This window comes from Cornus florida, unplaced genomic scaffold (assembly GCF_030987335.1).
Source record: "Cornus florida cultivar Cherokee Brave unplaced genomic scaffold, ASM3098733v1 CherokeeBrave_3.0.0_Hap2_Chr11, whole genome shotgun sequence".
Lineage (NCBI taxonomy): Eukaryota > Viridiplantae > Streptophyta > Magnoliopsida > Cornales > Cornaceae > Cornus > Cornus florida.
The window spans coordinates 54,257,024-54,401,202 of record NW_026775581.1 but is presented as its reverse complement, the minus strand read 5'-3'; the positions used below and the strand labels follow the sequence as shown (position 1 = coordinate 54,401,202).

The following is a 144,179-nucleotide window of genomic DNA, read 5'->3' as shown; positions in this document are numbered from 1 at the left end:
ACTGTGCCAGTGGCAATGTCGTACGGCACAGAGCTACCCCAAGATCTGGTCCTTAACATACTCTATCGACTCCCCGCGAAGTCTCTCTGCCGATTCAAATGCGTATCAAAGTCATGGCTTACTCTAATCTCATACCCTCATTTCGCCAAAACACACCTCAATCGAAGCAACAGCAAAACCGAGAGAGCCATCCTCATTTCTGATGATCTGTACTCCGTCGACTGCGCTGAAGCATTCAATAACGATGATCTGATTGCGACGAAACTTGATTTATTTTCGATTGAAAAGCAATACGAGTTTGAAATCTTGGGTTCTTGCAACGGTTTGATTTTAGTTAGAGACGCAAACTGCACCAAGTTTTTGTTGAACCCATCAACTCGAGAGATCAGAGAGTTACTCGATTCCCCTTTTGCCCCTGCTCACGCCATGAACGGACTTGGGTACGATTCGTCTGCAGATGATTTCAGGATTGTGGCAATTGATGTTAGATCTGATCCTGATCCCGATGCTGCTGTTGTTGATGTTGAGGATGATGAATCCTGTTGTACGTATACAATTGCAAGTCTGTATTCACTGAAAACCGATTCTTGGAGGAGGATTCAAGATGTTCTCAACTATCATTATCGTTCTCGTATCACGACTGTCTCGATGGTTCTTGTAAATGAGTCTCTACATTGGTTGATTTTTGGGTCTTACGGTGATCGGTTTGTGATTGCTGCTTTTGATTTAGCAGATGAGAAATTCCATGATGTGCAGAGACCTAGCTCACTTGTCAACAATAATGTCCATTTCACGTATATATTGGGAGTTTGCAGAGGGTGCCTCTGTATTTTTGTGTGTGGTTATAGTTTCCAAATCGAAGTTTGGGTCATGAAGGAGTATGGGGTTACTGAATCTTGGACCAAACATACAAGGTATATAGGTAATATGTACATGGAGCAACCCTTATATTTTCTGGTGGATGAGGAAGTTCTAATGAGAAAGGATAGAGATGAATTGTTCGCATTCAATGCAGAAGAGAAAACATCAAGAGAGATAGTGGTGCGTGGCATTCCAGCTATGTTTAGAGGAGGGATGACCTATGTGGAGAGCCTTGTCTCGCCCTATCACGCCCATGGGATTGATGGGTAAAAACATGATTCTATTCTATCTTTTTCTGTTTAATTTTCATATATTCATATTATTTATGCCACCATGATATGGATTTTTTAGCATCGGCATAACAGTGCATTCAGTATTAATTATTGAGTGATACATTTTCTAGTTCGAAGTTGAACTATGTTGTTATAGGTTTATAGTGGGGGTTTCAATGTTGTTGAACTTGGATTTTTTCTATACAAATAAAGGGGGTCTATTTGACATGGCAAGAGTGCTGTTTTCCTTTGATGCATGTACCTAAGAGAAAAGCAAATTTCAATTCACACAGTAATTTGGTCTTTCTAGGTTTAATTTTGGCCCATGTCTGGTTGAATTGTGTACAAAAGTCCTTCTGCCAAAGTCTGAAGATACAGTTAATATGTAACTAAAATTGTTAGCCTCATTATTGAGTTAACAGGTTTGGTTGTAGAAAATAATTGAAGAGATCATTTATGTAAATATGCATGTAATTGAAGAGATCATTTCATTCTATTCCACATTAATTAGAATCCCACTTGGAAGTAGCTTCTTCAATGGTTGTCAGCGTGCAAATTAAACCATAAGAACTGGGTTTTCTGACTAATCTAGTAATAGGTGAGAATTTATTCAAGACACCATTTGTGGACTTGTATTTTATAGGAAACAAAGAAGAAGATGACTTGTTAGAGAGAGTAAATATGCATGGGTAGTCCTAAAGTCATATCCAAAATATGCTCTTCATTCTCCAAAGCAATTCTACCGGCAAATGAGATTGAGGATCATATGTTCGAGTTATGGTCGAAGTATATATACATGAAGTATTTCACTATTTCCTGAATCTGTGGATATTTCTGTTCTTAAGTATAGTTGGAAGCCCCAAATCTGCTCTTTGTCAATCAGTTGAACACTGCAAGGGAAACTGTCCAAAGAAGTAATCAACTGTAGCACCTGTCTGTGACAACACAGTTCCAGAGACATTGGAAGAGCCCATTTCTGTCTTGAAGTGGACTGAATGTCACAAGAATTTAATTAACTTCTCTAGGAAGCAAAAAATCAAAAAGTTAATTGAGGTAATGACATCTTCAGTATTACAACTTACAAGAGCTCCACACACCTCTACTGTTTCACATGATTAGTATCTGGAATTTAGTATTTTGAACCGAACACATTCCCAGCTGGAAGTTCAAAAATGGATTTTACCAAACAATCTTGATTTTGTTTGTCTTTTGGAAACTCAAATAAGAGAGCTCTTTTTTAACTAAGGAGCTCATTTTCAATTGGCAATTGATTAGTAATCATTGTCCATTAGACACTATTAAAAGGATGCGCTTGGAACATCCTCGAAGTTTGGTGCAAGCAAGAAGTTTTTGCGGATATTGTGAGCAGGGCTTGGAACATCTCTACTATGGGTAATCCACACGCACATATTTCCCAAGAATCTTAAAAGTGTTAAAGAGAAGTCAAGGACTAGAATAGAACTGCTTTTGGTCACATTAATTATCAGCTTGGAAAGGCCAGATCAAATTATGACGGTCTACAAGAAGCTCTTCAAAGTGATCCTGAAAATGAAGAGTTAATTCGAGGTGAGATTCAAGCTAGATTCAAAATTGTTAGCCTCATTGTTGATTTGTCATTGGATTAGGTTTCAAAAGAATTGAAAATATCATTTATGCATTACTCATTTAATCTCATTCTGTTAGATCCCATTTATTAGGGCCACGGATGATGGAACCATGGAAGTAGCTTGCATGCTTGATTGGGTGAAAATCAAACTATGAGAAGAAGTTGGTTTTTCTGGCTGTTCTAGCACGAGGTGAAAAACTCCTTTAAAATCCCAAGTTGTGGACTTCTTTGGATATATCAAGAAGGACGTACATTATTTCTACTCTTAAATATTAGAACTATCTAGTCATCTTTGCATGTGGAGAGTGATCAACATGATGAGCCACTTTACCTTTGGGATGATGTCAACTCTTATTCCTTGTTATATTCCCTTTTGTAATATATTCCACTACAACTAAGGTTATTATTCATTTAAAAGTGTCTCTGTGTGTGTGTGTGTTTGCACACAATTATAGCTTTTTAAAACCTTCGCCAAAGTGATGAACTGCAAACCTTTTGTGTGAAGATTGCTGTTTTTCTATGTAATACCATTATTTTATCTATTCCACTACAAAAGTAGGGTGTTTATTTATGTGTGTGTGTGCGCGCACGCTTGTCCACATGCCTGTTTGTGGAAATCTATGACATCTAAAAACTAGAGTGAATAATGTCCATTCCTATGACAATGGGGTTTTCTGATCTAATAAATTTCAACCTCCATTTCTAATACAATATTATATATTTTGTTGTACATAATATCAGGTAGTTTACCCTAATCAACATTGCTTTCTCATAGATGGAATGTAGGCAGTTCAACACTAAGCTTTATTACGACTATACCAAGTAGTCTATAAGAATGTTTCTTTTATTTGCTGAATTGTTTCTCTTATGTATGGAGCATAGACAGTTCAACATTAAGATTGCATTAATTATGCTAAATGGGCTAAGAATGTTTTAACTTATTGCCCTGCCTAGACCAAAGGGGTCATTGCCCGGTGCAATGCATGTGCATGTTCTGTCAAATGCAAGACTGCATGTTTGAATTCTGATGCAGCCACTTTCTGCAGATAATTCCAAAGGTTCGGTCTTTATCATGTTTATCCTTCCCAAATACTTTCAATTGACAGGGACCATATTAGGTTAGGACCCTTTTATAGCCCCTAGCCTGGTCTAGAATTCACTTTATTGTGACATGGATTAGGTGTCCAATTGTCTTGTATTAAAAAATCTTTGATGTGAAGACATATTCTGATAACATGTATTTATATACCTTTGAGTTTTTGTACATTTACAAGAAGTACAATTTGACATGAAATCAAATCTAATGTGGTCTGTGGCTTTACCTTAGAGTGAAAACATGTTGACTTTCTCTAAATATCTAAAGTGGCATCGGGATATACATGACATGGTGTCATGTTGGAAAGTATCTCTCACCAATCATTATTTTTTTTTGATAAGTATATTTCTCACCAATCATCTACCTGGAGAAGTGTCCTATGTATCATAAATTGAGAATTACTTGTTCCACTAATCTTCCTTGTAAGGGTGGACTATGCACTTGTATTCGTGCTAGGTGGCGACAACTAAACCTCTGTTGGGTGGCGGCAACTACTACGTTGGGTGGTGACAGCTAACACAAGTTGGTGCCAACACTTATTTTGATATTTTGTGTTTTCTTAGTTCTTAAATATTTAACTCTTTGGTGCCTATAAATAAGTATATATGTATCAATTTTGGATGATTTAATAATATTGTGTTTTTGAGTTCCCTTCTCTTTGTGTTCTTTTTCCCAAGTTCTTACTCGTCTTTTACCCTTGGTCACTCTAGTCTATCTATTCACTCTTATCTTCTCATCCCCTTCATTTGTTTCTTTTGCCCTTTCTTCTGGCCTCGTCTCTTCTTTCCATTCTCATCCCCTTCTTTCATTCTTGTCCTGCATCAGCTTTTTATTCTATGTTTATAGCAATGGCACAACAATCAAAAGAGCAAGGGAGGGGAAGTTTAGTGGATAAATTTTACATTCTATTTTGGTATTTTATGTCTTCAAATATTATACAAGACTATTACCTGAATTGTATAGGATTTGTATAATCATGTTATAAGTGAGTTTCTATTGTGGATTTACTTGAGATACTGGATTAGTATCATCATCATCATCATATTGTAAGTGGTGGTGTGAACTCAATTCATAATTTCATATACATGTCAATGTTTCTAGCAAGTTCCTGATATAACATAAATCTTGCACATTGTAGAGTTGCAGCAATAATTTCATCTTTGTATTCAAGATGTTTGTTTAGTTTTTCCCTTAGGATTTGCACTCAGTTTCTCTTCAACAAAAAAGGAAGGAAAGTGAAGGGAAAAAGAGTTTCTATCTTCTACACAAGTAAAAGACAACCATGGTCTGATCTCATCTTGAGACCATGGTTTAATGTTTTAAGCAAAGGATACAAGCTGTCTCACCAAATAATTATATTGGTATTTTGTTGTCACCTTATATTAATTGGAATCACAACAGTTAATATTGACTTATTCCAGGTTTTTTTTAGTCTTCTAGGAATTTCTTAAATGCTTTTGATGGTAATTGCATCACATTATCATCAAATATTACATTCCAAACTTCAAAGCCGTTCAGATCCTTTTTGTAGAGTGACTCTGAGCTAAAACTCTCTGGATCCAAAGTAGCTTGGTCAAATGTTGCTAGACCAAAATCTGAAGGCTGTTTGGCAATTAAATTTTTAGCTAATTGGAATAAAGCTATTATGGGCAAAAACCAAATTTCTAAATGGTAGGTGCATGGAGGAAACTTTTACAAATTAGAAGCACATTCAGACCTTGTATTCAGCACATTGTTGGTGACAGTAGTCAATCTTTCTTGTAATTTATGTACTGTTTATATTTATGTTCCATTCCTCAACTATATGGGGATAGATTGGTACATGTTTCTGGTTTACCCGAAAATGCAAAGGTGAAAGATACTTTTAGGAATGATCACTGGAATTGGCCAGTTTCTCTTCCAATATCTTCTCAACTGTTCTCCTTAATTTACAATCTTCATTCTTCCCACTCTCTCTAGTTTAAATCTTCTTCAGTCTACTCTATCAAACGGTTCCCTTCTTCAAAGTCTTTGTCCACTTACTCTCGTTGGACTTTTCTGAATCCCCCTGAAGTTAAGGTCAATTGGGCTCATCATCTCTGAATTTATAGTGATGTGTTCGGATTCAGCTTCATTTTATGCTTAACTATTCATTCTAGACTTAGTACTGACCACTGAAGATAAGCTTCATGCATACGGAATTATCTCTTCTATGAGCTGCCTTTTGTGCAGAATTCCCTTAGAAGACCAGATCATCCATTCTTCAATTGTCCTTTTTCTTTTAGATTTGGACTACTGTTCTTCATAAACAGAGAATTCAGTTTTCTCAGCTGCATTTTGGTACTTGGGGTAGCATCATTACTTGGGTTTAGCCATCCTTAGGAAATCTGTTAAAGCTACCCTCTCGAAGCTCATTTTGTTTCCATCTGTATATAGGCTTGAGAGAAATAAAAGGCGGTCTTCCAAGAATATGTGAATGTTAATACTGTGAGTGCCAAGATTTTTAATGCTCTCAGGTTTCAAGCTTCATCTCTTCAGAGAATTTTTTTCTTTTTCTGCTAATAAGTATGTCCAAAGAGTCACAATCTTTCGGAATCTATATTCAGTTCATTCTCTTGTTCATATGAATTTGTTATATCTTTGCTTTAGATGGATGGTGTTGTTTTCTGGGTAGTCATTGTTCTAGATGGATGTTGTTGTTTTCTGGGTAGTCTGACTTATGGTTCCACGTGGTGTCGGCTGGACACTTGTCATTGGAGGAGTATGCAAGTAGAGGCAAATTGTTGTTGTGCTTTCGTGTGAAATGATGACGTATGGTTCATGGGTATATTAGTAATTTTTTATTAATGTTAACCCCCTCAGTTAGTAGAGGGGGGTTTTGTGCCAATATAATTAATAAATAAATAAATAAATATATATATATATATATATCAAAAAGGGGGTTTATTGCCAATCGCTACAAGTTAAGGTGTTTTTTATGCAATCCGCCTTTATATATATATATATAATTTCCTGAAAACAACAGGAACAGAAGAACTAAGGTATGCACTGAAACAGCATTATGCGTTAAACATATAAGCAGTATACTTTTATATTCGCTTACTATTCAAGCTAGAAATTTTACTTCATCTTTGAGACCATTCTCTTTTATTGTACAAAGGATGTGTGCAACAAGGCAATTATGATAGACAAAATGTCTCTAATGACGAGTGTTCTTCCATATCCTATGATTCCTCCACTAACAAATGGAGTTGCTCCTCCCTTCTTCCTTGTTTAAATTGGGTTAACTAGCCAAAGAACCAAGAAACTGTATAATCTCTTTCCAAAGGTTTGAATTTCTTGTGTGGGCTATGTGCATATCTTTTCTAGGTTTGTTATGCACTTGATACTCCTTATGTTCTTTTACTTGTCTATTTGTAGATGACCTAGAGTATCTGTATGATATTTATGTGATTTAATGAGAATTCATGTGTTGATTTTCGTGTATCTTTTGTTCTTTGTTTCTTTTGCGAATTGTTCTTTGATTGTAGTTGATCAAATAATCTTTTGCTTAGTGTTCGTGAATCACTGGTTGAAGACTATAGAGCCTGGAGAGGACAATCAATGGCACAGGCGAAGGCAAAGGCAAAGGCAAAAAGATACACACTGGATATGGGTTCGAGCTCAAGGAGCATTGAGGCTTCCCAATTCCCATTCTATCGCTGATCGCTGATCATTTCTTCCGAGACTTCTTGGATTGCCTCAAGTCCACTTGAACTCTAGAAACACCAATTTATGAGAAGTCCTTCAAGATGTTCGAGGATCCCTACTGGAGGGAAAGATTCATCAGTATGCTTGACGAAAGGAAAAGATATTAGTTGGTATCCGCAAATGAAAGCTCTCAGTTTTATCATGTTGAAATTTTGTCACGTTCAGGTAGCGAGTATAGCAGCTTTGCTTGATGATGGCACTATTTTTTTTTTGGCTTTCCATGTTGTATTAGGAATACTAGGACTGATGGTGCTGTTCTGAACTGGCTATTTAAAAAAAAAAAAAATTAGAAAAGAAAATTGTTAAAACGGAGTTTATTTGTTTATCCATAACAGGTTCTCATTTTCTGCTTCTGTTTCTTTCTAATTGTAATTCAAATTATATCGTTACCATGTGAATGCTTTGAAAGGTTCATATCTCTTATTAAGTTCGTATGTCATGTTATTTTGTAATGCCCAAGGACTTCCTGTAAGCAGCTAGCTTATGCAGGATTTGGTGTCAAAAAGAGTAGTAGGGATGCTGGATGGTAGTATGTGTTTCTGTTTCTCTTTTTGTTTTTGTTTTTGTTTTTGTTTTTGTTTTTATATGTCTTCCTTGCTTTTGATTTTAATATGTTATGATGTGAAAGTAGGTTGTCATTAGGCAAAAAAATGAACTCAGCATTTTCTTCTTCAAAAAATGCCTCAAATATTGACTTTGGCTATAGTTGACTAACCTATAGTTGCTTCAAAATCATTCTTTCTCTAGCACTTGACTTCAGAAAACTACAATTACATAGGCAGTATATTAGGGTGGCTATTTTAATGATGCTTGAGAAAACTACATAATCTCAGTAGTACATTATTAAGTGTTTCATATTTGGTCATAAATCATAGCAAATCTTAGAAGAGTACAAGCTTATAAACACCAGAACAGTGGAAAGTTTTTTTCTTCTGATTCACTTTGGTAGGGTACTTTCCTGGAAAACGACTCAATTCTGACACTACTTTTCACATGGTGCATATCACGTATGGATAGATATTGGTAACGTTAGTGATGGTAGTGGATGTGTGTATATGTCTGTGTGTGTATATATATATTGGTAACGTATATATAGAGGGTGTTGTATAGTTTGAGAGAGAGATTGTATATCACATGCTTTCTTTTTGAATTTTTATACAAGAATTTTGACTTTCAAAATCAGTAGAACAAAATCAGCTAACGGCCGTTGAAAAAAAAAAAAGATAAATAAAAATAAAGTTAATATTATTGTGTTTTGGAATGGAAAGAAATTTAGTTTAAAATTTAAATTAAATTTAAGGATAAAATCATAAAACTCTCTTGTACTAGCATACAAGGACAATATTTGTGTCGAACTTAGGTTGGATGAACTTCATCCAATCTGCTAACGTGGCCCAATAAATTTAAAAGAAGTGTCCGAAAGTAAAATTTAGGATTATTGCCCAACAATTCGGGTTTAACCCATTACGGTGAGATGTCCCCCTCCCCCCCACGGGTCCCTTTTCTTCTCTCTATCCCCCCTCTTTTTCTCTCTCCAAAAAGACCATCTGTATTGTTCACCTATGTTTCTTCACCTCCATCATCCGAGCTCACCAGCCTAACTTCGAGCTCATCATCACCAAGTTCAGTCCATAGTCGTTGCCTGTCGTTGCCGAGCTCATCGCATCGTTCTGGCACGCCGATAAAAGCAACATTGCTTCTTGCCAGTTCTATGCAACGTCGCCGCCGCATCGCTATTGCCGACCATCTTTGCTCACCTCTTTATCGCTAGTTCATGCTCATCGTTCGTCATTTCGTTCAATCATCCATTTTTGCCGTTTCAAATTTGCCGACCGCAGATCCGCCGCCGTTCAGTTCTTCACCACCATCGGATTCCATTCACACAGTTTTCAAGTTGGGTTCCGTTACTTGAAGCTTCACTTATTCATCGAATTGAGTTGCTGAAATTCTAGACTGTCACCTGTTTGAAACTTGGTTTGCAAAAACTGTTCACGCCGCTTGATTACAGAGTAACTAAAATGGGTTAAACCCAAATAGTTAGGTAATACCCAACTTAATCATAACTTTTGCTTTTGGACACTTGTTTTAAATCTATTAGGCCACGTCAACAGGTTGGATGAAGTTCATCCAACCTAGGTTGGACACAAGCATTGTCTGGTATATAATTCTCAAAGAATCGAACCATATTCTTGTTAAATGATAAAATTAACCTTACTATTTAATATTAAATCAAAATGATGTTAGTAGTTATTTTAAAATTATGAATTTAACCTTTGTATGATCCATTCCAATTTCAACATAAAATAATTTTTTCAAAAAATATTTTTCTCTCTTAGATAAAATATATATATATATATTTATTTATTTTTCAATGTTTGGCAAATGTTTAAGTCAAGGTTGAGGTCGAGTCTATCAGACGAGACGCGTAAAATAACTTGTCGAAAATTGATGAATAAGTTATTTTTGTTAGGTTTTAACATTTTTTTCCTTCGTAAATATTTTACGATAACTAAATATCAAAAAATAAAAAAATATATTTTATTAAAAAAATTGTACATCTACAAAAAGAGTCTAAGAAGCACATTTACCCTAATTCTAAATTTAAAGTGTGGATTCAGTACTTTCAAAGTATTTGATAAGGTCATACAGATAGACAAAGAAAATTTGAGTAATTTTTGAAACTGAAAATTTGAAGCTATGTTAAATTTATATGATTCTTAAATCTTGTTTCAGTGGGTTACCTTCTCATCTTAGCAAATGTAAAAGTCAAATCATGCTGAGAAACAAATCCTCTCCTCCTTTGTCTTTCCATTTCTTGTAATTTGTTTATTTTTCTTTTTATTTTTTTTATTTATTTAGTTTTTGTGTGTTTGTCTCTATTCCCTAGCTATAGGTCAGAAAATACGACACAAAATAAAGCATGAAGAATGAGAGAGAGAAAGAAAAAAGTAGAGAGAGAATGTGACAGAGACTGAGAGTGAGAGCGTACGATATATTCCGATAAATAAATGAATTTGAGTAAAAAGATTTAATTAGCCGTGTTTTCACACATTTTAAAATAAAAGGGAGAGGATTTAAGTTTTTATATTAATAAAAAGTGGGTGCATGTGTGTTAATTTCTAAGATAAATAAATAAAAAATAAGAGGTTTGAGGTCTTGTCATTTAAAAATACAATTCTCAACAACTCATAAAACAAAAATTATTTTAAGAGAATTATAAAAATAGTTATATAAAAACTTAGGTAGCATGGGCACAAAGGACACAGGACACGGTCCAGGTACAGCACGATATGAACACAATGATACGGATAATTTTTTTTATTTATTTTTTAAATAAGATACTAATATAGCATGAATACGTTAACAAATAATAATATAATATATATATATAATCATTTTTATTCATTTTATTAGCAAAATAATCAATGAAAGTACTAATTTGGAGTTTAGAATTAAATGTTTGTTATTTTAAATTATATATTATTTTAAGTATTAGTCCATAATATATTTTAAATTACATTAAATTTCATTCTTTTAAAAAAATAATTACAAAATCACACCATAGTGTTCAAAATGTGTCCTTGTCATGTCCAACCAAAAAATAAAGTATTCAAATTTAAGGACACTTTTAGCCATGTTCGACACATGTTTGGGCCGTGCCTACATGTCCCCATGTCTGCATGTCGGGTCGTGTCCGAATGACAGACACGACCTTGACACCCCTAGATGGAGTGTATGTGCTTCCTAGATAAAAGCATACTTTTTATCACTAAATATCCAGAGAAACTGAATTAAACAAGAGTTTTTGAACAATTTTTTGATTTCTAAGTTGTTTTTAAAGGGCCAATTTGGTACACATTTTGTTTTTCAGTATTTTTGTTTTTGTCGCGCGGGGGGGGGGGGGGGGGTAAAAGATATTTTATTTTGTACAGTGCCGAAACATTTTAAAAGTCGAAACACTAATCTGGTGTTTTTACATATTTTCACACTGTAGCACGGGATACTGTTGAAAAAAAACACCCTTACAAATGACATTTTTAAACTAGCCACTATATTATATAAACTTGCAATATTTTTATACCAAACTATGTTTTTATGTTTTTGCTTCTAATTTATTTATTTATTTTATTTATTTATTTATTTTTTATTTTGCAATAAATAGACATAACCAAACATGTTTTCGATTATTATTCAAAACTCAATAGAACAAAAGAATTGTTTTGTTTCGGTTAAAACAAAAACGCAAAAATAAAACACGTACCAATTACACTCTAAGTGACAAACCAAACAAACCGTAGTAGTCTGAATAAAAATTTGATTCATGAAGAAAAATTGGAAGGTTTAAAGGTATGCTAGTTCAAAATGTGAAAGTTATATTTGTTAAGAGAATAATGTAACTAAAATAATTAGTGATATATTTCACCTTATTATTTGAAATCCACAAATCAATTCATGTTCCTTATTCAAACTATTAAATCTTGATTTCGGCTTAGATTACAAGGTTTTTATTTTAAATCCCTTAAATTCATATGAAACCTGAAACTCAAATTACTTCACCAAATAAACATTAGAAGAGCTTAAACATGAAGCACCATACAAAATTTGAGTTGGCTTTGATCCATTTATTGACCTCTTAAATCCGCTAGCTCAGCCGATTTAGAAATTGGTTAGTGCGGGCGTGCTAGAACTAATGACTTGGCTTAATTTTAAAGATCTAGTTTATTTTGTAAAAGATTGTAGATTAGACAATGTATGAGAGAGATAACAAGAAACTCTCAATTGGGATCTAGATTGCCTTGAACGAAAACAATACTTTAAAGGAAAAAGAAATTGTAATGAAATAAAGTAAAATTGAAAAGGAATTAAACTGAAATGGAAAGCTATGGTTGCTCCTAGAATTGAATCTACGTGAGAGGAAATTACAAGGCATAAGAATATTTGCAGAGAAGAATATAATTAACGGAAACTAAATTGAAATTTAATTAAATAAGAAAGTTAATTTAAACTAAGAAAATCAAGTTTAACTTAGAAAAACATGATTGAAGAATGAAAATTGAATTGATACAATTGTTTGAGAGATGGTGGACCCCTGACAGAGACTACCTCCCATAATATTTATACCCAAAATACAAAGAGTTCTACAACAACTTCTTCTCAAAATAAGATAAAAACTATCCTATAACTATATAAAGCTATATAGTAAACCATATTGATTTTTTTTCTTTTTTTTTTTCAAGGCTAGAAGTTTTCCCAAAATAAGATAAAAACTATCCTATAACTATATAAAGCTATCTAGTAAACTATATTGAATTTTTTTTTTTTTTCTTTTAGGCAAGGTGTTAGATTAGTACATATTAAAAAAAATTGAAATTTAACACTTTAAAATTTATCAGTGACGTTAACTCACTGAGTTATCTAGCAAACCATATTGATAACCGGATACTTATCACTTATTCCTGCTTACATCACTATTGTCCGGCCCATTCTCTCTCTGCTACTTGTCCTGCCCAAGATGGGCGTCAAGTTGTCAACACATTGTTACTCCATTTAATTATTACTAGTTGAATAGATGGTAATCTTCTTTTATTGACAGTCTTGGTGTGCGTAGAAATGATATTTATAAAAGAGGAAAACCATCTTCATCTTCTGTTTTTCTTATCACCATTTCATCAACACTAATTGCATTAATCTTTTGCTACATTTCCATCTTCCCATAAAGTCTCTCTGCCTATTCAAATGCGTATCAAAGACATGGCTTACTCTAATCTCAGACCCTCATTTCGCCAAAACACACTTCAATCGAAACTACAACAAAACCAACGAGAGAGTCATCCTCATTTCCGACGATCTGTACTCAGTCGACTGCGCTGAAGCATCCAATAACGACAATCTGATTGCGACGAAGCTTGATTTATTTTCGATTGAAAAGCAATACGAGTTTGAAATCTTGGGTTCTTGCAACGGTTTGATTTTAGTTAGAGACGCAAACTGCACCATGTTTTTGTTGAATCCATCAACTCGAGAGATCAGAGAATTACTCGATTCCCCTTTTGCCACTGAGTACGCCATGAACGGACTTGGGTGCGATTCGTCTGCAGATGACTACAAGGTTCTGGCAATTGATGTTAAATTTGATCCTGATGGTGCTGTTGACGACGATGATGAATCATGGCGTACTTATACAATTGCAAGTATGTATTCACTGACAACCGATTCTTGGAGGAGGATTCAAGATGTCCCCAACTATCATTCTCGTTCTCTTAGCATTTATTCCGATGATATGGTTCTTGTAAATGGCTCTCTACATTGGTTGCTTTTCGGGTCTTACAGTAATTCGTTTTTGATTGCTGCTTTTGATGTAGCAGATGAGAAATTCCGTGATGTGCAAAGACCTAGCTCAATTGTCAACAATAATTTTAATATGTTGTATATATTGGGAGTTTGCAGAGGGCGTCTCTGTATATTTTTATGTAGTTATACTTATAGTTTCCAAATTGATGTTTGGGTAATGCAGGAGTATGGGGTTACTGAATCTTGGACCAAATATACAAGGTATGTAGATAATATGTACATGAAGCAACCCTTATTTTATCTGGTGGATGATGAAGTTCTACTGAGAAAGGATGGAGAGAGATTGCTTGCATTCAATGCTGAAAAGAAAACATCAAGATATATAGAGGTGTGTGGCATTCCAGCTATGTTTAATGGAGGGTCCGGAGGGATGACCTATGTGGAGAGCCTTGTCTCGCCCTCGCCCTATCACACCACCCGTTGGATTGATGGGTAAAAACATGATCCCTTTTCATATATTCATATTATTTATGCAACCATAGTAAGTATTTTTTTAGCATATGCATAACAATGTTTTCAGTATTTATTATTGAGTGATACGGTTTCTAGTTTGAAGGTTGAACTACATTGTTATAGGTTTATAGTGGGGTTTAATATCGTTGAACTTAGATTTTTTCTATACAAATAGTGGGGTTCTATTCGACATGGCAATAATGCTGCTGTTATTCGATGCATGCCTAAGAGAACAACAAAGTTCAAAACACACAGTCATTTGGTCCTTTCCTGGTTTGATCTTGGCCCATATCTGGTTGAATTGTGTATGAATGCCCTTCTACCTAAGTCTGTAAGACTTAAGATACTGTTGATATGTAACTAAAATTGTTGGACTCATTATTGAGTTAACGGGTTTGGTTCTAGAAAATAATTGAAGATATCATTTATGCATTTTACTTATTTCATGTCGTTCTATTCCCCATTAGTTAGAATTCAATGGCTGATGGTCCTATGGAAGTAGCTTCTTCAATGCTTGTTAGCGTGCAAATTAAACCATAAGAAGTGGGTGAAGTGGGTTTTCTGACTAATAGGGGAGAGTTTATTCAAGACAGAAGTTGTGGAATTCCTTGTATTTATAGGAAACAAAGAACGAGATGAGTTGGCAGAGAGTGTAAATATGCATGAGTAGTCCTAAAGTCATATCCAAAATATGCACTTCATCCTCCAAAGCAACGAGAACGAGGATCATATGTTCGATTTATGGTCGAAGTGGATATACATGAAGTATTTCCTGAATCTGTTGATATTTCTGTTCTTAGTGAGCCCTGTAAAGTTGATCTTAAGTATAGTTGGAAGCCCCAAATCTGCTCTCTGTCAATCAATTGAACACTGCAAGGGAGCACCAGTCTGTTCAACCTGTTTGTTCAAATAGTGATATCAACAATTCAAATGAGTTAATCAAAACTTGCAAACCAACCCATTCTACCTCTTGGATCGTGACTCTAACACAGTTCCAGAGACATTGGAAGAGCCCATTTCTGTCTTGAAGAGGACTGAATGTCACAAGAATTTATTAAACTACTCTAGGAAGCAAAAAATCAAAAAGTTGATTGAGGTAATGACATCTTCTAGTATTACAACTTACTAGAGCTCCACACACATCTGCTGTTTAACATGATTAGCAGCTGGAATTTAGGAGTTTGAACAGATCACATACGCAACAAGAAGTTCAAAAATGGATTTTACCAAACAATCTTGGTTTTCTAATCTTGATTTTGTTTGTCTTTTGGAAACTCAAATAAAAACTCTTTTTTAACTAAGGAGCTCATTTTCAATTTGCAATGGATTATTAATTATCGCTCTCGCTACTTGGGTAGAATTATTGTGGGATGGAACCCTTATAAGTATACCATGCAACTTATCCCTGAGAGTGATCAGTGCATGTTATTGAAAGCTTGCATTACCCAGCTTCAGAAAACCGTATTTATTTCCCCTTTATATGTTGCAAACAATTTTCAAGATAGGAGATTTCTATGGATCACATCAACCAATATTCTACCTTGGTACACAAACCTTGGATGTCACTAGGTAACTGGAATTTATAAGATACAAAGAAGACAAAAGAGGATGCCTCAAGGTCCCCCAAAATGGTCTAGATGAATTTAATGGAGTGATCAACATTGCCAAGGTGCTTGAAATGAATATTATAAATCGAAAGTGGACTTGGTGCAACAAACAACACGACAGGAGGATATATGCTATAGTTGGACAGATGCCTTCTTTGTGATGATTGGCTACAAGAATTCCCTGATACCCAACTTGCTTTATCTACAGCAAAACTTTCAGACCATTGTACTTTGTCCATTAAACAATATTAAAAGGATGGGGTCTAACCCCAAACCTTTTTAGAATCCTTGAAGTTTGGTGCAAGCAAGAAGGTTTTGCGGATGTTGTGAGCAGGGCTTGGAACATCTTTATTGTGGGTAACCCGTAACCCCATGCACAGACTTCCCAAGAAGCTTCAGAGTGTTAAAGAGGAAGGCAAGAAATGGAATAGAATTGCCTTTGGTCACATTAATTATGAGCTTGCAGAGGCCAGATCAAATTATGCAAGCCTACAAGAAGCTCTCCAAAGTGATCCTGAAAATGAAGAGTTAATTCAAGGTGAGACTCAAGCTAGATTGAAAATTGTTAGCCTCATTGTTAATTTGTCATCAGATTAGGTTTGAAAAGAATTGAAAATATAATTTATGCATTACTTATTTAATCACATTCTATTAGAATCCATTTATTAGGGCCACAGATGATGGAACTATGGAAGTAACTTGCATGCTTGCTTGGGTGAAAATCAAACCAGGAGAAGAAGTTGGTTTTTCTAGCTGAACTAGCATGAGGTGAAAAACTTCTTCTAAAGTCCCAAGTTGTGGACTTCTTTAGATATATGACAAGAAATTAACTATTAAGAAATAAGAATATGCATGACTAGTAGGATAATACAAATAAAACAAGATAGAAGGACGTACATTATTTCTACTCTTAAACATTAGGACTATCTAGCCGACTTTGCATGTGGAGAGTGACCAACATGATGAGCCGCTTAACTTTGGGATGATGTCTGCTGTTATTCCTTGTTCTATTCCCTTTTGTAATATATTCCACTACAACTAATGCTGCGTATGAGAATGGAACGAAATGGAATGGTCATTCTCATTCTATTGTAAATGAATTTCAAATTTAATTGTACAAAATACCCCCGTGACAAATAAATTAAATTAAAAAAAAAAACATTATTCTATAATTTCTTTAAAAGAAATGGCGGTGTTGGTGAATGTGGAAGGCGATAGTGGTGTAGGTGGTGATGGTGGAGGCAGCAGTGTAGATGGCAGTGGTGGAAGGCAGTGGCAGTGATGCGATGGTGGTGGAAGGCGGCAGTGATGGAGGTGGCGGTGGTGGTAAGCAATGGAGGTGGCGGCGGTGGTGGTGGTTTTTGGACTTGGAACATGAGTGTTTTTTTTGGAAACTTGATTTTTTAAAAAAACTTTACTTGGGAATGGAATGGCCATTCCATAGGTTTTGTTGTGGAATGGATCTTCTTTCCTTGGAATTCATTCCAAGGGAATGGTTATTCCCATTTTAAATTTTATACCAAAGGAATAGTTGGAATGAGCATTCCATTTCATTTCATTTCTACGTACCAAATGCAGCATAAGGTTATTTTTCATTTAAATGTGCGTGCGCGCGCGCACACAATTCTAGCTTTTTTAAACCATCACCAAAATGATGAAGTGCAAACTTTTTGAATGATGATTGCTGTTTCTCTGTGTTATATTCCCTTATGTTATCTATTCCACTACAAATAAGGTTGTTTTTCATTTAAGTAGGTTGTTTTTCATTTAAGTAGGGTCCATATACTATACTAAATTTCATATCATTTGATTGATTGATTAACTTTTACTTTTGAATTCATCAATGTCAGCAATAATAAGTGTAACTAGAAAATGATGGCTTGTAACAAAGAGCGCAACTTTTCCACGTCTGTTTGTGGAATTCTATTTTTTTTTTTTAACAAATTAAGGCCGTTACAGGTTTGTCAATGCTCCAAGTTCCTTCGCTCTTCGACATCTAGAAAGTATAGTGCATAATGTCCGTTCCTATGACAATGGGGTTTTCTGATCTAATTATAACCTCCATTTCTAATACAATTTTACAGTTTTTGTTGTACATAATATCAGGCAGCTTATCCTAATCAGCATCGCTTTCTTATAGACGGAATGTAGGCAGTTCAACACTAAGTTTTATTATGACTATACCAAGTAGATTATAAGAATGTTTCATTTATTAGCTGAATTGTTTCTCTTATGTATCGAGCATGGACAGTTCAACAATAAGATTGCATTATCTATGCTAAGTGGGCTAATAATGTTTTGATTTAGTAGCCTTGTCTAGAAATTTAGGGGTCATTTGCTTGGTGCAATGCATGTGCATGTTCTCTCAAAATGAAAGAATGCATGTTTGAATTTTGATGCAGCCACTTTCTGCAGATAATTCCAAAGGTTTGGGCTTTATCATGTTTATCCTTCCCAAATACTTTCAATTAACAGGGACCATATTAGGCTAGGACCTTTTATAACCCCTAGCCTGGTCTAGAATTTGCTTTATTGTGACATGGATTAGGTGTCCAATTGTCATGTATTAATAATCTATGATGTGAACTGTGAAGACATATTCTGATAACATGTATTTATATACCTTTGAGTTTTTGTACATATTCAAGAAGTACAATATGACATGAAATCAAAACTAATGTGGTCTATTGCTTTATTTTAGAGTGAACATGTTGACTTTCTCTAAAAGTATCTAAATTGGCATCGGATATCAATGACAAGGTGTCATGCTGGAAAGTGTCTCTCACCAATCAACCTGGAGAAGTGTCCTATGTATCATAACTTGAGAATTACAAGTGTCCTATGCACTTGTATTCATGCTAGGTGGAGACAACTACACCGACGCTGGTTGGCGACAACTAAACCTTTGTTGGGTGGGCATCTACTATGCTGGGTGGTGACAACTAACACGAGTTAGTGCCAACATTTATTTTGATATTTTTTTGTGTTTTCTTAGTTTTTATTTTAACGTTTTAGTTTTGAGTTCCCTTCTCTTTGTGTTCTTTACCCAAATTCTTGCTCTTCTTTACCCTTAGTCACTCTAGTCTATCTATTCACTCTTTCCTTCACATCCCCTTCGTTTGTTTCTTTTGCATTTTCTTCTGGCATCATTTCTTCTTTTCATTCTCATCCTCTTCTTTCATTCTCATCGTGCATCAGCTTTTTATTCTATGTTTATAGCACTGGCACGACATTCAAAAGAGCAAGGGAGGGAAAATTTTACATTCTATTTTAATTCTCTCTTGGGGTGCCATTTTTTCAGGAATGGGAGGATACAACAACTTAATTTAGCAGATTTTGGGGCAAAGTCTGCAATCATATAATTTTTAATGTCACGGTCCAATGATAAAGTAGCTTCATCTACTCAATATAGAAGCATTTATTTGAATATGTTCCCATTTCATTAACGGAGCCTAAATTTGACTCCTCCAAGTGAATATTAATTTTTTTTTTTTCATCGTACAGCCTAAAGTAACAATTAACAAGTTAGTGATTTGTGTGAATTTAAGGCCTGACATGGTAGACTGAAAAGACAAATATACAGCATACTTGCCACGTGACATTTTATAAAATTGTGTGTAAGATGTATTTATATATATTGTCTGTGTGACGGCTAAAGTAACAATTAACAAGTTAGTGATTTGTGTGAATTTAAGGCCTGACATGGTAGACTGAAAAGACAAATATACAGCATACTTGCCACGTTACATTTTATAAAATTGTGTGTAAGATGTATTTATATATATTGTCTGTGTGACGGCTAGGCAAAAAGTATCTCTAGGGTGAAAGCATAATTGTTTGGAGATTTTTGTGATTAAAGTTTGTAAAGGTTGACTATTTTGTATTGGCTGTCAACATGAATCAACTTTTGTTATCCCTAAACTGCAGGTGACTGTATTAATGTATGGTAATATAGGTTCTGCTTGAACATTGTGTCTGAGTAGGAGTTAGGATGCATTATTAGAGGATATGATTATAAGATTTTCTAACAGTGTTGAATTGGAAGTGTTCATCAGTATGTTTGAATTAGCACTTCCTCTTTGATTGTGTGTTCTATAAACCAAATTTCTGTCTAGGAGTTTTCTTTATCTTCTTCCATTGCCATCATTTTTAAGAGTGTGTTTTCTATTATAATATTTTCAATTGTTTAATTGAAATCATAGCTTTTTAGCTGCTTGAGTGCTTATTACCAAAGTCGAGTTTCAACAATTAGATAGTTCTATCCAGTTATTTCATTCAATCCTGACATGGTTATTAGCTGCTTGAGCGCTTGAAGTTCATTCCATCTCTTCTGCTTGGGTGTTGCTGGTTTTCCTGGCTGGTTAGCTTTTGGTGTAATTCATTACATCACTGCTGCTTGATTTTGCCACATGAAGTTCTCTCCTATAATTTTACTTGTCTGCTTTGCCTTTTGCTAACGTTGGAGATATGTCTTCATGGTCAGTCCTTGGTGTTGCTTAGAATCTCGTTTTTCATTTTTGTGTTGTTTTGTTTGGTCATCATTTTTATTATACTTTTTAGCTACTTAGCATCTTCTTCTTCTTCTTCCTATTTTATTTTTATTTTATTTATTTATTTTCCTTAGATCTATTTGTACAAGTATTGGGGTTTTTTCCCCCTTGTACTGTCCCTTTTATTCAATCATTACCCTGGCTTAAATTTTTTTTGCAAGTAGATCATTTTGAAGTTGCTTGGTTTATTGAGTCTGAACTCTCATTCTGTATAGCATTTGCCTTTTAGAAACAAATTGTTTCATCTTCTTTTTCTCGTCCTTTCTTTCCAACTTTGAACCAAACACAACTTTTACTGGCTGTCGATTTATTGAGGCGTGATCAAATGAAGCTTGAGACATTTTGCGACATTCCTAATGATTTGAAAAGACAAATGATACAATTTTGTTGATTCTAGGCTACTGGCTCTCCTCGTCTCTTGAGACATTTTGCGACATTTCTGATGATTTGAAAAGACAATGGATAATGATACAATTTTGTTGATTCTAGGCTACTGGTTCTCCCATTCTGGGCTGCTGTTTGCATACTGCTGCGGATATATAATTTTTTTTTTTTTTGGTAAACACACACGCATGCCTTCATGGAAGTTTGAACCCTTCACCTCCCTTTAAAAAGTAAGAATCTGATACCGTTAGGTCACTGGTCCATTGTTAGTTTTAGGTTTATTTTGTTTCATTGTGATGTGGTTGGTTGCTAGCTTCTGTTGCTTGCTATTTGGTCTTATGCCCTTGATGATCAGAAACGACATTGGATAAATGTACTAGGGGGATTTGATGCCTTGAAGACTTCCCTGATGCTAATATTCAGGATATTAAATTCATGTGTCTATTATCTATATATGTTTTTTTTTTTAATTAATTATTTTATTTGTAGTGGTTGATGACTTTGAAGTCAATACGCTTAATCAATGGTGATTGCAGAGGATGACCTGACAGTAACAGCTCTATATACTTTTATCTGCACAAACATACTCAAAAAGCAATCCTTCTCTGGAGATATATTTGATTTTCTTTTAATCTTGTTTTACACTCTTAAGATAGTCTATTTTGATACCAAGGAAGCTTCCCTTGTGAACTTACAACGTATACTAGTTGATTATTAACGATGTGTGTGTTCTTTTGTCCTTTTGGCACGCAGAATGGTGTAGGAATGGAATGAATATTCTTATTCGACTGCTCGTTTGCATTCTATGATTAGAATAGAACTATAATTTTTATTCTAGTGTTTGGGTGGGTAACACTACTTTAAAATTTTACATTAAAGGAGAACTAAATTGATTCATTTAAGTTACACTACTTTAAAATTTCGAATTAAAGGAGAATTAAATTAATTTATTTAAGTTACACTACTTTAAAATTTCGAATTAAATAGGAATCAAATTGATTTATTTAAGGGTCGCGAGTGAAAAACACTCCTATGGTATGCATAGAGAGTTTATAACCCCTTATCTGTTGGGAAAAATTCACATCATTCATTTTTTGAGCAAATAAAGACCTGAATGTTGAAAAGTTTCTCTATAACTGAATAAAAAAATGGGTTAAAAAATAATTAAATGTGAAATGACTAAAGTGTCTATTTTTTATTTTTTTTTTCCTTCTTATATATAAGGGCATTATTGGAAGAGAAAATGATAATTTTAAAATTTTATATCTTAAAAATGTCATGTGTCATGACTAAATTTGTAATCCAATGGTGACCTCAAGCCCTTTTTTTGATCATTTTTTCAAACTTAAGGATGATATTTGCTCAAAATTTAAGCAGTATGGTGTGTTTCTCACTATGCCCTTTATTTAAACTATTTCATATAAGTAAAAGGTTAATTAAAGTAGCTGATTGACATACATTTTTAAAATCAAAATGCATATCAAATTCAATTTCACAACCTTAATAAGCTTAAATTAACTTTTAAACCCATACACTAACCCAAAATACTCTGCACACTATTATACAATCCTGATTGAAAAGTGTGCCTCTGAAAATTTCAGTCCATTGTTTCAGCCACATGGATTGAAAAATAATGACTTTATAGAAGAGAGGGAGATGAATCTTGAATGCCATAGACTGCTCAGACAGGAGGGAGGGAATGGGCAGGGATGACATGAATCCAACTACCTATCAAATCCCCCGAGAGAGTAAAGGTGGAGGTGCTTGAGCACAGTCCCTGCTATATGAAGATCAAAAGATAAGACACAGACATAATTGACAATCCTCTATGTTGAAAATTTGAAATATACATGAAGAGAGTGTGTATCGCAATATATACATTCTTCTAGATGCTGCGCGAAGATGCCTATGTCACTATATATGCACATTCTTCGGAGGTTGCTTCTCCTCTCTTCCTTACCATTTCAAAAACTTTTTGATTCTTTGGCAACGCTAGATCAATTCATTGGAGTATGTATTGCCATTGGCAATTTGCCCAAGCCAATCCAAAGATATTAGTGTTACACATGAAAGTCATTACACAAAAAATCTAAAGTTTGGCGTGACTTGAAACTAGAATCGATGACTATATCAGTTCAAACTTAAAATTCCTCCAAATCCAATTTCAATGCATGGATTTTATGATGCCAGATGCAGCAGCATAAGGGAAGAGAAGAGAAAATGAAATCAAGGAGTTCTTTCGAAAATTGCATCTTTTACCTGCTAATATGAGGTGGACTGAATGATGTATGAATGTTGCAGTGGGCGAGTTAGGGAGGTGGTGATAGCATTTGATGGAGGGACTGGTTTTAGCTTACTGAGGCAAAAGTAGACCAACCAGGGAGAGCATACTCTGAAGTTCGTTCAAGTATTGTCTTTGACATAAGTCGAGGCCTTCCATCAATTGACATTTCAACAGGGAAGGACTTGTAACAGCATACGTCATCAGTAAGCCGCATAAAATCAGCCATGTCTCCTTTATGTGGCTGTTAAACCTCATCCTTTTCCATCCAATCTAGGACTTCCCAATTGATGCATCTGAAAGTTCATGTCTTCACTTGCCAAAAGTCATTTCTGGCCCCCAGAACGCCCTAGTGACCATTTAAAATCGAAATGTGATACTTGGTTGAGACATACACCACTGTATCACATGCATGTGTGCTTTTTACCCTCTTCAACATTCTCTGAATGCCTTCTGCTGCCATATGCGAGACCACCTTGTTCATGCAATGCTCACTTGCAATTTGAGGTGCCAATTGCCAATTGTTTCTTCTTCTCATGATTCATTATGCTTTAGCATGGACTCAAAACATATACCTGCTTACTAGAAGTGTTATCTTCAAATACAAATTTACCACAGACCGGAGAGTGAAAAATTAATAGGCTCAAATCACCAGAAGCTTACAACTCGTTTGGTAATGATGGAACAAATTCATGAGAAGTCAAATTGTAAAATTTCTCACATTATTGTTGATAATCCAAGATATCTAGGTCAAAACCTTCAGATCGTAGAACTTCATTGATTGTAACAATTGTCTCATATATAGTGTCAATTTGACAATGCGAATCATCTGCTACAAAAAATTCATGGACGAGTCCATTTATTTCAATGAAAGAACAACCAGGCTGCTTTTGGATTCCCTGAACAGACATACCTCTCCTCACCCTGTGGACATCACTCCATCTTGAGGCAGAAGCATAAACATTGGACAAAAGAACCCGTGCCACACAAAAGCAAACTTCTACATGAGTTTGATTGGCCGCAAACTCAGCTAGTTCCATGTTCCCATGACTTCTACAGGCAAAAAGCAGCAATCGCCAAATAACCACATCAGGTTGAATAGGCATTGAGCGGATAAATTTCTCTGCCTCAACCAAGAGGTTTGCACGCCCAAGAAGGTCAACCATGCAGCCATAGTGTTCAAGTTGCGGGGTGAGGGAATATCGATGAGTCATTGCATCGAAATAGGAAAGCCCCTCATCCACAAATCCACCGTGACTACAGGCAAATAAGAGCCCAAGAAATGTGACCTCATTGGGCCTAACATCACTTGACATTTCCATTTGCGAAAAAAATTGCAATGCTTCATCGGGTTGCCCATTCATGGCAAGCCCCGAAATCATCACAGTCCATGAAAACACATCCTTTCTAGTCAACCCATGAAAAATTTCAAGTGCCTTCTCAATATCTCCACACTTTGAATACATATCAATTAATGCATTCTTTACAATTAGGTTCATCTCAGTGCCACTCCTTTCACAGTAACTGTGCACCCACCTTCCTTGATCCAATGCACCCGAATGCCCACAGGCAGTAACGACACAAGCAATTGTTGGCAAATCCGCCTTTACCCCATCAACCTGCATCTCCCTAAACAAATCAATTGCTTCTTTATATAAATCCGATTTGACATAGCCCGCTATCATTGAAGTCCAACAGAATACATTTCTCTCTGGCATTCTGTCGAAAACCCGTTGAGCATCGTCTAACCGCCCACATTTTGCATACATGTCAATCAAAGAACAACTCAAATATACATCAACAAATCCACTTACTACAACAAACCCATGAACTTCCCTTCCCAAATTGAGCAATCCAATCCTCCCACAAGTTGTAAGAGCACTCACCATACTCACCCCGACCGGCCTCACACCACCATCCCCCAATAATTCCCCAAACACCCTCAATGCTTCCGCACAACAATCACTCTGTACATAACCAGAAATCATGCTATTCCAGGTCACCACATCACGAACCCCACCGGGAACAAAATCAAACACTCTCTCTGCAGATTCAAACACACCACATTGGAAATACATCGATATCAGCGCATTTTGCACGAAAACATCAAACTCAAGCCCTAATTTCACAACAATGAATTTCTTGGCCTTTTTCAAGACACGAGAATCGGCTACATGCTTTGAGAATGCAAGGGAATGTATACTTGTCTGGGACGACACCATTGTGCCGCATTAGATTGTACAGAGTGATCGATTCTAAAGGGGATGAGCTATGAGAATAGGCTCGGAACATGAAGTTCCAAGCGAAGATGTTAGGGTTTTGGATTTGGGAGAAGAGGGTGGCAGAGAAGGGGAGGGCATTGTTGGAACTGGAGAGAGAGTGGTTGAGGAGTTTGCTTGAGACAACGGGGTCTGTGAATCGACCAGAAGTGATGGCATGAGAAGAAATTGGTTGAAATATTTGGGGTTTGCGTGGTTTTCTAGGAGAGAGAGTGAAAAGCTGTGGTACCTGCAAGTGATGAGCCTAGGGTTTGGGAGGAGTGAGATTAGGGTTTTGGACATTGACGGTACAGGAGGGACGGAGTCACATTTGATGAAAGTGTCTTAACTAAACTGTTTACACACAAATGTGGCAGCCACGGGCCCATGCGCCAGCCACTAATGGCATGGCCTAACGATAGCTTGCGAAACAATATTTTGATCATAATTAATTTTCTTCCTTTTGGGATTACAAATGAAATGTGGCAAAATTAGTTTTCTTTCTTTTGGGGCCGCTCATATCTTTTTGGGGGGATCGAGTTTTTTTTTTTCTTAGATTTTTTTTTTTTTGAACAGTTACGGACAATCACATTGGCTTAGTTTTAGATTTTTGCTTAAACATAATATGTATATATATATATCTTATATCAAATTAAATGTATAATTAATCATGAAAAAAGGATATGTAAATAGTTTTTGGGATTACAGATGGTTACTCAAAAAAAATTTAATGCACTCATAAATGAATTTAGTCATGAAAAATTAGAGAAGACTATTTTAATAGGTTTCAAAATTGCCGTTTGTAATGATTATGGTAGAGGGAGGGAGACTATGAATCTCTGGAAAGAACATATTAAGAGAGAAAAACTAGACTAAGGGGAGGAGAGAGTGACGTGGCCCATGTGGGTGAGAGAAAAATTACCATTTGTGATAAAATTTTCATTTTTTTTTTTTTTAGCTCGTGGAGTTGTGCCCTTTTTGTTTTTTTCATCCTTCTTTTTCCCTCCCTCTATTCGTGAAGTATGACATTGCTCTTTTTTTTTAGCCTTCCTTTTTCCTCCCTCTATTTTGTCTCTATTTATTGTATATTTTTTTTTTTAAAATAAAAGGTCAAATACCTAATTTTCTATTATATTTTTTTGTTTATATTTTAGGGAGGCAATATTCATTTGTAATTCCATTTAAAAGAAAATGACTCTTTTAACCCTAACTTCACAATTGAATAATTATTTATTTTCAAATTATACAATTACCTTCAGGATATTATTGTTCTTCCATTCTCTAACCCATATTTAATATTATAGGTCTCCTTGACAACCCTCAACACCAAAAAAGTAAAAAAAAAAAAATATAACTAAAATTTTGATTTGACAGTAACAAAAGAAAAAAAAAAAAAAAAAAATCTCAATTGAAGAAAATTTATCCTTTGACCGTATTAAAAAAAAGGATTAATTACAATGATACCCCCTGAGATTTGTCATAATGACAGTTATATACAAGTTGAGCTTTTTTTTAACAATAACACCCCATGTTAGAAATTGGATCCAAACAAGCTTTTAAAAGGTATGAAAATTCAAGATTGCCCTTTAATATGTTATTAATTTAAATTAAAAAATAATCAAAACTCCTAAATAACGTTTTTGCCATTAGTATTTTATCAGTATACGTCACCACTCTCTCTAACCTCTCGCCATCTCCATCAGAAACCCTAGACACCACCACACTTCCACGATAGAAAAATATAGCAACGAGCAACTATACCTCTCAAAACCTATCCCTAACAAACCCACCACCACAACAGAAAAAATAGAGCAATGACCTCTCAAATCTTAACCTTAACAAACCCACCACCACCATAGAAAAAACAGAGCAACGAAGAACATGGCCTCTCAAATCTTAACCCTAACAAACCCACCACCACAACAACAGAAAAAACAGAGCAATGAATAACAATAATCTCTCAAACCCTAACCCTAACCCTAACAAACCCAACCCACGCTCCCTCTATCAAACCCACCACCAAATCCCTATACGTTGCCACCCCTAAATCCCACACCACTGTTGCCGTCGCAGCAACAAAAAATTCACGTCGTTCAACCCTCGGATCTGGCCGCTGAATCGAGGGGGGAATTTAGACGCATCAAATTGGGCGTCGTCATTGCCGAATAGGAAGACGAGGCCTATCCCTGCAATGACCACATTCTTCTTAATTTGGATCATTCTCATGCTTAGGGTGAAGGTTATGGTGGCGTCGACGCCACCTCCACCTCCACTGCGGCCACCGTCGAAGTCTAGCACCTTATATATATATATATAAGATCTGGTGTTTGAAACTGATGGTTTGTGTGTGTGTGTGTGCGCGCGTATATTGAAGTATCAGAAAACGCTCTTTATATTCAGAAAGATATTTTAATGCACTTCAAACAATATAACCCCTTTTTCTTCTTTTATCCTCCTATTTATAGAAAAGTATAACTATTTTAGAACCTTCTTCTTGAACACTACACACTGCCCCCTCCCCCCGGAAATGAAGACCCTTTCCATTCTTCTCCGGATGTTGGGCTTGTGACTGGTCTTTTTGGACTATTGGGTTTGCTGGGCCATTTCATCTGTGGACTGATGATCTTTTTCAAACATTGGGCCAAATAGACCAACCCATACATGGCCCATTCGATTTTCGTTACTCTCACCTGCCCCTAATCTCTCCCGAATTAATTAAGGCGAGATTATCAAAAAGGTGCAATCATAATGTGACAGCTCGAAGAGGTGATGTGGGGAAATAGGCGGTCAGCGCAGAGATTAATGCTTTGAAAACTGTTGCCTCATCATTTCCCTGATGCCTCGGTCAATGAGACTACTTTTCTTTAAAGACCTTGGTCCGTGCTCTCAGTCTTTTCTTCTGTCCTCCTCATCTCTCTTATCAACATCTTGTGATACACTCTTCCCCGATAACGACGAACTTTTCTCCTGTGGACCTTCCTTAGGGATTTCTCGTCTACAATTCTTCTGCGGTGACTTCATCGAATCCACCCCTTTGGTTAGTTCCGATCTTCTGCTATTTCTTAGAAAGCGCTCTATTTTTTTATAGATCTGAGGGTCTCATCTGTCATCATAATGGCTATTGACTTAAAATTCCTCCGTTTGAAGTATAATATCCAAGGGATGTTTTTATTAAACATTATCCCGAGGAGGTGAACATGAGGACCGGTGAAGGTCTTCTTCCCGGGGAGATCTCTTTTCCCCTATCCACTTAAATATAGTCAGGTTCCCTTTGCATCCTTTCTTTTTTTATGTTTCAACAAATGAAGACTTTCCCCTCTTTAAGTGAATCCCAAATTTCTTAGGGTTTTGTCAGTCCTTCTAATTCTGAACCGTAACAGAGATCAGGAACTTGATATTCTGGATCTTCTCCTTTGTTACAGGGTTAGCAAAATTAGGTAGAATGATCTGTACTATCACCTATTCCCTATTATCAAACGGTCCATATGTTCGGAAAAACCTGACTCTAAGAAGGGTTAGAAGAACAATATAATAGGGGTAAGAAGGTCCTGGCAAAATCCATCCTTTAGGGATTTTCCCATTCCGACCACCTTCGGCGAATATTCTGTCCCTTTATACACTAAGTTTAAAAAGCATAAGAGCAAGTGCCCTTGTGAAATTTGTATTCCACGCTTTTGCTCTTTCCTTTGCCATTCTTTAGGCTTACCTTATAATGAGTTGATTTACAGTGCTTGCAGGGCCAGAATTAATCATTTGAAAGAGAAGGTGTGGAGTAACATCCCTTCATCTTCTGAGCTACTTACACCAGAGAACCTTTGTGACATGTCACTTTTGGGAACTTGCATGGAGAAGGTACAGATTCTTTTGTTCAGTAGGAGAAGGGATCCTCTGTAATGATCGTGTCATTTTTTCCCCTTTTTTTGAGTTATTTTTTTATTTATTTGATTGATTTATTCTTTTTCGGGATACCTTAGGGTTTTGTTGCGCCCAAGGTAGGTTTCGGTGTCTGGAACTGATTTTTGACACCTTGTACATTGCATCTTGGCTTTTACTATTAATGCATGATTTAATTTTGTTGAAAAACATGCTCGGTTATTTCCATTTCGTAAGGGTATGGATGCATAGTTTCTTTGGAAACATTTTTATTTTACGGGTGCTTTATGTAATTATTTTTCATCTTAGGGACTTTTGTGCAAATATTCCTTGGGATATTTAGAGGAGGGACCTCTTTGCAATTGGTAGGAATTAGTGACAAGTGTCACTTTTCATTAGGGCCACTTGTCATCCTCTTGGTGGTGAGACTTGGAAGCTTGTTTAGGTGACAAGTGTTGGGTGTAGGTTCACCTACTTGTTGGCCTTGGATTGGAACATTTGTTAGTTTGGGATGTTGACAAGTGTAAGCTTGTGATTAAGCCTTGTGAGGGTGCCTTGGATGGTGCCAAGTGGAGGGTGAAGATTCACCCACTTGTAGACTTTTGGTTGGTACACTTGTTGGCTTAGATTAGTGACAAGTGTAGGCTTGAGATTAAGCCTTGTGAGGATCCCTAGGATTGTCATAAGTGGGGGAGTGGATGTGTGTGAGTGTGAGAGAGGTAGTGTTGGAGAGTGTGTGTTTGGCTATCAAGGCCATTTGATTAGTGGGAAAAAGGCCCACCATTTTCGGATTTTGGCCCCCTTCCCTAAGGAATTTAACCTTCCACCTTGAAGATCATATCTTCATCTCTTCCATATCTAGAACACCTTTTTACAGTTTTTCATTTTGATATTGTTTGGCTCGGATTCTAGAGGAACAATCCTTTAGTGAACAGTTTGAGAAAAACCAGAAACCTTATTTGCCATTTATGAAATTCAAACCTCTTCCCTTGGGAATTTGGTCTTCCACTTTGAAGTCCAAATCTTCCTTTCTTCTTGATCTAGAACACCTTTCTTAGTTTTGCATTCTGAATTCGTTTGCCTTGGATTCTAGAGGAACAATCCTCTAGTAAGGTAGAGATTGTAGTATGTTTATTTCCTTAGTGTTTTAATTATTTTTGGGGTTTTCTATATATTGTATACGTGCTTGTTGAATTGTAGGATTTCATTTAGAGGTAATTTTTATATCATTGACTTAGGATTTAATGATTCAAAGCATGTGATGCATATTTAACTTGTTGTAAGTAAGTTGTTTCATTTACTAGACTTGATTCTAGAGACTATCTTGTTGTGATGATGAACTTTTGTAGAATATCACTAATGTTTACCTTGAAAGCTTATTACTAGATTGTAGTATAGTTAGTACTTATGGCTTACATGATGGTAACTTGATTTAGTTGACGTATAGTATCATTGTTTTGTGTAGCGAATCGCACATTGAAAATTTGACATTTTGTATACCATTGTATGTGTAGCAAATCACACATTGAAGATTTGACATTTTAAATGCCATTGTAGACATGAAACCCTAGGACATGGTTTGTGTGGTTTCAACTCAACTTGCGCATGGAAGGTGGTTTCATGCATTATTTGTTTGAGTATAAGTTTTGTGCTTATTGTTGATTTTGGAAAGCTTGGGGGACATTGTTTAATTGACGGCTAAAGTTTGGCTATAGTGCGGCAGGTATGAGTTCTCCCCATATAGTGCGCACTAGGTTGTTCCTTTTGGGCTATTAACCCAAATCACTAACGTCTTGGTTAAATTCTGAGATTCCATGTCCGAGCATTCCACTACTTGATTTCGCATTCAATTTCAAGTTGTTAATCATTGATTACTTATAACTTGTGATTTGGTGCTTGAGGTTTCAATATTGTATAGTATACTTGTGCATTGCGTATTTCATTTCAATTACCTAATGTAGCTTGAGATGATCCCTTAGTTCACCTTGCAACTTAGACATTAGGAGGAATGATCCCTTGTATTCGTCTATATTGAATTTGCATGACGTTTGAAACTTTAGGGTATATGCATGCTCTTCTTCCTACGAGTAATTTGTTTACTCACCCTAGTTATTTGGAATATTTCAGGTAAGGAGACCTTGTGTTTGGGATGCACAACATCCCTAGGTTGGCTTGGCCGTATTTGGATACTTTTGGTATATTTTTGTTTACATGCAAGTGTTAGCATGTTTAACTTTCCTTTTGAAGTTGTAATGCATAGCTTGGTTTGACATGTCGTTTTCATTTTGGGATATGTAAAGTGTGCCTAAGAACACTATTCGAGACTCTTTTTATGTGTATGTATTGAGGCTAAGGGCTAAATACTTTAATTTTATGCAATGGGTACTTTCCATTTCAAGCATGTTGTCATTTTTACAAAGTTTGCACTTAAGGGCATTTTGGTTATTTCATGTTGAAAATAAGATTTGGCTTGATCTGTTTTTTGCATAAAAAAACATGCGTTTTCGCAAAATTCCTGGTGCAGCCTTCTGGTTTACGATCGATCGTAGACTCGACGATCGATCGCTGAATCGTACGATCCATCGTGGCTGCACTTTTCACCCAGCGTGGGCCTTGGCGATCCTTCGCTGGCCATCTACGATCCTACGTAAACTTCGGCGATCAATCGTATATGTGGCAATCGATCGTACTGGAACTTCTTATTTTCAAAATTCTGGATTTTTGGCTACAGGCCATTGATCGTGGGTTTTGTGATCGATCGCAGAATCCCCTGATCGATCAGAGATGTGCTTGGGAACACTTATGTTTTTGTTTTGTTTAAAACTTCGAGGTTCCATATCTCTTTCATCCGGATTCCGAATCAAGCGATTCTTGAGTCTAACTTTATTAATTTTTCATTGTCTTTCTAATGGTGGGTGCGGTAGCACCCGTTTGTGTTTTAAAAAGACCATTTTATCCCTAGGGTTGCATTTATCTGTTTTTAAAACCCTACCTTCCACATATTGTTCTCTTTTGGCTCGGCTAGAATGCCACTTGCCACTGACTTTTTATTTGCACAAGTTTTTGGTGTTTGGGTCATAGTGCTACTTGCCACTGACTTGGTTAAGTGCTTGACGCTTGGCTAGAATGCCACTTGCCACTGATTTTTTATTTGTACAAGTTTTTGGCGTTCGCCTTGTAGTGCCACTTGCCACTTACTTGGTTAAGTACTAGCTCAAATTTCCTTCTTTCAAAAGATAAACCTTCCTCTTTATAGATTTTGTTTAGCCAGTACACTGGCACTTACATGAAAGGAAAATATCTTTAATGGAAATTGAAATTGAAACTTAACTAGCAATTTTACTCTACTGGTAATACCTCTTCAAGAACGTTGCATTCCATGGCTTGTTGACCTGTCTTCCGGCTAATGTTTCCAGAAAGTATGCCCCCTTTCCTATGACCTCCACAACTCTATACAGTCCTTTCCATAGTGGCATCATCTTCTTAACGATACCCACTTTTCTTTTCAGGACTAAGTCTTTAAGTGGAAAACCTCTACTTTTCACCTTCTTATTGTGACTGTTCATGAGTGTTTGTTGGTAAGAGGCGAGCCTTACAGCTGCTGTATCCCTTTTTTCCTCTAAGAGATCAAGGTTGAGCTCCAACATCTTGTCATTATGCTCTTGATTCCATGCTAAACTCCGAACGGTTGGTACTATGTGTTCAACTGGTATTACTGCCTCAGTACCGTATGCCATAGCGAATGAACTTTCACCGATCGGTCATCTTGAGTTGTTCGATAGGCCCATAAGATGTTCGGGAGTTCATCTAGCCACTTTCCCTTTTTATTTTCGAGCTTCTTCTTGGTGCAACCAAAAATTATCCTATTCGTGGTTTTAACTTGCCCGTTTCCTTGTGGGTGGCTAACTATTGCCAACTTCTGATTGATCCCATGCTCCTCTAATAGGCTCTTCACATGCTTATTGTCCAGGTTAGTACCATTATTCATAGCGATTGACCTTGGCATTCCAAAGTGACAAATGATGTTGCTCCAGATGAAGTGTCTTACCTGAGTTTGAGTCACGCTAGGATATGGCTCTGCTTCCACTCACTTGGTGAAATAGTTTGTTGCAAGTAGAACGTACTGATTTTATGATCTTGCCTTTGGTAGAGGACCAACCACATCCATCCCCCATTGCACGAATGGCCATGGTTTGGCCATTATGTGCAAGTTTTTAGGTGGTTGGTGAATTAGTGGTCTATACCTTTAGCATTTATCACATCTCTTGGAAAATTCTTCAGCATCCTGTGACATATGTAGCCAAAAGTATCCCTGCGTCATCGCCTTATGCGCTAGGGATCTTCCCCCGAATGGTTGCCACACACCCTGTGATACCCCTCGGATCCAAGACATGGGTTGATCAGGCCCAGGCCCAAACCCGAAGGAAATATCAAACAATTAATATTTAAATGAACACAAAATACAAATTGAAATAACAAGAAATAAATGGCGGATTCGAATTCTAATTGAAATCCTCTAAATATAATTATGCAAATCCAAATCTCCAAAATAACCTCATAAAGTTCTCGGGAATCCCTCAAATGGACCCCTAACAATAATAAAATCTCAAATTGGAAAGGAAAGAAAAACTGTAATCCAAATCCAAAGCTAAATAAGATAGCAGTCCTACGTAGTCGGAAGAATGGAAGTCCGTATCTGTTCTGCACGATCAAGCTTTAACCCTGGAACTGATGAGCACCTGAAAAATAAAAGAGTGGGTCAGGCTCACATGCAACTCCTATTCTACTACGATCCAAACAGAAACCCGATACGCAGATACATCTTAGATAGACTCAACAATATCTAAAGTAGTCCATATATGTATAAATACACACTGTAGGACGCTCACTAGTCCAATAGGTCTGTTTCAGCCTGAGTAGAGATACCATGCAAATCGCACATAATGTGGTCCTGTGTACCTAGACCTGCCAGGGAACAACACCTCTATCCAGCTATCCATCCTTGGCGATATACGCACCCTAACCATGGTCCTGAGACTCAAGCTCATACCATGGTACCATATCATATATATATAAAGTCCGTGTCCTCCTAATATAAAATATCACCCATCTAGTATAGTGGTTTGATATATGTATAACAATCCATCCCATAAACAAAATTATGTCATTCAGTTATTTACTGACCTGACACTGATAGGAGTTGGACTTAACCTTTATGGTTAATCCACACCTTAATCCATTTTAGGTAGGACTTAGTATTGAACTAATCCATCCCCAGTATGCCACCGTCCCATACCGGTGCATACAGTCCTCCAATCCACATAATTGATAAAAATAACATTAATTAATTCATCAACAGTTCTTTGAAATATGCATTAGTATAGTTTAATACAAATATAATGACATTAAGTATTCACTACAGAACCTAATAGTCATGCTCCAACTATTTAAACTACTAAAATAAATCATAGCGTTTAAATCCTCCAAAACAGCCTTTAAATTGATACAATTACAACAATTTAAGTATCAGTTAAAATCCAAACTAAGTAAGGTTAATTATAGTTAATTCACCATACTTATAACACTGTAAAAATATATGATTATATATAATTAGATCATATATAAAACCTTGCCAAGTTCCAGTAAGTAAAACTAACAAAATAGTGTGCAACCCACCAGTTTTTCTCTTAGGCTTTTCTTGCTCTATTCTTCAGTCCAATTATGAATTTATGTTTTTCCATCATAATACCAGTCTAATACAGTCCTAAGCACCACTTAACACAATTTAAACGAAGTGCAGACACCCTGTGTAGCCCAAACGAGCCCCTAAAATCAATTCTGTAGCATTTAAGGAGAGAGCAGGCTCTTTCAAAATTGAGAGCCTGTTCTAATATGGATAGAGCCGGCTCTAGGGCTCTAAGAGCCGGCTCCACTTCCTTGGGAGCCGGTTCTAAGGGTTTGGGAGCTGGTTTCCTCACCTGTTGGAGCCCGCTCTCTTCCCCTTAGATGCCGTTGTCCGTTTTCCCTTCGTCTTCTTCGACTCCGGTGATTTCCAGAGCCCTGTAATGTTTTTAAATCCTTGTTCTATTGTTCATTTAACATTCCAGATTAATTACAAGGCATACATATACATCATTGATCTCAATTAAACAAAACTGAAACACATATACAGAAAGAACTAATTAACAGAAATTCTAAGAATTTGCAAAATAGTTTCATTCAACGAGATTAAATAAATATCAAACAAACACAACAGATTGTTTAAGCATTCATTAAATCCCTGGAGTCCACTTAAGCATGCACAGAACACAGGTTCATGGGGAAAGAATAGAACAGAAACTTGTCTTGAGTTTCAGTCTTGAAATTCTAATCCACCATCTCTGAATTTTCCGACGAAATCCCCTACTGATGTTTCACCTCTATTGCTCTTGGTTTCACCTATGAGCAACCTCTCCTTCCTCCTCCTTGGTCCAACCTAGCCTTCCTCTCATATTTCTCTCTGTATCTCACTGTCTTTCTGTTTTACAGAACTATGCTTATGTTTTCTAAAACCCTAAACCACCATAATGTGTATATTTATAGGCTCAAAACAACAACCCCACTCCGTGTAAAACTAGAGACAAACCCTAATTCTAATCCTATACTAACCTTAAGTCGGCTACCTTAAATCGTAAAACCCTAACGGAAGATACGTAAAACAATCTAATAACTAAATAAATTAAATAATTATCAGTTAAATAATTACCATAGTTAATCAATTAATAATTACAACAGTTAATCAATTAATTAAATCAATTAAAACAATTATGTCAAACTAAATTACAACAGTTAATTAATTAAATAAATCAATTAAAATAGTTAAGTCAAATTAACTACTAAATATAACCATTAATTAATTTAGCAATTACGCAAATAATCATAAGAAAATAAAATAAAACAATAAATAAAAATGCTGAGACTATCCTTTTAAAATTAGAGGTATTACATTCTTCCCCCCTAACAAAAGGAATTCCGTCCTCGGAATTCGCTCTTACCTTCTTCCAATATTTTAGGAAACTGCGAGCGAATGACATCCTCCCGTTCCCAAGTAGACTCAGCCTCATTGTGATGGCTCCACTGAACACGTACCAATGGAATAACCTTATTACGAAGGATTTGATCCAGACGGTCGACAATCCGACACGGTGGCTGATAAGCGCCGAATATTGTATATTCAAGCGCCCTAAATTGCATTAGTAAAGTCCGTTGTATGTTAATTTATGTAGATTATCTTCATTTCTATGTTTTTATGCATTTTCAGGTTCATTGGCCAAAATGGAACAAGAATAAGGCCTTGTGGAATCTTGAGCAACAAAAGGTGCCAATGCTGAATTCTGGCAGCAGTAGAACCTGGGCTTTGCTCGCCATTTTGACCTTCCAAACTCGAGAACTGGACTTCCCTCATAACATGAAAGATTTAGAGCTCTGAATTAGCTTTCTAAATCTTCAAACGGTTTGTCATTCGGAGCTCGGAGCAGAGAGTTATGGCCTTGTTACCAGAGGTGCGCAGAACTGCCTGGCAGCAATGAAATTCTGCCTTGATCTTCATTTTCGACCAACCATCCTTGAGAATTGGATCTCCACCAAAACATGAAATATTTAGAGCTCTGAATTAGCTTTCTAAATCTTCAAACGGTTCATCATTCGGAGTTCGGAGCGCAAAGTTATGGCTGTTTAACCGAAGTAGGTCTGGGCGGAGCAAGGCAAGAATGGAGCATTCTGCTCCAATTTCGAGTGCTCGAGCCCTTATTTCGAGTGCTCGAACTTAGGGCAGAATTGCATCCGGAAATGGCCCATTTTCAGCCACTTGCATCTTGGGTTCCTCAATTCTAATTTCCCTCTTTAATGGTTGGTTGGAGATGTTGGTTGGTGGGGGTTTCTAGAGCCTTATCTCTAGAAGATAAGAGAGGGAAGCCACACAATAGGAGAGAGCTTCATTTTACAAGATTAGAGGAGAGAGAAGAGAGCAAGGAGGGGGTGTTCTTGAAGCCAAAGGAAGGGAGCTCGAAAATGGCTTATTCTTCCAAGCTTCCTTCTTCCATTTTTGTATCCATGGATAACTAAACCTCCATCTAGGGAGGTGATGAAGCTCTCTCTTGTAAGCATGCTTTAATTTCATCTAATTTGGGGAATAATTCATGTACATGGTAGTTTCATGATTTAGAGCACCTACACTTGTTGTAATGGATTTCAATGCCTATAAATGATCATGTTGAGTTCTTATCTTGTCTTAGATTTTATCCTCTCATGATTATATAACTTGCATCTTCATAGTGAGAATGGAAATGAAATTGTGAAATGGGTTTAAAGGCATGTTGTATGAGAAATTTGTTAATCCATAGCTTAAGACTTCCTTTTGATGGATTAATCTTGTATCTTGACTTCATGTGCTATTACCATAGTGATTAAGGGGTTTGATGGTCCCTAGCTTAGTGAGCATGTTATGGCTACACCCTAATCTAGGTAGTTCTAGCATGTGGCTCTTTGAGGGATTATACTTAAATCTTGATCCTATGATTTTCTTGAGGATAATGTAGCAATCTAGTATTACTACATATCATTGCCATGTAGTGAAATTGTTTCCCAAGTTAATAGAAATTTAGTATGTTTATAGGATTGGTGGTGAATTCACTTCCCTAGACCTCCTTTTCTAGACTTCTTCTTCTTAAATTCCTTGCATTTATTTCTTTAAGCACATTTCAATTCTAGTGACTAAGTGACAAACCAACAAAACTCTATATACCCCCTCATCATTCTAAAAGTAATCTAGACTCTTAGGTTGCCATAGACTAGCGCAGTCCCAGTGGTTCGACTTACCCGACCAATAGCCCTATTTTACAATGATTCGTGCTATTGCGAAGGTTGATGTTTAATTGACCAACCGATCAATTTTTGGCGCCGTTGCCGGGGACTGCAAACGGTTTAGCAACCAAAGTTTAGGGTTAAATTTAGTCTGATTGTGCATATTGTGTCTTGTGAATATTCCTTGTATGTTTTGATCATCTTCGTGTTGTAAGATTCTAGGGACTCGAAGCTCGCCGTGGGATTGCTAGCAAATTGTAAGTCTAGAGGACCCCAGGTAAGTCTCTTGACTTCTAGTTTCGAATTGTGAATATCGTGCATGTGTTAAGCTTAGAAGTAATTAAATTGCAAGCCCTTGTCGAGGCTATTTCAATTGTTTTAAATTTCGTATTCAAGCATTGGTCCTTGTCGTGGCCATTTACATTTTTTGTCTTGATAATTGAGGAGAATGGGAACATTGTATGTGGAGGTTATGGTGATGAAGTGTTGTGTTGATTGCTTTGTGTGTTGTTGAATTACTCCTAGATGGAGAATAGTTATCTTCCAACTCAATTCTACACACCTCATGAGTTTTGTGCTTTTTGCTCTAGTAATACACATCATACAAGAGATTGTCTTCCAACGAGACAATTCTCGGACTTCTATCTAGAGCAACCAAATGAAAATTTCTTTGAACCGGGTAGTGATCCATACTTCAATGGTTATAACTCGGGTTGGGGAGACCAACAAAACTTCTTGTGGCATGACATAGGAAATTCAACCCCACAATCTCATATGCAACCTTTTCAACCCAATGATCATCCTTTCCCGCCCTCTTCTCCTTTTCCACCGTCTCCATTGGATGAGCTAATTGTTGCTAACAAACAAATGATGGAGTCTATGAACACGCAAATGATGGACTCCAACAATCAACTATTGGCTTCCCTTGCTAGCATGCAATCCACAGTAGAGTCTATCAATCAAGTGGTACCATATCACCAGTCCCAAGTTAGTGCAATGATAGATGACCAAATATCTCAAATTCAACAAAGGATTAATGCTAAAAATCATGAAGAGGAGGAAACATTTTCATTTGAATTTATGGCCAATCCAAAAGAAAATTCTATGAATGATGAGATTACTCCTAGTAACTTTCATCATGAGAATGATCAAGTGGTTATTACATGTGAAAATGATAAAATGGTGGTGGAAGATCAAATTGTTGCCCCACATCAAAATGAAGCAATTGTGGCTCAAAATGGGAAAAATAATGATGTAGAGATTGTCTACCCTACTCCAAAACAGCCCCTACATAATCCTTTGCTTGATACACCTCCTTCAATGGAGGATCCTCTAAAAGCTTGTTTGGCTCATTTCAATTGTGAGGATTTTAATGTTGACAATTCCATTTCGGAGGTGAATTCATTGCTTAATATTCATCCACATATTCATTCTTTTCCTTTGTCAACATCAAATGTATCTCTTTCTTGGGAGCTTGCATCTCATCCCATTCCCTCACTTGAGTTATCTCAAACTGTTGAGCCCGAACCACCGGATAAGTGTGGGGAGGATGTTGAAAGTTTGAAGGACAATTCTCCGGGCATTCCCATGCTAAATATGATTTTTCAAAACCCTTTGCTAGGTGTGCCCTCACTTGATCCATCTTCCCATAATCCAAATCAGCCCCATAGTCCAAAGTTCTTCATTGAGAAAGAAGAGTGGGTTGAGGTCTTTCCGTTACCTCTTTTCCACTTTTGTCTTCAAAGTCTTCCTCCTCCACTTTTAAAAGAATTATCCTATTTGGGGACCTATGACTCTCTAGAGAGACATGGTATAGGGTAAGGAGGACTAACTTGATCTCGGTGCGTCTAGCTATCGACGTTAAATTTAGCACCCTTGGGGAGCAATTCTTTCGACTTCAATGCCTCCCTAATGATCAATTGCCTGAGCCATGAAATTTTATAGGAAATGGTTAAGAAATGCCAAAATTTAACTTTCTCTGGAACTATCTTAAGTTGTGTTCCACATTTTTAGACTGACTTCTTAGACCTTCTCCACTCTTGTTTTCATTCCCGGAAGTTTCTGGCTCTATCAGGCAATTTTCTCGGACTTTCGACATGGCACTCACATGCATAGCCTCTCATCTTCAATGCATTGTTGGATCATGGTTTCTCAAAATCATCCATGCGTTGGAAAGGTGCTACATTTTGAAAAACTTTCCAAATTGTCCATGCATTAGAAAGAAGTTGAAAAGTTTTCAAAATTTTCCATCCATGCATTACATTGGAATGACATGCAAAGTTCATCTCTCAACCTCACTGCATAATGTTACAATGCATGCAAAAGTTCATCTCTCAACCTCAATGCTACTGCCTTCATTTCGAGCACTCTATTTCCTCTTTGGAGTGCTCGAAAGCTCTATGAAGCTTGCACAAAACCATTCCGAGGCTACTGCTTGTATTTCGAGCGCTCTAAGTCCATTTTCGAGTGCTCGAAATGTAAGCCTCTTCATTTTCCCGAGCTTACTGATCCAATTTCGAGCACTCGAATTGGCATTTCGAGTGCTCGACATCCCTCCACATCTTGCCAATCTCTCTGCCCCAAGCTCGAGCACTCTAGCTCCCATTTGGAGTGCTCGAGCCTAGCCAACTTGCCCACCATGCAACAAACCAAGCAACCTTCCCATCATCAACCAACCTCTTCACCCCATCCTCTCCACTAACCTCCAACCAACCCACAACCCCTTCACCTCACCATCTCTCCCATTCTCGGCAACCCAGCAACCACCACCCCTCAACCTTAAACCTTCTCTCTCTCTCAAACCAAGTTTCCACCATGCAGCTTCCCTCCCTCACTCACTGCATGTCCTTCGAGCACTCGAAGAACCCATTTCGAGTGCTCGAAGTGTGAACCAACTTCTCTTCCTCCCTCACCCGAGCCCTCATCTTTCACAACTCACCTCACCAAACCATCACCCTTACCACCTCTCGGCATCAACCATCTTCCCCATCTCCCTCACCTGCAAACCACCAACTCAACCTCAACCCCACACACCACCCTCCTCCCTCTCGGCAACTCCTCAACCAACCCACATTAACCCACACCCATGCATGCACAACCATGCATGCACAACCTTCATCTCAAACGCATCAACCTCACCTCATCATTCTCAACCCGCATCTCACCTCCCAAACCAACCACCATCCCTCTCGGCCTCACAACCAACTCCAACTTCACAACCCAACCACCCTCAACCTCACCACCCCATGCAAACCCACCTTCACCTCCTCCACCTTTTTCCCCACTCTCCTCTAACCCAAGCACCATCATCAACCTCCCACCCATCCCCACCATTTATCCCACGCACACAGGGCCTTTGGTTCTCCATTGTTGGGTAAGTGTCTAACCCTCTTTTTCTTTTAATTTTTGATCAATGGAGGATGGGATTGCTTGTGGGAAGGATTTGTGATTGTTTGGGAGTTGTGTATTGCATTTGCAGGGCCAAATTTTTGGATTTTCTCATCTCTAATCAACCTTTGGCCCTCTTCCTTTTTGTCTTGCACACCACGTGTTTGACGAATTGCCTAAGCCAACTTTATCTCTCTAAATGCACGGCTTTTGGCATTGTTTTGTTTTCCATTTTACACTTATGACTCATGTGTGCCAATTTGTATTTTGTATGGATTTTTACCTTGCAATCACATTCGTCTTAGTGTTTTCATTTCTGTTTTGATTTTTTTTCTTAAGAGACCTATGCTTTCACCTGTGTACATTAGTTCTGTCTTGATAGGTCTTCATGTCCAAGTTTGGGGGACGCCGTTGCGCACTCACATGGCTGAACATCTACGTCGTCGTCACTCCACTTGGTATTATTGTTCTTTTACCCTCTTTGCGCTTATTTTGATTTACTTGTCTTCTCACATTGAGGACAATGTGACATTCAAGTTTGGGGGTGCATTTATGTATTTTTGGTTTTACACTTTTGCTAAGCAATGATAATGGAATTTGAAACCTGTTGGAGATGAAAGCATATGTTTAAAACTTTGTGTATAGAAGCAGCTGATATTTTTGAAAATAAAGAAAATTTGAGTTGAAATGATCATGTAGATTCAAATTAGTCTGTATAAATGTCTCAATTAAATTCTCGCTGGATTTGACACTCTTTTAAGCTTCACAATGCACAGATGCACATTGGAAACTTAACTGTGAGGCATGCAACTTGATTGACCTTGACCTTGCCCTAGTTAATCTGATTTGATGAACCTAATGGATGAATATCTTTGGCATGATTTAAGTTGTCTAAAAAAAAAAAAAAAAAAAAAAAAAAAAACTGAAAAGGAAAGAAAATAATGACCAGTTGACGTTCGTAGCCTTTCCAACTCGAGCTATTAAGCCCTAGGAGTGTCTCTACACTTAACACCCTAAAGCCATCTGGTTTGGGAGTTGTTGGCCTAACGCTTGCTACAAGGGTTGGTTAGAAAGCTTAAGGGACTTAAACATTGCACGGTCATTCAAAAAATAAACTGGTAATAAACATGGTTCGTTGGAGTTCGTAGCCTTTCCAACTCGAGCTATTAAGCCCTAGGAGTGTCTCTACACTTAACACCCTAAAGCCATCTAGTTTGGGAGTTGTTGGCCTAACGCTTGCTACAGGGGTTGGTTAGAAAGCTTAAGGGACTTCAGCATTGCACAACCATTCTATGTTTCGCTTATGAGTTACAATAAATTGTCAATAAGCAACAAAAGTTGTCTTGTAAATAAAATCATGCCTTAGGGACCTCATTTAAAGGGGAATTCAATGATTTGAAAACTTGTGCTTTGGAATTGGAAAAGAAAGTAAAAGCCGCATGTTGAGAATCCAATTCACTTTCACTGAAGCTAGAGTTGATTTCCATTCAAGAGATGATAATTGAGTTATTTATATAGACTTTGATGTTGATGCATGTATGTGGAAATGTATTTAGCCAATTTTTGTGTCAATGCTTCATATATGCAAGGTAGTCTTCCCAATGACCCCATCTCCAGCTCTTTTTCTATTTCAAGTTATTTTTGAGCAATGTATATATCTTATTTTACCATGGATGATATTTTTGTAGTAGCAAGCCCATGGTTGTCTTTTCATTAAGTTTTTCATTGTAGTTTTGCTAAGGGACTAGCAAAATGTAAGTTTGGGGGTGTGATAAGCGCCGAATATTGTATATTCAAGCGCCCTAAATTGCATTAGTAAAGTCCGTTGTATGTTAATTTATGTAGATTATCTTCATTTCTATGTTTTTATGCATTTTCAGGTTCATTGGCCAAAATGGAACAAGAATAAGGCCTTGTGGAATCTTGAGCAACAAAAGGTGCCAATGCTGAATTCTGGCAGCAGTAGAACCTGGGCTTTGCTCGCCATTTTGACCTTCCAAACTCGAGAACTGGACTTCCCTCATAACATGAAAGATTTAGAGCTCTGAATTAGCTTTCTAAATCTTCAAACGGTTTGTCATTCGGAGCTCGGAGCAGAGAGTTATGGCCTTGTTACCAGAGGTGCGCAGAACTGCCTGGCAGCAATGAAATTCTGCCTTGATCTTCATTTTCGACCAACCATCCTTGAGAATTGGATCTCCACCAAAACATGAAATATTTAGAGCTCTGAATTAGCTTTCTAAATCTTCAAACGGTTCATCATTCGGAGTTCGGAGCGCAAAGTTATGGCTGTTTAACCGAAGTAGGTCTGGGCGGAGCAAGGCAAGAATGGAGCATTCTGCTCCAATTTCGAGTGCTCGAGCCCTTATTTCGAGTGCTCGAACTTAGGGCAGAATTGCATCCGGAAATGGCCCATTTTCAGCCACTTGCATCTTGGGTTCCTCAATTCTAATTTCCCTCTTTAATGGTTGGTTGGAGATGTTGGTTGGTGGGGGTTTCTAGAGCCTTATCTCTAGAAGATAAGAGAGGGAAGCCACACAATAGGAGAGAGCTTCATTTTACAAGATTAGAGGAGAGAGAAGAGAGCAAGGAGGGGGTGTTCTTGAAGCCAAAGGAAGGGAGCTCGAAAATGGCTTATTCTTCCAAGCTTCCTTCTTCCATTTTTGTATCCATGGATAACTAAACCTCCATCTAGGGAGGTGATGAAGCTCTCTCTTGTAAGCATGCTTTAATTTCATCTAATTTGGGGAATAATTCATGTACATGGTAGTTTCATGATTTAGAGCACCTACACTTGTTGTAATGGATTTCAATGCCTATAAATGATCATGTTGAGTTCTTATCTTGTCTTAGATTTTATCCTCTCATGATTATATAACTTGCATCTTCATAGTGAGAATGGAAATGAAATTGTGAAATGGGTTTAAAGGCATGTTGTATGAGAAATTTGTTAATCCATAGCTTAAGACTTCCTTTTGATGGATTAATCTTGTATCTTGACTTCATGTGCTATTACCATAGTGATTAAGGGGTTTGATGGTCCCTAGCTTAGTGAGCATGTTATGGCTACACCCTAATCTAGGTAGTTCTAGCATGTGGCTCTTTGAGGGATTATACTTAAATCTTGATCCTATGATTTTCTTGAGGATAATGTAGCAATCTAGTATTACTACATATCATTGCCATGTAGTGAAATTGTTTCCCAAGTTAATAGAAATTTAGTATGTTTATAGGATTGGTGGTGAATTCACTTCCCTAGACCTCCTTTTCTAGACTTCTTCTTCTTAAATTCCTTGCATTTATTTCTTTAAGCACATTTCAATTCTAGTGACTAAGTGACAAACCAACAAAACTCTATATACCCCCTCATCATTCTAAAAGTAATCTAGACTCTTAGGTTGCCATAGACTAGCGCAGTCCCAGTGGTTCGACTTACCCGACCAATAGCCCTATTTTACAATGATTCGTGCTATTGCGAAGGTTGATGTTTAATTGACCAACCGATCAGTGGCTCAAAATAAGTTGCATCCGGCTGCAGCTCAATCTCCCCAACATCGATATGCTGATACCGATCCTCATCGCATAGAAACTTTCACAACATGGAAACATGGAATACATTATGGACGCGATCCAAATTATCCGGAAGTGCCAACCGATAAGCGACAGCTCCAACTCGATCCGTAATCATAAATGGATCGACAAATAGTGGAGACAACTTCCCTTTCTTCCCAAAGCACATTACACCCTTCATAGGAGACACTTTGAGTAGAACTTGATCCCCAACCTGAAACTCCAAAGCACGAGTGCGACGATCTGCATAACTCTTCTGCCTACTCTGGGCAGTGCGCATGTGATCCCTAATAAGAGCAATCTTCTCAGAAGTATCCTTAATGAACTCAGGACCCAAGAATCTACTCTCGCCAACCTCCATCTAACAAACAGGTGATTGACACGGTCGACCATATAATGCCTCAAATGGTGCTATACCAATAGTCTTCTGAAAACTATTGTTATATGCAAACTCCACAAGTGGCAAATAATCCTCCTAGTGACCCTTGAAATAAAGAACGCATGACTGAAGCATATCCTCCATAATCTGATTAACTCTCTCAGTCTGTCCATCAATCTGAGGATGATAAGCAGTGCTAAGATGCAACTCTGTAACCAAAGCGTGCTGAAAACTCTTCTAGAATCCTGACACAAAGCTCGAATCCCTGTCCCATATAATAGACAATGGAATTCCATGCAACTTCACAATCTCTGCAATGTAAAGTCTCGCCAACTGCTCCGAAGTGAAGTCAGTGTGAATAGGCAAGAAATGAGCTGATTTCGTCAATCTGTCCACTATGACCTAAATAGAATTGTGATCCTTGAAAGAATTAGGCAATCCCTTCACAAAGTCCATAAAAATGCTCTCCCATTTCCACTCCGGTATCGGTAATGGCTGTAGAGCTCCTGGCGGTCATTGATGATCAATCTTAACCATCTGACAAGTACTACATTGAGAAAAACAAAAAGAGTAATGTCTCTCTTCATACCTGCCCACCAAAACTGCCGCTTCATATCCTGATACATCTTGTCGCCTCCGGGATAAACAGAAAACTCAGAATGGTGAGTCTCAGTCATCACATCCTTTCTCAAATCATCAGCAGAAGGTACCACCAAACGGCCCTTGTACTTTAAACCTCCATCAGCCCCAACATAGTAGAATGGAACCTCTCCGGAAGCTATCTCTGCAACTTTATCAACGCACTGCTAATCCGTGAGTTGTGCCTTCAAAACCTTGTGAATGATAGAAGGTGTAACTACCATGCAAGCCATGAAAGCCTCCGACAACTTATCCACCATTTTCAAAGCATTCCACTCAGAAATGAATAGAGCAGAAAGACTACCAACAGGTCAGCGACTGAGTGCATCTGCCACCACATTCGCTTTCCCTGGATGGTACTGTATAGAAAAGTGATAGTCTTTTACAAACTCTAACCACTTGCGTTATCTGATATTTAGCTCCCGTTGAGTGAACAAATACTGCAGACTCTTGTGATCGCTGAATAATCTGAAGGACTCACCCAACAGATAATGGCTCCAAATACGTAAGGCAAAGATCACAGCTGCTAACTCCAAATCATGTGTTGGATAATTAAGCTCGTGAGGCTTAAGCTTTGGAGATCCATACGAAATCGGTCGCTCTTCCTACATCAAAACACATCCAAAACTCTGCAAAGAAGCATCCGCGTAAACAAGATACTCTATTCCGCTCTGTAGGGTAGATAAAATTAGTGTAAAAGTCAACTTAGTCTTCAGCTCATCAAAAGCTTTCTGATAATGTTCATCCCACACAAAACGTACACCCTTCTTAGTCAGATAAGTAAGTGGTCCCGCTATCTTTGAGAACCCCTGGATGAACCTCCTGTAATATCCTGCGAAACCGAGGAAACTCCAAATCTCGGTAGGTGAAGTAGGCTATCCCCACTCAACCACCACTAAAACTTTGGCCGGATCTACTGCTTTTCCCCTTTCTGACACCACGTGACCCAGAAATTTCACCTCCCGCTGCCAAAATTCACATTTCTCAAACTTGGCATATAATTGGTGCTCACGAAGCGTCTGCAAGACTATCCAAAGATGTCTAGCATGATCATCCTCTGACCGTGAGTAAATCAAAATGTCGTCTATAAAGACAATGACAAATTGATCCATATAATCCCTGAAGACTCTGTTCATTAAATCCATGAAGACTGCTGGTGCATTAGTCAACCCGAACGGCATCACCTGAAACTCATAAGATCTATATCTAGTGAGAAACGCCGTCCTTAGAACATCCTGCTCCCGAACCCGAAGTTGATGATATCCAGACCGCAGATCAATCTTAGAGAAATAGGTAGCTCCACTAAACTGATCAAAAAGATCATCAATCCTGGGCAAAGGGTACTTGTTACGAATGGTAACCTTGTTCAACTCCCTGTAATCTATATACAGCCGAAGTGAACCATCATTCTTCTTCACAAACAGAACTGGTGCTCTCTAGGGTGAAGTACTTCTACGAATAAAACCCTGGCTGAGTAATTGTTGAATCTGATCCCTTAGCTCTCGCATCTTCACCGGTGCCATCCTATACGGTGCCCTAGCAATAGGCGTAGTGCCTGGAGCTAAGTCTATCACAAAGTCGATCTTTCGACTAGGCGACAACCCATGAATCTCCTGAAATACATCCTAAAAATCCTGTACTATTGGTATGTTATCCAATGATACAGTAGTCCCCTCTTTCGTTTCTTCTTCCATATGAAACAAATAGATGCTAGTAACCCCGCTAGAACGCGGCATAGCGACGACGTACATGTCCTGACCAGGTATAGTGAAAACAACTGACCTATCATAACAATCAACTTGGGCATGATAATGAGATAACCAATCCAACCCAAGTATCACATCATAAGTGTGCATGTCTAGGACCAAAAGATTGGCTAGAAATCTGAGTCTACCAATATCTAGTATCATAGGCCCATCACTCTCATGAAGAATGGCTGTATTGCCTAACAGTGTAAAAATACCATGAGGTCTATTGCATACCCGAGTCGTCATCCCAGATAAAATAATAAAAGATCTAGCTACAAATGAGTGTGTAGCACCCTTGTCAAATAATACACGTTCATGTAAACCATAAATAGGAAACTTACCCTCAACAGCCTGAGGTGCCTGCATATCCTTGGGCATGGAGTTGTACACCTTGCCATAGTGTAGCTGCTATGGTGCCTGTCCCTGAGGCTGCGGCGGTACTGGTAAAACCCGATATGTCTGTCCCTGAATCCGCAGAACCTGTGGAGCTGGTAAAGGCACTGGCGCCCTCTGCCCCTACTGCACATGTTATCCCTGTCCCTGTCCCTATTTTGCTCTAGGACACTGTCTAGAGGTATGACCATACTCTCCACAAGTGTAGCAACTACCCTGAAAAGTACCAAATGGTCTCCTCTGTCGGTTAGCCTGTGGCAGACTCTATCTTGCCTGTGGTCCCCTATTCTGCTGTCGCTGAACAGGTGCCACATCCCTGGGAGCATCTGAACCACCCTTGTGCTTCTTCCAAGGCTGTTGTCCCTAGAATTTGCCCTTATCATTCTATCAGTGTCCATTCCCATTCTCTTTCTCAGCTGACTGGTTAGCAGAATCTTTGTCACCCCGCTTCTCACCCTTGGCCTGTCTGGAGTCCACGGTCAACTGATACTGCTGTAGAGCGGCATCCACCACCTGAGCATAGGTAGTATAGGCTCTCTTGATAGACTATATTAGTCCTTTAACAAAACTGTTGCGCTTCTTCTCCTCTGTATCCACCTCCTCCGGTGCAAAAAGAGATAAACGCGTGAACTGCTGCTCATACTCCGCCACTATCATGTTTCCCTACTGCAAATTAAGAAACTTAGTCTTCATGGCTGCCCTGACTGCATAAGGGAAGTACTTTTCATCAAAACGTACACTGAACTGATCATAAGTCAGTGCCATCCTCTCCTCTGTAATGGTAACTGACTCCCACCACTGTAGTGCATCCCCAACCAGCTTGAAGGTAGCAAGCGTCTGCTTCTGAACCTCTGTGCAATGAACCAAATGAAGATGTCGCTCTATGTCCTGTTTCCACTGGTGAGCTGCTTTCGCATCGGTGGAGCCTGTGAACTCAGGTGGGCTCTCCTTTGCGAAAGAACTCCTAGCCTTCTCCCAAGTATCAGTTTGAACAACTGGTGCTAGTAAAGGTGTTGGCTGTACCTGTACCTGAGGCTGATTCTGAAGTATAGCTGTTACCCCTGCTTCTATAGCCAGAGCAATGAGGTCGTTGATGTAAGGAGGATACTCTGGATCTCCTCCCTAATCCTGAGTCTGCTGAACTCCCTCCTGTTCCTCATAGAACTGACCATCATCCTCCTAAACCTGCTTGTGGGCCGCTTCCCTTCGTCGTTGATTGTTCCGTCTGGTTCTAGCGTTAACCATTCTGTCAACACATAAAGACAGACATCAGTACGATTAAACCGAACTGTAAAGGAATACAACGAATCCTAAACTTAAGCTCTAATCAAGAGAAAACGCTACGCGGAAGTCTTATACGATCGAATCCTAGAGACACTTGAACCTGGAGTGTTTTGATACCAACTGTGATACCCCTCGGATCCGAGACACGGGTTGATCAGGCCCAGGCCTAAACTTGAAGGAAATATCAAACAGTTAATATTTAAATGAACACAGAATACAAATTGAAATAATAAGAAATAAATAATAAATTGCGGATCCGAATTTTAATTGAAAATCCTCAAAATATAATTATGCAAAACCAAAACTCCAAAATAACCTCATAAAGTTAACAACTCGGGAATCCCTCAAATGGACCCCTAACAAGAATAAAATCTCAAACTGGAAAGGAAAGAAAAATTGTAATCCAGATCCAAAGCTAAATAAGATAGTAGTCCTACGTAGTCGGAAGAATGGAAGTCCGTATCTGCTTTGCACGATCAAGCTCTAACCCTGGAACTGACGAGCACCTGAAAAATAAAAGAGTGGGTCAGGCCCACATGCAAGTCCTATTTTACTGCGATCCAAACAGGAACCCGATACGCAAATACATCCTAGATAGACTCAACAATATCTAGAGTAGTCCATATATGTATAAATAGACATTATAGGACGCTCACTAGTCCAATAGGTCTGTCTCAGTCTGAGTAGAGATACCATGCAAACGCACATAATATGGTCATGTGTACCTAGACCTACCAGGGAATAACTCCTCTGTCCAGCTATCCATCCTAGGCGATATACGCACCCTAACCATGGTCCTGAGACTCAAGCTCATACCATGGTACCATATCATATATATATAAAGTCCGTGTCCTCCTAATACAAAATATCACCCATCTAGTATAGTGGTTTGATATATGTATAACAATCCATCCCAGAAACCAAATTATGTCATTCAGTTATTTACTGACCTGACACCGATAGGAGTTGGACTTAACCTTTATAGTTAATCCACACCTTAATCCATTTTAGGTAGGACTTAGTATTGAACTAATCCATCCCTAGTATACCACAGTCCCATACTGGTGCATACAGTCCTCCAATCCACATAATTGATAAAAATAACATTAATTAATTCATCAACAGTTCTCAAAAATATGCATCAGTATAGTTTAATACATATATAATGACATTAGGTATTCACTACAGAACCTAACAGTCTCCAACTATTTAAACTACTAAAATAATTCATAACGTTTAAATCCTCCAAAACAGCCTTTAAATTGATACAATTACAACAATTTAAGTATCAGTTAAAATCCAAACTAAGTAAGGTTAATTATAGTTAATTCACCATACTTATAACACTGTAAAAATATATGATTATATATAATTAGATCATATATAAAACCTTGCCAAGTTCTAGTAAGTAAAACTAACAAAACAGTGTGCAACCTACCAGTTTGCCCCATAGGCTTTTCTTGCTCTATTCTTCAGTCCAATTATGAATTTATGTTTTTTTTGTCATAATACCAATCTAATACAGTCCTAACCACCACTTAACACAGTTTAAATGAAGTGCAGACACCCTGTGTAGCCCAAACAAGCCCCTAAAATCAATTCTGTAGCGTTTAAAGAGAGAACAGGCTCTCTCAAAATTGAGAGCCTACTCTAATATGCATAAAGCCGGCTCTAGGGCTCTAAGAGCCAGCTCTAGAGCATCTAGGGCCAACTCCACTTCCTTGGGAGCCGGCTCTAAGGGTTTGGGAGCCAGCTCCCTTACCTATTGGAGCCTGCTCTCTTCCTTTTAGATGCCGTTGTCCGTTTTCCCTTCGTCTTCTTCGACTCTGGTGATTTCCAGGGCCCTGTAATGTTTTTAAATCCTTGATCTATTGTTTATTTAACATTCCAGATTAATTACAAGGCATTCATATACATCATTGATCTCAATTAAACAAAACTGAAACACATATACAGAAAGAACTAATTAACAGAAGCTCTAAGAATTTGTAATAACAGTTTCATTCAACGAGATTAAATAAATATCAAGCAAACATAACAAATTGTTTAAGAATTCATTAAATCCTTGGAGTCCACTTAAGCATGCACAGAACACAGGTTCATGGGGAAAGAATAGAACAAAAACTTGCATTGAGTGTCAGTCTTGAAACTCTAATCCACCGTCTCTGAATTTTCTGACGAAATCCCTTACTGATATTCCACCTTTGTTGCTCTTGGTTTCACCTACGAGCAACCTCTCCTTCCTCCTCCTTGGTCCAACCTAGCTTTCCTCTCCTATCTCTCTCTATTTCTCTCTGTATCTCACTGTCTCTCTGTTTTACAGAACTATGCTTACGTTTTCTAAAACCCTAAACCACCATAATGTGTATATTTATAGGCTCAAAACAACAACTCCACTTCGTGTAAAACTAGAGACAAACCCTAATTCTAATCCTACACCAACCTTAAGTCGGCTACCTTAAATCGTAAAACCCTAACTGAAGATACGTAAAACAATTTAATAACTAAATAAATTAAATAATTATCAGTTAAATAATTACCACAGTTAATCAATTAATAATTACAATAGTTAATCAATTAATTAAATCAATTAAATAAGTAAATCAATTAAAACAGTTATGTCAAACTAAATTACAACAGTTAATAAATTAAATAAATCAATTAAATAATTAAATCAATTAAAACAGTTAAGTCAAACTAACTACTAAATACAACAATTAATTAATTTAGCAATTACGCAAATAATCATAAGAAAATAAAATAAAACAATAAATAAAAATGCGGAGACTATCCTTTTAAAATTAGGGGTATTACACACCCCCTCATGAATGGCTCGCGGGATCTGCCTTGCTTCCGAGGGGGTGACACACTTCAAGTAGGGGCCTGAGAAAGACCTTCTGTACAACTGGTTATAGATGATCGCATACCTTGCAACACTTGACTTGATTTTCCTTGCCTCGTCCTTCTACTCAGGAAATTCACCATCTTATAAAAGACATGATGGGATCAATCCAGCTCGGCTCATAAGGTTTGACATTCACTTGAAAATGATTTGGGCTGAGCGTTTCCTCAAAAATAGAAGGTTGATACAGCACGTCAACAGGAACCACTCTTGTCAGTGATTCCCCAGAATTTGATATGCTGCAAGCCAATTGGTCGGCATCCCTATTATCCTCTCTAGGCAACTGGGAGAACTTGACTTGATCAAGACCTTTTGCTTCCTTCTGAACAGCAGAATGGTAGGCCTCTATTATGTTATCTTTGGTGTTGTACTCCCTAGTCACTTGTCTTATAACCAACTATGAGTTAAAAGCATTCAAGCTCTTAACCTTCAACTTTTTAGCGAGCCTCAGCCCTGCCAGCAATGCCTCATACTCTGCCTCATTATTGGTTGCTCTGAACTCTAGCCTGACTGTTTGGCAAAGGGTTATGTTATCACCTATGAGCCCCGAACAGCCATAAAAGGCAAGGCAGTAACTGACTTTCTGTTAGAATGTGATACAGAAGATGTAGAAGAGGTCCTCGGGGACTAACCATGGTTGGACGATCCATCGACAAAGAGCTTCCATGGTGGGTCCCCGATGACCTCTTCTACATCTTCTGTATCACATTCTAACAGAAAGTCAGCTACTGCCTGGCCTTTTATGGCTGTTCAAGGCTCATAGGAGAAATCAAATGAGCTCAACTCAATCGCCCACTTGGTCACTCTTCCTGAAAGGTCTGGCTTGTGTAGGATGATCCTTATGGGAAAAGTGGTGAGGATAACAATAGGATGAGACTTAAAATAATGCCGGAGCTTCTTTTTAGCATTCACTAATGCAAGGATAAGTCGTTCGGCCTTTGAATATCTTTTATTTGGGTTAGTCATTGTTTTGCTAACCTAGAATATGGGGTATTGCCTTCATTTTTCATCTCGAACTAAGTCAGTATTTGTTGCTATGTTTGACACTCCAAGGTATAAGTAGAGCTTCTCATTCTACCTTGGGGTGGAGAGGATTGGTGGGCTTCATATGTATTTGTTTAATCTGGACAAGGCTTGTCATTGTTTATCCCCCTAGGCCTGTCGTCCATGACCCCATTTCGTGTCGAAGAACGACTTGCAACGGTCTGACAGCCTCGAGATGAATCTATTTAGTGCAGCTATCCTTCTAGTGAGAGCTTGGACTTCTTTGATTATTCTTGGCTCCTCATTCTTTATCAAAGCTCCAGCCTAAGCCAAGCTAACTTCAAACCCTCGACTATTGACAATGTGACCCAAAAACTGTCTAAAACTAACCCTGAACGAGCATTTTGACGGGTTGATTCTCATGTAATGCCTTCGTAGCATTTCAAACATTTCTTGCAAATGCAATAGGTACTCATCTTTCTTCTTACTCTTCACAACCATGTCATCGATATAAGCTTCTACGGTTCTTCCCATTTGACCTTTGAAAATCTTACTAACTAGCCTCTGGTAAGTGGCTCCCGCGTTCTTCAGTCTGAATGGCATGACTTTATAGCAATAGGTCCCTCGTTTGGTCACAAAGGATGTCTTCTCTTCATCGTTTAGATTTATTGGGATCTGGTTGTATCCTGAGTAGGCATCTAGAAAAGTCAAACGTTCATACCTAGTGGTTGCGTCTACTATCTGATCAATTTTTGGCAGAGGGAAACTGTCCTTAGGATAAGCCTTGTTTAGATTTGTAAAATCAATACAGACTCTCCATTTTCCATTCTTCATCTGAACAACTACCACATTTGAAAGCCAAGATGGGTACTGAACCTCTCTAATGAAACCTGCCTCCAGCAACCTGTCTACCTCATCAGCTATGATTTGATTACGCTCCGGAGAAAACCTCCTCTGCCTTTGCTTAACAGGTTTGACGTTCGGATCAACGTTGAAGGGATGACAAGATACAGAAGGATTAACTCCTGGCATGTCTAAATGACTCTAAGCAAATACGTCTGCGTTCTTGGTTAAAAACTTGACCAAAAGTTGCTTCTCCTCTATGGTGAGTTTAGATCTTATTCTCGTTATTCTCTCGCACATCTAGGGATCAATCTGTACGTCCTCTAGCGGCTCCTCTATAAGGACTAATGGCTTTGCCTCCTCCCTTATTCCTTTGGGTGGAGGTTCCTGTAATTGCTATATTGGATTTGCAAGATGAGCGAGCGCTTTGCCCTTCTCGCTAGCCTTTAGAGTTACGAAATAACATTCTTTTGCCGCCACCTAATCGTCATGAATGTCAATAACCTTGTCTCCGTCCAGATTCAAGCACCTCATGACTTGGTGCAGGCTAGATGAAACTCCTTGGACTCGGTGGATCCATCCTCTTCCCATCAAGAGGTTGTAAGAGGGGTGAACGTCCACAACAACAAAGCTCTCAATCAATTCCCTTTTTGCTACAAAAATCGGCAGCTCGACTACTCTGATGGGTTTCACTCGCTTTCTATTGAACCCTAACAAGGGATTTCCTGTGGGCCTTATCTTCTCTGAGTCTATCCTCAGCTGTTCGAATGTTACCTTTGTAATGATGTTCGCGTTGCTTCCCGGGTCTACTAGAACTCTTCGAACCAAGCAATTCGTCACCAACAAACTTATCACCAATGGATCCTCATGCGGAGTCTGAATTAGTAAGAGGTCTGCTCTGTCAAACCTTATTTGAGCCGAACTATTCTTTGGGTGTACTACATTGACACTGCCTACTCTCTTCGTCATATGGGTCTGATAGAGATGCGTTTGGTGCAACTCTTTAGACTCATCCGTTGCCTCGGGCCTGCCATGGATTACATTTATAATTCAGATTGGTTTGGCGTCATGATAGTTCAGCTTCTGATTTTTCTTCACTTGCTCGACAGGGTGGTTATGTTCTTTTGCTTGACCTTGGACATAGTTGGCGAACTCTCCTTTCGTGATTAACATCTCAACCTGCTTCCTCAGGTTTCTGCATTTATTTGTCAAGTGTCTGAAATCACTATAGAATGCTCAGTGTTTGGACTGGTCTCTCTATTCGAGCGGTTGTCTGATCAGCTGAGGTTGACAGAACATAGCTTTATTCTCTTGGTACATCCGTGCCAAGGTGACCTTAAGTAGGGTAATTATCTCTTCCTCCCGTGGCCTTTTCTTTGCTCTCCAAGGGGCTATTTGCGACGGCGCAACTTGTCTTTGATTTATTTTCACCTTAGTTTTTCCTTCTATTACGACCATTGTTGCTTTCCTTGTATTGGCCGCTTCTTCTACCTCAAGACGTACAAAACCCTCGGACCTTTCATTCAATTCATCCATAGTTTTTGGTGTATTCACAACCAGGTTTGTATGGAATGGAGTTCCTCGGATCATAGCAAGTTTGAACGCCTGTACTACTATGGAATGGTAGCATTCAATCACCATGCTTTTTTAAAGACTGAAATGAGTGAGGAAGGCTTGAAGGCATTTGCCCTCCTGTTGCTTCATGGTGAATGTAACGACTCGAACCCGTCGATCCGAACCGTTAACCGGGTCCTTACCCGAACCCGAGGTCACCTAAGCCAAACTCCATCATGTCTAGGGTCAACATATCATCATTACATCTTAAATAAGCTTTAAGAAGGCTTTAAATAACAATTCCAAGGCTTGGGGTTATTTAAAACTAAAGGAGGGTCAAATGTGTAAAAACAACCTCATTTCGGTCGACCGAAATAGAGCTTCGGTAGGCCGAAATGGCTTCAGGAGTGGCCCTTAAACCGGTCAACCGAAATGAACCAAAAAGAAAGTCCCGAGGCTAATGAAAGAATCGGTCGACTGAAGTACCCATTTCGGTTAACCGAAATGGCCTTGCAAGCTCTGGACCTGATACTGGACAGTTGCACTTTGTAGAAATGAATAAAAGTTGTAGTGGGGACTTTGAAAATTATCTAAACCTGTCCCAAAACACTCTGAAATATAACATACTACATTCATGGATAAAGTCTCAGCAATATACTACAATGCCACTTCCTTAACCTCATTCAAAGAAGAAATATTACATATTTTTTATAAATAGTTCAAATTACATCAAAATGGTAACAAGAGTTCATAGTTACATTGCATAGCCACACTTTACAGTCTTAATACGTCTCAAAATAAGGCTTTACAAAAATGGCTCAAAATTACAAAAATGGTTGTAAAACACCCCTCAAGCTTGTGGTGGATCATCATTCGCCACCTCCTTTCCGTAACCTGAAAAATATTAAGAGGAAGGGGTGAGTAAATTGCTTAGTAAGTAGTGCCTAAGACATACCTCTTGTAACCCCGTGAATCCAAACAATAAATAGGAATAAGGGGAAAATGGGATCATGCCATGTCGGGGAGAAAATAACCATAATATCATTTCAATAATCCAAATCATGAATGAAATATGCCATGCTATGGGATACAATGTCACTCTCTATTTTCAAAACATTTCTGTTATCATTTCCAAACTGTTAATGCAACCCGTCCCATGGTAGTTCCATGGCAGCACGAGAGAAGGATTGGCTAACTGCCCCTGACCACAAGGCAACTCCAGGGAGTCATTTGGGGTCAGGTAACTTAACCACGCTAGGGCAGTCTCCTTAGTTCTCTCTAGGTCACATTAATGCCACGGACCTGGAGGCAACTCTTAAGCGACCGGGTTTTCGCAAACTTTTCATCAAAACCTTTCTCAAAATATTTTCTTTTCATTTTAAATTAATTTTTCCCATTTCATTGCCCAATGCCATGCATGAATGCATTATGCTTTTCTAATGATATAACAAGTGTGGAATTCATGCTTCACAAGTCAAATATTCACCACATAACATACTTTGCAAGGAGTTTGTAGAACTACTACTAATCGTGTTTCCACATTACCAAATCTAACCATTTAGACAATTAAGCATGAAGTATTATCATTTAAGCATGCATTTTCATATATACATCAACTAACATATAACCAAATGATTCATACACAACAATTAGGCAACCACATAAGAAATCTACCCAAGTAAAGCATGATATTTCATACATTACCATCTAATACACATGGTCACATACTCTATTTACAACAATTTAATCATTTTAAAAGAAGATCAACACAAATTAGCATGCTAGACCATCAATCATAAAGAATAATTCACAAAAGTGTAAGAAACTTGTGAATTTGGAACCCTTACCTCAAATTGATAAGAAAACCCCAAAAAATCCCTAAAATCTCGAAATTCCTAGGGTGCACCAAATGATGAATTATTTATACTCACACGTAGATCTTGGCAAGCTCTTCGTTTTGCCACAAACGGCACCAAAAAACTCCAAAAGGTTGAAGATTAATCAAGATTTGAACTTTTGAATGAAAAAGAAAAAGAAAAAGTGAAGAAAAGAGGAGGAGAGAGATGTAACGGGGAAGAGAGAAGAAGAATGAGGCCAATGTTGGCCTCTTGGCCACAAAATGAAATTAGTAGTGGGTCCTACCATTAAAAACCCACTTTTTGACTTTTCTTTTTAAATTTACTACCACACACACATACATATGCACACAAACCATAATAAAACCATACAAAACACATCAAATAAAAATAAATTATATGAAAATGGACCCAAATAAAAACCCCGTACGCGACAATTCATGTAACGGGTCTCACACGGGACTTTCAGGCCCGAAAAACGAAAAAATACCGAAATGGCAACCGGTGCATTTCCAAGAGTCCTAAACTCAAGGAATGTCCCAACCAACTCCTGGACACACTCGACACACCCCACGACGTTTGGCACATAAAGCGAGAAAAGACAAAAATGCCCTCGCAAAATCAAAAAATTCCAGAAAATGAAAAATGGTAAAAATTGGAAACATTATAGTGAATAAGCATGATATGTCCCGAGCCGGTCACTTGTTGCCAAAGCATTGACTTATGAACTTATCACAGAGATCTCTGAAACTCTCCACCGATCCTATTGGAAAATGCTTGAACCAATAAACTACAGGTCTAGTGAGGCTCGTCGGGAAGACTTTGCACATTAAGGTATCATCCCCTGTATCTAGGGCTATCTTCAACTGAATGTGGAAGACATGTTCGATCGGGTCTTTTGTTCCATCAAACAGAGTGAATATCGGCATGAAAAACTTTCTAGGTTTTAAAGCGTTTAGGATCTCATCCATGAATGGTGCATCGGCTATCCGAGCTGACATACAGAAGGCCTCGTTGTCCTTCGAAGGTGCTTTCTCTTCGATCTGCCTTTTCCCTGTGTTCCTTTGTTCATGTGTAATCATTGTTAACTGATGCATAGTATCGAACGATCTGTCTGCAGTTGACTCCTTCTGCCATGACGGAATAGTCTCATTATGCTCAATTTCCATCTCATCCTCCAGCCTGAATCTTTCACGGTGCGATATAAGTAAACTGATTCCTCTCGATCCGCCCGACAATTGACATTCGGCGGCATTATCTCTTACCTGAGTTCTTTGCGATGCAGATTCAAGTGAACAGATCCTTCTCTATCCATCTGATAGCTGACGTTCAGTGGAATCGCCCTCTCGTCTGCCAGTGGCGATGGTCGGGGAATCGGCAGAACATTTGTTCGCTCCAATCCGGCTCTTAGTTCTGTATTCTCCCGCCTTAAGGTTTCTATCATGTTTATCAACTTATCAAGCTTCGCCTGTTGTTTATATTTTTACTGATGGGAGCTTTCTCCTTTGATCGTTGTTCTTGAATGGAGTTGATTCATATGGTACTAAAAATTGACCAGATCTGTTCCTCCATGCTGAGAATCTATCGAATTTGTTCCTCCTTGCTGAGAATATATCGGATCTGTTCCTCCTTGCTGAGAATTGATCAGATCTATTCCTCTTTGCTGAGAATCGATCAGATCTTTCCTTCTTCAAAGGGAATTGATTAAACCGAACTTTCTACTTGAGAAAACCAATCATATTCAACTTTCCATATCTAAAAAAGTTCAAATCTCACTTTCGTTCTCACAGACGGCGCCAGTTGAAGTATCAGAAAAACGCTCTCTATATTCAGAAAGATATTTTAATGCACTTCAAACAATCTAACCCCTTTTTCTTCTCTTTTCCTCCTATTTATAGAAATGTAAAACTATTCTAGGAACTTCTTATTGAACACTACACATTCCCCCCCTCCCGAGATGAAGACCTTTTCCATTCTTCTTCGGATGTTGGGCTTGGGACTGGTTTTTTTGGACTAGTGGGTTTGCTGGGCTGTTTCATCTGTGCACTGATGTTCTTTTTCGAACATTGGGCCAAATGGACTAACCTATTCATGGCCCAATCGATTTTCGATACTTTTATATATATGTGTGTGTGTGTGTGTGTTGAAGATTTGGGTTTTGAATAGTGAAGTGGTGGTGATGGTGGGTGAGACATTCACTGCAACAGAGATTGATTTAGATAATAGAGGTGGTGGTAATGGGGACAGTATTGAGGAGAAGGGAAATTTTTGGGTTTGTTTTTTATTTTATTTTATATTTTTTATACAATGTTAGAAGGGTAATTTTATTATTTAAATTGATTAATTGATAATTCAAAAGGCAACAATGTAAGTTCCTTAAGTGGCAGAGGTGGCAGGTGATAGTTGGGGTGCCTTTGTTAACTTTATTAAACTTGAGGGAGTGCCATTGTTTAAAAAAAACCCAACTTATATATGGCTGTCATTATGACAAAACTCAGGGGGTGTCATTATAATTAACCCTAAAAAAAATACTCCTCTCTATTGAATACATTATTTTGGCAAAATTTTAAAAAGAAAAATAAAAAAAAGGTATAACACACAAAAATAATAAAAATAAAACCAATAACTGTTTACAATATGCACTTGATGAAAATGTCTTGAGTAACTATTTACACACGAATGTGGGAGCCATGTGCCGACAACTTCTAAGGTAGAGAACAATGATCTCTCTTGAGGTCTAGATAAATTATATGCAGATAAAGCGTTTCACTTTTATTACTTTGAGCTTATCTAAGATTCGGCGTATGTGCTCAACAACACCCCATACCGGTAATAAAAATTCAAAAATGGCAAAGTTGTCATTTCTTTGTGTTAAAAGATCTCAATAACCTTATATTTTGACATGAACTGACAAAAAAACTATGAAATGCCATTGAAATGTAAAGTATTAATTTTCATACCAATTTTACATTATTAAATTTTACAAAAATGATTTTTTTTTTTTTTTTGACATTTGATTAGGTGTTTTTTAGGATTTGATTAGCTATTTTCCCCTCTCATTTATTTATTGTGAGAAGCAGGTAGTAGGATGCATAATTAACTTTAATATATATATATATATATATATATATATATATATATATATATATATGGTAACTTAGTGTTTATAAGATGAAAAAAAAGATAAGGTAATAGAGTTTTTTGATTTGACATACTTTTTTTATTAAACTATTATTCAATTTGATTTATTCAATTTGATAAGGGTATGAAAGACATTTCATACTTTTAGGGAGGTCAAAATAATAAAGGTCAAATACTTTATTCATGTGTAATTTACCCAAATTTCAGAGGAAGTCAATGTAATTTACCCAAATTTCTATAAACCCAAACTCGACCCCCAAATATATTAGCCCAATCCAATTTATTAAACATTTTTAGTTAATTAATATTAGCCCAATCTAATATCATAAAATATAATCCCTCTAGTAATATAATTCTAGCCCAACCCAATTATGTAAAACATTTATTTACTTTAAAGTTTAATCCCAATACCATAGCAACCTCTTGTAATATAATATTTGTCCAATATATATATATATATATATATATAATATGTAATATAATCCAAAGCTACCTATTAAAGCATAGACTTGGAAAACACCAAAACAAAAAGACGATTGCAACGGTTCAAAGCTTGTTAATAAGAATTATATTCTCTCCCCTAATCCTCCTCTTTCACCTATTTCATTTTTCCTTTATTAATTTTTTTCTTCTAGTTTTTCATTTTTCAAAACACTAGTCCGACTTTTCTTTTTTGGTTTCCCGATACTCTTGTATATATTAAATATATACCTATAAATAAAGACATTAATACTATATACATACATTTACCTTATACATTATACAATATATGCATATATTATATATAAACCTTTGTACATATTGCTAAAAACTACTAATATTGAATTGATTGTTTTTCTTTACCTTTATCTGTTTTTCAAAGAAGAATGTTGAACCCCCCCCTCCATCGACTCTTGGTTGTTTCAGAGCTCTATCTCTATCTTCAGAGAGGGCATCATTACTCTTTAAAGATAAGATAGAAATGATAAGAATTACTATAGTTACTCTTCAAAGATAAAATGAAAATGAGAATTAATTTTTTTCTTCTTATCTCGTCAAGAAATTCATACTCACACTTGCTCCGATGAATACTTAAACCGCACCTTCTACTTTGAAAGATCTCTCTTTTCTCATACACATATCAGATGCATGTTTTGATAACACAATTTTTTGTTCAAATTTTGGGTTGTACCCTGCCATTACACGTGAGTGAGAGAGAGGGCGAAAATAATATTGCTAGTCAACAAAGAAATGGAACCAAACCCTTGTGGCTTAATAGTATTTCATTTACCTCCCAAAATGAATAATAAGGATTCGAATTTCCAAAGGGACAAAGCCCGTGTGTGAATGGTGTGCATGTGTTTTTTTTGTCAATTAAAAAAAAAAAAAGAAAAAGAGAAGAAAAGAAAGTAACATGATCTTGTGGGCAATATATAATGATACTTTCTCTTCTTTGAAATAGATTCTATAGCTGGAATTCAGTTTTTTCAAAAGTTGAATGAATTTAATATAATTCAAACTTTATGATGCATGAATACATGGCCTCAAACTTCTCCACTTTTGAGATAAATATTATTTTATTTGAAAAGAAAATCCATTACATTTGTTTTTTTGCAAATTTATGTAGAATCCTACTAGCTTTTGTAGGATTATTGCCTTAAACTATCTAACAAACACACACATGCATATACAGATTAAGAATTAAAATAAAAATTTGCTTTGTGTCTAAGCACAACAATCTGGATTTCTTCAATTTGTGTTTTGTCAAGAATTATAAGATAGAGGCACTCTCTGCTATTAAGCAACAACGTCACAGGAAATAACCACAAAAAAGATTAATACAACATAAAATGCTAATTTGATCTTGTTCATGAATACCTTTTTTTTCCCCTCATTTATTTATTGTGAGAAGCATGTAGTAGGATGCATAATTAACTTATATAAAAAATATATATATTTTTGGTGTGCGTATATATATTAGGGTTACAGGTTAGATTTTCATTTTTAGGGTTTTTCAGCAATCCAATTGGGTGGACTTCACTGGGTTGCTTTTTTTGTGCAAAATCCTGCCTCAGGAAAAATTCAACCGGTTCCAAAGTAAGCTTGAACCGCGGTTGCATTCTCCTGAACCAAAAAGCAAAGTTCGGGTTTTTACTAACTTCTATTACCTTTTGGATCTAACTTGTAGGGATATTCCAACACAAAATTTGGTGTGTTTTTTAACCCTATTAGGACTATCTACTTGTCTATATAAACTCATATTCACACACGTTAATTCAGGGCTTTTGCATTAAAATTTTCATAACCCTCAAAAGCCTTTTTGTTTGTATTTTTGATAGCTTATTATTTTTCTGTTTTTGAGAGCATACAACTATAGACAGAGTATTTTAGGTTTGTTTGTTAATTGTTCGATCGGAATTGGCGTGATTGAAGATTCATATATATCTATCGGTCGTAAAGCAGAATTTCTTGCAAACTTCAGAAAATCAGTTTTTGAAGAAAATGAGAAGAAGATCATACTTTGAAGAAATCAAGACGCTCGTGGAGTGTTGGTTAATCGACCAACGATCCTTCTACGGAGATTAAGAGTAAGCTTGAGATCGAAAGCTGTAGGATAGGGGACTTATAAAGTTAGAGATTGTCAGCAATTGATTTTTGGTAGAGTATAGCGTGTGAGCTAGAGTTGGAGTCGATTGTACTTTGCTTCATACATAGTGGATCTTTTTGCTTAGACGGTGTAGTCAAACAGGTTTTTCCCACAACGATTGATCTCATCTGCCAATCGGGCTTTCCTCACTAAAAATCTAGCGTCACTCTAAACTCATTCTTTATATTATTTGTAATCTATATTTACTTTATGGGTGTATAATTTAAGTTTTTTTACCCCCCAAATGATGGGAAAATTTTACAAGTAAAGTACAATTACAAAGGAGGGATAACCTCACACACATCTGGCCTTTCCAAGAAAGCAGGAAAAACACTAGGGATGACCTCTAGACAACAATAACACTACTAAATAATATATTAGAGACAAGCCCTCAGGACATCCAACACATCCCAAATAATAGAACCTGACCAAAACAATTGGATCTCTAGAAATAGTAGTATGAATCCTACAATTCCTCTCATTCCAAATGTAATATAGAACGGCTAGGAAGACTAAACGAAGAAGCTTGTTTCTAAAGGAATCCACAGCCAAATGTTGCACCAGAAATGTTGTACATGTATCAGTAGAATGGAAACACCCATGCTGCCACTTAAGAAACTCCTCCAAGCCCCTCCAAATTATTGGGGAAAAAAATTAACTCTCTCCAACCCACTCAACGATTGGCTATTGTTGAGAGTTAAATCCCTCTTTCATCACATACGGTGGAAGTATCATCTCATCACATCAACACAAGTATATATGGAGATAACAATCACATACATCCACGCACAATACAATATTTTGCATGGTTCACCCAACTCTAGGGTTACATCCATGGGAGAGAGAGATTTCACTATTATGAATCAAGGAAGAAAATATACAACGTACCATATGTCAAAACCTCACTCATTCACTAATCATCTATTTTGAGGCTACATGTATATACTCAAGAGTTACATATACTCTCCCTTCTCCTCACAACACTGGCCCTTAAACCCCTTACATCTTTTCTCTTTTCTCTCTAAACCTCTCATACCCATCTCTATTTATTGAATATTTAAACCTAATTCCTTGTTGGACAAGGATCAACTTGCCTGCAAGGAGTTACCATATCCGTCTTCAACTCTAAATAGCAGGTAAAATTTCTTTCCCAAATCTTCAGTCTTTTTCCCCAAGTCTTCTGACTTCCAAAACCAATAAGAAAAACAAATCACGTAGTTTCCCAAGGGAGTTGAACCGGTTTAGCAATATTTGAACTAGTTTAACTTTGTTGCCCCAAAAGTGTTGCAACTTACTACCTTACTTGAACTGGTTCGAGTGCCCTTGAACTGGTTCAACTAAGGCAGTAGTCAAAGTCCAACTCATCACTCCAGTTAAACTAGTTCAAACATGCCAGTAGCTTCTACTTCACCTCGAACAAGGATCTCTTCATAGCTCCACCTCAACTGAAGATTTCTCCACCTCAAATATATAAAGTATTATGATGAACTTGAGAAACACTTTAACATAAACTTGCATAGCATACGGACATCATAGAAGACATGGTCTCATTTTCCACATGCTTATGGCATAAGATACACATAAAAGCCAAATAGACCCATCTCCTCTATAGATTATTGTGATGACCTTGTGGGCAGGTGTGCCGTGGGCGGGTGCGAGAGACACTATTAGGCTACCACACTGGCGAGCTACGGGTGCATAGTCCCACATCGCCTAGGTAGAGGAAAGGCGAAGTGCTTATATGTAAGTGCATCATCTCCAATTGGTATAAGGCCTTGTGGGGTGAAGCCCAAGAGCAAAACCGTGCGGGCTCAGGCCCAAAGCGGATAATATCATACCATGTGGTGGAGTGGGTCGTTACAAATGGTATCAGAACCTAACCTAGCTGGAAATATGCCGACGGGGACGTCGGGCCTCCAAGGGGGGTGGATTGTGATGACCTTGTGGGCGGGTGTGCCGTAGGCAGGTGCGAGAGACACTGTCAGGCTACCACACTGGCGAGCTACGGGTGCATTTTCCCACATCGCCTGGATAGAGGAAAGGTGAAGTGCTTATATGTAAGTGCATCATCTCCAATTGGTATAAGGTCTTGTGGGGTGAAACCCAAAAGCAAAACCGTGCGGGCTCAGGCCCAAAGCGGACAATATCATACCATGTGGTGGAGTGGGTCGTTACAATTATCGTTTGTAATGACAGCGTCTTGCAGAACCAACACAACATGAACTGACCATCTAGGTCGAACCCCATTCCAACACAATTTAGCCCAAGACACCAACGTACAGCCTAGCAACCCTGTAAGCTTCCCAAGCAGCTTTAAAAGAGAATTGTATTCTTAGACATAGAAGTATTAGAAGACTGGGGTTTGCTTGGTCCTCTCCTCTATCTTGTCTCATGAGTAATGGAGGTTGGAATTTTGAAATTTTACAAGGAGAAATTTTCAGACCTATTAGGGAATATCTGTGTACTCTACCAATTCTTGCTAGATCAGACAATTTTATTTGGAATGGAGGTACCTTTACATTAAAAAATGCTTGGCAATGTTGCAGGGAGGTTATTCCAGAGGTAACTTGGTCCAAAGTTTGCTGGGGTAAAGCTAGGCCACGTTGGTCAATTCATGGAGTTTTTCTTTTTCAAGATAGACTCCCTTCAATGTATAATCTGTAGAGAAGAAAAGTGCAACTAGCTCCACGTTGCTCTTTCTGTCTTCAAGAGATTGATACTAGAAACCATGTGTTTGTTCAATGTCCTTTTGCAAGGAATTTCTGGAATTGGTTGCAAGTTACTCTTGGACTGATGATTGATTTCAATTTAATGCACACAGTTGAAGAGTTGTTGATCTGGTTTTTACAGCAGAGTAGCAAAATGTTACATACTCTTTTAGTTGCTGGTTTTTGGAGTATTTGGAAAGAGAGAAATTCTAGACTACATGGACACAGTACTAGTTCTTCCTTTGAGGTGGCTAGACAAATTTTGTTGGAAGTTCTTGATATTTTTAATGTCTCTCTTAGAGATATTGGTTAATTTGTATTCTTTTTTTTTTTTTTTTTTCTTTTTTTTTTTTTATTTATTTTTTCTTTCCTGAATTAGGTTCTTTTCCTTTTTCAGTTCTTTCTGAGGGTATGCCCTCTGTGCGCCTATAATTATTCCCCCCCCCCCCCCCCCTCTAGGTTGCTTATCCATACCATATTCCACAACCATTCCGCATTGTGCAACTCACAGTTACATCTATGTGCTTCATTCATATTGGGTAGAAAGTAAACAATTTTTTGTTTTTGGTTTTTGGGTATCTAATAAGCAAATGCACATACACTCACAATATTCTCTTAGCATGGTCAAATTTTCAAACCCCCTGTTGAAGAGGAGAGATCATATCGATCCGACTACTACCAGTGACCCTTTATTGGTATAAAGTCACCTATTTAAAATTTGAAAATTTTGACTTCATATGCCGGCGAAAAGGATCCCCTAACTTTTATGTCTATGTGTAATTTTTCCAATAACAAATTAGATGAGGTCTACTTCTAATTTTCTCCCAACAAGACATACACTAGGTAATAATGCACATACAAATGATATAATAACTTGCATAAACTTATGCCAGGCTATAGATTCCTGCAGGTATATTAGGTAGATGGATAGGTGATAGTGGTCTACTTTCTTGATTGTTCATGAGATGTGTTCCCATTTAAAAAATGGATTTTGGTGACCATCATGGTTGAATTCGATCCATTGGAAAAGCTATTAGACATTCTGTTGGCCTTTGGAGTAGAGAATGAGTCAATTCAAAGATCATCACCCTTTATTCCCTATAGATTTTGGGCTAGATTTACTTGAAGTTGGTAACAATTTGCTTGCACATAGAATTAGACACAGTAATAAACCCTATTAATGGTCATGAAGCAGTAAATCAAGCAGTTTTACATGGCATAAACTTCAATTATTCGATTGATGCAATAGAGAATTTTGATGGCGACATTATGGGTGAGTGTGATACAATTAGTCAAATTGTGGCCCGAATTTTGTTAAAGGTGTTAGGATTTGTAACGTGAGATAGAGAATAGTGAAAAGAGACCGGCTTGATAATTTGTAATCACTGTTTTTTATTTTTTGAATAATATTTTTTTTTTTCACTCGTAGATTAAGAAAAACTACGTAAATCTTAATTTGTTTATTGTGTGATGTCTGGTTTACGTTTCTTAATTCTATATGTGATTTGTTTGTCGTAACAGTACCATTAGCTATTCAAGGTAAATAGAGGGCATGCATCTCTATATAAACCCAATAATGAATGGCATATTTAATGGCAAGACAACAAGAGATAGCTAGCTTGGTTGCATGTGTGATACACTGATTGGAGAGGTTTCCAACTGTCCTCAAAGGCTTCCAATATTCCATGCTAAATTAGCTTCAAGCATTGAACATTGGAAGCCTGAGAGGGCCATTGAAAACTTACTCCTCACATCTTAATGAAATTGATTAATATATATGGTTGATGAATATATATATATATATATATATATAGATTACCTTTTGTCTCATTTTATGGCACTGCGGGGAGTTATTTGCTTAACAATGTGTGGACATGGAGAATAGAGTGAAGGTGAGGAGGTACAGATGGCAACATTCTGCAAAGTTTTACTTTCAAAGGTATCCTATTTTGGTTCTGAGAAATCAGATTTACAATTTTACTAATATTTTGCATGTTGAAATCAGAGGTCACTTGGACCTTGGTTTTAGCATATATTGACTAGTTGTGACTATGCCTTGCTTAATATTCTTGCTTAACATATAATCTGTTTAAATGCAATAATGAAGTTCTAAAATCATAAGTAATGACTTATGAGGCATCTCAGCAAAATGGTTATGAATTTATTCATGGAGTTGTTTTGTCTACACAAGCTCATTCAACAAACATTGTTGCGATTTTTATTTTTTTTTTACTTTGCACATAATTAGGTCCATAGTGTTCAGATATGTTGCTTTTTATAACATAATTCAATAGAAAGGAATATTTAGTGAATTGTAGTAAAATTTTGTTTTTTTTGAAAAATCATTTTAACATTAATAATGAGTTATTTATGAATTTCTATGTCATTGTGGCTATTAAATGATTAATAATTTATATTTAGTACAAAGTTAATAAGTAAAAATGGACTTAAACCTTAAAAAAGTAAAATTAATGACATAAAATACACACTATTACTTTTTTTAAAAATAAAATAATTAGAGGATGGTAAATTGAAAATTTTGTTGATTAAATTAGGTAATTCTATACTTATAATGTACTTAAGACTTTTTTAAAAAAATTATGAACTAATAAGGGTGATATTTAATTTTCTTTCACAAATTTAAAAGTTGAAGAGTTTAAATCTAAAGACCAAAATGACATATAGATCTTTGACTCATTTAAACCAACGAGATATATCAAATTCAAATTGAACATATACCCATATAAAAGGACACAAATCTATCCAATTTATGAAAATTAGCATAATTGATAATTGGAGAGTTAATTAAACCTCTATCTATAGATTCTCTTACTCTTCTAACACGTACTGGAAGTTTTGAAGATGAAGAACATCAAGTACGCTGCAAAAGTGTTGTTATTCTAAGACCTTCATCACCCAATGTTTTTAAGGACACAAAACAACGAACACGCCAGGTACACAAGTGATGTTGATAGTGATTTTGAGATAGATTAATGGAGTTTAAATTCGGATAGAGAATATGAAGCTGATCAAGATAATCTACTCAAAGTTGATGTCTAAGATCATCCTGATTGGAATTTTGTAAAAAGATTAGGAATATTGGTACTAATAAATACTTTATAAAGTTTATAATATCTAGAATAGATTATCAATAAGGTGTTTAGGTTAAGAACTACATACTACTTAGTATGTTTGGTTAATTTTTTTTTATTTTAAAAAAAGATAATATCTATTTGATATCCAGAATTTTATGTAGAAATCTTCATGATTCTATATATATATATATATACCATCCGGATATTATTGGGTTTTCACATATAGTGATGCTTAATGATTAACGGAATATTGCAACACATAAGAGATATAAGAGAGACGTACTTTAGTTCATGTGAAGACCCTATTTATTTCTTCCTTCATTTATTTCTCCATTATAAATCTTAGCGGTTTCTCTAATATAATTAATTATGAATTTGAATGATGATATTTTATATGATACTTAAGCATATTGTAAGGGAAAGTAAGGGAGAGATAAGTGAAAAACAATAATACGAAAATTTATAAAGAGACAAGTGGAAAACAATCTTCTGAAAATTTTCATTACTGTTGAGTATTATTGTTTATGATGATGTACTTGGTATAATTTCATGTCTGATTTGCAAAAACTATCAAAGAGACAAGTGGAAAACAATCTTCTGAAAATTTTCATTATTGTTGAGTATCATTGTTTATGATTTATCTTACATTCGATAGTACTTGGTATAGTTTCATGTATGTTTTGCAGAAATTATCAGGTATTAAAACTACATTGAAGAATGTAAGGTTCATGCATACAACTTATGTTTATATATGTTTCGGACATATAAGGAGTAGGGGGACTCGAATACGAGCACACCTGTTCGGAGAGTTTGACAATCTATCAACTAGGCCAGCAGCTAATGCACTATACACATTTCTAATGTCTTTGAGAAAAAAGTTTTCATTACATGCTACATGCTAAGTTTTCAAATTTCTTAGAACTTAGGCAATTTCTTATGCATTGATAAAATGTTTTTCTAAATATGCATGCAAACTGATTTGCCCAGTTTTAAAGTTTCTAAAACTTACTTGTACCTTCCTAAAACATGCAAATATATACTTAGAAGTGGATTGGACAAAATTAGTTGCAATAAATTGATGTTGAAGAAGCGGGTTCAAGTGTACTGAATGTGGTAGATAGATGAGAGAATAATAGCCTTGGAGGGTACGGGCCTTAAGAAACATAGAAATGAAAACATGTCCACAAAGTGGTCCAAAAATACGTCTTAAGAAAACAACAGGGCCCAGGCCCAGGTCCAAATCAAAAGAAAAAACTTAAATCCATAGGCAGGATTCATCAAGAAGCAAGAAAGTATCAGTTACTGCACAGGTGGGGGTGGGGGTGGTGGTGGTGGTGATTAAAGAAAGGGTTTGAGTGGGTCGGCTCAAAAAAAGGAGGATGGCAAGTTCCACTCAACTAGAATTTCTTCAGCAAAGGGTGGGTCAATTGTCATACACAAAAGTTTCAATCAAATTGCATTGATCACCAGCTCATTCATCAATTGTTGTGGAGGTAGTGATTTGTTTCTGAATAAACTGTTATTTCTTTCCTTCCAAACCATGACTCTGCCTCTTTTCAGTTTCTGTTTCCAGTTGGAGATCGAGGCCCAAATTAAGAAATGTTTCCCAGGTCTTGAGCATACAGGTGATTATGGTTTTCAGCAGCATTGAGGGATGAAAGGCAAACATTGGGTTGCATAGTGTAAAGGTTTAACCTGTGTAAGTAACATGAACCAGGTGAGAGTTTGTGCCAGAAAAGGGTGGGTCAAGTCCGTCCCATCTTTTAAGGAGACACCAGCATGCATGAGAACACACACATTATTATGTGCTACTAAGAAGGGAGTTTAAGACCCAAGGACAAATTTACAAACAACTTCTATCTGTGTCATAAATACAAGAATCTCTATCTTTTCAAAATAATACTCTTAATTAAAGGGTTGCTTTTTATAAATCTATATGGGCCTTTCAGCTTCCAATCTCAACATCCTCGGTTTTTTCACCTTTCATAGAGTGAATGTGATGATGCCTTGTAAAGCTGGAAGTTGTGTCCAAGAAGTACAGCACAAATGACATTAAGCAGCAACAAACGAACATGGGAATCGGCCCGAAAATCCAGAGGAAGAGAGGGAATGACAAGTAAAATGCTCGCAGTCCAAGTGACCAAAACAAGCTACCCCTGTTCAAGTTTCTCGCAACATACTCGATAGATTCTCTTTTATCTTGTAATGTGGGCAAGGTAGCCAAGAAGCTAACATGGGCATAGTACCTAATAGACTGCACATTGCAAACAAAGGCGACGAGGAAGCAGAGCAAGATAGTAAAGTACTTGACTGAAGACATGAGGGGAGTTTTGTTGCCGTAAATTAATTCTGATGATGCAGAGGCCGAGTTCGATGTGTTGCTCACGAAAACACCGATCAATGAACTGAGAGTGATTGCTGTTGATGCCAAAAGTGTAGACGCCATTATATTGTTGCGTATAGTTTGAACTGCCAAAACTCCATTTTTTAGTGGATCCTGGAAAAGTACAAGAAGGTTAATTTTCAAAGATTAAGCACAAATGTTATTGTTATAAATGAAACTATAAACTATTTATTTTTCATTGACATATTGAATTTTCCTCACTAGAAAACACAAAAATGATGCTAGAAACTATGAAATGATTAATGAACTTTTCGCACATACATCCAGATTTATGAAAAAGAAAGAAAAACGATATTTTCCTTTTTAAGCTATAACAGATCTGCATGTTCAAAATGAAGATCCACAACCAGCCAAAATTTTCATGGCAATGTAAAGAAATCCAACACCATTCAGATCCTTTTGTTAAGAAAAATAAAATTGAAGAGAGAGATTGAACATGAACAACACAAGAATCTCCTGTCACACAAAGCCCAAATGGCTACTTCTCTTTTATTAAATGCTCTCGTAATTTTGTTTACAATGACCACACCTCTATTTATGGGTGAAAGAATACAAACAGGTGAAAAATATGAGAATTATATTGATGAAGGATTCCTAAAATAGCTCCAATGAATTACTACTATCCATATTGTGTCAAGGCTTACATAGCTACTATGATGATATTCTCCAACACTCCCTCTCAAGTTAGTACACAGAGATATTAATGCAAGTGTCCAACTTGAAATTAAATACAAACTTCTTGGGACAAATTGTTGTTGAATGAACTATAACTACGGTCTGCAAGAGTAAAGAACATGATCCGTAATACTTGATCAGAAAATGTGGCATATCACCAACAATATTCCAAAGGGAAAGGCATGAAGCTTCACTTTTCCCAGATCGACCTCATCATATGTGTCATCATGCACCTTTGAGGGTTTCTTTGGCCACCTCCCCTTCAACCCTTCCTCTCCCTTCCAACTTTAACTTTTCACCGCCTCTTATCAATCAATATATTACAGTATACTACTACTATATATATATATATATTCTAACCAAAAGCAGTTAAAAGACCACAACAAATGAGAGAGACTTCCACTAATTTTTCAGCTACTGATTCAGACCTTAACATAAAGGTTCACTTCTGATACTTCCCTTTATATGTGTCTCAGAGAGAGAGAGAGAGAGAGCTAAGTTTCCAAATATCAGGTTCTGTGGTCACCATAACAAAAGGTATCTTTCTGTTTTTCACATATTTTCATCTCTAAAACTTGTATATAGACTTCTGCTTTAATGGGATTTTTCTCTGTAGATTGAACCAGACAGTGAATATGTTAGAGAAAATGGCAGAAGAAGCAATTCCAAATGGTTTTATTGGAAAACCGAAATGGTGGATCGAATCCTCCCACCATAAAGAAGAAGAGGAACCTCCCAGGAACTCCAGGAAAGTCTCTGTCTTAAAATTTTCAATCAAACGTAGCTTTTCTTGTAACTTTCTTTCTGTCTAGCTTTATCACCATCGGTCCATCATGAGTATATCCATATATGAATATTCAAGATTATATATATTAATGGATATACTTTAATTCATTACATACAGATCCTGAAGCCGAAGTCATTGCCTTGTCACCAAAAACTGTAATGGCCACCAAAAGTTTATTGTGTGAGACATGTGGAAAAGGGTTCCAGAGGGATCAAAACTTGCAATTACATCGCCGTGGACATAACCTTCCATGGAAGCTCAAGCAAAGAACCAGTACATAAGTGAGGAAGCGTGTTTATGTGTGCCCTGAAAAGAGCTGTGTCCATCACCACCCTCCAGGGCTCTTGGAGACCTTACTGGTATAAAGAAGCACTTCTGTCGAAAGCATGGGGAGAAGAAGTGGAAGTGTGAGAAGTGCTCAAAGCGACAAACAGTGCAGTCAGACTGGAAAGCACACACAAAAACTTGTGGCACTGGAGAATACAAATGTGACTGTGGGAATATATTTTCAAGGTAATTGTTGTACTAGCTAGTTCTTTATATAGTACCTTTTCAGAATAACAGTTCAAAGAAATATATAAAAGTATCATTTAATCACCTGCAAAGAAAAAAAATTAAGGAGAATAGTGAAGCTTGAGAGGGTATTTATTTATTTATTTATTTTTTGACTGATATCTTCATTTTTACAGGAAGTAGGATGACCCCTCTTTCTCTCAGAGCTAGAGAAAGGATATATATATATATATATATATATAGGTGGCCAGAGTGAAGACAAATATATTGTTTAAAACTAGACATGATATTCTTGATTTACATACTCTGAAATGTCTTCTTTAAGTTAATTAGGATTCCTATGGATACTGTTTATTTTCACAACAATAATGATACTCTTTTTGTTGCTTTTCTTAATTGAATCGTGACCACCGATCGCATGTTCTGTGGCCTGATTGCAATACCTATATCAATTACATAAATTTGAGTACGAAATGTCCAAAATTATATACTACAATCTTTTTCATCTTATAAATAGCTATTATTTTTGGGTTATTATTGTATGCATGCTTGAATCTTTAGTTTTGATTCTTTAAGATTGATTATGTTTACGGATTATACATGAGCAGGCGAGATAGGTTGATCGCACATAGAGCTTTTTGTGATGCTTTAGCAGAAGAAACAGCTAGAGTTAATACGACATCTGACATCAACACCACAACAGCCAGCAATATGATCAATTATCATATTATGGGACCTAGAATTGCACAATGTGGGTGTCACTTATTAGAAGCTGACATGACACTTTGACAAATCAATACGACCCTAACCCAATTCCTCGTGACGATTTGAAAAGGCAAAGCCTTGAGAGACCAACTCTCGAGCACCTTAAACCCTGACATTGCTTCAGGTCCATCAAGCCTCGAGAGACCAACTCTCGAGCACCTTAAGCCCTGGCATCGCTCCAGGCTCATCAAGCCTCGAGGGACTAACCTTCGAGCATCCCTAAGCCCTGGCATCGCTACAGGCCCATCAAGTCTCGAGAGATCAACTCTCAAGCACTTTAAGCTCTGGCATTGCTCCAGGCCCATCAAGCCTCAAGAGTCAGCCCTTGAGCAACCTAAGCCCTAGTATTGCTCCTGGCCCATCAAGCCTCGATGAATCAACTCTCGAGAACCTTAACCCCTAGCATCGCTCCAGGCCCCTCAAGCCTCGAGAGACCAACTCTTAAGCACCTTAAACCCTGGCATCACTCCAAGCCCATGCAATCCTCGAGGACCTAACCTTCAAGCACTCCAAGCCTTGGTATTAGGCTAGGCAATACCACTCGTTATTAAAATTCACACGTAGCATGAAACGAAGGTAAGGTTTTTGCTGCTATAAAGAATCTAAGATTGGGAAACTTAGGAGGATCTTAGATTAGTGGATGAGAAGTCAAGAAATGCCTTTGCTTTCAGCAAGGCCCAATTAACAAGATGATGGGATTATGCACATTATGACAGTAAACCTTAAAATCACATTTAATGCTGTGCCAGGCTTGACCAACCGAACGCCAAGCAACATTTGAGGCCCTTGATTAAGGAAGAAATGACATGACAACAAAGTGCAAGGCTCAATGAGAGGATTAGACCCTTCAGGCTCCTAAATCCCCAATATTACCCGCGTAATCTTGACTAGGAGCAATGCATGCGAGAAACCATGCACGAAGGGGACCATTGGATAATAACCAATGGAATCCGAGCCTATAAATAGTATTGTCCTATAAAGAAATCACTAACCCTAGAAGAGGAAGCTGTCATAAGATATTGTATACTTGTCCTACCACCATCTTAATCTTGATAATTGGTCTTCTTCTCCTCCTCATACTCTAAGCATCTCCTCTGTTTCTTTCATATTTGTATTTCTGATATCATCATTAAATTATTGTTTATTGTTTGATTAAAAAAGAACCCCTACATTTTGGCGACTCCACTGGGGATATCAGTACAAGCAGATGGAATCACAGGATATGCCGACTCATCATTCAGAGCCCTCTGTTGGGGGAGGTGGTGACGCTCCACTCTAGTCTTAGGCGCCGTCGCATGCTTCTAATGTTTGTGCACCACACATCACAATGCTGGAGAGCTTAGCAGCCCTTTCCGTCCATGAGGAATTGTTACAGTCCAACTGTGACCTTAACGACCGCCTTGACAGACTGGAGGCCCTGATCATAGAAAGTGCACGGGCCAGAATTGCTTCTCCTGCCAGGGTAACCCTGCCAAGCACGACGAGCCAGGCAGTTTAGCTACGCATGTGCCACTACTATGGTATCCACCAACGCAAGCTCAGGTAGCCCCAAAGCCCACCCCGGTTCAAGTTGTCCCTCCGGCAAACCTTTCTCCGGAGTATGTCACTAAATCCATGCTACGTGATTTCTTCATGAAGCATGCCTCGTCTGGCGCATGCGCGTTAGTACTACGTATAGAGCCTCTGTATCTAAAAAGCCTCGCTCAGACTCCGTACCCATAGGGGTACACCATCCCGAAGTTTCCCAAGTACGATGGTGTCAAAAGGGATGCTGATGAGCCTTTACAGAGATTCGTAGAGTCTCTAGGCCAGCATAGCCACGATGAGGTCCTGCGCCTTCGAGAATTCTCCAAGTCCCTCACAGGGCTCACATACAGATGGTTTCGAAGCCTCGAGCCAGACTCAATCACCACATTGCAATAGCTCTCCCAAAAGTTTCATGACAAGTTTGGCCAAGCCATCGAGAGGGTCACCACCCTCTCACTCACCAAAAAAACACAGGAGCACCACGAGGAGCCCCTTAAGTTCTTTTCTCACTTCTAAGCCCGCGCGAGGGAATGCTTTGAGGGTAACAGTGAGAGAAATTTGGTTAATATTTGCATACAAGCTATGAACAGAACCTACAGGGTACACCTGGTCAATTTAGGGCTCAACGGTTCAAGCGACCTCACCACAGCTGTAAGGAACATTTGCAAGGACCACACGCCTCCCAGAGTAGAGGTTACTAGGCAGGCCACTCGCAAAGAGACACCAGTTGCTTCTCGCAACAATAGAGCTAAGAAACGCGGTGAAACAGATGCAAAAGCCAAGGGACCTCGCACTAAGCGAGCCAATGATCCTCCCTAATTCCCAGTATGTATAGAGGAAGTCGCTAGCACCTTCGAGTAATGGGTTAAACATGGCATGGTCGCGCTAGCTGTTCCTCACAAAAAACCAACCGTGCAAGATCGCGCCAACCCAAATTTCTGCATCTTCCATCAAGTCACTACACATCCGACAAACGCCTGAAGAACCCTGAGGCGAATCTTTTAGCAATGACTTGAGGGTGGTGATCTCGAGTTGACCGAGCCGAAGGATGTGCAGCGTAATCCCTATCCTTACCACCGCGGTGTAGCCGTGATCACTTATTACGATGAGCTTAAAGAAACCAATCCTTGTAGTCAAGGATTCAGACACAACACAGTGAAGAAGAGCGTTGCGCAGCAGCTTCGTTGAGTCAGCACACCTCCCAGCAAGCCCCTTTAACAATTTCCTTCTCTGAATCTGATAAGAGAGTGTCTACTCCTCAGAATTGTCCTCTCTATGTCAATGCGCAGATCAATGGAAGGGAATTCTGACGTGTTTTTCTTGACAATGGATCCTCCATTAATATCATACCTTGGACAACTTTCCAGGAAGCCGGTCTACCCCAGGATCGCCTCGTCAAGGAAGCCATTGAAGTGTATGGTTTTGGCAATGAATCCCACCAGACCCTCGGTTATGTGAATGTAGATCTAGCAGTTGGCAGGTTCCGTGCTCCTACTAAGTTCCACGTTATTAAGGCCGATACCTCCTACGATGTACTCCTTAGGCAGGCATGGATGCACCATTTTGGCATAGTGGCTTCAACCTATCAACAATGTTCCAAAGGCATTTTGGGCAACAAAGTCATCACGATCCCATGCTCAGATAAGCCTTTCGCCAAGTACGAGGCCGATTTTATCGAGGCCCTTTTCTTTGATGATTTAGACGATGAGGATGAAGAAAGAGAGGCAAATATCATCCGTACTCCATTGCCCAAGTGGAAAGAGGTATAACAGGGCATCTTCTACCCTCCCCAACCATACGTTCCCCGCCGCAGCGCAGAGGTCACTACTCCTCGGGAGTGTAAACAGGTCCGGTTATCGGATGGGTGAAATGTCTATTGTTTATAATGGGGTGCGGGCTCAGCTTCGGCGAGCCCAGTTGTCGAGCCTGTATCTGTGGAAGAGGAGTCACTGCAACTTTTAGATCTCAAAGAAATCAATCTCGCATCCGCCGGGCAAGAGCTGCGGACGACTTTTGTCTCCTCGCAACTGGACTCTTCATTACGAGACAATCTCATTTGCCTTTTGAAAGAATTTTCAGACATCTTCGCTTGGACTTATAGCGAGATACCAGGGTTAAACCCCCAGCTTGTAACACACCATCTCAGCACTATGTCGGGCTCGCGCCCTGTCAAACAAGTACCTCGAGTCTACTGACCAGAGCTTGAGCTTCAGACCAAGACAAAAGTTGAAAACTTGCTCCTAGCCGATTTCATTAGACCAATCTTGCACCCCACTTGGCTGGCCAATATTGTTCCTATGAAGAAGAAGAATGGTCAAATCCGCATCTGTGTTGATTTTCGTAATCTTAACAAGGCATGTTCGAAAGATGATTTCCCTCTCCCAATCATTGATATGTTAGTTGACGCAAAGGTAGGGCATTCACTGTTTTCCTTTATGGATGGTTATAGTGGCTACAATCAGATACGGATGGCCGAAGAGGATGCTCACAAAACTGCATTTCAAATGCCACTTGGAAATTTTTATTACACTGTCATGGCCTTCGGGTTGAAAAATGCAAGTGCCACGTATCAGAGAGCCATGACCGCCATCTTCCATGATATGTTACATCACACAGTGAAAGACTATGTTAACGACTTGGTGATGAAATCCAGCCAACAAGAAGATCATCTTTAGGACCTGTGCCAAGTGTTCAAGCGATGCCTCATGTACAATCTACGCATGAACCCTCTTAAGTGCATATTTGGATTAAATCGAGGCAATTTCCTAGGTTTTTCAGTACATCATCAGGGGATCAACCTTGACCCTACCAAAGCTCACACAATCACGGATATGCCTTGCCCTTGCTCTTTCAAGCAGCTTAAAAGTTCTTTAGGCAAGGTTTCCTATCTGCATAGATTTATACCAGCACTAGTAGAGGTGTCTCACCCTTTCAGCTCATTGATCAAAGGTAATGCTAAGTTTATTCGGACAACAGCTCATTAAGTAACCTTCAAAAAGATCAAGTCTATTATCAGCTCATTGACCACAATGCACCGACCTATCAGGGAGCAGCCACTGCTACTTTTCCTCACCTCGACTGACAAGTCTATTGACGCCCTTTTCGCGTAAATGGTTGAGGGGCAGGAATGCCAGTCTACTATCTTAGCCGACTCATCCTAGAGGCTAAAACTCGCTACTCAGCCATTGAACTTCATTGTCTCGCACTAGTCTTTATGACTAGTCATTGCCACAAAAAAGTTTAGACACTACTTCATGGCCCACCTCATCCATTTGATCACACGACGTGATCCATACAGACACCTCTTCTCTAAGCCCATCATCTCTGGAAAGGCGTCACGATGGCTCTTGGCCATCTCAGAGTTCAATATCACATGCCATGCACTGCGAGGTATCAAGAGCCAAGCTTTAGCTGATTTGCTCGCTCAATTCCTGGACCAAAAGCATAAACCCCTTGATGACGCATTATACCTCAACGAGCTCTAGGTCGCAGCCGCACAGGACAGTAATGATGAGTGGCAACTTACTTTTGATGGCTCTTTCACTACTAAGGGAGGAGGAGCAGGCATCATCCTTACATCTCCTGCTCAGTAGGTCATTGCGGCCTTCAAGCTCGCGTTGAGCTATTCTAACAATGAATATGCATATGTGGAGATTCCAAACTAGTTATCAGACAGGTAACTAATGAGTATGCTGTTCGTGAGCCTACACTCGTGTCTTACCGGACCATCATCCAGAGGCGTCTCGCCAAGTTCTCTTTCGTCTGTTTCGTGCATGTACCTCGCTCCAACAATCGATATCCAAACGTGTTCGTAACATTGGCCTCTAAACTGACAAACGTGGATGATACGACTCAAGTTTACATTACCAAGTGAATTGGCCCAGCCACAATCGCCGAGCTTTTCCCCGTCACGTCTGTTCCAAACAATGACTGGCGGATCCCAATTATTAATTAACTCAAGCATATGACAGGGCATTTATTGTATCGCAATTGAAATCATTTCAACTCTTGTAAGGGCTGTTGTACTTCCGTCTACCATGTGAAACATTGGCCAGGTGTCTGGACTCCTAAGAAGCTAAAGCGGCCCTCAAAATAACTCACGAGCAGCACTACGCTACCCCTCTTACGCTGTATCAACGACTCCAACATCAGGGTTACTATTGGCCCGATATGGCCGCACAGGCCAACACCCTCTAGCGCACTTGCCCACAATGTCAGGCCATGATGGATGAGACAGAGTCTTATGTCCTCGATGTTGCTGATTGGCGTCGCCCTTTCATCGAATTCTTATCGCATGGCACTCTCTAAGTCGATAAGCAAGTCGCTACGAAGATAAGAAGAAAATCTGCACAGTTCGAGCTTAAGGGGGGCTAACTTGTTCGCTGCGCCCTCAATGGCGCGTATATGCAATGCTTGTCCCAAAGCAAAGCCGCGGAGGTCCTAAAAAAGGCTCACCAATTCAAGCAGCAAGGCGTGTTCAAGCTTTTCGCACACTTGCTGCGCATGGGAGTTTATTGGCCCACCATGGAGGGCGATGCCAAGTCTCATGTATAAAAGTTCAGGCTTTGCCAATATCACCATTATCAGATTCACACTCCAGCTATGCCCTTTCATCCCATTGAGGCCCCTTGGCCATTTCACACGTGGAGGTTAGATCTCATTGGCCTAATCCACCCACCAGTGTGAGGTCACATGTGGATCCTTATTACAACAGAGTTTTTCACCAAATGGATCGAGGATGTCCCTCTCAAGCACGCCACCAGTGGGGCTGTCACTACATTCATACAAGAGAATATCATCTGTCATTTTAGGATTCCTCAATGTCTCCTCACCGATAATGGTACCCCTTTTGTAAATCACAAAGTCAAAAGGCTGCTCGTGCAATATAACCTCTAACATATATGTTCGTCACTTTACTACCCACTGGGCAATGGCCAGGCAGAGGCCTCCAACAAAAACATCATCTGCATCCTGAGTTGAACTCTTGAAGAAAGCCCCACCACATGGGTTGACCAATTACCCCTGGCGCTGTGGGCCTATCGCACTTCCAACAAACTCTTTACTGGTTAAACCCCGTTCTCCCTTGTCTATGGAACCAAGGCTGTCTTGCCAGTAGATATTGCAATCCCCGCAGCATAGTTCACCTCGCGAAGTAGGGTCCCTATGTCTCGAGATAATGAATTGGAAGCCCTCGATGAAAGACGAGAGACAGCCCTTCAACATCTCCAAGAGTATCAGCGCAATATAGCGCGAGCGTATAACAAACCTATCCAACCTCGATAGTTCAGACCAGGTGAGCTTGTTCTTAAGGCTGCCCCACATGTTATGCGAGGTCTCATAGCTCCCAAGTTTTCACCTAATTAGGAAGGCCCTTATATTGTAAGAACATATAGTAATAGTGGTTATTGCACTCTCGAGGGCTCTGATCACAGCCCAATTAACAATGTATGGCTGAAACCCTACTTTTGCTAAGAGTGTAACAACATATTCATCTTATAAGAAAGTTCCTTCCTTGCACAAGTATAATGTTGCCATCCTTTTTACCTATCTTTTGATATAAACAACAAAAAAGGGGGAGGGGGGGGGGGGGGGGAGGGAGGGAGGAAAACACGCAATACACCAATGCTTCTTTCATTCCTTTTTGTTTTTTCTCGGTTACATTTGTAATGCCACAATTACATTTGTAAGATCCTTGAACAAAAAAAAAAAGAGAAGCGAGAAAGCTTAATCTATGTATGAGGACAACAATGAATAATCATCATCGAGCTCCTGTGAGTATGCCACCATCACTGCCAAACTTTCTCGCTCTTGTGTGAGCTCCCCCTCCAACCTTTCAATGCGAGCTCTGGTTTCTTGAAGGCGCTGTAATACCCCTAATTTCAAAAGGATAGTCCTGGTATTTAATTTATTGTTTAACTTGCATTTTTAATTGTTTAAGTGCGTATGTGTTAATTTAATAGTTTAATTGCTTATTATTTTAATTAATTGGATTTTAGTTAGTATTTAATTTATTGTTTAAATTGCATTTTTAATTGTTTAAGTGCATGTGTGTTTATTTAATAGTTTAATTAACTTAATTGTAATTGTAAACTAATTGTTTTCTTTAAATAGTATTACTTGTTTATGTAAATAGAATTAATTATTTTGTAGAAATTATTGTTTCCTACAATTAAATTAATCGTAATATGGTTTAGTTAAGTATTAATTAATTTATCATACTAGTTTAATTATGAATTACATTAGTGGGATTTCCTTAGGGTTTCTGTATTAACTTAGGCGACTTAGTCTCTGTATTATATCACACTTAGGGTTAGGTTTAAGGGTGGCTTATAAATACATCTTTAGGGGTTTGCCTAGGGTTTGAGAACCATATACACGATATAGTAAAGGCAGAGAGAAGTTTGGAGAAGTCTGGGAAGAAACAGAGAGGGCAAACAGAGTGTTCGCCGGAGAATTGAGAAAGACGTCGGTGTAAGGCAAGTTCTATCCTTTACTCTATCCCTTAGGCTTCATGTTCTTTGCATTCCTAAATAGTTCCACGATTAATTGAATGTTAAAAACGATCTCTGTTTGTGCTAAAATTGAAATATATCAGTATGTGTTGTATACTTGTTAAATTGTTAAAACGTGAAGTTTATTGCATAATTCTCTGTTTAAATCCATGTTAGTGAAGTAATAAGGACTTAAACATGGACTGGGAACATACTGGGGTTTGGTTACAACTTCTGGGAGCCATGGCAGTGAGGTATCAGAGGTGTAAACAGGGTCGGAAATGGAGAAGACAAGGTAGAGAGGGAGAGAGCCGGCTCTCCCTTGGAGAGAGCCGGCTCCCTTTGATTGGGAGGGGGCTCCCAAGGTGTGGGAGCCGACTCCAAGGCCAAATGAGCTGGGTCCACACTTGTGGGAGCTGGCTCCTTGCTCCAGTTTTATTTATTTATTTATTTTTATTTTCGTTTTCTATGAGTTTTTGCATACAGTGGATGGTTTTTGGGGTTTCAGTTGTGATACGGACTCTAGGTGGAAGGTATAATTGAAACTTATGTTTGTATTAAGGCTTCAGAAGTATTGCTAATAAACTAATTACTTGGAGTATCTTGGACAGTAGATGATTTAAACAAATTAGTCCACTGTTTTTAGAGTTGGAAGAATTAAATTGTTTAATCCTCTATGTTAGCAATTTTTGTTGTGACGGATAATCTAATTGAAGCTTGTATCAACATATATCATGATCATGTATTTCAATTATGTTTTTGAGGATGAGTTGATATTGGATGGTATTGTGAGTTAGATGTAACACTTTACCGGATCTTGAGGAGCAGTATAAACTGAGCATGTTTATGTACATAATTTGACTACGCTTATTGATGCTTACATTATTACTTTTAGTATCAGTTGTTGGATGTATGGACTTAGTTGATATTTGCCTTAATTGTCTGTATTATCAATAGCTGGATGATTCGATAGTATGCACCGGTTTAGGACGGTGGCATACTAGGGACGGTTTGGTTTTAAAATACCACAACCCACCTACTCTTGATTAAGGAAGGGATTTGTGACCTTTCCAATATTCAGTATTTTTCTTTTTTTTCGGAAGTTGTGTCGCCATAAGGGCATTTTCGTCATTTAACGTTTTGTGTACGGGATTGTGGTTGGGTCCAATTGCTTTTGTACATTTTAAATTTATATGTTTATGTGGTGTTTATCTAATAGTGCATGTATTGTAATATGTGGTGCAAATTGAGACTAATGAAAAATGGAAAAGAAAAGGAAATTCATGGGACCCACCACCACTAACTTTAAAGCCTTGAGACCACATTTTTGGTCTCTATCTTCTCTCTCCCGCTGGTTTCCCTTCTTGCTCCATTTCCTCTTCATTTTTTTTCTCTTTTACATTAAACTTTGTATCATGATTATTCTCTCAATTCTTGGAGTTTTTAAGTGCCATTTGCGGCTAAACGGAGAGCACGACGAGCTCTACGCGTGAGTACCAACGATTTCAGCTTTGAGCCTCCCTAGGGAATTTGAAATTAGGGACCCATTTAAGGGTTTTGCATCAACTTGAGGTAGGGGCTCTTAATCCATGATGTTCTTGTGCTTTAGTGAGTTAGCACTTTTTAAATGGTTAATTAATATGCTTAATTTGGGTAGTTCCTAGACAATTGTCTAATTGTTATGTATTTTGTTAATTGTGAGACTATGTGTATTAGATGATCCATGTGATGAACATGCTTATGTGTTGATGCATGTATGCTCAAAATGCTAGATTATTAATGTATGTGACCATGTGGTATATTCTTGTGAAATTCTTGTGAGCTATGCTTTGTAGACAAATTTGAACTAATTATGAAATGATGAATATTGGTATGACATAAATGCATCTATGCATTTACATTGGGCAAGAAATGGGAAGAAAATTGATTTTGAAACGAAAAAAAAGGGGAGTTTTGGGAAAGTATGTTGAGAAATTGTTTTGTGAAAACCCGATCGCCGTGGGGGTACCAAAGGGCCTGAGTGTTAATATAGCCTAGAGGGAACTAGGGAGTCGCCCTAGCGTGGTTGAGCTAGCTGGGCCCCATAATGACGCCGCGAGGGTACCAAGGGTCAGGGACACTAGCCAATCCTCCTCTCGTGTCGCTGCGGGGTCACCAAAGGGCGGGTTATATTAACAGTTTGAAAGTGATGTTTTGAGAAAAGAAAATGGGGAGCGACATCGGCATGCATTGCATCCCATAGCATGCTATTGTTTATAATGAGACTTGTTGTTATGTTGTGTTATCCCGACGTTGTATGATCCCCATTCCTATTGCCCTATTCTTTGGTCGGATTCACGGGGACACAAGAGACATGTCTTAAGTGTCACTTACTGAGCATATTGCTCACCCCATCATATTCTACATTTTTTTCAGGTCATGGCAAAGAAATAGCGGAAGACAATCCACCCTTGCCTTAGCTTGGAGTAGAAAGATGTTTTAGTTTTGCTACTTTTGTTTTGGGCCTAATTTTTAAAAAGGGTTGATTCAAAATGTATTAATTAGCGTTACGTGATGTATTTAGGTCCATTTTGTGTAAATCCATTTGGGTAATGTAATTAAATTCTTATTACACTAATTCCCGTATTTGGTGTAACGTGTTATAAATTATGTTATCAACGTGGTGGTTGTTATTACAATTTGATGTTGAAGCATATTTTAATTTATGTACGTAAGTGTAACAGCGTGGGTGGTTGAACATCTAGTGTTTGGTTTTTCTTTGACAGTGGTAACCAAGTCTGGATATCCCAAACCAGTCGACGTGTGGCATCCCATACGTCGACCGGTATCTTGACCGTAAGCATTTTGAACGTGAATGACCTAAACCAGTCGACGTATGGCTCCCCATACGTCGACTGGTATCTTACAGTGTGGTAATCATGTACACGTTCCAAACCAGTCGACGTGTGGCTTCCCAAACATCGACCGGTAACCTCCTAGAAGTTGTTCATCTTGCACATCCCAAACCAGTCGACGTAAAAATTCCAAACGTCGACGGGTATCTCGGCAGTGGGTTTTCCCACGGTTCATAACCCAAACTAGTCGACGTATGGTGTGGAGATGTCGACCGGTTTATGTCACTTAAGTAATATGTGTTTAGTTTCCTAAAATTACACTTTGGCACCCAAGTGAGGTTACACGTAATTACTTTAATGACCCAAATAAGTGAAATAATTATATTTTAACTACTGAAAGGACTGTATTGCCCCGAACCTTATTTTATTTATTATGTGATGTGGCAAATGACTGTTATACCCTTTGAGTCTCAAATTATTGAATTGTGGTAAATTACCATTTTAGCCTTTTGGACCTTGTTATTTAAATTCAATGTGAAATGACTCTTGTACCCGTTTAATGATCCGGATCCATGATGATTTGGGTTGTTACAGAATGGTATCAGAGCAATGGTTCAAAAACCTTAGGACGACGGGTAGAGGCCTATGTAGGGTTGCATGGGAAGTTGTTTGTATTGCGTATGAGATTATTTGTTACGTGTTTTGATATTTGAAGAAGCATGCTGACTTGTTCATTTGCTTACTTGTTTAATTATCTACGTGTTATTTTGCTTACGTGATCATATACTAATATGTTATGTGTGTGTAATACTAACTTAAATGAACCATGAGTAGGTGTTATGTTTTTAGTATGTAATATACTAATATGTTAGATGTTTTTAGGGAGTTTTAGGAAAGTATGTTGAGAGTTTGTCTCTTAGATTGTTGTTTTGAGAATATGAATTGTGGTTGACCTTGAGTTGGCGATAAGATACGCAAGTTGCACCTATTGTTTTGATTTCCAGTGAGGAAGGCAGAAGCTAAGTGTGATGTTATTTGGTGACCATAGAATGTTGGTCACAGATTATGTTGAGCCAGGATGAGGAGTGACCTCTTAGGCTCGGTGGCATGTTCTATTTGATTTCTTTATTTTGTGGCCATGTGGGCAGGTGTGCGTGAGCATGTGCAGGTGGCACCAGAAGGCTACCACACTGGGCGAGCTACGGACACATAACTCAAATGAAATTGATGTGGACATTCCATTGTGGGATGGTAATTATAGCGATTGGTTGGGAAATGATAGTGTTGGGGGTGTAAGAGTTGAATACCCTTTTGTTTGGTTGGATAGGTCAGTTGTAGGTATGGCTTGAGTGTCCAGTTAGATACCAATTAGAGAGATCACTGGTTGTAGTTATCGTAGACTGTAGCTTGTGTGGTTGACCATTTGGTGTAGTGTTTGTTGTCCCTCTTAGGGATTGTTCATGTAGCGTTGCCGTGTAGGATTTTTAATTTTCTTGTTGCGGGTTGCTGACCTTGGTGTCGGGTATCATAAGTGAGGTGTGTTTTCATGACGGGTTAGTGTCACTTTTGAATGAGCGATTGGTAGTGGAGGTTCGTTGTTTATAAGGGATTGGAATTGTGAAGTTATTTTGGGAAGAATGATCATGGGGTATTAGTACTTGAGGTTCCTGTAATTGTAGAGTAAGTCAGTTTTGGAGTGAACCCAGTATTCAAGAAGACAGTAGTGATTGATCGCAATATTGATGGTTTTAAGGAGACAGTTGGGTGTTGAGCATTTAGGATTTTTATGCTTATTTTATTTGAACATTGACGTGTGGATGTTCTTTTCTAGTGGTAAATAGTGGTTGTTATGGGAGCAATGAGCATTATGCTTGTTCTTTGTTTACAATGTTATTATCTTAAGGATGTTTGGGGAAAATCTTTTAGTAGTAACTTGATGGTCTGATGGGATAATAGGTTTGAATGGTTGTTGGAATGAGTGACAGTGGAAGTGTTATGATATCGTGGTGTGATGATTAGTGTAACGACCCGATTATTTGCTTTCCTTTCCTTTTTCCTGAAATTTTACGAACGAATTTTTTTCGTTTAATTTTCTTTTCTGAGCTCTGTTTCGTGCCGCTTAGTGTCATCTCGAGTGCTCAAAATTGGTTTCTGAGACTCTTCATACGGATTGACAACTTCCTTTGAGGATCGAGTCATTTTCGCATTTTTCGTTTTTCAGACACTATGCGTTATTTCGTCTTTTCCCTATTTCGTCTTATCTCTGTTTGTTAGTTTTTGGCACAACTTCACTTTTCAAGCTCGGCGTTGGTTTTTGACTTCACGTATCCTTATCGTGAGTGGTTTCCACAAAATACGTATCTTTACTTTTGAAAGAAAGTACTCTGGTTGCTCCCGGTGCCTATAGGGGCATGGATGCAGAAATCTTTGGAATTAATTTAATTTCTTGGGGTGTTTTCATAAATATATTTTGAAGATAGTTTATTTCAGGGGCATCTAAGAAAATATCTTTTGGAAGATTTTTTCATTCTGGGGCAGTTTCGCAGTTAACCCTTTTTGTAGAAGCCATTGTGCAATTAACGAAAGTTATTGCAAAATGTCTCGTTTGGAGCCTGGATCCTCGTACGGGATTCATTTTCACTTTTTGTTGACTTATAAATTCATAGAATTCCGTTTTGGTCGTTTTTCTCCAGTTTCAGAGTTTCTGGACCCGGTTACCGCTGAACTTGTTGTCGGTCTGATCCAGTGTGTTGTCCGAGTATCCACTTTATTTGATTTCGCATTTCATTTTCAAGTTGATAACTAGATGATGTTGTAACTTGTTATTTCTTATTTGTCGTTCCATTTTAAGTTACGGGATGTTAACTTTGCGGAATTGTGCTTTATGCATTGTATTGGAAGTTCCAATGTTGGTTAAATTGCATCGATATTGAAAATCATGTTTGACGTTCTAATAAAGCTTAGGATTGATCCTATTGATTCATTTATAACATAGACGTTAGGTGGCATGACCCACTTCTGTTGTTTTCGTGCTTTAGATTCCAAGCTGATAGCTTTAAGAAATTGTATTTTGTTGCCTTGTATAATATGCTTTTATATGGTTAGATTGCATTGAAGTTGTAATTTGTGTTTTGATTGTTTAGCATGGCCTAGGATGATTCCTTAGACTTATTTAGAACATAGACGTTAGGTGACATGATCACTTTAGTTGTTTCTGTATTCGAGATTGCAAGTTAATACCTTTAAGAACCTATATCTTGTTGCTTTGTATAACATGCTTCCATATTGTTTAAATGACATAGATGATGTGATTTATGCTAGAAACACTCTAAGGTAGCTTAGGATGCTCCCTGAGTCTCATTTCGATATAGACGTTAGGTGGCATGAACCCCTTTAACATGTTTCACCTTAAGGTGATAAATTTGTAAAATACTAGGTCGATGCATGCTCATCTCCTACGAGTAGCTTTATGTTACTCACCCCTACGATACTAGGTCATATTTCAGGTACAAGAATCAAAGTTGAGGTCTTCATTATGCTTGGATGGTTTGTGGACTTGGAGACTTCCATTTTTGTGAAGGTTGGCTTGGAATGCCAATTGTAGTCTTATATGTCAAAATATGTATATTTGATTCCATGTATGTAATGTGTACTTAAGTATACTTCTTTCAATGTATTTGATATGTATGAGACGAGGCAGGAGGCCAATGACATGTATGTTGTATTCTATATAACTTTTTAACTTCATGAAATATTATGAAAACCTTGAAAAATCGCAAGTCATTGTTTCACCATGGTTGCATCGGGTGTGGGAATTCCATTTTCATTCTTTCATAGGGTATTATTAATCTTGTATGAATTGTGGCCAAGGGCTAAACGGTCATTTGACTCCATTTTACATTTTTGGATTCCATGTTTTCCATTCTAAGTCCATTTTTGCCTTTTTGCCCGTTGTGGGGTCGGATTTTGCATCGGCTATATTTTTAAGCCATGGACCATTGTAGCGCATCTAAATAGGTAAGTTACGTTTGCGTGCATAGTCATTTCCGAGCAAAACCTCATCATTTGTGTTTTGAGCCTCCTACGATTTCATTTTGCGTTTTTGTTGCATATTCTGATCTAGGGGCATTTCAGACCTTTTAATTCAGTTTTATTTCCTTCTTTCAACATGGTTGAATAGAAAACGTGATTTTAGGGGGGGTTTCTTTTTCGTGTTTTTCCAGAAAATATCGTCTTGGTGCCAGAAATTGATCGCAAAGTTCAGCTTTCTGTTTTTTTTTTTTAGCAGCTTTTTGGACCTCTATGACTAGATTTCATGGAGGGGCATTTCGGGCATTCTACATTGCATTTTTTTTTTTAAAATTCTACGCGTGTCACGTAGAAAACTCAATTTTGAGGGAGGTTTCTTCTTTGTGTTTTTCCAGAAAAATTCATCTACTGGCCCGTTTTTACTCTCTATTCTGGCTGTTTCTGGAAAAACATGCTTGTAGTAGCTTTTTGGGTCCATCTTGACCTAGGCTGTTCAAGAGGCATTTTAGGGACTTTACATTGTATTTTTTTTGGTTTCTTCTACATAGTCGGGTAGAAATCGTGATTTTAAGGGAGGTTTCTTCTTCGTGTTTTTCCAGAAAAACTCGTTTAAGGGTCATTTTTTAGCCTCGGTTCTGGAAAAAAATTTAATTGGTGCTTGCTGTTAAAACACTATTCCTACCCAGATTTCTTACCTGGAAAATAAGTCTAATTTTTTGAAACTTTGAGGCGTCATATCTTCTTCGTCCCGACTCCAAATCAAGTGATTTTTGAGTCTAAGTTTATTATTTTTTGCTTGTCTATCCAACGGTATTCACGGTTACATCTAATTATATCTGAAAAGACTATTTTACCCTTTGTAAAGTACCCTTGCCGCACTGATTTTAAACTCAAAAGGTTGGTTTTTTTGAAAGTTTGACGTTTCATATCTTCTTCATCCGGACTCCGAATCAAGTGATTCTTGAGTCTAGATTCATTAATTTTTCATAGTCTATCTATCGGTATGCTCAAATGCATCCAATTTTATCTAAAAAGATCATTTTACCCCTTGTTAATTACCCTTGCCGCACTGTTTTGAAACTCGAAAGTTGGTTTTTATGAAACTTTGGAGTTTCATATCTTCTTCATCCGGACTCTGAATCAAGTGATTCTTGAGTCTGGATTTGTTAATTTTTCGTTATCTTTCCAGCGGTGTGCTCTGTGGCACCCGAATCCACATTTTTTAAAAATGACTATTTTGCCACTGGGGGCTTATTTGTCATATTTTTGACCTTTTGCTTCCGTATCAGTTCTCATTGAGTTCCACGACCTCATGGAAGATCACTTTGACTTCCTAGAGTCTTGTTTTCTGTGTTCGCTTTCGCTTATCGGATCCGTTATCGGGTCAACCTTCGGTTCATCACAGGACACGCTGGTCTAAAAAAACCAGGGTCGTCATAATTAGTGTGGATGAGCATGATGGTTTTAGGCATGATCCAAGGATGGATTAGGGGTTGTGATTCGTTTGTTGTGTGTTGTTAAATAGACGATGAAGTTGTGTGTTAGTTATAGTGATTGGGGGTAGTTTAGTCTCTTGAGCTAGTAAGAGCGGTGTTGCCAGATAGGCACTTTTTCCTTTGACGAGTCGTGGGTTAATGTGACTGATGTGACTAGTCTTATTCCTTGTGTTTTTGTGACGTGAGCGTTGGTACTCTTATCATAAGTGTTACGGGGTGGCGTATGCAAGGTTCTGATGTTGACTGTGTATGACGGTTCGTTTTTGGTGAGGTCGCCTAGAGTTGCAGTCGTAGTCTCGTATGTGTATCTAGTTGGTTCTTCTCCTTGTGCGTAAGGAGTTCTTTTTGTCTCAGGTGAGATTGAGTGTCTATGGCTGGACGATTGATGAATAGCATGTGACCAATCACTAGGTGCACTCAGGCATGAGTCGTTAGTCTCTTGTGAGAGCCAGGCTTATTACCCTTTCTGTTGTTCCAGTCCTGGCAAGGACGTTGTTTGTTATGAGTCTTGTCTCTGTCTAAGATTTATGTGTGTCTGTAGGTGGACGGATTGTAAGTAGGTATTGCGCCGTTAGAGTTCATCGATTGAGGTTTTGATTGAAAGGGGGTCGACTTACTTACACGGAGGAATGTATAGTCTTTGGTTTTTAGTGGTGTTTATTTTGGGAATGGTTTTGATTGGTGGGATGTGTGGCACGGGTGGCCAAATGAGGGTTATGTTTCTGATGATTAGTGCTAGTGGTGATGGCTAGGGAATGTGTCGTGAATTGCAGTTGTTTGAGGATAATTAGGTGATATGACTCATGTATTTGGATGATTTTAGAAGTGATTGATTCTAGTAGTGTCTTGAGGATAAATGTCGGTATTGTTTGAATGTTTTACAGCTAAAGCGTGATTGTAGGATTCCGTTAAAGAACTGTAGGAGTGATTGACCTTGATTTTGAGGTTTCAAATATGAGACGATCGTATTAAGCGTTTTGAAGAGGTAAGAATCAAAACGAATGGTGACTTGGAGTAATTTACCTGGTGTGGATGTTATGAGGAGATCGAGATCTTTTATACTAGTTGGTGATTGTGATGTTTGGTGTCGTTTTGTTTCCGGCTTGTTAAGGGTTGTGTAATTAAAGTGCGATTGGGATTTTAGAACTGATATGTGACTATATGGCGGACGAGGTTACGTAGAGTGATAGATTGATTAGAGAGTAGATCTCTTGGCTGTTTTGCGGATGGTATAGGGTTGCGTTTGGGGTTTAGACCTGAGGACAAGAACGACGTCAGTGTCGACATCGGATTGAGGATAAGGATGGCCTGGCCAACCATTTCTCCTGAATCAATCCCTCTCTAGCACGATGTCGGGTCAAAGGTCAATGATCGTTCCGATTTGTTGGTGATAGTGAGAGTATGGTGCTATGCGTTGTGTTGGTATGACAATGTGGATTTACAGGATTTATCTTGGGTGACGAAAGGTGTTAGGAGGTATTGAGTGTTTGATAACAAGTTAGTAGTACAATCATTGATTATAGAGAATCTCGTTTTGAGGATTTGTGTTCAGAATATAGGGTAGTACAATTTATTGTTTTGGTGACTCATGATTGAATAATTGTTGGGGGATATCATTTAGTTATCTTGAGATTGACCAGTATAATAATTGTCGGTTAGTGTGGTTGGTGGTCATTGTATGATTTTGTAGGAGTACAGCCGTATGTTGGATGACGAGTATTGGTTGGATAGAGATGCGTAGATTGAGTTTGGGTATGATTGTGTGATGGTGGGGTTCCTCGTTTGGGGTTTGGGTTCCCCTTTAAAGGGATGAGTTGTGATAGGATGTTGTCTTATTCAGCGGTCTTGTAACCGTTTTTCTTCGAGCTCTGAAGTATTATGTAGCGGTGTAGAAGGGGACCGGTGTCGGTCTTAAGTCGAGTATAGAACTCAGTGGGTTTTATGTACGATATTCTGGCTGCAGTGTGTGATTGCCTGTTGACGCTGGTGTTAAAGGCGATATGGTTGTTGAGTTCTTAGTCTCAAAATTTTGTGAGGTGTTCTCGGAAAGACTGTGGTTGTGAGGCTCCTTCTTCTTAAGGAGGGTAGATTTCGAGGACGAAATCTCTTCAAGGAGGGTAGATTGTGACGTTTCCAATTTTCAGTATTTTTCTTTTTTTTTTCGAAAGTTGTGTCGCCGTAAGGGCATTTTTGTCATTTCACATTTTGTGTACGGGATTGTGGTTGGGTCCAATTGCTTTTGTACATTTTAAATTTATATGTTTATGTGGTATTTATCTAATAGTGCATGTATTGTAATATGTGGTGCAAATTGACACTAATGAAAAATGGAAAAGAAAAGGAAATTCATGGGACCCACCACCACTAACTTTAAAGCCTTGAGACCACATTTTTGGTCTCTATCTTCTCTCTCCCCGCTGGTTTCCCTTCTTGCTCCATTTCCTCTTCATTTTCTTTTTCTTTTACATTAAACTTTGTATCATGATTACTCTCTCAATTCTTGGAGTTTTTAAGTGTCGTTTGCGGCTAAATGGACAGCACGACGAGCTCAACGCGTGAGTACCAACGATTTCTGCTTTGAGCCTCCCTAAGGAATTTGAAATTAGGGACCCATTTTAAGGGTTTTGCATCAACTTGAGGTAGGGGCTCTTAATCCGTGATGTTCTTGTGCTTTAGTGAGTTATCTCCTCTTAAATGGTTAATTAACATGCTTAATTTGGGTAGTTCCTAGACAATTATCTAATTGTTATGCATTTTGTTAATTGTGGGACTATGTGTATTAGATGATCTATGTGATGAACATGCTTATGTGTTGATGTATGTATGCTCAAAATGCTAGATTATTAATGTATGTGACCATGTGGTATATTCTTGTGAAATTCTTGTGAGCTATGCTTTGTAGACAAATTTGAACTAATTATGAAATGATGAATATTGGCATGACATAAATGCATCTATGTATTTATATTGGGCAAGAAATGGGAAGAAAATTGATTTTGAAACGAAAAAAAAGGGGGAGTTTTGGGAAAGTATGTTGAGAAATTGTTTTGTGAAAACCCGATCGCCGCGGGGGTACCAAATGGCCGGAGTGTTAATATAGCCTAGAGGGGACTAGGGAGTCGCCCTAGCGTGGTTGAGCTAGCTGGGCCCCATAATGACGCCGCGGGGGTACCAAGGGTCAGGGACACTAGCCAATCCTCCTCTCGTGTCGCTGCGGGGTCACCAAAGGGCGGGTTATATTAACAGTTTGAAAGTGATGTTTTGAAAAAAGAAAATGGGGAGCGACATCGGCTTGCATTGCATCCCATAGCATGCTGTTGTTTATAATGAGACTTGTTGTTATGTTGTGTTATCCCGACATTGTATGATCCCCATTCCTATTGCCCTATTCTTTGGTCGGATTCACGGGGACCCAAGAGACATGTCTTAAGTGTCACCTACTGAGAATATTGCTCAACCCATCATATTTTACATTTTTTTCAAGTCATGGCAAAGAAACAGCGGAAGACAATCCACCCTTGCCTTAGCTTAGAGTAGAAAGATGTTTCATTTTTGCTACTTTTGTTTTGGGCCTAATTTTTAAAAAGTGTTGATTCAAAATATATTAATTACCATCATGTGATGTATTTAGGTCCATTTTGTGTAAATCCATTTGGGTAATGTAATTAAATTCTTATTACACTAATTCCCGTATTTGGTGTAACGTGTTGTAAATTACGTGATCTACGTGGTGGTTGTTATTACAATTTGATGTTGAAGCATATCTTAATTTATGTACGTAAGTATAACGACGTGGGTGGTTGAACATCCAGTGTTTGGTTTTTCTTTGGACAGTGGTAACCAAGTCTGGATAACCCAAACCAGTCGACGTGTGGCATCCCATACGTCGATCGGTATCCTGACAGTAAGCATTTTGAACGTGAATGACCCAAACCAGTCGACGTATGACTCCCCATACGTCGACCGGTATCTTACAGTGTGGTAATCATGTTCACGTTCCAAACCAGTCGACGTGTGGCTTCCCAGATGTTGACCGGTATCCTCCTAGAAGTTGTTCATCTTGCACGTCCCAAACCAGTCGACGTAAAAATTCCAAACGTCGACCGGTATCTCGGCAGTGGGTTTTCCCACTGTTCATAACCCAAACTAGTCGACGTATAGTGTGGAGATGTTGACCGGTTTATGTCACTTAAGTAATATGTGTTTAGTTTCCTAAAATTACACTTTGGCACCTAAGTGAGGTTACACGTAATTACTTTAATGACCCAAATAAGTGAAATAATTATATTTTAACTACCGAAAGGACTGTATTGCCCCGAACCTTATTTTATTTATTATATGATGTGGCAAATGACTGCTATACCATTTGAGTCTCAAATTATTGAATTGTGGTAAATTACCATTTTACCCTTTTGAACCTTGTTATTTAAATTCAATGTGAAAAGACTGTTTTACCCTTAGATGATTTTGGGTCGGGTAAGGACCCGTTTAATGATCCAAATCCATGAGGATTTGGGTCGTTACAGGATTAAGTAAAAGTTAAGTCCTATTGATTTGTAGTGTCAAGGCAATGACTAGTTGAGCGGCACTACTAGGGATTCTGGATGGATTATATATATATTGTTATGGTACCTCGATATAAGCTTGAGTCTCAGGATCGATGGTTAGGGCGTGTATATGCATGGGAATGCATAGCTGGCTATGATGGTTGGAGGTGTACCCTATTAGGCCTAGGAACACATGCCCACCTCGTGTACATTTTAGCATGTTGCCTCTATTCAGGTTGAGACCGGCCTGTAGTCCAGTGAGAGTCCTTTAGTGTGAATATATATGTACATACGGACTATTAACTATTGTTGAATATTTTAGGATGTACATGCGTATCGGGTCTCTGCTTGGATTGTAGTAGTATAGAACTTGCGCATGGGCTTGACCCACTTCTATTTTTCAGGTACTTGTCAGTTCCAGACTTAGACTTGATCGTGCTGAGCAGAGATTACTACTTACTCTTCTGATGACGTAGGACTTCTATCCATAGCTTATTTCTGGATGTTCTTTCAGTTGTTTACATTTCAGTTTGGTTTTTATTAGGGGTCCACTAGAGATGGATTCCCGAGTTGTTTAAACTGTTGGAGGTTTTGGAAGGATTTGGATTTTATTAATTTTTTATTATTTGAGGATTTTATATTTATAGATCTTTTAGCTTTTAACATTTATTTTTAATTCATTTTGAAATTTGTGTTCGTTTTAAGTATTAATTGTTTAATATTCCCTCGAGTTTGGGCCTGGGCCTGATCAACCCTTGTCTAGGATCCGAGGGGTATCACAGTTGGTATCAGAGCACTCCAGGTTCAAGTGTTTCTAGGATGTTTCTTATTATGACTTTCGCATAGCGTTTTCTCTTGATTAGAGCTTAAGTTTCGGATTCATTGTATTCCTTACGGTTTGTTTAGAAATGGTACTGATGTCTGTCTTTCTGTGTTAATAGATGGTTAACGCTAGAAGAGGACAAAACATGAAAGGAACTAGAAAGGAACGGAGAGCGGCATGTGCACAATAATATCTCTTACAGCGCCAGCAAATGGAGGAAGAGCAGCAAAGGCTTGGGTTTCAGGATGATGATGGTCTATTTCAGGAGGAGTTGGAGGAGGTTTAGCAGGCTCAGGATCAAGAAAGAGATCCAGAGTATCCTCCTCACATCAATGACCTCATTGCTCGGGCTATAGAAGCTGGAGTAATAGCTGCACTATGGAATCAGCTTCAGGTACAGCCGGCACCGCTACCAGCACCGGTTGTTCAGACAGATACTTGGGAGAAGGCCAGGCATTATTTCACAAAGGGGAGCCCACCTGAGTTCACAGGCTCCACCGATGCGAAAGTAGCTCACCAGTGGAAACAGGATATCGAGCAACATCTTCGCTTGGTTCAGTGCACGAAGGTTCAGAAGCAGATACTCACTACCTTCAAGCTAGTTGGGGATGCACTACAGTGGTGGGAGTCAGTTACCACCATAGAGGAGTGGATGGCATTGACTTATGATCAGTTCAGTGCATGCTTTGAAAAGAAGTATTTTCCTTATGCAGTCAGAGCAACCATTAAGATTGAGTTTCTTAATCTGCAGTAGGGGAACATAACAGTAGCGGAGTATGAGCAGCAGTTCACGCGTTTATCTTTTTTTGCACTGAAAAAGGTGGATACGGAGGAGAAGAAGCGCAATAGTTTCGTTAAGGGACTGATGTGGTTTATCAAGAGAGCTATTATATGTAATCCAACTTATACTACTTACGCTCAGGTGGTAGACGCCGCTCTATAGCAGTATCTGTTGACCGTAGACTTCAGATAGGCTAAGGGTGAGAAGCAGGATGACAGAGACTCTACTAATCAGTCAGTTGAGAAAGGGAATGGGAACGGACACTGACAGAATGACAAGGGCAAATTCTAGGGACATCAGCCTTGGAAGAAGCATAAGGGGGGTTCAGATGCTCCCAGGGATTTGGCACCTATTTAGCTACAACAGAATGGGGGAACAGGGTCAGCCACAGGCTAACAGACAGAGGAGGCCGTTTGGTAATTTCTAGGGTAGTTGCTACACTTGTGGAGAGTATGATCATACTACCAGGCAGTGTCCTAAAGCAAGATAGGGACAGGGACAGGGACAGCATGTGCAGCAGGGTCAAAGGTTGCCAGTGCCTCTACCAGCTCCACAGGTTCCACGGATTCAGGGACAAACATATCCGGTATTACCGGTACCACCGCAGCCTCAGGGACAGGCACCGCAGTAGTTACATTATGGCAGGGTGTATAATCCCATACCACAGGATATGCAGGCACCTCAGGCTATTGAGGGTAAGTTTCCTATTCATGGTTTACTTGGACATGTTTTATTTGATACGGGTGCTACACACTCATTTGTAGCTAGGTCTTTTATTGTTTTGTCAGGGATGACGACTCGGGTATGCAGTAGACCTCAGGGTATTTCTATACCGTTGGGCGATACAGCCATTCTTCATGAGAGTGATGGGCCTGTGACATTAGATATTAGTGGACTCAGATTTCTAGCCAATCTATTGGTCCTGGATATGCACACTTATGATGTAATGCTTGGGATGGATTGGTTGTCTCACTACCATACCCAAGTTAATTATTTTGATAGGTCTATTGTATTCACCATTCTGGTTAGGATATGTACGTCGTCGTTATGCCACATTTTAGTGGGGGCAGTAGCACTTATTTATTTCATGTGGAGGAGGAAACGGAGGAGGAGGTTACTGTGTCATTGTATCATATACCAATTGTATAGAACTTTTCGGATGTATTTCAGGAGATTCCAGGGCTGCCGCCTAGTCGCGAGATCCACTTTGTGATTGACTTAGCTCCAGGCACTACGCCTATTGCTAGGGCACCATATAGGATGGCACCAGTGGAGATGCGAGAGCTGAAGGATCAGATTCAGCAGTTACTCAGCCATGGTTTTATTCACTGGAGTACTTCACCTTGGGGTGCACCAGTTTTGTTTGTGAAGAAGAAGGATGGTTCACTTTGGTTATATATAGATTACAGGGAGTTGAACAAGGTTACTATTCGCAACAAGTACCCTTTACCCAGGATTGATGATCTTTTTGATCATTTGAAGGGAGCTACCTATTTCTCTAAGATTGATCTGCTGTCTGGATATCATCAACTTCGGGTTAGGGAGCAGGATGTTTCGAGGACAGCGTTTCTCACTAGATATGGATCTTATGAGTTTCGAGTGATGCCGTTCAGGTTGACTAATGCACCAGCGATCTTTATGGATTTAATGAACAGAGTCTTCAGGGCTTACTTGGATCAATTTGTCATTGTCTTCATAGATGACGTTTTGATTTACTCGAGGTCAGACGACGATCATGCAAGACATCTTCGGATAGTCTTGCAGACGTTTTGTGAGCACTAGTTATTTGCTAAGTTCGAGAAGTGTGAATTTTGGCAGCGGGAGGTGAAATTTCTAGGTCACGTGGTGTCAGAAAGGGGAATAGTGGTGAATCCAGCCAAGGTCTCAGCAGTGGTTAAGTGGGGACAGCCTACCTCACCTACCGAGATTTGGAGTTTCCTCAGTTTGGCGGGATACTATCGTAAGTTTATCCAGGGGTTCTCCAAGATAGCGGGACCACTCACTTATTTGACTAAGAAGGGTGTACGGTTCGATGAACATTGTCAGAAAACTTTTGATGAGCTCAAAAGGAAGTTGACTTCTGCACCGGTTTTGTCTACCCCACAGAGCGGGATATAGTATCTTATCTACACGGATGCTTCCTTGCAGGATCTTAGATGTGTTTTGATGCAGGAGGAGTGACCGAATTTGTATGGATCTCATGAGCTTAAGCCTCACGAGCTTAATTATCCAACACATGATTTGGAGTTGGTAGCTGTGGTCTTTGCCTTACGCATTTGGAGGCATTATCTGTTGGGTGAATCCTTCAGATTATTTAGTGATCACAAGAGTTTGTAGTACTTGTTCACTTAGCAGGAGCTGAATACGAGACAACGCAGATGGTTGGAGTTTATGAAAGACTATCACTTCTCTATACAGTATCATCCAGGGAAAACGATTGTGGTGGTGGATGCACTCAGTCGCTGACCTGTTGGTAGTGTTTCTACTTTATTCACTACTGAGTGGAACGCTTTGAAGAAGGTGGATGAGTTGTTGGATGATTTCATGGCTTGTATGGTAGTTACACCTGCTATAATTCACAAGGTTTTAAAGGTATAACTCACGGATCAATAGTGCATTGACAAAGTTACAGAGATAGCTTCTGGGGAGGTTCCATTTTACTATGTTGGGGCTGATGGAGGTTTGAGGTACAAGGGACGGTTAGTGGTACCTTCTACTGATAGGTTGAGGAAGGATGTGATGACTGAGACTCACCACTCTAAGTTTTCTATTCATCCGGGAGGAGACAAGATGTATCAAGATATGAAGCGGCAGTTTCGGTGGGCAAGTATGAAGAGGGACATTATTCTTTTTGTTTCGCAATGTAGTACTTGTCAGATGGTTAAGATTGATCATCAGAGGCCGTCAGGAGCTCTACAGCCACTTCTAGTACCGGAGTGGAAATGGGAGAGCATTTCTATGGATTTTGTGGAGGGATTGCTTAATTCCTTCAAGGATCACAATTCCATTTGGGTCATCGTGGACAGACTGACGAAATCAGCTCATTTTTTGCCTATTCGCACTGATTTCACTTTAGAGCAGTTGGCGAGACTTTACATTTCAGAGATTATAAAGTTACATGGCATTCTATTGTCTATTATATTGGACAGGGATTCGAGCTTTGTGTCAGGATTCTGGAAGAGTTTTCAGCAGGCTTTGGGTACAGAGTTGCATCTTAGCACTGCTTATCATCCTCAGACTGATGGACAGATTGAAAGGGTTAATCAGATCATAGTGGATATGCCTCGGTCGTGTGTTCTGGATTTTAAGGGCCATTGGGAGTATTACTTACCACTTGTGTAGTTTGCTTATAATAATAGTTTTCAGAAGACTATTGGGATGGCACCATTTGAGGCGTTATACGGCCGACCATGTCGATCGCCTGTTTGTTGAATGGAGGTTGGCAAGAGTAGATTCTTGGGTCCTGAGTTCATCAAGGATAATTCTGAGAAGATAGCTCTTATTAGGGATCGCATGCACACTGCTCAAAGTAGGCAGAAAAGTTATGCCGATCGTCGCACACGTGCTTTGGAGTTTCAGGTTGAGGATCAGGTTTTCCTCAAAGTATCTCCTATGAAGGGGTAATGTGCTTTGGGAAGAAAGAAAAGTTGTCTCTGCGATTTGTCAGTCCATTCATGATTACGGATTGAGTTGGAGCTGTCGCTTATCGGTTAGTACTTACGGATAATTTGGATCGCATTCACAACGTGTTCCATATTTCCATGTTGCGAAATTTTTTGCGAGATGAGGATCGGTACCAGCATATCGATGTTGGGGAGATTGAGTTGCAGCCGAATGCAATTTATTTGAAGCCACCATGTTGTATTATAGACCGTCGGGATTAGATCCTTCGTAACAAGGTTATCCTTTTAGTTCGTGTCCAGTGGAGTCATCACAATGAGGCTGAGTCTACTTGGAAACGGGAGGATATCATTCACTCGCAGTTTCCAAAAATTTTGGAAGAAGGTAAGAGCGAATTCCAAGGACAGAATTCCTTTTGTTAGGGGGGAAGAATATAATACCCCTAATTTCAAAAGGATAGTCCTGCTATTTAATTTATTATTTAACTTGCATTTTCAATTGTTTAAGTGCGTATGTGTTTATTTAATAGTTTAATTGCTTATTATTTCAATTAATTGGATTTAGTTAGTATTTAATTTATTGTTTAAATTGCATTTTTAATTGTTTAAGTGCATATGTGTTTATCTAATAGTTTAATTGACTTAATTGTAATTGTAAAGTAATTGTTTTCTTTAAATAGTATTACTTGTTTCTGTAAATAGAATTAATTATCTTGTAGAAATTATTGTTTCCTACAATTGAACTAATCGTAATATGGTTTAGTTAAGTATTAATTAATTTATTATACTAGTTTAATTATGAATTACATCAGTGGGATTTCCTTAGGGTTTCTGTATTAACTTAGCCGACTTAGTCTCTGTATTATATCACACTTAGGGTTAGGTTTAAGGGTGGCTTATAAATACATCTTTAGGGGTCTGCCTAGGGTTTCAGAACCATATACACGATATAGTAAAGGCAGAGAGAAGTTTGGAGAAGTCTGGGAAGAAACAAAGAGGGCAAACAGAGTGTTCGCCGGAGAATTGAGAAAGACGTCGGTGTAAGGCAAGTTTTATCCTTTACTCTCTTCCTTAGGCTTCATATTCTTTGCATTCTTAAATAGTTCTAGGATTAATTTAATGTTAAAAATGTTCTCTATTTGTGCTAAAATTGAAATATATCAGTATGTGTTGTATACTTGTTAAAATGTTAAAACGTGAAGTTTACTTGCATAATTCTCTGTTTAAATCCATGTTAGTGAAGTAATAAGGACTTAACACGGACTGGGAACATTCTGGGGTTTGGTTACAACTTCTGGGAGCCATAGCAGTGAGGTATCAGAGGTGTAAATAGGGTCGGAAACGGAGAAGACGAGGCAGAGAGGGAGAAAGCCGGCTCTCCCTTGGAGAGAGCCGGCTCCTTTGATTGGGAGGCGGCTCCCAAGGTATGGGAGCCGGCTCCACACTTGTGGGAGCAGGCTCCTTGCTCCAGTTTTTTTTTTTTTTTTTTTTTTCGTTTTCTGTGAGTTTTTGCATACAGTGGATGGTTTTTGGGGTTTCAGTTGTGATACGGACTTTAGGTGGAAGGTCTAATTGAAGCTTATGTTTGTATTAAGGCTTCAGAAGTATTGCTAATAAACTAATTACTTGGAGTAGCTTGGACAGTAGATGATTTAAACAAATTAGTCCACAGTTTTTAGAGTTGGAAGAATTAAATTGTTTAATCCTCTGTGTTAGCAATTTTTATTGTGACGGATAATCTAATTGAAGCTTGTATCAACATATATCATGATCATGTATTTCAATTATGTTTTTGAGGATGAGTTGATATTGGATGGTATTATGAGTTAGATGTAATACTTTACCAGATCTTAGGGAGCAGTATAAAATGAGCATGTTTATGTACATAATTTGACTATGCTTATTGATGCTTACATTATTACTTTTAGTATTAGTTGTTAGATGTATGGACTTAGTTGATATTTACCTTAGTTGTCTGTATTATCAACTGCTGGATGATTGGATAGTATGCACCAGTATGGGACGGTGGCATACTAGGAATGGTTTGGTTTCCAAATACCACAACCAACCTACTCTGGATTAAGGAAGGGATTAACTAAAAGTTAAGTCCTATTGATTTGTAGTGTCAAGGCAATGACTAGTTGAGCGGCACTACTAGGGATTTTGGATGGATTTTATATATATTTTTATGGTACCTCGATATGAGCTTGAGTCTTAGGATCGATGGTTAGGGCACGTATATGCGTGGGGATGCATAGCTGGCTATGATGGTTGGAGGTGTACCCTGTTAAGCCTAGGTATACATGCCCACCTCGTGTGCGTTTTAGCATGTTGCCTCTATTCAGGTTGAGACCAACCTGTAGTCCAGTGAAAGTCTATAAAAGTTTTAAGAAATAAATATTAAAGCTGGAATAATTCTAAATATCAAATCCTCAAATAATAAAGATTAAAAATATAATCCAACTCTCCAAAACCTCCAAGAGTACAACTCGAGAATCCATCTAGTGTACCCCTAAATAAAATCTCAGACGATAAGTAAACAACTGAAGATAAAATCCAAATCGAAAACATGGAATGAAATCCTACGTCGTCAGTAGGGTGAATGACCGTCTCTGCTCAACTCGATCAAGCCGTAAGACTGGAACCATCTGATACCTAAAAAATATAAGAGTGGGTCAGGCTCACGAATAAGTTCTAATCTAACTGCAATCCATACAATGACCCGGTATGCAAATACATCCTAAATATCTCACAATATCTATCTAGTTCATAAATATATATATATATATATATATATATATATATATATATATATATCCACACTAAGGGACATTCGCTGAACTACAAAGGGGGTCTCAACTTGAATAGAAGGCAACATGCAAAAACGCACCCAAAGGTGGGCATGAGTACCTAGACCTAACAGGGTACACCTCAACAATCATAGCTAGCTACGCATCCACTGCATATACGCACCCTAACCAACGACTCTGAGACTTAAGCTCATATCGTGGTACCATAATCGTATATTTAAAGTTCGTCCAAAACCAGAGTATGTCATTCAATTCTTTGTTGATCTGACATAAGCTTTATAATTTAGTTACTCACTCAACTTATGAAGTTGATCTGACTTAACCACAATTAACAACTAATCCAAGTAGTCATTCAACTTACTCAGTTGATTTGACTTAAGTATAATTCGGATTCAATATTTTACAATCCATTCCTTTATTCCAATAGGGTAGGTCTTAACATTTGAGTTAAACCATCCCTAGTATGCCACCGTCCCATACCGGTGCATACAATCCACAATATCTAAATAATTGACAAAATTTAATACATCACTTCAACAATTAAAATTCAACACATAAATCCAGGTAATTGACAGAATATAAGCTATTAATTCCTCAATTAAAAATCCAGGTTAACTTCCCTGTAAATTACAGAACCTAAGTATTAGTTCAACAATTTAAGTCCAAAACCACATAAACTCCAGAATTATAAATAGCAGTTTAGCAACTAAAGTCCAAAACCATGATCTAGGTAATTGCGGAATAGTGTATAATAACTCAGGGGTTAACATCCTAGCCTTAATCCATGTAATCACATAAACGAGTTTAATCTTTTGGCAATTAAAATTTCAGAATATGCATAGGTCAAGTCTGATAAATAAATGACCCTACTGTGCACCTAAAACAAGATTTAACATCATGCTATAATCCATTAAATCACTATATTAAAATTAGGCAATTAAATCATTTCCATCCGTAAACAGCATGCATAGTTGCTTAATTAAACTATGCCATGAGAGCTTTTAATAACACATAAATTAAATGTTAAACACCCCCAGTATACTTCCAGAACAGTTCAAAACACTTAAATCGTCCAAACAGTGCACACGAACAAACCTATAACGCATCAAAACATCGGAGCCTGCTCTCAAAAGTTGAGAGCAGGCTCAATTGCCCTTAGAGCCAGCTCCCTAGCCCTTGGAGCTGGCTCTATCAAGGGGGGAGCTAGCTCCCAACCTCCTGGAGCCGACTCTCTCCTCCTTTGAGAGTGCTGAACCCTTTTCTGGCCTTCTACTTAATCTCCGGCCACCTCTAACTCTTCTGTTCCTCTTGAATACTGAACCTAAAAGTCTTATTTATATCCAGTAGCATCCCAATGATTTGTTAACAACAGTTGGAATTAATTACAGTGATTAAAACCGCTACAGATTCATTATGGTTTAACACAGACCTTGAACTGCAACTTGCAATAACAGTAATATATTAAATTAAAACACATACAGTCGATCAATTTAACATAAATAGTTATGCAAGATTCAGTTAATGTTCAATTAAAATCCTAGAGACTATCTAGGTATACACAAAATATAGGCCAACGGGAGAGAGAAAGAAAAGAACTTGCTTGTGTGGTTTTGGAATCAAAACCTTGTCGCCGTCTTCCTAAGCTTTCTGACGATGTCCATTTGTTATCCCTCCTATTGCTTTGGTTTAAATCCATAATAAAACCTTTCCTTCCTCCTTGGTAGCCCTAACGGTGCCTATGTTCTCCTAACCCTCTCTTTACGTAAACAAAATTTAGGTTTATGTTTCTGTGTTTTGTTTTTACAACCCTAAGCCAACGTAATGATATATTTATAGGCTTAGAAATATACAACCATAATTTTAATTAAGATCCAAGAAGGAAAAGAAAACAATTATATTTGTAAGCTAAATCGGCTAATACGTGACCCTTAACTGACAAAAACCCTAATTAATTAACAATACTAACTTAATCCAATTAATTCCATTTAAATTAACTATTAAACTAATTAAATCCAATTAAAACAAGTAATTTTCAATATAAATAAATAAAAATTCAATTAATCAATTAAGAACTACTTAACAAACAAATACAATTACATACGCAATTAAACAATTAAATAACATAACTAATAAAATAATCAAACAATTAGCAAATATTCAATTAATGAAACAAAAATGCAATAAAAACCAAAATAAAAATGCTGAGACTATCCTTTTAAAATTAGGGGTATTACATTGACTCTCGATGAGTTGATTACATGGCTCGGTTGATGAACGGGATTATAGGTTGGCACGGTTTTCAAGAGAGTCTCGCGGTGGTGTATTGTGGTCAGTTTTAGCTGTGTGGTGCAGGATTGCATGATAAGGTAGGTAGTAAGGAAGTGCTTGGTCGTTTGCGGATGAAGTGATAGATGATAGGTATTGTGTACTAAATAGATTGTATTTTGAAAATTAGAAGTTGTGGGCTAGAGTTGTATTCCGGATGTGTTTGGAGTATCAGGTGATAGTGTTAGGTGTTTGAGGATGCAAGAGATAGACTATCAGATTTGAAATGATTGGGACGAGGGTGATCCCGTAGGCTTAGCTGGTAACCCCATTTGACTTTGTCAGGGCCAATGGTGTTTTAAGGAATAGTAAAGAAGGAAAGTGATGGTGTTGACGCTAAGGCGTAAGGTTTCTTTGGTTGAGTATTGGGGAGAATGGTCGGAGTAACCAGTTAAGTGTTAGTGGCTTATTGTGTTAATGCTTCTGAGAAGACAGTTGGGTGTTGTGCATTCTGGTTTTTGTGCTCATTCCTTTTCTTTGGGATTTGTCGGCATGGCATTGCTGTGTAAGGGTTCTATCCCAGTGGTATGTAGTGGTCGTTGTGGGGAGTATTGAGAGTAATGTTTATTTTTTTGTCATGATGGTGTTTTCTTAAGGATGTTTGAGGAAGAATTGTTTAGCAGTGGCTTGATGGTCCGATGGGACGATAGGTTTGAATTGTTGTTTGGAAAGAATGGTGGTAGAGGCGTTATGGCGTGATGTTTAGTACTTATGAGCAAAATAGTTTAAGGTATGATCCGAGGACAGATTAGGGATTGTGAGTTGTTTGTTGTGTGTTGTCAGGTAGGTGATGGGGTTATGCTCTAGTCGAGGTGATTGTGGACTGTTTAGTCTTTTAGAGCTAGTGAGGACGATGTTGCCAAATAGGCATCTTTTTCTTTTGGCGAGTCAGTGGGTTGTTGTGACTGAGGTCACAGGTCTTGTGTGCACAATGATCGAGGCAGTATTGTCTAGGAAGGTAGAGATGGAACGGGTGGTAAAGTGTCATTTTATAGCATAGAGATTGTCATTTGGGAGTAACGAGTTCCAGATGGAATGGGACGCGGTGTTGTGATTGTTTCTAGTGTTAGTGTGTCATGAGCGTTGGTGCTCTTATCTGATTGGTTTTGGTTAGCATGGGTGTTACGGAGTAGTGTGTGTGAGGTTCCAGTGTTGATTGTGTTTGACGGTCCGTTAGTGGCAAGATTGCTTACATTTGAGTTCATAGTTCCATACGGGTATCCGGTTAGTTCACCTCCTTGTGCGTAGGGAGTCTATTTAGTCTCAGGTGAGATTGGGTGTCCACAGTTGGACGATTAGTGAACAGCGTGTGACAGGGTGTCAGGTGCATTCAAGTGCGAGTCGTCAGTATCTTGTGAGAGCGGGGTTCGTGACCCTTTCCGTTTGTTCTAGTCCTAACAAGGACGTCGTTTGTCGTATGTCTTGTCCTTCGTCTAGGAGTTGTACGCGTCCACAGATGGACGGACCCGTATGTGGTTTGCTACACTGTTAGAGTTCACCAGTAAAGGTTTGGTTGTATAGGTTGACTCACTCCCGCGGAGGGATGTGAGGTCTTTGGTTTTGGTGGTGCTTGTTTTGAGAGTGGTTTCGACCGGTGGTATGTGAGGCACGAGTTACAGTATAGGGATTGTGTGTTTTCGGTGTCTGGTACTAGCATTGATGGCTAGGGGTGTGTTGTGAACTATAAGTTTAAGGATGGTTAGGTGATGTGATGTGAGCCATTTACTCGAATGTTTTTATAGATGTCTGATTTGAGCAGTGTCTTGAGGACAAGTGTTAATGTCAGCTTAGAATTACGTGATTAGAGAAAGTGAATGTGGGATTCCGTTGAGGAATAATGGGAATGATTGATTTTGGTTTTGAGGTTTTAGGCATGAGGTAGTTATATTATGTGTTTGATGAGGTAATAATTGAATCGAATGATGTTATGGAGTTGTCTACCTAGCATGGGTGTTATGAGGTAACCGGAGAGCTTTTAGGCTAGTCGATAATTATGGTATTCGGCACTATGTTGCTTTTAGCTTGTTATGATCAAGGCATGATTAGGATTTTTAGAGTAGGTATGTGACTGTATAGTCGTTATGGTTACGTAGAATGATGGATTGATAGTGAATGGATCTCATGATTGTCTTGTGGACTGTGTGAGACTATGTTTGAGGTTTAGACCTAAGGATAGGAACGTTGTCTGTGTTGAGACCGGATCGATGATGAGAATGGCCTGGCCAACAATTTCTCCTGAATCAGTCTCTCTTTAGCACGATGTCGGGTCTAAGGTCAATGATTGTTTCGACTCGTTAGCGACAATCAGAGCAAGGTGTTGCGCGTTGTGTCAGTGTGGATTCGGGTGGTTTGTCTCGGGTGACAAGGTAAGTTAGGTGGGACTAAGTGTCCGATAAAGGGTTTGCGGTACGATTGTTGATTATTGAAGATCTTGTTTTGAGGATTTATATCCTAGGTACAGGATAGTACGTTTTATTATTCTGGTGACTCATGATTATGTAGTCGTTGGGAGATATGTTATTTAGTCATCTTGAAGTTGTTAAGTGTGATGATTGTTGTATAGTGTTGTTATGTGATGGTGTAACTATACATTAGATAGTGAGTGTTTGGTCAGATAGGAATGTGCAGGTTTGGGTTTGAGTTTGATTATGTAATGGACGGGATTCTTTGTATGGGGTTTGTGTGTCTTTTAAAGGACGAGTGGAGATCGGATGTTGTTATGTTTAGGGATCTTATGACCGTTCTTCTTTCGGGCTCCGAATGCCTTGCGTGGCAGTATAGAGTGGACCGATATCCATTTTGAGTCGGGTGTGAAATCCAATTGGTCTTGTGTTTTGATGTTATGAGTGATGAGCACCCTCATAAGGTGGTGACCATTGTGTTTTAGTGGTAATGGTGTGTGATTGCTCACTGACGTCTGGTGTCAAATGCAATAAGGATAGCGAGCTTATAGTTTTGTGGTCTTATTAGGTGTTTCTCGAGAAGGTGTGTGGCTATGGGCCTCCTTCTTTAAGGATGGTAGATTTCGAGGATGAAATCTTTTAAGGATGGTAGAATGTAATGTTTCCAATTTTTAATCATTTTTCATTTTTTGGAATTTTCAGATATTTCGAGGGCATTTTTCTATTTTTAGGGCCAGGAGGTCCCAGGTGGGACTCACTACCGGAGTTTTTGTACACGGGGGTTGTGACAGCCTAAATTTGTAGGATTTTAAATTATATTTATTTCATAATTTTTAGTGGTCAAGTTGAGTATTTAATTTTAATTTGGAGTTGGGTTACTTTGATTTTTTGTTGCAATTTTATATATATATATATATATATATATATATATATATATATATATATATATATATATACTGTAGCTTCTGAAGGGATAAGGTGGCTGCCGAATTTGGTGGGAAAAAGAAAGAAGAAAATGGTGATGTTATTGTGGGGCCCACCTAATGAAGTTAATGGGTTTTGATTTTTGTTGTATATATATATATATATATATATATGTATATATATTGTGAATTAGATAAAGGAAAGAGCAGGTGGCCGCCAGCCGAGAGAGATAAGAAGGAAAAAGAAAGAAAAGAAAAAGAAAAAAAGAAAAAAAGAAAAGGAAAGAAGGAAAAGTAACTGGGGTGGGACCCGTTAGGAGATTTGTGGCCAAAAATGCTTTTGGGTTTTTAATCACGTGGCCTTATATTTTGTTTATGGTGAGCAGTTGACATTGTGCTTTTAATTAAAGGTGTTTTGAGTTTGTAAATTTATACTGAGAGAGAGAGAAAATTTGAGAAGCACAGACAGAGCAGAGGCCGAGAGTTCACGGAAGGGTGGAAACTTAAGAATCAAATGAGGAGTAATTCTTTTTCAGGCTTGATCTACACAATTCTATTTGGAATTTGATCTTGCCACTTAAAGCAAAGTCAATGAGCGCGTCGAGGCCTACATTTTGATCGGAGCAAAGTTCATTTTTGGCCTAGGGATTTCAAAAATTGGGCATAAATTGGGGGATTTCTCTCATTTGAGGTAGGGGTTTCTAACTTACAATTTCTTTACCCTTTGTGAATTTTCTATATATAAATTGTTGAATTGTTCACTAAATTTTGAATATTATTATGGTAATTTGAAATCTATGTGTAAATGAAAAATGGTGAGGTTTTTTTTATGTGTTGTATGTGAAAAGTTGTATATTTAAATGAATTGTGATGAAATATAAATGTTTAGTTGAATTATCTTTATGCTTTATTTACTTATAAAGTTATATTTGATAAAAATAAGAATATGAGTTGGTGTGAGAATTTATTATAAACTTGCGAGCATGATGTTAATGAACTGCGTATAATTATATATTGACATTGGATAACATGTGACATTTCATGCATTTATCATTAGGCATGAAATGGGAAAAAGTTGTTTCATAATGCAATAGAAAATGAGTTTGGGAAAGGATTTTGAAATTAAATGGTTTTGTGAAAAACCAGGATGCCAAGGGAGTACCGAGGGTCTGTGGCATTAATGTAGTCTAGATGGAACTAAGGAGATTGCCCTATCGTGGTTGAGCTATCTGGGCACCAAATGACGCCGCAGGGTTACCAAGGGTCAGGGACAGTAGCCAATCCTTCTCTTGTGTCGTCGAGGGGCTACCGAGGGACAGATTACATTAACTGTTTGAAAAGTGAGGAAATGGAAAAGATTTTGAAAATGGGGAGCGACATTGCATGACATTGCATCTTATTGCATATCATGGTTCATTACGACTTTGATCTGTGGTTGTTGATTTCGTTGCTAAGTTCTCCTCGGCGTAGCATGACCCCGTTTCCCTTATTCCTATTCATTGTTTGGATTCACGGGGTCATAAGAGGTGTGTCTTAGGCGCTTCCTACTTAGCTTTATGCTCACCCCATTATTTTAACATTTTTTTCAGGACATGGAAAGGAAGTGGTGGACGATGCTCCCCCACAAGTTTTGATGGGTTAGTGGACTGTCTTGACATATTTTGTAGCTATAATCTCATTTTATTATTATTATTATTTAAACCCTGGGATGACACGTATATTATGTATTGACATAGGAAAAGACGGTAGTGTCCTTAGTTGACCTCGGGTTCGGGTAAGGACCCGATTAGCGGTTTGGACCCTCAGGTCCGGGTCATTACATGAACAACACAAGAATCTGCCGGCACAAAAAGCCCAAATAGCTACTTCTCTTTCATTAAATGCTCTCGAAATTTTGTTTACAATGACAACCTTTATTTATAGGTGAAAGAATACAAACAAGTGATAAATATGAGAATTATACTGATGAAAGATTCCTAAAAACTCCAATGAATTACTACCATCTATATTGTGTCAAGGCTTACATAGCTACTATAATGATATTCTCCAACATTTCCTCTCAAGTTAGTACACACATATTTTAATGCACGTGTCCAACTTGAAATTAAATACAAACTTCTTGGGACAAACTGTTGTTGAATGAACTATAAGTACGGTCTGCAAGAGTAAAGAACATGATCCATAATACTTGATCGGAAAATGTGGCATATCACCAACAATATTCCAAAGGGAAAGGCATGAAGCTTCACTTTTCCCAGATCGACCTCATCACATGTGTCATCATGCACCTTTGAGGGTTTCTTTGGCCACCTCCCCTTCAACCCTTCCTCTCCCTTCCAACTTTAACTTTTCACCGCCTCTTATCAATCAATATATTACAGTATACTACTACTATATATATCTATTCTAACCAAAAGCAGTTAAAAGACCACAACAAATGAAAGAGACTTCTACTAATTTTCAGCTACTGATTCAGACTTTAACATGAAGGTTCTCTTCTAATACTCCCCTTTATATGTGTTTGAGAGAGAGAGAGAGAGAGAGAGATAGAGAGTGCTAAGTTTCCATATATCAGGTTCTATGATCACCATAACAAAATGTATCTTTCTGTTTTTCACATATTTTCATCTCTAAAACTTGTATATAGACTTCTGCTTTAATGGTATTATATTTTCTCTGTAGATTGAACCAGACAGTGAATATGTTAAGAGAAAATGGCAGAAGAAGCAATTCCAAATGGTTATATTCAAAACAAAAATGGTGGATCGAATCCTCCCACCATAAAGAAGAAGAGGAACCTCCCAGGAACTCGAGGAAAGTCTGTGTCTTAAAATTTTCAATCAAAAATAGCTTTTCTTGTAACTTTCTTTCTTTCTGTCTAGCTCTATCACCATCATGAGTATATCCATATATGAATATTCAAGGTTATATTTATTAATGGATATACTTTAATTCATTACATACAGATCCTGAATCCTAAGTCATTACCTTGTCACCAAAAACTCTAATGGCCCCCAATAGGTTCTTGTGTGAGATTTATGGAAAAGGGTTCCAAAGGGATCAAAACTAGCAATTACATTGCCTTGGACATAACCTTCCATGGAAGTTTAAGCAAAGAACTAGCACAGAAGTGAGGAAGCGCGTTTATGTGTGCCCTAAAAAGAGCTGTGTCCATCACCACCCTCCAGGGCTCTTGGAGACCTTACTGGTATAAAGAAGCACTTCTGTCGAAAGCATGGGGAGAAGAAGTGGAAGTGTGAGAAGTGCTCAAAGTGACATGCAGTGTAGTCAGACTCGAAAGCACAAACAAAAACTTGTGGCACTAGAGAATACAAATGTGACTGTGGGAATATATTTTCAAGGCAATTGTTGTACTAGCTAGTTCTTTATATAGTACGTTTTCAGAATAACAGTTTAAAGAAATATATAAAGGTATGATTCAATCACCTGCAAAGAACAAAAATTAAGGAGAATAATGAAGCTTGAGAGAGTATTTATTTATTTTTTTGACAGATATCTTCATTTTTGTAGGAAGTAGGATGACCCCTCTTTCTCTCAAAGCGAGAGAAAGGATATATATATATATATATATATATATATAGGTGGCCAGAGTGAAGACAAATATATTGTTTAAAACTAGACATGATATTCTTGATTTACATACTCTGAAATGTCTTCTTTAAGTTAATTAGGATTCCTATGGGTACTGTTTATTTTCACAATAATAATGATACTCTTTTTTTTGCTTTTCTTAATTGAATCGTGACCACCGATCGCATGTTCTGTGGCCTGATTGCAATACCTATATCAATTACATAAATTTGAGTACGAAATGTCCAAAATTATATACTACAATCTTTTTCATCTTATAAATAGCTATTATTTTTGGGTTATTATTGTATGCATGCTTGAATCTTTAGTTTTGATTCTTTAAGATTGATTAATTGTTTACGGATTATACATAAGCATGCGAGATAGGTTGATCGCACATAGAGCTTTTTGTGATGCTTTAGCAGAAGAAACAGCTAGAGTTAATGCAACATCTGACATTAATGCCACAACAGCCAGCAATATGATCAATTATCATATTATGGGATCTAGAATTGCACAATGTGGGTGTGCCTTACTAGAAGCTGACATGACACGTTGATAAATCAATACGACCCAAACCTAATCCCTCGTAGCGATTTGAAAAGTCAAAGCCTTGAGAGACCAACTCTCGAGCACTCTAAGCCCTGGCATCACTCTAGGCCTATCAAGCCTCGAGAGATCAACTCTCGAGCACCTTAAGCCCTGGCATCGCTCCAGGCCCATCAAGCCTCGAGAGACCAACTTTCGAGCACCTTAAGCCCTAGCATCGCTCCAGACCCATCAAGCCTCGAGAGACCAATCTTCGAGCACCTTAAGCCCTGGCATCGCTCCAAGCTCATCAAGCCTCGAGGGACTAACTTTCAAGCATCCCTAAGCCCTTGTATTGCTCCAGGCCCATCAAACCTCAATGGATCAACTCACGAGCACTTTAAGCTTTGGCATCACTCCAGGCCCATCAAGCCTCAAGAGTCAACCCTTGAGCAACCTAAGCCCTGGCATCGCTCCAGGCCCATCAAGCTTCGATGGATCAACTCTCGGATACTTTACGCCTTGGCATCGTTCCAGGCCCCTCAAGCCTCGAGAGACCAACTCTCGAGCACCTTAAACCCTGGCGTCGCTCCAGGCCTATGCAAGCCTCGAGGACCTAACCCTCGAGCACTCCAAGCCTTGGTATTAGGCCAAGCAATACCACTCGCTATTAAAATTCACATATAACATGAAATGAAAGTAAGGTTTTCGCAGCTATAAAGAATCTAAGATTGGGAAACTTAGAAGGGTCTTAGATTGGTGGATGAGAAGTCAAGAAATGCATTCGCTTTCAGTAAGGCTCAATTAACAAGATAATGGGATTATGCATATTATGACAGTAAACCTTAAAATCACATTTAATGCTGTGCCAGGCTTGACCAACAGGTGGCTAAGCAGCATTTAATGCCCTTGATTAAGGGAGAAATGACATGGCAACAAAGTGCAAGGCTCGATGAGAGGATTAGACCCTTCAGGCTCCTAAATCCCCAAGATTACCCGCGTAATCTTTACTAGGAGTAATGCATGCGAGAAACCATGCATGAAGGGGACCATTGGATAATAACCAATAGAATCCGAGCCTATAAATAATACTGTCCTATAAAGAAATAACCAACCCCAGAAGAGGAAGCTGTCATAAGATACTGTATATTTGCCCTACCACCATCTTAATCTTGATAATTGGTCTTCTTCTCCTCCTCATATTCTAAGCATCTCCTCTATTTCTTTCATATTTGTATTTCTGATATCATCATTAAATTATTATTTATTGTTTGATTAAAAAAGAACCCCTACATTTTGGCGACTCCGCTGGGGATATCAGTACAAGCAAATAGAATCACAGGATATGCCGACTCATCATTAAGAACCCTTTATTGGGGGAGGTGGTGACGCTCCCTTCCAGTCTCAGGCGCTGTTGCATGCTTCCAATGTTCTTGCACTGCACATCACAATGCCGGAGAGCTTAGCAGCCCTTTCCGTCTATGAGGAATTGTTGCAGTCCAACCGTGACCTTAACAACCGCCTTGACAGGCTGGAGGCCCTGATCATAGAAAGTGCACGGGCCAGAACTGCTTCTCCTGCCAGGGTAACCCTGCCCAAGCACGACCTGCCAGGCAGTTCATCTACTCATGTGCCACCACTGTGGTATCCACCAACGCAAGCCCAGGTAGCCCTAGAGCCCACCCCGGTTGAAGTTGTCCCTCTGGCAAACCCTTCTCCGGAGTATGTCACTAAATCCATGCTATGTGATTTCTTTATGAAGCATGCCTTGTCCACCGCACACACGTTAGTACTACGTACGGAGCCTCTATATCCAAAAAGCCTCACTCAGACTCCATACCCCCAGGGGTACACCATCCCGAAGTTTCCCAAGTACGATGGTGTCAAAGGGGATACTGATGAGCACTTATAGAGATTCGTAGAGTCTCTAGGCCAGCATAGCCACGATGAGGTCCTGTGCCTTCGAGAATTCTCCAAGTCCCTCATAGGGCTCGCATACAGATGGTTTCAAAGCCTCGAGCCAGACTCGATCACCACATGGCAACAACTCTCTCAAAAGTTTTATGATAAGTTTGGCCAAGCCATAGAGAGGGTCATCACCCTCTCACTCACCAAAAAAACACAGGAGCCCTACGAGGAGCCCCTTAAGTTCTTCTCTCGCTTCCAAGCCAGCGTGAGGGAATGCTTTGAGGGTAGCAGCGAGACAGATCTGGCTAATATTTACATACAAGGTATAAGCAGAACCTATAGGGTACACCTGGTTAATTTGGGACTCAATGGTTTCAGCGACCTCACCACCATTTTAAGGAACATTTAGAAGGACCTCGTACCTCCCAGAGTAGAGGTTGCTAGGCAAGCCACTCGCAAAGAGACACCAGTTGCTTCTTACAACGATAGAGCTACGAAACGCCATGAAGCAGATGCCAAAGCCAAGGGACCTTGCACTGAGCGAGCCAATGGTCCTCCCCAATTCCTAGTATGTATGGAGGAAGTCGTTAGCACCTTCGAGTAATGGGTCAAACATAGTGTGGTCGCGCTACCTGTTCCTCACAAAGAACCAACCGCGCAAAATCGCACCAACCAAAATTTCTGCATCTTCCATCAAGCCACCACACATCCGACAAGCACTTGCAGAACCCTAAAGCGAATCTTTCAGCAACGACTCGAGGGTGGTGATCTTGAGTTGACCGCGCCGAAGGATGTGCGGTGCAATCCCTATCCTTGCCACCGCGGTGTAGCCATGATCACTTATTACGATGAGCTTAAAGAAACCAATCCCCTACAGTCAAGGATTCAGACACAATACAGTGAAGAAGAGTGCTGCGCAGCAGCTTCGTCGAGTCAGCACACCTCCCAGCAAGCCCCTTTGACTATTTCCTTCTCTGAATCTAATAAGAGAGTGTCTACTCCTCAGAATCGTCCTCTCTATGTCACTGCGCAGATCAATGGAAGGGAATTCTGACATGTTTTTCTTGATAATGGATCCTCCATTAATATCGTACTCTGTTGCCTAAGTGGAAAGAGGTATAACAGGGCATCTTCTACCCTCCCCAACCATACATTCCTCGTCGCAGCGCAGAGGTCACTACCCCTCGAGAGTGTAAACAAGTCCGGTTGCCGGATGGGTGATATGTCTATTGTTTATAACGGGGTGCGGGCTCAGCTTTGGCGAGCCTAGTTATTGAGCCTACATCTACGGAAAATGAGTCATTAGAACTTTCAGATCTCGAAGAAATCAATTTCGCCTCTGCCGGGCAAGAGCCATGGACGACTTTCGTCTCCTCGTAACTGGACTCATCATTACGAAACAATCTCATTTGCCTTTTGAAAGAATTTTCTGACATCTTCGCTTGGACTTACAGTGAGATACCAGGGTTAAACCCCCAGCTCATGACACACCATCTCAGCACCATGCCGGGCTCGCACCCTGTCAAACAAGCACCTCGAGTCTACTGACCAGAGCTTGAGCTTCAGATCAAGATAGAATTTGAAAACTTGCTCCTAACCGGTTTCATTAGACCAATCTTGCACCCTACTTGGCTGGCTAATATTGTTCCTGTGAAGAAAAAGAATGGTCAAATCCGCATCTATGTTGATTTTCGTGATCTCAACAAGGCATGTTCGAAAGATAATTTCCCTTTCTCAATCATTGATATGTTAGTTGATGCAACGATAGGGCATTCGCTGTTTTCCTTTATGGATGGTTACAGTGGCTACAATCAGATATGGATGGCCAAAGAGGATGCTCACAAAACTGCATTTTGAACGCCATTTGGAAATTTTCATTACACTGTCATGCCCTTCGAGTTGAAAAATGCAGGTGCCACATATCAGAGTACCATGACCGCCATCTTCCATGATATGTTACATCACACAGTGGAAGACTATGTTGACGACTTAGTGGTGAAATCCAGCCAACAAGAAGATCATCTTCAGGACCTGCGCCAAGTGTTCAAGTGATGCCGCATTTACAATCTACGCATGAACCCCCTTAAGTACGCATTTGGAGTAAATCGAGGCAAGTTCCTAGGTTTTTCAGTGCATCGTCAGGGGATCAACCTTGACCCCACCAAAGCTCGCACAATCACGGACATGCCTCGCCCTTGCTCTTTCAAGTAGCTCAAGAGTTTTTTGGGCAAGGTTTCCTATCTACTTAGATTTATACTAGCACTGGTAAAGGTCTCTCATCCTTTCATCTCACTGATCAAAGGCAATGCCAAGTTTAGTCGGACAATAGCTCATCAAGTAGCCTTCAAGAAGATCAAGTCTATTATCAGCTCCTCGACCATAATGCACCCACCTATCAGGGAGCAGCCATTGCTACTTTACCTTACCTCGACTGACAAGTCTATTGGCGCCCTTTTCGCGCAAATGGTTAAGGGGCAAGAACACCCAATCTACTATCTCAGCCGACTCATCCCAAACGCAAAAACTCACTACTCGGCCATTGAACATCATTGTCTCATGCTCGTCTTCGCCACACAAAAGTTCAGACACTACTTCATGGCCCACCCTATCCATTTGATCACACAATACGATCTGTACAGACACTTCCTCTCTAAGCCCATCATCTCTGGAAAAGCATCACGATGGCTCTTGGCCATCTCAGAGTTCAATATCATATGCCATGCACCGCGAGGTATCAAAAGCCAAACTTTAGCTGATCTGCTCGCTCAATTCCTGGAGCAAAAACATGAACCCCTTGATGACGCCTTACACCTCGACGAGCTCCAGGTTGCAGCCGCACAGGACAGTACTGATGAGTGGCAACTTGCTTTTGATGGCTCTTTCACTATTAAGGGAGGACGAGCAGGCATTGTCCTCATATCTCCAGCTCAGTAGGTCACTGCAGCCTTCAAGCTCGCGTTTCGCTATTCTAACAATGAATATGCATATGTGGAGATTCCAAACTAATTATCAGACAGGTAACCGGTAAGTATGCTATTCGCGAGCCTACACTCGCATCTTACCAGACCATCATCCAGAGGCGTCTCGCCAAGTTCTCTTTCATCTGTTTCGCACATGTACCTCGCTCCAACAATCGATATCCGGACGTGTTCGCAACATTGGCCTCTAAACTGATAATCGTGGATGATACGACTCAAGTCTACATTACCAAGCGAATTGGCCTAGCCACAATCGCCGAGCTTTTCCCCATCACGTCTGTTCCAAACAATGACTGGCGGACCCCAATCATTAATCAACTGAAGCACATGACAGGGCATTTACCCGTCTCGCAATTGAAATCATTTCAACTCTTATAAGGGCTACTGTACTTCCGTCTACCATGTGGAACATTAGCCAGGTGTTTGGACTCTCAAGAAGCAGAAGCGGCCCTCAAAACAACTCACGAGCAGCACTGCGCTACCCCCTTACGCTATATCGACGACTCCAGCGTTAAGGTTACTATTAGCCCGATATGGCCGCACAGGCCAACACCCTCCAGCGCACCTGCCCACAATGTCAGGCCATGATGGATGAGACAGAGTCTTGTGTCCTCGATGTTGCTGATTGGCGTCGCCCTTTCATCGAATTCTTATCACATGGCACTCTCCCAGCCGATAAGCAAGTCGCTATGAAGAAAAGAAGAAAATCTGCACAGTTCAAGCTTAAGGAGGGCGGACTTTTTTGCCACGCCCTCAACAGCTCGTATTTGCAATGCTTGTCCCAAAGCAAAGCCCAGAGGTCCTAAAAAAGGCTCACCAATTCGAGCATCAAGGCGCGCGCAAGCTTTTTGCACACTTGCTGCGCACGGGAGTTTATTGGCCCACCATGGAACGCGATGCCAAGTCTCATGTACAAAAGTGCAGGCTTTGCCAACATCACCATCATCAGATTCACACTCTAGCTACGCCCTTCCATCCCATTGAGGCCCCTTAGCCATTTCACACGTGAGGGTTAGATCTCATTGGCCTAATCCACTCACTAGTGCGAGGTCACATGTGAATCCTTGTTGCAATAGAGTTTTTCACCAAATGGATCGAGGGTGTCCCTCTCAAGCACGCCACTGGTGGGGCTGTCACTGCATTCATACAAGAAAATATCATTTGTCATTTTGGGATTCCTCAATGTCTCCTCACTAACAATGGTACCCCTTTTGTAAATCGTAAAGTCAAAAGGCTGCTCGTGCAATATAATGTTTAACATATATGCTCGTCGCCTTACTACCCACAGGGCAATGGCCAGGCAGAGGCCTCCAACAAAAACATCATTCGCATCCTGAGTTGAACTCTTGAAGAAAGCCCCACCACATGCGTTGACCAATTTCCCCTGGCGCTGTAGGCCTATTGCACTTCCAACAAACGCTCTACTGGTTAAACCTCATTCTCCCTTGTCTATGGAACCGAGGCTGTCTTGCCAGTAGATATTGCAATCCCCGCAGCACAGCTCGCCTTACGAAGCGAGGTCCCTATGTCTCCAGATAGTGAATTGGAAGCCCTCGATGAAAGACGAGAGACAGCCCTTCAACATCTCCAAGAGTATCAGCGCAACATAGCACGAGCGTATAACAAATATGTCTAGCCTCGACAGTTCAGACCAGGTGAGCTTGTTCTTAAGGCCGCCCCACATGTTATGCGAGGTCTCGTAGCTCCCAAGTTTTCACCTAACTGGGAAGGCCCTTATATTGTAAGAACATCTAGTGATAGTGGTTATTGCACTCTCGAGGGCTCTGATCACAGCCCAATTAACAATGTATGGCTGAAACCCTACTTTTGTTAAGAGTGTAACAACATATTCATCTTACAAGAAAGTTCCTTCCTTGTACAAGTACAATGTTGCCATCCTTTTTACCTATCTTTTGATATAAACAACAAAAAGGGAGGGGGGGGGGGGGGAGGGAAGAAAGCACGCCATACACCAACGCTTCTTTCATTCCTTTTTGTTTTTTCTTGGATACATTTGTAAATGCAACAATTACATTTGTAAGATCGTTAAAAAAAATAAAAAATAAAAAAAATGCGAGAAAGCCTAATCTATGTACGAGGACAACAATGAATAATCATAATCGAGCTCCTGTGAGTATGCCACCATCACTGCTAAACTTTCTCGCTCCTGTGCAAGCTCCCCCTCCAACCTTTCAATGCGAGCTCTAGTTTCTTGAAGGCACGGTGTGAGAAGTCGCTGTTATAGGCACTTCTCAGCCACGAATAGTCTTATTCACAGCCATGAAATAGGAACCTCGAGCCTCTAAATATCATCCAACAAGAGTGTGGCCTCCCTCACGAGGTCTTCATTAGTCGAGCCCTGTTCAATATCCACAAAAATCTCCAAAATCTTACCAAGGCACAAGTACATGGATTGTCGTACAAGTATATGACACGAGGTTAAAAATTATAACACCTCGGGTTGATGTTCAAGAGCTGTCTTGAGAAGATTTATTTAGGCACGAGGGAGCGACATACCCATCCATTCCACCTCTACACTAGTAGCATATGGTTCCGCGCCAATATCAATAACTTATTCACTCACCAAAGTTGGCTCACCAAGTGGGCGCAAAACCTGCTTTGTTTGATCAAAAACTTGCTCACCCCCCGAGCCTGTTGCAGTTTGCGCATTGCTAGGGGGCGCGATCTGTCCAATTTGAGTACCCATGGCATCCATCATATGGGTCTCAGTTAGTGACTCAGGGAGGTATCTCGAGGTCTGCAACCCTGTCAAATGAGAGGATGGTGACCTCCCCTCTGCCGAAGCTTCATTATGTGCGAGGGAGGTTTGCTCTGCCTCTTGTGTTTCCAAAGGCAAGGTTGGACCCTCACCATTAGGAGACCCATCCCTCTTGGAGGAAGCTTCTTCAGCCATGTCTTCATCACCAGATTACGAAGGCTCTCGCACTTTCACCGGAGAACTCGGAGCTATATCTGCGCTTTCTTGAGCAAACACCTCCACGTTTTCACTTCTGGGCGACTCAATTATAGACTCATCTTGAGGAATTATCACCTCAAGAGTTGGGGACTTAGATGGGTGCTAGCCCCTTGTTTAGACATCATCGCGAGCAATGCTCTCCCCCTCTCTTGGTAGTCCTGCCTCCTCAGTGATGTCAACACTGTCTCGAGGTAACTCTAATGTACTCACATAATCTCGCATCATCTCCGCCACCTCGATAACATGAGCACGCACTGGCATGTCTCGAATGGTAATGAGAGGCGAAACATCCAACACCAACCTTTCTATTTCTTCTTCTCTTGCTCTTGTGGATGTATCCTCCTGGCCACAACAATATGGAGTAGTCTCATCTAAGGCTTGTACAAAGTTAAAAGTAGGTAAGTTTGGAAATTCACTGTCAAAAACTAATATCTCGCTAAAGCTTATGTCATGGATGGTGGCATCAATCCCACCATCTCACACACGATGAAGCTTGCGCACCCCACCTCAACTCAGCCCAAAAGCAGCAGCCATTGAGCCATGTTCTCCAGTAAGAGGCTGTTCTCCATCATCTTTAGAAGAAGTTTCAGTATCAAAATTCTTTGATGGCTCATCTATGAGTGGAATCCTGCTAGAGGGTACAATGGGTTGAGATGTGCTTGGTGCTGGGGTCCTTACATTCTCCTCCCTCACGATAGCAATCGCTAGCTCGGCAGCACTCACCGCCGCTCACTTTCTGGGGGTCCAATGTTAACATGAGAAGTGGCCCTCATTTTATGCCTACGTACAGGCACTCGAGCCACTTCCACCTTAGGAACTGATGTCGCCATGGCAGGCTGTGAAAACTCCCCCTCTTGCACTGCTGGTGGTGTAAGATCAGGCGCGAAGCTACAACGCGCACCCCTATTAAACTCTATAGTAGGCCTCAATGAGAATTTCCCTGCATATATCACCAATACCTTCGCTCGCTGGGCAGGACTAGAACAGAGATCTTTCCAGCTCGCTAACTCTATGGCCTAGAGTGAGCGAGCTGTCTCCGTGCACAAAGGCACTCTATCCCTTCCTGGCACGGATAGAGCGCCAACTCTTTCTCGCAGCAGTTCTATGTGATCTGCTACAAACCTTGCGAAGCTCCCGTCATAAGAGCCTCGCCCCCAGCAAAAATGTAATGCGAGGGCACTCCCTTGTCATAGCCAAATTGTAGAGGCACTCGGTGAGGGTTATAAGTTTTCAATATTTGGCCACCCTCCCATATAGTAGGCAAATAACCAGGGGTGGTGACTAGCAAAAACACTAGCACCTCGCTTGTGTTTAGTCGGTGAGTCCCTGCTAGAATATGCTCATCATGGTCAAAGTACATAGGCATAGTCAATGCCCCAAGCAGGTCCGCAGCATAAGGGCGAGCGATAAATTGAAAGCTTTGGTCCAAGGCATACCCCAGCCGTCCTTTAGGGGAGCGCCCATGCCACCTTATGCCTCGCATGACCTGTTCGTCAACAGCCAAATCTGCAGGGGTTGGGGCATAGGATTAAAATTTCTCATACAGAAACATCTATAAAAAGAGGGTAGATACATAAGAGCCATGGGCGTAGTAACCAACAAAGCACACCATGTCCTCCCCCACCATATAGAGGCGATGGTATAACGTCCCCAAAAATAGAGGCACGAGTGCTACTTTCACACCGCTCACTAACTTCACTGCGAGGTCCAAGAGGCAGGGTAAGGGAGCATCTTCAGAAGTACCCTCTAATATATACCTCGAGAGCCAACACAACAAGTAGGTTGTGAGACCAGAGGGGTGGTCAATCTAAGGACCAGGAATTCCCTTTATCCCTTATTTTGAGATGTCTTTCCTCGACATAGGGAAATCTCTGAAGTAATAGCACACCAAAGCACCAAGAGTGGCCTTCCGCGTGCCTTTACCTCGAGCGGTACGGCGAATCCCTTATTTGCCCCATAAAATTTGAAATCTTTGGTCTTATCCAAAGCTATTTTGAGATCTTGGGCTAGAGTCTTCTCATCTTGCGAGAATTCCCATAAACCAGATTCTCCAAACCCTGAAAAGGTAATCCCAGAAGCTGGCTTACATCTTTGATAGTGGAACTAAACTCTCCCCACGCGGTGACAAAGGTGTGTGAGCTCGAACTCCACCGCGAGGTTAATTCCCATAAACCCGCCACATTGCGAGGAATATGAAGTCGGCGAAACAACTTTATACAAGGCAAGAGGCTCGTCTTGGTTAAAGTTGCCTCATACATTGGATTGGACAGGATCGTGTTAGTCCACGCCTCCTAACCATGACCATGGCTAATATTGTTCACGAAGTTCATAAAGGACAATGGGTATTGTAATACCCCTAATTTTACAAGGATAGTCCTGCTATTTTAATTAATTGTTTTGTTTGCATTTTTAAGTATTTAATTATTTTGTTACTTGGTTAATTAACTTGTTTGGATTATTTGATTTAATTGCATTGTTTGTTTTACTTGTATTACTTAGTGTAATTAAATTATCTGAATTATTTTTTATTATTTATGTGTCCTTAATTAATTAGTATAAAGGTTTAACTATGTAATTAGGTTAAATGAGTATTTATATTACGTCAATAAATTCTTTAGGGTTTCTGTTAGAAGTCTCGTAGGTGGAAGCTGACAAAGTTTATAACGAGGGTTGTTCATGGGCTGAGTTAGGGCTCTGTCTCTAGGGCTCTGTCTCTACGTTAATAAATTCTTTAGGGTTTCTGTTAGAAGTCCCATAGGTGGAAGCCGACAAAGTTTATAACGAGGGTTGTTCATGGGCCAAGTTAGGGCTCTGTCTCTAATATTACAAGGATTAGGGTTTTAGGGTTAAGCTTATAAATACACCATTATACTTTAAGTCAAGGGTTTACGATCATAACACTTAGCTCATAGACGTAAACTGAGTTCTGTAAAAATAGAGAGATACAGAGTGAGGTTTTGAGAGAACAGAGCACGTTTGGTATGGGATTCGACTAAGGTTTCAAGGTCGGACTAGGAGAAGGGAAGAGCAGAAGTAAGAGGAGGATAGACGGTAGTTTAGTGTTGCCGGAACAGTGGACACGACGCTGAGATTTTAAAACTAAAATCATACGCAAGTTCTTTTCTTCCTCCTTCCCTCTAGCTTGTGTTCTGTGTACCTAGATAGTCTCTAGGGTCTAATTAATCATTAACTAAGTTTTACATGTATATTAGATGCTATATTGATGATATATATGTGTTTTAATCTGTTAAATTACAGTTCGTGCATGTCTGTTTTCAGTTGTATTCTTAAAGCATGCTTAGTCTGTAGAACTGGTAGTTTTTGTATTTAATTTCAACTGCTGTAAACACATCATGGGGATTATACTAGACACAGTCAGAACCCTTAGGAATATTTTAAAACCAAATAGACAAGTTCGGAGCGACCGGAGATGAAGCAGAAGGTCGTAGAAGTTGCAGCGGTTGAAGACGGCTCTCAGAGGAGGTGAGAGCCGACTCCATAGAAGTGGGAGCCGGATCCCACACATGTAGAGCTGGCTCCAAGGTTATAAAAGCCAGCTCCAAGCTGATTAGAGCTTGCTCCCAAAGTTTTGGAGCAGGCTCTACCTCAAAACTGCCTCCTGAGTTTGTTTTTGACGCATTGTTTTGAATTGTGAGAGGATTGAACTATTCTGAAAATTTTGGGACTCCACAGAGGGATTAAATGGTTTATTTTGGGTGTTATTAAGACCTTAGATTGATCAATGTTGGCCTCTGAGTCAGTGGGATAAACAGTATTAAATTAGTGAACTTTCTATACTGTTAACGGATGAAAGACGGATTAATTGCATAACTAAATTTTAGCAATTTAATGGGATTTAGGATGTTTATAAAACTTATTTTAAATGCATGATAGGGTCATCTATGTATTTACTTTGATCTATACATGCTTTGGGATGCTAATTGTCGAAATATCAAACATTTTCTTCAATTACTTGGATTACCGTTGGATTGCAATTGCTAGAATAATGAAACATGTTCTGCAACTACTTGGTAATGGTTTGGACTGTAAATTACTAAATTATGAATTATATATTATAATTTACATGGATATGGAGGAATGTATGCACCAGTATGGGACGGTGGCATACTAAGGACGGTTTAGCTTCAAAATGCTAAGACCTAACCTATCAGATTAAAGGAAAGGATTGTAAAATATTGAATCTTATTTGTGTTTGAGTTAGATCAACTGACTAAGTTGAGTGACTTCCTGGATTAGTTGGTTGTAGTTAAGTCATATCAGCTGAATAAGTTGAATGACTTACTGGACTGTGTTTTGTATGTCACCTCAATGAATAATTGAATGACATACTCTGGATTTGGACAGACTTTAGATATATGGTTATGGTACATTAGAGATGAGCTTGAGTCTTAGGCTCGTTAGTTAGGGTGCGTATATGCAGTGGATGCGTAGCTGGATATAGTAGGTAGGTGTACCCTGTTAGGTCTAGGTACTCATGCCCACATTTGGGTGCGTTTTCGCATATTGCCTTCTATTCATGTTGAGACCCCTATTATAGTCTAGTGAAAGTCCCTTAGTGTGGATGTATATTTTTATATTTATGGACTAATAGATATTGTGAGGTATCTAGGGTGCATCTGCGTATCGGGTCACTGTATGGATTGTAGTTAGATTAGAACTTGTTCGTGGGCCTGACCCGCTCTTTTATTCTTTTCAGGTACAGGACAGTTCCAGCCTTAGAGCTTGATCATGCTGTTCGAGTACAGTTTTCCATTCGTCAAATTACATAGGACTTCTCTCGATGTTTCATTTTTATTTACTTTCAGTTATTTCAGTTCAGTTGGGATTTTATTTAGTGGTCTACTAGATGGATTCTCGAGTTGTAATCATGGAGGTTTTGGAAGTTGGATTTTATTAAGTTTTATCAGTTGAGGATTTTATATTAGTATTCTTTTCAGCTTTTAATATTTATTCTTATTTCATTTTGTCATCTGTATTCGTTTTAAAATATTAATTGTTTGATATTCCCTCGGGTTTGGGCCTGGGCCTGATCAACCCGTGTCTCGGATCCGAGGGGTATCGCAGTTGGTATCAGAGCACTCCAGGTTCAAGTGTCTCTAAGATGTTTCGTATTAAGACTTCCACGTAGCATTTTCTCTTGATTAGAGCTTAAGTTTAGGATTCATTGTATTCCTTTACAGTTCATTTAAACTCGTACTGATGTCTGTCTTTCTTTGTTAACAGCATGGTTAACGTTAGAAGGGGACAGATGAACTGTCGACAAAGGAGAGTGGCACGTAGGCAACAGGTACGCCTGCGGTTTTTGGAAAAGCAACATTTGCCAGAGTTTCAGGATGATGGTCAGTTCCATGAAGAGCAGGAGGATGTTTAGCAGACTCGGGATCAGGGAGGAGATCCAGAGTTTCCTCCATACATCAACGACCTCATTGCTCAGGCTATAGAAGTAGGGGTAACAGCTGCACTTTATAATCAGCCTCAAGTATAGCCGGCACCGTTACCAGCACTGGTTGTTCAGACTGATACTTGGGAGAAGGCCAGGAGTTCTTTCACAAAGGGGAGCCCACCTGAGTTTACAGGCTCCACCGATGCGAAAGCAGCTCACCAGTGGAAACAGGTTATCTAGCGACATCTTCACTTGGTTCAATGCACAGAGGCTCAGAAGCAGATGCTTGCTACATTCAAGCTAGTTGGGGATGCACTTCAGTAGTGGGAGTCAATTACCACCGCAGAGGAAAGGATGGCATTGACTTACGATCAGTTCAGTGCACGCTTTGATGAAAAGTATTTCCCTTATGCAGTCAGGGAAGCCATGAAGACCGAGTTTCTTAATCTGCAGTAGGAGAACATGACAATGGCGGAGTATGAGCAACAGTTCACGAGCTTATCTCTTTTTGCACAGGAGGAAGTGGATACAAAGGAGAAAAAGCACAACAGTTTTGTTAATGGACTGATATGGTCTATCAAGAGAACTATTACAGGTAGTCCAGCCTATACTACCTATGCTCAGGTGGTAGACGCCGCTCTACAGCAGTATCAGTTGACCGTGGACTTCAGACAGGCCAAGGATGAAAAGTTGGGTGACAGAGACTCTGTTAATCAGGCAGCTGAGAAAGGGAATGGCAATGGACACCGACAGAATGACAAGGGTAAATTCCAGGGACAGCAACCTTGGAAGAAGTACAAGGGTGGTTTAGATGCTCACAGGGATGTGGCACCTATTCAGCGACAACAGAATGGGGGACCACAGGTAGGACAGGGTCAACCACAGGCTAACTGACAAAGGAGGCCATTTAGTACTTTCCAGGATAGTCGCTACACTTGTGGAGAGTATAGACATACTTTCAGGCAGTGTCCTAGAGCAAGACAGGGACAGGGACAGGGACAGGGACAGCATGTGTAGCAGGGGTAGAGTGCACCAGTGCCTCTACCGGCTCCACAGGTTCCCCGGATTCAAGGACAAGTACCGTAATAGCTACATTATGGCAGGGTGTACAAACTTATGCCACAGGATATGCAGGCACCTCAGGCTGTTGAGGGTAAGTTTCCTATTCATGGTTTACATGGACGTGTATTATTTGACATGGGTGCTACATACTCATTTGTAGCTAGATCTTTTGTTAATTTGTCTAGGATGACGACTCAGGTATATAGTAGACCACAGGGGATTTCTACACCGTTAGGTAATACAGCCATTCTTCATGCGAGTAATGGGCCTGTGACACTAGATATTGGTAGACTCAGATTTCTAGCCAATCTTTTGGTCCTAGACATATACACTTATGATGTGATACTTGGGATGGATTGGTTATCACATTACCATGCCCAAGTTGATTGTTATGATAGGTCAATTATTTTTACCATACCTAGTCAGGACATGTACGTCGTTGCTATGCCGCGCTCTAGCGGGGTCACTAGCACCTATTTGTTTCATATAGAGGAGGGGACTACTGTATCATTGGATAACATACCAATTGTACAGGATTTCCCGAATGTATTTCAGGAGATTCCAGGGTTGCCGCCTAGTCGAGAGATTAATTTTGTGATCGACTTAGCTCCAGGCACTACGCCTATTGCTAGGGCACCGTATAGGATAGCAACAATGGAGATGCGAGAGCTGAGGGATCAGATTCAACAGCTACTCAGCCAGGGTTTTATTCGTAGGAGTACTTTACCTTAGGGAGCACCGATTTTATTTGTAAAGAAGAAGGATGGTTCACTTCGGCTGTGTATAGATTACAGGGAGTATAACAAGGTTACTATTCGTAACAAGTATCCATTACCCAGGATTAATGATCTTTTTGATCAGTTGAAGGGAGCTACGTACTTCTCTAAGATTGATCTGCAGTCTGGATATCATCAACTTTAGGTTTGGGAGCATGATGTTCCGAGGACGGCGTTTCTCATAAGATACAGATCTTATGAGTTTGGAGTGATGCCGTTTGGGTTGACTAATGTACCAGCGGTTTTCATGGATTTAATGAATAGAGTCTTCAAGGCTTACTTAGATCAATTTGTCATTGTCTTCATAGATTAAATTTTGATTTACTATAGGTCAAAGGATGATCATGTTAGACACATTCGGATAGTCTTACAGATGCTTTGTGAGCACCAGTTGTATGCCAAGTTCAAGAAATGTGAATTTTGGCAGCGGGAGGTGAAATTTCTGGGTCACGTGGTGTCAGAAAGAGGAATAGCGGTGGATTCGGCCAAAGTTTCAGCATTGGTTGAATGGGGACAGCCTACTTCACTTACCGAGATTCAGAGTTTCCTCGGTTTAGCAAGATACTATCGTAGGCTCATCCAAAGGTTCTCCAAGATAGCAGGACCACTCACTCATTTGACTAAGAAGGGTGTACGATTCGTGTGGGATGAACATTGTCAGAAAGCTTTTGATGAGCTGAAGACTATGTTGACTTCTGCACCAGTTTTATCTACCCCACAGAGCGGGATAGAGTATCTTGTGTACACAGATGCTTTGTTGCATGGTTTTGGATGTGTTTTGATGCAAGAGGAGCGACCGATTTCGTATGGATCTCGGAAGCTTAAGCCTCACGAGCTTAATTATCCAACACATGATTTGGAGTTGGCAGCAGTAGTCTTTGCCTTACGTATTTGGAGGCATTATCTATTAGGTGAGTCCTTCAGATTATTCAGCGATCACAAGAGTTTGCAGTATTTGTTCACTCAGCGGGAGCTGAATATGAGACAACGCAGATGGTTGGAGTTTGTAAAAGACTATCACTTTTCTATACAGTACCATCCAGGGAAAGTGAATGTGGTGGCGGATGCACTCAGTCGCCGACCTGTTGGTAGTCTTTCTACTCTATTCACTACTGAGTGGAACGCATTGAAGAAGGTTGATTAATTGTCGGATGCTTTTATGGCTTACATGGTAGTTACACCTTTTATCATTTACAAGGTTTTGAAGGCACAATTAACGGATCAGTAGTGGATTGACAAAGTTGCAGCGATAGCTTCCGGAGAGGTTCCATTCTACCATGTTGGGGCTGAGGGAGGTTTGCGATACAAGGGACGGTTAGTGGTACCTTCTGCTGATGATTTGAGGAAGGATGTGATGACTGAGACTCACCACTTTGAGTTCTCTATTCATCCAGGAGGGGACATGATGTATCAGGATATAAAGCGGCAGTTTTGGTGGGCAGGTATGAAGATGGACATTGCTCTTTTTGTTTTTTAGTGTAGTACTTGTAAGATGATCAAGATTGATCATCAGAGGCCGCCAGGAGCTCTACAGCCACTGTTGATACCGGAGTGGAAATGGGAGAACATTTCTATGAACTTTGTGGAGGGATTGCCTAATTCCTTTAAGGATCACAATTCCATTTGGGTCATTGTGGACAGATTGACAAAATCAGCTCATTTCTTGCCTATTTGCACTGACTTCACTTCAGAGCAGTTGGCGAGACTTTACATTTCAGAGATTGTGAAGTTGCATGGAATTCCATTGTCTATTATATCGGACAGGGATTCAAGCTTTGTGTCAGGATTTTGGAAGAGTTTTTAGCAGGCTTTGGGTACAGAACTACACCTTAGTACTGCTTATCATCCTCAGACTGACGGACAGACTGAGAGGGTTAATCAGATTACGGAGGATATGCTTCGGTCGTGTGTGCTTGATTTCAAGGGCCACTGGGAGGATTATTTTCCACTTATGGAGTTTACTTATAATAATAGTTTCCAGAAGACTATTGGGATGGCACCATTTGAGGTGTTATGCGACCGACCGTGTCGATCGCCTGTTTGTTGGATGGAGGTTGGTGAGAGTAGATTCTTGGGTCCTGAGTTCATCAAGGATACTTCTGAGAAGATAGCTCTTATTAGGGATCACATGCGCACTGCCCAGAGTAGGCAGAAGAGTTATGCGGATCTTCGTACTCGTGCTTTGGAGTTTTAGGTTAGGGATCAAGTTCTCCTCAAAGTGTCTCCTATGAAAGGTGTAATTTGCTTTGGGAAGAAAGGAAAGTTGTCTCCGCGGTTTGTCAGTCCATTTATGATTACGGATCGAGTTAGAGCTGTCGCTTATCGGTTGGCACTTCCGGATAATTTGAATCGCGTACACAACATCTTCCATGTTTTTATGTTGCGGAAATTTCTACGATATGAGATTCGATATCAGCATATCGATGTTGGGGAGATTGAGTTGCAGCCGGATGCAACTTATTTGGAGCCACCGTGTCGTATTGTTGATTGTCGGGATCAAATCCTTCGTAATAAGGTTATCCCTTTGGTGCGTGTTTAGTGGAGTCATCACAATAAGGCTGAGTCTACCTGAGAACGGGAGGATGTCATTCGCTTGCAGTTTCCTGAAATATTGGAAGAAGGTAAGAGCGAATTCCGTGGACAGAATTCCTTTTGTTAGGGGGAAAGAATGTAATACCCCTAATTTTACAAAGATAGTCCTGGTATTTTAATTAATTGTTTTGTTTGCATTTTTAAGTATTTAATTGTTTTGTTGCTTGATTAATTAACTTGTTTGGATTATTTGATTTAATATTTGATTTAACTGTTTTATTTGTTTTACTTGTATTACTTAGTGTAATTAAATTATCTAAATTGTTTTTTATTATTTATGCATCCTTAATTAATTAGTATAAAGGTTTAATTATGTAATTAGATTAAATGAGTATTTATATTACGTTAATAAATTCTTTAGGTTTCTGTTAGAAGTCCCGTAGGTGGAAGCCGACAAAGTTTATAACGAGGGTTGTTCGTGGGCCGAGTTAAGGCTCTGTCTCTAATATTATTACGATCATAACACTTAGCTTATAGACGTAAACTGAGTTATGTAAAAACAGAGAGATACAGAGTGAGGTTTTGAGAGAACAGAGCACGTTCAGTGTGGGATTCGACTGAGGTTTCAAGGTCAGACCTAGGAGAAGGAAAGAGCAGAAGTAAGAGGAGGATAGACGGTAGTTCAGTGTTGCCAGAACAGTGGACACAACACCGAGATTTCAAAACTGAAATCATAGGCAAGTTCTTTTCTTCCTCCTTCCCTCTAGCTTGTGTTCTGTGCACCTGGATAGTCTCTAGGGTCTAATTAATCATTAATTGAGTTTTACATGTATATTAGATGTTATATTGATGATATATATGTGTTGTAATCTGTTAAATTACAGTTCGTGCATGTCTGTTTTCAGTTATATTCTTAAAGCATGCTTAGTCTGTAGAACTGGTAGTTTTTGTATTTAGTTTTAACTACTGTAAACACATCATGGGGATTATACTGGACATAGTTAGAACCCTTAGGAACAGTTTAAAACCAAATAGATAGGTTAGGAGCGACCGGAGACGAAGCATAAGGTCGCAGAAGTTGCAGCGGTTGAAGACGGCTCTCAGAGAAGGTGAGAGCCGGCTCCATAGAAGTGGGAGCTGACTCCCACACATGTAGAGCCGACTCCAAGGTTACTGGAGCCTGCTCCCAAAGTTTTGGAGCAGGCTCTACCTCAAAATTGCTTCCTGAGGTTGTTTTTGACGCACTGTTTTGAATTGTGCGAGGATTGAACTGTTCTGAAAATTTTGGGACTTTACAGAGGGATTAAATGGTCTATTTTGGGTGTTATTAAGACCTTAGATTAATCAAAGTTGGCCTCTAAGTCAGTGGGACAAACAGTATTAAATTAGTAAACTTTCTATAATGTTAACGGATAAAAGACGGATTAATTGCATAACTAAATTTTAGCAATTTAATAGGATTTAGGATGTTTATAAAACTTATTTTAAATGCATGATAGGGTCATCTATGTATTTTCCTTGATCTATACATGCTTTGGGATGCTAATTGTCGAAATATCAAACATTTTCTTCAATTACTTAGATTACTGTTAGATTGCAATTGCTAGAATAATGAAACATGTTCTGCAACTACTTGGATAATGGTTTGGACTGTAAATTACTAAATTATGAATTATATATGGTAATTTACATGGATATGGAGGATTGTATGCACTGGTATGGGACGGTGGCATACTAGGGACGGTTTAGCTTCAAAATGCTAAGACCTAACCTATCGGATTAAAGGAAAGGATTGTAAAATATTGAATCTTATTTGTATTTGAGTCAGATCAACTGACTAAGTTGAGTGACTTCCTGGATTAGTTGGTTGTAGTTAAGTCATATCAGCTGAATAAGTTGAATGACTAACTGGACTGTGTTTTGTATGTCACCTCAATGAATAATTGAATGACATACTCTGGATTTGGACAGACTTTAGATATATAGTTATGGTACCACGAGATGAGCTTGAGTCTTAGGCTCATTGGTTAGGGTGCGTGGATGCAGTGGATGCATAGCTGGATATAGTAGGTAGGTGTACCCTGTTAGGTCTAGGTACTTATGCCCACCTTTGGGTGCGTTTTCGCATGTTACCTTCTATTCAGGTTGAGACTCCTATTATAGTCCAGTGAATGTCCCTTAGTGTGGATATATATATATGTATGGACTAATAGATATTGTGAGGTATCTAGGGTGTATCTGCGTATCGGGTCACTGTATGGATTGCAGTTAGATTAGAACTTGTTCGTGGGCCTGACCTACACTTTTATTCTTTTCAGGTATAGGGCGGTTCCAGCCTTAGAGCTTGATCGTACTATTGGAGGACAGTTTTCCATCCGTCAGATTACGTAGGACTTCTCTCGATGCTTCAGTTTGATTTACTTTCAGTTATTTCAGTTCAGTTGGGATTTTATTTAAGGATCCACTGGATGGATTCTCGAGTTGTAATCATGGAGGTTTTGGAAGTTGGATTTTATTAAGTTTTATCAGTTGAGAACTTTATATTAGTATTATTTTCAGCTTTTAATATTTATTCTTATTTCATTTTGTCATCTGTGTTCTTTTTAAAATATTAATTGTCTGATATTCCCTCGGGTTTGGTGATCGATTGGTCAATTAAACATCAACCTTCGCAATAGCACGAATCATTGTAAAATAGGGCTATTGGTCGGGTAAGTCGAACCACTGGGACTGCGCTAGTCTTACGGCAACCTTAGTGTCTAGAATCTTTCTAGAATGATGAAGGGTTTATAAAGGTTTTGTTGTTTGTCACTTAAGCTAAGAATATTGAAATTGCATAAATTAGAAACTTGCAAGAATTAAAAAGAGATGAAATACAAGTAGAGAAAAACTAGGGAAATGAATCCTCTCCAACCCTATACACATTCTAGATTGAGATTAAATTAGGAAAATCAACATAAATGATGGTCATGACACATAACAACCCTTGGTTGCTATACTATCCTCAAGAGGTTCATTAAATCAAAAACAAGAATAATCCATCAAAGATTCACATGCTTGAACTACCTAGACTAGGGTGTAGTCTTCAACATGCTCCCTAAGCCAAAGATTATCAAGCCCTTAATTAAATGATGAGAGCACACAAAGTTAAGAATCAAGTATAAACCATCAAAGGGCATCCTAAGCAATGATTTATCAAAGTTCTCAAACTCCATGCCATTAAAACCATTCCATGATCTAACTTCCATTGTCACTATGGAAATGCAAGCAATATGATTAGGAAGAGAAACCATCTAAGACAAGATGAATAGCTCAAAATAATCATGTATAGACATTAGAATTCATTACAACACATATGATACTCTAGATCATAAAATCACCAACAATAATACATTGAAATCCCAAAAGTAAAATCTACACTAGAACATGCTTACAAGGGAGGGGCTTCATCACCTCCCTAGAGAAGATTTAGTTACCCATAGGAGCAATGGAAGAAGGAAGAAGCTTGAAGACCTCCTCTATTTTCGTGCTCCCTTCTTCAAGCTGGGGGGGGGGGGGGGGGGGGAGAGAGAGCCTAGTTTGGTGGTAGATAAGAGGGATAAGAGCCACACATCTCCTTGGCTAGTTTGGATCAGATTTTGGTGAGAGAAGAGAGCAAGGAGATAGAGTTCTTCAAGGGGCGGGGGAGAGAGAGAGCCTAGTTTGGTGGTAGATAAGAGGGATAAGAGCCACACATCTCCTTGGCTAGTTTGGATCAGATTTTGGGGAGAGAAGAGAGCAAGGAGATAGAGTTCTTCAAGCTTGAAGAACTCTATCTCCTTGCTCTCTTCTCTCCCCAAAATCTGATCCAAACTAGCCAAGGAGATGTGTGGCTCCCCCCCCCCCCCCCCCTAGGAACATCTCCAACCACCTCATAAAGAAGGAAATCAGAAAATGAAGGAACCAAGAAACAAGTGGCTGAAATAGTGATTTTTTGGAGACAAACTGCCCTAAATTCGAGTGCTCGAATTTGGGCCTCGAGCACTCGAAAATTGGGCAGAATGCCTATTCTCCATTTGCTCCGCCTGGACCTACTTTGATGAAATGGCCATAACTTTGCGTTCCAAACTCCGAATGATGAACCATTTGAAGATTTGGAAAGCCAATTCAGAGCGTTAAATACTTCATGTTTTGGTGGAGATCCAATTCTCAAGAATGGTTGGTCGAAAATGAAGATCAAGGCAGAATTTCATTGCTGCCAGGCAGTTCTGCGCACCTCTGGTAACAAGGCCATAACTCTCTGCTCCGAGCTCCGAATGACAAACCGTTTGAAGATTTAGAAATCTAATTCTGAGTTCTAAATATGCCATTTTATAATGGAAGTCTAGATCTCGAGCTTTCTCGGTCAAAAGTGGCAATCAAAATCGAGTTCCACTGCTGCCTGAAATTCAACTTTTGAGCACATTGTTGATCAAAAATCCACAACACCTTATTTTTGCTCCTTTTGGGCCAAGGAACCTGAAAATGCATAAAAACATAGAAATGAAGATAATCTACATAAATTGACATACAACGGACTTTACTAATGCAATTTAGGGCGCTAGAATATACAATATTCGGCGCTTATCATTTGGGCCTGGGCCTGATCAACCCGTGTCTCAGATCCGAGGGGTATCACAGGTATCGCCTTTGCTCGACACCAAATCTCAAAATAGTGTCTGCAGGAATTCACGAAGCTAAGTTAATCTCAACCTCCTCCTCCATCAATTCCACCACTTCCAGTGGTTCACCGGCAACCACAGCCTGGTTTGCCCGTTGCAAAAACAAGTCATGTTTCCCAAAAAAACGGGGCTCGTTGCCATTCTAAATCCAGTGGCACCTTAGGTGGAGGGCAGTACTTCTTGCTTAGTTCCTGTTTCTTACTCACCATGGTAGTAATCCCAAAGTTTAAGTCAACACAAGCAAAAGATCTTAAGTTTTGCAAACTCTTTTCGCCAGTGACAATGGAGGCAAGGATAAAAAAAATAGTAAGGGTAAATCTTCTCTCAAGTAAACCTTCAGACTATCACTTGCCTCCTTTTAAACAGTTCCCTCACCTCGGGAACCCCCAAAATCGAAGCGGCAATAGATGGCACATTAATGACTAGAGGCGACCTTTCAATCTCGCGTCCGCTCAATTTCCTTGAATGAATAAATGACCTATCCGTCTAGACTTGCACGTGCAACAATACATTTTGAATCGTCGCACGTGCAGGGGGATAAAATGTGGGTGTCACTTATTAGAAGCTGACATGGCACGTTAACAAGTCAATACGACCCTAACCCAATAAGTGACTTGAAAAGTCAAAGACTTGAGAGACCAATCCTCGAACACTCTAAGTCCTGGTATCGCTCCAACTCATCAAGCCTCGAGGGATCAACTCTCGAGCACCTCAGACCCTAGCATCGTTCCACGCCCATCAAGCCTTGAGAGACCTACTCTCGAGCACCTTAAGCCCTAGCATCGCTCTAGGCCCATCAAGCCTCGAGAGTCCAACTCTTGAGCACCTTAAGCCCTGGCATCGCTCTAGGCTCATCAAGCCTCGAGGGACTAACCTTCGAGCATTCCTAAGCCCTGGTATCACTCTAGGCCTATCAAGCCTTGAGGGATCAACTTTCGTTCACCTTAAGCCCTAGCATCACTCCAGGACCATCAAGCCTTAAGAGTCAGCCCTTGAGCATCCTAAGCCCTAGCATCGCTCCAGGCCTATTAAGCCTGGATAGATCAACTTTCAAGCACCTTAAGCCCTAGCATTGCTCCAGGCTCCTCAAGCCTTGAGAGACCAACCCTCGAGCACCTTAAGCCTTGGCATCACTCTAGGCCCATGCAAGCCTCGAGGACCTAACCCTCGAGCATTCCAAGCCTTGGTATTAGGCCAAACAATACCACTTCCTATTAAAATTCACACGTAGCACGAAACAAAGGTAGAGTTTTCGTGCTATAAAGAATCTAAGATTGGGAAACTTAGGAGGATCATGGATTGGTGGACGAGAAGTTAAGAAGTACCTTCACTTTCAGCAAGTCTCAATTAACAAGATGATGGGATTATACACATTATGACAGCGAACCTTAAAATCACATTTAATGCTATGCCAGGCTTGACCAAAGGGCGGCCAAGCAACATTTTATGCCCTTGAGTAAGGGAGAAATGACATGGCAACAAAGTGCAAGGCTCGATGAGAAGATTAGAACCTTCAGGCTCCTAAATCCCCAAGATTACCCGCGTAATCTTGACTGGGAGCAATGCATGCGAGAAACCATGCACGAAGGGGGTCATTGGATAATAACCAATGGAATCCGAGCTTATAAATAGTACTGTCCTATGAAGAAATAACCAACCCTATAAGATAAATTTGTCATAAGATACTTGTTGACCATAAAGATTCCATCCAAGGTCAATCTAGGTGTTTTGATAATAACAAACCATTAATGGTGTTTAAAGACTAATATTTACATAAAGTGTTATAGATGATCTACATCCAAAGAAGAACCTCACTGAAGATCATAAAAACCATTCCAAGTATTCCATTACTCAAGATTATATCTATGGAAAGCAAAGGAAAATGAAGTTACAAGGAACCATATGCATAGTCCATCCAAAGATAACTTGGACTATGACGAGCAAGAAAGCAACTCAAAGAAAGGAAGAAAGTAAGTCTACCTCAAAGCCTACACGATCATTGTGATGCTTCCGATTTTTGCCATTTTCCAATTTTTGGAATTTTCTGATTTTTCGAGTGCATTTTCATCTTTTGCCATTTTGTGAACCGGACACTGTGGAGTAAGCCGGTTGTGTCCGAAGAGTTGTTTGGGGTATTTCATTGAGTTCAGGACTCCTTAAAATGCAAAGGTGGTTTTTTTTTTTCTATTTTTTAGTTTTCGGACCGAATGGTTCCGTGTGGGACCGGCTACCGGAATTGTTGTATACGAGTATTTTGATTGGGTCCATTTATATCATATTTATTCTTATTTATTGTGTTTTAAGTGATTGTAAATTGAATGTGCAATTAAATGTGTGTGCATATATGTATGTTGTGTAAAATGAGGATGAAAGAAAAAGGAAAAATAAAAGAAAAATAGGTGGGGCCCACCATTAACACACAAAAGGCCATGAGACCATTATTTTTGTCTCATTTTCCTCTCTTCTCCCGGCTAGCTCTCTCTCACCATTGCCTTGCACCTCTTTTCTCTTCTTTCTCCATTCAAACTTTGAATCTTGATCCCTCTTTCAATTCTTGGAAATTTTGGAAGCCGTTTGTGGCAAATTGAAGCACGTGACAAGATCTTTTAGTTGATTGAAGCAATTTGGTGTTTGGTGCACTCTAGGAGAATTGGGATCTAGGGCACAATTTGGGGATTTTGGCTTAGATTGAGGCAGGGGTTCCTAATTCACTAATTTTCTTGTTCCTTTGTGAATTTCTTTTCTTAAATCGTGGTTAGCATGCTTAATTTTGTAGAAATTTCATGCTATATTATATATATGTTGTGCCAAAGTTGTGACTATGTGTTGCTTGATATGTATGATGATGAACCATGCTTAATTGATGATTAATTAATGTTCTTTGTACCTTTGGTGCTAAATTTCATGATTTGAAAGTGTGAATTATGTCATTGTAATTTTGTAAATTATGTGACTATGTGTTAGTCAAAATTATATGAAAAAACATGCTTAGTTAATGATTTTAATTGCCTATGGTGTGGAAAATGCTAAATGTTGTGATATGGAAGCATGTTGTAAATTCTTTGAAAATTTTTGCAAGTATGCTAAGTGATGTAGATTTGAGTTAAATGTATGACAAAGAGTATTGGCATAGTTTGAAATCACATGATGCATTCATGCATGAGTATTGGGAAGGAAACAGGAAATTATTTTTGAAAGAACCAAAAGAAAATATTTTGAGAAAGGTTTTGATGGAAAGTTTACGAAAACCCGGACGCCTAGGAGGTGCCTAATGGCTCGTGGTGTCAATGATGTTTTGAAAAGTGTTAAGAAAACCGGACGCCTAGGAGGCACCTAGTGGTCCGTGATATTAATATGATCTCGAAGAAGGTTGATCTACCTAGACTCAGACGACGCCATGGAGGTGTTATGTGGTTAGGGATTTGCTAACCAACCCTCTCCTCGTGACGCCATAGAGGTGCTATAGGTCAGGTTGCATTAACGATTTGATACGATGAAACGGATTTATTTTGGAAATGGGAAACGACATTGCATGGCATTGCATCCCATAGCATGGCACGGTTCATTTATAGCTTGGATTATTGTTGTTGATGTTGTGGTTATATTTTTCCGGAAACAGTATGATCCCCGTTCTTTTCCCTATTCCTTGTTTGGATTCACGGGGCTACAAGAGGTGTGTCTTAGGCACCACCTACTGAGTAAATTGTTTACCCCATTATTTAACATTTTTCAGGGCACGGTAAAGAAGTGGCGGACAACAATCCACCACCTGCTTAAATGGTTGATGGACTTGGATCTTTTGTACTCGATGTGTATTTCACTCCTTTTTGTTGTAAATAATATCAGGACACATTTTGTATTTTCTACATGGTTGGAAATGGTCTTGAGACCATTCTTTTGTATTTTGTGGTCTCAACTTGATTTCAATATCTATGTAAGGCCTTAAGGCCATATTTTTTATGTATGACGCTTTCACTTAACTTTAATAGTGTATCAGACTCATATATGGCCTTATTCGATTTTAGTTCTACTTAGTTGTGTTAGTTTTTTCATCAAATGGAAGAATTGGGACAGATTTGGGCTTTGCATAAGGTCACCAAAGGACCAAAGTGGCGCTAAGGAGCATAAGACTTCAATTTTAGGCTATAGGGGGCGAATTTGAGGTTCTGGGCATCTTGAACCGATTCAGCCCCCATTGAACCGGTTCAAAGGGGTCCTAAGGTTCAAGGATGAGCATTCTGCCCATCTTGAGCCGGTTCAAGGTCCTTAAACCGGTTCAAGTTCTCCAGTGCGCCATATTGCCTTGTCAGTTTGATAGCTTTGATCACCAGACTTCGAATGGTCATAAATTTTTTGTTCGGAACCCAAATAGGGTCATTCTTGAGTCCATTTTTAAGGATTTTGAGTTAGCTTTCCAATAAGACCAATCTCATCCCAAAATTCCATTCATGTTGATAGTTATGATTGTTTTAGTGGAGTAGTGTCGGAAATTGCCTTAAACCGGTAAGGGTAACTTTACCGAGTGTCATGAAATGATTAAGAATGATTATTTAAAACCTCATTTGATTATCTTAAGTATGGATTACCCTCTCACATTGTGAAATGACCATTTTACCCCTGGTGTGTCCTTGGGTTTGGTTAAGGACCCGGTTAACGATGCGGACCCCCGGTTTGGGTCATTACAATCATGGATAAAGCATGAAGAAAGGGATAGATAGGTTAGTAAGTGTTTAGGATTCATTGTCAAAGTATTTATGAATCTATTTGAAGCTCGTCTCTATAGGACCATGCATATCATACATCATTCATATGCTCCTATATCCATTAGCAATAGACTATGCATCTCTTTCATATAATTGACACATGAAGTCTTTGTTAAAAGAATGAGTTAGTTCAAGCTTGCATAAGCTTAGAAAGAACTCATCACTTGTGCTAGAAATGCTAAGACCATGCACATCAATCACATGATTCAAATTGGTCAACGATTAAGGCATGAGAAGCCTTCATTACCATAAGTTGGTAATAGACTTTAGGACCCTTGTATGCACATCATGAAAACTATGTTTTTGGGTAAGTGTGAAAAATGGATTTTTGAAGAAAACATTTTTCCAAGATAATTTTTCCCAGTAATTACTCCTTACACTTCAAATAGCCAAAATTGATTTTATGGGATTTTATGACCAAGTCTACATTAGTCTGCATAAGGATTCATTTTTACTAAAACTGTCAGAAATCCAAATTTGTACTAAAACTGAATTTCTACATTTTGATTTAGTTCAATTTTCTTATATTTTTTATTGAATCCAAATGGGGGGAACTTTCTTATTTACATTGTAAACTTAAAGTAAATGGACATATAAATACTGTAAAGGCATTTACTTAAATGTTTTTAATGGAAATAAGCTGTGTTGTGTGCAGAAGTCCTTTACAGAAGCCTGTTGCAAACCACAAACAGTTTCATTTTTTGGTAAATTAAATTGAGCCGACTCCCTTTTTCAACTAAGTCGACTCGCTTAGATTGAGAGGCCAGTCGACTCAATTAGGCCGAGCCTTATCACTTTCAAAACCCAGAAAATAGGCAACTTAGCCGACTCAGTTTCTAATTGAGTCAACTCAGTTTTGAACTAAGCCGACTTAGTTCATAACTAAGTCAACTTAGTCCTAAAGGAATAGCCAACGGCTATATTCCTTCTGTGTCAGAGCTACGCCTCTTCTTTAATCCTTTTGTAACTTTCCCCATACTTTACACAGACCTTTATACACATATTTCGAGCGCCTTTGCATCAGATACAGATAAGTCCATCAAGTAGAATCCAAAATAACGGTTATATTACACCTTTACCTACAATTTACTTGCTGGAAATTGAAGTTGCATACACTGAAAATCAGTCACATCTTGCTACTACATCTATTTGATGATTTTGTTTGTTCATACTTGTTAAAACTAAAATAGCATATTGTTTATTTACTTAGTTTTTAAATCTGTCATATTTAAACAAGGACTCTATTCACCAACAACCAACCCCCCCCCCCCCCCTCTCTCTAGAGTCCATTCTTGGGCAACAATACTGTATACTTGCCCTACTACCATCTTAATCTTGATAATTGGTCTTCTTCTCCTCCTTCTACTCTAAGCATCTCCTCTATTTCCTTCGTATTTGTATTTCTAATATCACCATTATATTATTGTTTATTGTTTGATTAAAAAAGAACCCCTACACACAACATCTCTTTTCCATTTTCAAGCCAATGCCAGGCAGTGACAGAACAATCGATATTACAACAACAGGGGGACTCTCATTATGGATAGGCCAAGGACCCCAAAGTCATGAAGCAAAGGACAATATTAATCTCCAAGAGAGACATCAAATTGGGACTGTGAGTTCAGGAGCAGTTTATGATGATCCAATTGTATCTTGTTCAAACCTTTCACCACCTGAATATCAACTGAATTGGGTGATGGAAGCAAACATTCGACGGATGATGAACCAATAACAAGCCCTTTACTTCACTTGAGCAATGTTAAGAATGGTGGAAGTCATCCTGTAAGTGTTCCTTCATTGTACAGCACCCAACATTGCTCTCATCAAACACCTACAGCGAACATGTCAGCAACAACTCTACTGCAAAAAGCTGCCCAAATTGGAGCAACTTCAGGTATTGATACATCATTCCTAGGAAGCTTAGGATTGAAGTGCAATAACAATATTCAAGTTCAAGATGGGAACAAGTATTGTGGATTGTATTGTAGTACAAACCCTATATCCACTAATCTTGGAACTACTGATTTGGAGAGCTCAGTAAATGATATCTTCACTTTGAATCAGTTGCAGATGTACCCCTCAAAGCGTCGAAATGTGCAGAATGGGAAAACTAGGAACTTTTTGGGTGTTGGTATGCAATCCATCTACCACCCACCATCAATTAATGGATGGACTTGATCATATGGAAATTTCATGAATTGCTTCTCTGTTGGAACTTGGAAAGCAAAATAGAAATTAAAGTTGGGAAGAGAGAGAGATTAGTGTGTGAACTTTGCAGAGAGGGAAAGGTAGCAGTGCTTGATGGGAGCTAAAAATGTGTTTAGTAAAACTATTCAAAAGCTGAAGAAGGAGAGGAGATCTCTGCATATTCCCTCCTGAAAGCTGTGATCCCTTTAATGTAGTGGCTTTTGTTTTTGATAAAAAATAAAAATAAATAAAAAATAAATAAAAGAAGAAGAAGAAGAAGAAAAAAAAAAAGAGGTAAGTGGTGGGGGCAAAGGAAGAAGTTCTTTTCAACTCCATTATTGCAATGTTTCATCTTTTGTGATGGTTTTAATCCTCTCAAAATGGTGTTGAAAGAGAAATCTAGTGGCAAAGAAAGGCTTAGCCTACTGAGTAAAATATATATGTAGCTCTTTTTTGTTCAACCATGCAAACTTGTAGATAGCAAGAATCATTGTATTAGCTATAAGCCTTTAACAAATGCAAGAAAGTGAGGGAAGTCAATATAAGGCTTCATATTACCCCCACCCATAAATGAAAGGATTTTCTCCATGATGATCTTTAATATCCTTTTAATCTTTCAGCATTATAGGTCTTATAATAATGTTATCAACTACTGACATAGCCTTTATATCAGACTGCAAAGGCTTCTTGTCTTGAATCCAATTTAAGGTACACCTATATAGTATCTATGAGGGACCTCTATAATTATTTGTTTTTGAGTAAATTCCATTAAATCAAGCAACCTCTATGATTAATGATTTTTTTTTTTTTTTTTTGAAAGGTGACCTCGATGATTATTTTTTCCAAAGCAATTCCATTAAATCACCTCTTATCATCTTGCTTGTCATTTTGTTTTTCAATTCTACATAACTCAAATGGGTAAATTTTTCCCCATGCATTAACTCTAATCAAACTGAGATTGAAAACTTTTAAGTTTATTTTTTTTTCCCCTAATGTTTAATGAGGATCGTTCCAACCAGAGGCCATTTGGACTTGTAGTTACGCCATAAACTCAGGATTCACAATCACATTCAAATTACGGATATTGCTTAAACCAGGATTCGAACTTAAAGACTCAATAATAATAACCCTGAGTCTCTGACACTTTCATACAACATTTATTTTTTCTTCTACTTTGTTTTTTAGTTTTGTTTTCATTTTTCAGGACTGTTTTTGTAGCATGTTTAGGTGTCTCTATTATGGGTAGTATCTACCGACAGTATACAGGAGAAAACAGATGAAAAGGAAAAGAAAATAAAGAAGAAAGAGAAAAAGAGGCCATATTCTTGCACCGGCCTCCTCATTTGTATGCTTTTTCTTGCATGATTAGACCAAATCCTCAAATCTTCCAATTAAGGTCCAAAATTAGAGCTTGTGGTATGTAAAAGATAAGGTAGGTGACATGCAATAAAGAGAGAGAGAAGGAAATGGCCGTCATCAAGTGTACTGACATTCGTTCTCCTCGTGTTCCTGTTTCCCAAAAAACAACTAGGGTCTCCACACGATCAAGAAAGCTGCAAACTGGACGGACAATGTCCATGGTTGGATTTCATTTGCTCTTTTGATAAAAGGGAATGTGAATGATATCCTCTCAGACAGCTGGAAGCCAAATTTGGCATTCACAACAGCCGTTCAAACAAGCATATATGTTAGTTGCTCCTCCACATTATAAGCATATATGTTGATTGTGTTTACTAGTATCAGTCCTTAA

At 38.9% G+C, this 144,179-nt stretch overlaps 3 protein-coding genes and 2 pseudogenes across 6 annotated transcripts in view; 3 read left to right on the top strand and 2 right to left on the bottom strand.

Moving 5' to 3' along the window:
• The window catches only part of LOC132282626 (F-box/kelch-repeat protein At3g06240-like), an 8,192-nt gene extending 201 nt beyond the window's left edge, over nucleotides 1–7,991 (top strand). The window contains exons 1-4 of one of the 4 annotated variants that reach the window (XR_009471806.1): nucleotides 1–1,127; nucleotides 2,426–2,699; nucleotides 2,831–2,929; nucleotides 7,369–7,467. The exon at nucleotides 1–1,127 is cut by the window's left edge and continues 201 nt beyond it. Coding sequence is in view for 2 of the 4 variants with exons in the window: in XM_059784364.1 (XP_059640347.1) it covers nucleotides 16–1,127; nucleotides 7,369–7,519 (1,263 nt within the window). In the remaining 2 variants the exon portion in view is untranslated. Of the gene's footprint in view, nucleotides 1,128–2,425; nucleotides 2,700–2,816; nucleotides 2,930–7,344 lie in introns of all 4 variants that reach the window. The other 3 variants (XR_009471805.1, XM_059784364.1, XM_059784365.1) reach the window with 3 other exon arrangements.
• Nucleotides 7,992–13,162: 5,171 nt separating this feature from the next.
• LOC132286215 (F-box/kelch-repeat protein At3g06240-like) lies at nucleotides 13,163–21,685 on the top strand. Its single transcript, XM_059788487.1, has 2 exons — nucleotides 13,163–14,347; nucleotides 21,399–21,685. Exons 1-2 carry the CDS (start codon nucleotides 13,560–13,562, stop codon nucleotides 21,403–21,405), a joined length of 795 nt encoding a protein of 264 aa, XP_059644470.1. The 5' UTR covers nucleotides 13,163–13,559; the 3' UTR covers nucleotides 21,406–21,685.
• A 759-nt stretch (nucleotides 21,686–22,444) lies between these two features.
• On the bottom strand, nucleotides 22,445–26,046 carry LOC132284880 (pentatricopeptide repeat-containing protein At1g08070, chloroplastic-like; annotated as a pseudogene).
• Nucleotides 26,047–71,201: 45,155 nt separating this feature from the next.
• LOC132281089 (uncharacterized) lies at nucleotides 71,202–71,795 on the bottom strand (the record flags this gene model as incomplete). Its single annotated transcript, XM_059782826.1, has 1 exon — nucleotides 71,202–71,795. A coding segment is annotated over one exon (579 nt), but the record flags the coding sequence as incomplete, so codon positions are not given.
• Nucleotides 71,796–72,985: 1,190 nt separating this feature from the next.
• Nucleotides 72,986–143,695, top strand: LOC132286949 (zinc finger protein NUTCRACKER-like; annotated as a pseudogene).
• Nucleotides 143,696–144,179: the final 484 nt, after the last annotated feature.

Coding starts and splice junctions, on each gene's coding strand:
- LOC132286215 (XM_059788487.1), top strand. CDS start 13,560: ATGTTTTTGTTGAATCCATCAACTCGAGAGATCAGAGAATTACTCGAT.